Consider the following 143,065-nt stretch of genomic DNA (forward strand, 5'->3'; position numbering starts at 1 on the left):
TTGCGGCTCTTACGGCACAGATTAATTTGGCACTTGTCTTACATCCCTGGTGTATTTGGAAAAATTAATTGAAAAATTGTAGGGGTTGTCAACCATATCATAGATAGGTGGGGGTCACAGTTTTGTGACCTCAATGAGCCAATCTTTACAAGACACTTTTAATGGCAAAAAAATTGCATAGAAATTTACCAAATATTCACAAAGTTATGGTAGTGTGTGCCAATTGGCACTCTTATGATGACTTTGACATAGCATGGATAGGCGAGCTAGAAATTGACGTCTAAAGGGTTTCGTTAGGCAGAGAACTCAGCTCGCTGGTTCACCTACCACCATGTTAACGTTCTCAATGTTCTGACCTGCACTGCTAGCAGCGATATTATTTTTGGCATTTGAGGAATGAAAATGTTTGTTGGAACACAGGTAGCCCAAGCTCTAAATATTAGCGCGTAGTTACGCAACGGTTGAAAAATATAAGGATTTGTATGGGAGAAAAACGGTTTATTTTAGAGGCTAAAAATATGAACGAATTTTTAAATAAAAATCACCCACCTTACTTCTCTTGTGTATTTCTTGCCTCCTATGTGGTTTTTAGGGCGATTTAGCGCGATTTTAGTGAGTTTTAGTTCCATCGCTTTAGGAAAGGATATATATAGAGAGAGAGCGATGGAACTAAAACTCACTAAAATCGCGCTAAATCGCCCTAAAAACCACATAGGAGGCAAGAAATACACAAGAGAAGTAAGGTGGGTGATTTTTATTTAAAAATTCGTTCATATTTTTAGCCTCTAAAATAAACCGTTTTTCTCCCATACAAATCCTTATATTTTTCAACCGTTGCGTAACTAGCGCTCATATTTCGAGCTTGCGCTACCTGTGGTTGAAGGGGGACATCCGTTTTACTAGTATCTCAACTACTTTTCCAGCAGAGTACGAGTATTCCGATCCCTTATTTGCGAGATTCCCCCGCTTTAGTATCCCTCGGAAAAATAAGCTACTTTTCGTAGTCTACTTTTCCCGTGAGTTCAAGAATAGCTTTCTTCCGTGGTAGTCCATACAGGAACGATAAAGTGATTTTTGTTACATTTATTCAAACGAAAGTTTTTATACACACTTACAACAGACACTAAATCAGCCACAAGTCAACATATTTCCTACAGATAACATTTCTCGCGATTTTGTGGCTTTTACTGAGTAGTTATCAAGCAAAAGATGTTTTGTTTTTCAGTTCTCCATTGATGAAGTCGTTGTCCTTCTTCTTTCTCTACTCCTGGGGCTGGCATGGCTTGCTTTTAGCTTTCGTTCGTTATGCCTTGTTGTTCCTGTTGTCTAAATTGCTTTGCAATTGGTCTACTATTTCTCAGCTGTGAAGACAAAATTTCAGTAATTACTGAAAGTTTCAAAATTTATTAACTCTTATGATAGGGCACAGTTTTCAGTTGAGTGTCAAAAACAATTTCGCGTTAGCTTTGGTTTTCCTTTATTTCGTTCTCTGATTCGTTAAGATACTCGAGCCACTTTCTCGACCAATGAGAAGCGAAACCAAAACCAATCGTGACTTTTCCCGAGTTTGACGCTGTATCCCATATTATTGTATTCGCTACGAGCTGTGATTGGTCAGCTTTGATTGGATAGCTTTGGTTTGATTTTATGTCAGTCGAAAACCTATATTCAACAGAAAGATACTGTAATTTTTACCAATCAGATTAGCTTCCTACACACTATAAGTACCATGACTGGCTTATTTGACAAGCCAGCGTCAACTTTTTTTTCTCTTTGCTTTCTCTCATTTCCCTTCGGGCTATTGATATTTTATCATGTGCATGAGAATGTGCTTGAGTATGTCATAAAACTTGATTGCCTCAATTGCGTTATTTTACATGAACTCTTAGCCAATAAAATTTGCTAAAAGCAAAACTACTGGAAAATTTTAAAAAAGCCACCTACAGAGATTGAATATCACTGAAATGGTAACGGCAAAGCTAATATTTTCGCGTTCCTAAAAGCTGCAGTTTAATTCTATAACCTTTTCTAAGTAATATAAACTTCTTCTAAGTGATTTAGTTCTCGGGTGTCTTGAGTCAATTTATTTCATCGAAAGTTGACCTTGAAAGCGCGAACAACTTTTTTTTTATTAAACTACAAGACACCCGCTTAAAATCATGAAAAGCTCATATCCTTCTGTCCAATAACAATGTAGAAAAAAGTCAATACTTTACTTTGGCCGTTTTGTCATCGTTAGATGTTTCAGAGCATTTTTTTTTGTTTTGGAATTTATAGTCGGAATAGCAAGTACCGGTGAAAAAAAAAAAAACGCGCCGTTGGATAAACGTACCGACTGATTTCTCATCGGGCTTTAACTGACATGTGTGAGTTTACATGCATATTGTATTTTTGTATTCATTTTGATGATTTGAGCGTTAACTCTTTATAGGCTTACATTGTAACAATTACTCATCTGATCTCCCGGACAAAGGTGACCAAGAACGGCTCTTCACGCCAATACTTTCCGTTATCATTCATCAATACTCCAATTAACATCTTATAGGCCATTTCTGATTTTCTAGCCTTATTCCCAAACTGGACGATCTGAGGTCGCGGAAAGTTGGAATTTGACGTACCGATTTTCAAAATCGAAATGAGATCATGTTATAATCGCCTCTTTCCGCCAACAAAAACAAACATTATAAAGAATAATTAAGCCACGTCATTATCATCAGTCGATTTATGCCACTTGTCAGGACAGAACGTACTTAAACGAAATGGATAAATGAATTATATTTAGTTACACTGAAGAAGACATTGAAGTTTATATTGTCATAGACGTTTCATTGAACTGATTTGTGCCTCAGATCTTCACTGTGTTTGAACGATTTAGCAAGCGAAAGGAAAGATGTTACAACTTACACAATCACACAATCCGCGGCGTTGCCATTTATAAGTTTGTCTATTGCTTGTTCCCGTTTTAAATACTTCAATTAAGAGTACTTGATCAGATCAAATCTAATTCCACTCAAAGATCTGACCTTTTTTACCGTCGTTGATGATTTTATGACATAGAAACTTCATGATTGAGTCTCAATGTATTCTTTTTACATTATGTAGATCTTCGGCTACCCAGACTGTGTCAATCATAGTGCAGTTTATTGATTTGAAAATCACGCGTAAAAGCTAAAATAAAAGTTCTAAAACTTCTTTTAAACGCCGGTTTATAGCAGGTTTACGGCTTGTTTCTAATAAATCTGCTGGGATTACTGTCCTTCTTACCTCGTTATTTAACGAAAACATGTCGCGCTTGCCAGAGTACCAAGGCCTGTGTCGGAACAGTTTATACAATCCTTTGTTTCTAATCGCTTCAGATGGTAGCTTCTCGTTCTCTCCTCTTGTTGTAAGTACACACAGTAACATAGCTAAAGTTAGAATCACTACAAGTTGAGCAAGGCTCGACATATTCAATGTATCGAGCATGTGCTTATCTAAGTTAATTTGTGAATTAGGGCAACTTATCGCCGGTTTTGGTAGAGAGTTAAAGACAAAGCATCATTAATCTTTTGTTCTAGCCCTCGCCTGTTTTGCGAGATCCGGCTTAATTTGTCCATTTTAGTGATTAAACCGTCAATCATGCCGCATAACGGCTGAGTTATATACAGCAAAATTAATGATTTACCAAGCGAAACGAAAATAGGAATTTGTAGGATCGAATCAGCAGTGAAATTAATCGCAATTTTATAAAATTTATTACTTCTTAAAATAAAGTTCAGCAAGAATCTTTTTATCAATTTACTTGGAGCCGATTTTCTCAAAAATCAAAGCGAGGTGCCAAATAAACTGATTTACGTATTAAAATTAATAATTGGTTCGATGACACTTTTAATTAAGAAAACGTTTTCCTTGAATCATTTCAGAGACTTTGCATGAAAGGAGGGAAGCGCTCTGTGCAGTGGTCTGTTTTATTTGAGCTTTTTCTCTTCAGCTAAGCCTATTGTGTGTTTTGTTTTCTCCATTCCGTCTTTAATTAAAATAACCTTCTTATGAATTGAATCCAAAGGTTTTGCCCGACCCATCATAAATCTACTGTCTTGTAAGACAAATGGTCAGTTCTAAAATGAGAAAAGAGTTTACAAGCAAGCAATGACAAAGAGAATATTAATCAATTTTTACTAAGAATCTTGTTGTGCGTAGATTAAATTGAATGTACCCGGGTAGAAATCTGGATTCTGGATAATTTGTAGATCGTGGCTATTCCGATACCCAAAATATGAATTCTTTAAAATATATCTTTAATTGATCAAAAACTTGCCTTTTACAGATGTCGGTAAGTTATAGCAAGATGAAACTTGGGGCAAGAACTGAATACAGTTTACATACTAAAAGAAGTTGAGACGCCATAGATTTGACAAACGGAGGGAAGATTGTGGATTACTAACAAATATACTTTTTGCAAAATGATATGGAATTAACTCTGCCAGAAACAGAAGGGATTCTTATTACAACAAAAACCCCTTTTCAACAAATTAAAGATATATACAAGCATAATGGAAATATGATATTCAGGAATTGCCTTCGGTTTTCTCCGCTATTTTTTGTGGTTGACGATATTCGATTTCAGAGGGGATTTCGTTTGAAATAAGACGGAAGTAAAAGGAAATGGTATGTGAGTTGTTGGTAGTGGAAAATTAAAGATTGCTTACAATACGGGATATACATTTCCGCTTTTATTCAATGGGCGTTCCGCTAACAAAGGGTGTTCCGCTTAATAATTCAACTTTTATAATTTCCCCCAATAATTCCTTATGCAAAACTGAAAGACAATCTAGATTTCATTTTTTACATAGTAATTTACATAGTGCTTAAAAATCACTCCTAAAAAAAGTAGTTTTCCTTCAAATGACGTTAACCGATTGGGATCCAGAAAATCATTTGATCAACTTGCTAAGAACAAAAAGCGAATCTCTGTGAAAAGGGGGAGTAAAAATAAGGCGCTAGTGGATGGTTAAGAATGAAGTCATTACACATTGTTTCTAAAACCATTGACGAGATAAAGGCACACACAATTAAATTTCAGAAACTCGCGGAAAAATTAAAGATAATTCGATATTCAAGTTTAAGTCGCGTAAATTGTTCAGCATCAATTTCTTGAAGGGAAATTAGATTAACCATATTCTTCGATATAATCAGACAAATTAAATGTTGCATGGTGTCTGAAAAAAAATGGAAGCCGGGTATTTTTAGTAAGATTGAAATAAAGCATCGAATTTATAATTGCATGGACCAAGAGTATAGTTAACAAGCATTTTCTCTGTGAATAGTGTCGTCGCTTTTTATGAGAACTTTGCCTCCCCGAAAACTTTGAAAGGAAGAAAAAGAAAGGAACAAAAGTAAAACGAAAACCCACCAAATCATGTTACCATGATATCAACCGCGCAAAATATTTCTTTCTTTCTTTCTTTTTTTTTGTTTTTTTGCGAGGAAAATTTTATGTTTGAGTTAAAACCGTGGGACAATAACGGAAGTGGATAAGCTTACCACGTGTTAAAGAAAAGATGATTACTTCCGACAGGTGCACGTGCTTTTGTTGTCACGCGCGGGGTAAATTTCGCGTAACGAATATATCCGCGGAAACATTTCCACGTATATTCATTGACAATAATGTCACAACTGTCCTTTCATCTGTAATATCAGACCACTTACGCTTTCATCCTTGTATTTTTGCTCATCGTTTTTTCAAGTTTTTTTTCTCACAACACCCATGCAACGTATTGAAAATCTTTTTACGAAATTGATATGAAACTGACTTACTAGCATAATGACACCTTTTGCGGTCATGTCTTTCTTTTTCATTGCTAATTTTAATGTGAGATCCTTTGTTATTAGCTATCTGAGTCTCAAGTTCTTTATTTCTTAATTACATGTCGTATCAAGGCAAGTACAATTTCCGTTCGGCTTAGCTGTCGATTTGTACCTGTCTTAGGGAGCCAGTCGCAAGTTTGAGACATTAAAACAATTGAATCTTTTCAACTTTTCCTAGCTGTTTTGTTTTTTTTTGGTTCGGGAAACACCGGTGGTACATCCAGATAACTCCCTCTCTAACGTAGGTCGACGCTTGCCAACCATCACGTTCAGTCTAGTTGGCGATATTGACCTGTTTGCCAGTCAACAAAATTGACTCCTTTCATCATTCTTGGGACTTTCGACAGCAATTAAATAGAAACCCCAAATCCATCCCGGAAACTATTGAAAAAATTAATAACATAAAAGAGCACCATAGGAAAAGTTCTTGAAGAGCTTACAACGTAGAATTTCGTCCACATTCGCGAAAGTGAGAACCACCTTTTACAGCATCAATAAACAGCACCACAGCCACTAGAAAGCCGACCGGTACCACTCAATAGCTTTCCTTTGTCTCGAACTTGGACGCCATCGGAAGACCGGAGACTGACAAAAGGTCTTTTAAATGACGTTATTTGGCCTATATCTGTCTGATACGGTCTAATTGAACCGGTAACGACTCAAATAAATCAGTATAATTGCGTATGGCTGATACGAGAGCTGTTTGACCACGCGATCATTTGTAAATAAATCAGTCATAACCGTCGAAAATGATTTCTGTAAACGCACTGTTTAGTTTGCCATTATGAGCAATAATCACGCGTTTTGAGCCAGCGTCAAAACTTTTAAACAAAGACGCATGGATTTAATCGGCTCTCTCGGCTGGCTAATATTGGTTTTACTTCCCGTACCGACCGGACAGGAAACTAAACTGATGCATATTTTAATTTTATCTATAGAGGATTCTATACCAAAAAGAACAAAAAACCTTAGGAGCATATATGTAAGAAATACGACATCGGAAAATCCCCCCTTCTATTACAAGCACCCTGATAAGCTTGCGCTTCCTGCAGTTTTAATTGGAATATAAAGTACTCAGTCCTTATCCGTTTAGGTCGCGTTGAAAGGTGATAAAATATGTAAATAAGTGATAAAGACCGTGAAAAAAGGTTTTTAGTCTTTCACTGGCATTCGCTAGTTTTGCTTACAACGCGTCCGTGAAAAGTTTGCTTTCTATTGGCGTCTAATTCCGTAGAACGGAACGGGTATTTCATCAAAACGGTCTACTTTCTTAGCCTTTTGAATCAAGAACTGTTACACGTAATACCTTCTAGAATTTCTTTGAGTGATAAAACAACATTGCACTCGAATAAGATGAACTCCCTTTTTCAGAATAATAATAATAATAAAAAACAAGTAAATAAAAAGGGACTAATTCATAACTTTTTTGGACAAAAACAGAACTAATGGATTCGAAAATTCTTACTCAGAAGTGATTTTTCGCGTTTATGAATAGCAACATTAAATATATCAAAACCAAGAAAATCACTTCAATTTTCACACTAAAACAAGCTCGAAATGAGAATTAAAAATCATATCATGGGCGCGCAAAATATGAAAGCTTTTCATAAGAAGCTGTTCTCTATTGTTCAGTTTATCCTTCTTGTTGTCTTGCGGATATTTCACCCTTAACATCTTGGCTTCTGCCCTTTGGCTTCCAAAGCAATATTAAACACACGTTCAGCGGAAAAAGATTCTTTAAAAATACCTTTTTGGGCAGTTCAGCTTCCCTTCGTCCACCGTACCATGGTCTGTGAAAAGAAGAGAATTTTCCAAGAAAATTTCCTCCAATTGGTGGTTGAAGATCTCTAGAGAAGGGGCTTCTGGCGTCGACTGACCTTGTCAATAAAAGAATTACAGTGATGAAAGTGAAACTGAACAACTTTCTTAGGATTTTCTTCATGTTTTCCTCACTCGAAGATGACGGCCACTGAACTTGGTGATGAGGCGGTTTCGTTTGTTAAACGACTTGTGATCTGTGTTATAGAAGTGTGTTTGGTAACTACATCCGCACATGCTGGTTTAAGCCTATCATGGGCCCAGAAGATACGCTATCAGGCTTGTCTCAAGCTGGATTCCTCTCATTGTTAAGCAAAGTACCACGTGGCACTTTATACGATAGTAGTTCAGTAAAATAAACATTTATCATGTCATGCTAGCAACATTGGTGTGCACCGTTTTGACGCCCTTAAATCCCTAACTACTCGTTGACTTACAATATGAAGGCGTTGTAATAGCAGAATTGTATAGAGAATACGTATACGCCAGATGTGTGTGTGTGGGTTTGAAACCAGGAGAACGCCCACGATTCTCTCTTTCGGTTAATAATTCAAAAATTTACAGTTTTATCATTGATAAAATAAGAACGACCTATAATTAACTTGTAACTCGCAGCAGGATTCTTTGAACATGTCACGAAATTTATGTCTCTCTGCGGACAAATATTTCTTTGAAATAAATTTCAAAATGCTTCGACGCGGCTGTGACTGTGACTAATTTTTAAATGTTTGATATTTAACCAACAGCTCGGAGTGACAAGCAGAGGATTAACCTTCTTTAACGGGAGGTGGCATTTGATCGATGCTTAATATCCAATCAGAAAAGAAGCTCTTTTAATCACCAGTGCTCCTGGATCACAGCTTACAAAGAGATGGTGCAATTATAGAGGCTCTTTCCGGTTTCGCTAGGATTTTATCAGGTCCTTTGGCTTTCGCGACATCAACGGCTTCGAGCACGGATTGGACTTCGCTAACCGTGAGCGTTAATTCCGACATATCAGGAGAGGCTGGTGCATTGGCAGCGCTTCCAGATGAAGGGGATAGGGGGGGGGGGGGGGATGTCATAGGCGGAAACGGATGCGAAGTAGGAGTTAAACAGATTGGCTATTTCCAGAGGATTTTCAGCTGAAGATCTTAATGGCGCACGATTACCTGGGTAAGCGAATGCACTGGCTGATATTGGCGTCGAGACTCGATCAGGAATTGTCTGCGATTTGGAATTCAGCTTCAATATCGACAAAAAACGCTTTGGGTTTGCGTTGAGGTTGGACTGAGGGAACCAAGTAACTCATCACGGCTGTTCCACAGCATGTGCTTAACTGTTTTGCGCAAGTTTTTTTTTTAACTTCTCTCTTTAGGCTTTTGTCTTATAGATTCCTTTTTCTTGATCAAATTAAGTATAGCACCAGACATCCAAGGTATGGGATTCCGTCCCTTTAGCCTCTTGGTCTGTATATAGTAAGAGACCGCTGCAAGAAATGTCTTTCCATTGATGCCAGTCAGTATTTATATCGTCATTGGCTATGATCGAAGAGAGGTTAATTGCTGACAGCAGACCCTCAAAGTCGCCTTTTGCATAATCGTAGACCAATCTCAGGGTTTTTGGTAGGGCTTTTATAAAATTGTTAAACTGAAAAATTATGATGCTGTGGTCTGTAAAATCCCCCGTATCTTTTGGAAACAATAAGTGTCGGTTACATTCATTTGACACAGTTCGGCACGCTCATGATTACAAGGTCAAGTATGTTGTTACCACAAGTGCGTTTTTTATTGAGTTGTGTCAAGAGGTGGTCGTGAAGTGTTTCAATAAAGGCAAGTTTGTTACCACCGGATGCGCTGTCGATGGAGTCCCAGAGGATGTCTGGCAAATTAAAATCACCCGTAATTACCATATTGTCGAACTGGTCACAAACTTCATGCAGAAAATTATCGAATACATCCATCCAACTTGGGTCTTCATTGGGTGGCCTATAGCAAAACCAGAATAAAATTCTTTGACCAGTAAGCGTAGTAATTTTGGCAAAAGCTCGGCTTCCGATTCAGGTTTAAATTTTTTGACAGCTTTGAGGGAGGCTGTTTTGATTGCGATAAGAACTCCACCACCACCTCGATCAGGCCGATCTCTCCTAAACATTGTAAAGCCAGAATGCAGTATTTCAGAGTTGCTGATATTTTGGTTCACCATGTCTCATTGACGCATATAACGTCAGAAACTAATTTTCGGCGTACACCAGGTCCTGGAAGCGATGGAGATTACACACGGATTACCAGTTTATTGTGCTGTCTTTGTGATAAATTTTCTAAGCTTCTGGCATTCATCACGAGGCAATTGATCTTACCAACAGTCGAAGCAGAAACCGGTCCAGGGTTAGGATTGATGTCACCAGACATCAAGAGGCGAAAGGTAGCATCTGAGTTGTTGTAGTAACAAACGTGGCACATTTTCATTACAAGGCACAGTAACAAGTGTTGACTTAATAACCAAAAACAGAAAGATAGCAACGGCTTTCACAGGTTTTTTTTTTAACAATGTCAACAATCCATCGAAGGCGCAATCGATTTCGGAAAACGGCAATAAAAATTGTAAGAATGAAATAAGGTAAAAGGAGGCCAAGACTAGCGGTACCTCTAAGACTACAGGTCGTTTGACGTTTGACCACGAGTCATCCTTCTTATATCGTTTTAGCCCGTACGCATGCTTAAACCTCAAAACGTACCACATGGAAGACAAAATGACTACATTGTCATATATATACATGGCTGAATCTCAGTTTAAGTCAGTAAGGTGGAACTGAGGTGCCAACGAAAGGGATGTCTCATATGGTCTAGGGGCCGACTTTTCTTTCCCTCACTGTCTTGTCGGGGACAAGGTATCGGAAAGCATCGCGGAACCATCTCTAGCTGGCATAAGCGAACTGCGGGCCGAAATCTCGTGGTGCATCGTCATGGTACAACGCTCCGGCACAGTGTCCAGAGGTACCGCTGTCGGCTGTATTTTTCTCTCTTTTCAGCCATTTTGATATTAAGGCTGGAGAGTCGCCCGAAGACATCGTAGGGAAAGAAGCGTTTCATTCACGTCCCTTGTCATGTCCTTGTCAAATTGTCGACGGGTATTGTGTACTATTCATAGCCTTTCAGCCAATTCTGCACATTAAACACGTTCCCTTGATAATATAACATCGTTAAATACATTTACGAGCAGGGAGGATTGTGGAGAGGTCCATGCGTATTTTACGGCCTTTTCGAGTGGAAGAAAAGCGCTGGTCATGTTTGTGTAAAAGTTTCACATACAACAGTGGAGCCGCCGTTATTTCCTGGCGCGCTACTTGCCTTCAAATTTCATTGGTAAAGACGGTGTTAGAGCGAAAAGTCAAATACGATTTTTTTACGGGCCTGACAAGGAAAAACAAGCGAGATATTTTTCCCCAGCTAGGACCAGTGTTCAATAAAAAATCTCAGCAAACTAGCCGTTAACCGTCCAACCTGCAGAGCGGGTTTTTAGTCGAGCGGCACCATCAGGTACTCCTGTTAAACAGGATTAAAGAACAGGCAATCACATACAGACAAAAAGACAAGTGTACAAATGAAATTATCGGTTGACACAATGCTGTATAAAATCCAGACACGTTTATTAATTTAATTCACTTTCCCTTCTCCCCGTGAGAAATACAAGGTTTTTTCCAGTCGATATAAATCGTGTAGGAACGAGTAACGTAGAACAGGTGTAACACCCATATTATGAAGGAAAGGTGTGCATGAAGTATAGTAAGAATAACAGCAAATCTTTGTTCATGAATTGAGAACTATCAGCTAAAGCTTTTACAGGGGAAGTGCCACAAGAATGTTGACCCTTTTTGGTGCAACAATGCTTTCAATTAGTTAAAAATTGTTGTAAAACACCGAGAGAAACAAAATAACCTTAATTCCTGAAAGGAACAACTATGATCTGTTCCAGTGCATGTTTGGAAACAAAAATGCGAAAAAAATGGAAAGGTTGACTTTAGTCCATCTGTGGCCAGAGACAATAAAATAATGGACAGTTTTAGAACGCTAAGGTGGCAATTTATAACAAAACTGAGTCGTTATTTTTAGGCCTCTGTTGACACAAAAAAGTTTCCGTTTTTTATAAACGACACTAAAATGCCGTGCGTGACACTTCCCTTAAGGTACCAGGCCATGATTCGAAGAGTTAGGTTAAAGACTTTGGCCGCTCCCATAACCAAAAAAAAGACTTTAAAAACTGTCAAGCAGAAACAAGCCTACTAGAGACATGCATTGAAATGTGAACGATGAAAACTGGAGAAAATTTAAATTTGATTCAAGTCCTTTACACTGGAGACAACAATCGAGAATTTAAGAACGTGACTGATCGGCATCCTGTTTGCTTGCAGTTCAAGAAAAATTTTCACCGATTTAATTGAAATGGAACGTCTTTAACACGCACACCAAAGGAACAGCTTAGCTTGTACAAGGATCTGCATCATTTTTACAATTCAACCGATAAATTGACCATAACTTCAAAGAGCATTGAATTAGCTAACGTGCAACGTTTGAACGCAAAAGGAACCAGCTTTAAACGATGCATTTAATAGATGGCCGGACTTGACAGCAATGGCTGTCACACAGTCATACAAAACGAGTGTACATTTGGCATTTTTCAAAAAGGGGAAAAATATCTTCAATTATGAACATTCATCCTCTCAAATTTACTAAACGTGAAAGTCTCTTTCAATTCAAGAGAAAGAGGCGTTTCGCGTTCTACCTTGTTTTGAGACAAGAGTCTACACAGTGTTACACCTACAACGTATAATGCTACCAAATAACGTACAAGCTTATTAAAGCACAGATAATTGAGAAACAAAAAACACGCGATAACCAAGAGGGAATGAGGCGTCTTATTAACTACTGCATACATTCTCTCTTGTAATTATATCATCATTTGCAATAAGGGCATTTAAAAATAAAATTTTTCCTTGTCGATTTATTTACAGTATTTGAGTTAATTTACGCTCGCGTAGGCATTCAATGAAAGGGGTTTTCCATAGAAAAATTGCATATAAATTATTTGTTTTCTGCCTCAATGGTTTGTTTTTATTGGACGATGCAAAGTCTCCTCACATCGTTCTCGTATTCTTCGTCGTCGCTGGCAGAGTCCGGTGGTTGGCCATTAAAGTTGGGAAGAAATGTTCGTTCATCCAGACCACCTTGCTGATAGAACAACATGTACGGGGAATCTTGCTGGAGCTTGGTACTGTCACACTCCTGCAAAAACCAACATAGTACAACTTTACATTTCTGCATCTTGAGGGTGTACGTCATATCTTGAAACAGTTAGACGTTTTTCAGTACTGGGGAAACCCTACCGTCAGTAAACGCAGGGTGGCGCAGTGGTGAGAGCACTCGCCTCCCACCAATGTAACCCGAGTTCGATTCCCGGACTCGGCGTCATAAGTAGGTTGAGTTTGTTGTTGGTTCTCGTCCTTGCTCCGAGAGGTTTTTCTCCGGGTACTCCGGTTTTCCCCCCTTCTCAAAAACCAACCTTTCCAAATTCCAATTCAATCTGGAGAGTGTCCCCATACTGTAAAGTGCATTTGATGGCGTGGAATTATGCGCTTTACAAATTTACAAATGTATTTTTTATTTATGTCGTGGACACTCAAATGAATGCTATTCAATAGCTCAGCTCTTAGTTGAGCTATTGCTTATTATGTTGTTTGAATAAGGTGGTTGTTACTTTTCAGTCTGAGACGATTTGTGACATCATCAGTTTTTGAACAAAAACTTCAATATCTCTGAAACGAGAGAAGATATTCAAAAAAAGAAAACACCATTCTTGTTCTCTTTGAAAGGCCTTTCAAATAAGCATAAGGTTTTTTTCACTTCATATACACTTTAACAAGCAATACTGAATGCAAAGAAAAGAAACAGGTTTCTTTTTAAGTAGTTCAGTTTGTGCAACTAACCTTACAGCTGCTGTCATTATAACAGTACCACTTGTTGTTCGGGTTGTGAGCGTATGAAATATAGTGTCCTCCGCCCAGCACTCCCGTGTGACACTGAAACGAAGATACATAGTATTGTCCGCATTTAAAGAAAGCAAAAGTCTTAAAGCTATGAAATTAAAACTTAGAGCGGTTTCCAATGGAGTGTCGTAAAACCAAAACCAAAGTAATAACTCTGACCAATCGCAACAGATGTAAACAACACAACGAGCCAATCAGAATTCGAAGCAAATACATGTAACCGGCGCCAAGCGCGGGAAAACGCGTGCGGCCAAAACACGATTGGTTTTGGTTTGGTTTCCCATTGGTTGAGAAAGTGGCGCGAGTTTTGTTAACCAATCACAGAGATAGTAATGTAAAACCAAAGCAAACGCGGAATTACTTTCGACACTCAATTGAAAACCACTGACTAACATTCTCAATGAATTCAGAGATGTTTGCAATGAACTTTGTAAACGAAACAACACATAACTTAATGTTGTTTACCTCGTACCTAACGGCTGAAAGCTTTGGTTTTACAGTGGAGGATTAATCCTTCTCCGTTTTTCTAAATTGGGTTAACTGCGCATGCGTTTACTACGTTTGACCACTGTGAAATACAGGTTGAATTGTGCTCAACTTACCGACATGGCGTATATTCTGTAGGTTGTTATCTCACTTTGTGAACCTTCGCTCCTCGAAGCGGCTAATACTTTATGAACATTTTCCCGTTGACCACCACGAACATCTGCAGAATCCGAGCTCACGAAATCAGAAGAATCAGGATTTTCTACTGGAGTAAATGATCGATTTTCAGGCGTCACTTCGGGGTGAACTTTGGCTGAGTTGAGGCTTAAACATGAGGACTGACGCGAGGGAGGCTTGCTGTTTTGATTGAGTTCAACTTGACTTGAACTAAGTTCTCCAGCTGAACTTTGGGAAGACGACTCCTGTTGCAAAAAAAAAAAAAGTTTAAATGCGCGGATCCGCGGTGAATAGGGAGCTTAAGCAACGACGACGGCAACGGCAACGAAAACGTCACCTGAAAATATAACTTTAATTCATTTGTGCTACTTCGCGATAATTTCAACTCGCTCAACTTCTACAGAAACGGCGAACTATCCAGGAACCAAATTGGTAGGAGTGGCGTTCAAGTTAAGAAAGAAAATGAAAATTTCACCGTCGTGTGCTCACGTTCTCCAAAAATCCTAGAATTTGGTCATTTCACGTTGTTGTTTTGCAGAGGACGGCAAAGAAATGTACCAAAATGTAAAACGCAGGCGCAGAGCGATTGTTTTTGCTCATTTAACCTATTGTTTTGTGGCGTTGTCGTTGTCGTTGTCGTTGCTTAAGCTCCCTAATATTGCAGTAAAGGAAACTGAATTGATAAAGTGACTGCAGAAGTTTGTTGTGTTGTGTCCGTGAAGAACAAAATGAAAAACACGGTACCTCACTCCCATGGCGAGAAGTTCGCTCTCTTTTCTCCTCAACCTCGTCCTCGGTTTCAAGTTCTTCGCTGCTTTTAACATTAACTGTGGTGACTCCAGACTCTGAGGAACTCGCGCTAGATTTCGTGTTTGTTGACTGCTTGGCCAGGAAAGCTGATGGGTCAAAGCCCGCCATAGGAAACTGTACAATCTTATTTGACTTCACCCAGTGGCCGTTGACAAACTGAAACCGCTTCAAGTGTATGATCTACAAACGGCAGAGAACTTAGTTAACAACCAGAGTCAATTCAGTGTATATTTTATGACTGCATTAAAATAATGACCGTTTGGAAAAGTCTCAATTGAGAATTGTTAAATTAGGATTGAATGGTCCCAAAACAAGTTAGCTTGTGTACAAATGGATCATGCAAAGCTTTATAACAAGTAATTTACTTGCATAAAGTTTTAGTTCTAAGACTGGAAGCATTTTAACGATAAATTTTTTTAATGCAACAACCGTGAATCATCAGCAGTGCTTACCAAGATTGGCGGCAGGCTCCATATATCCAGCTTCTTCACCGCTAATCTGTGTTTCTTGCATTTGTTACAATACCTAAAAGGAAGATTTTGTGTATAAAAAAGAATTCTTCGGAAAACCCTTAGCATGACTTCCTTCCCCACCACCATTCCCTAGACTGACATCCTATTTTGTGGGGGGAGGGGTCCCACGTAGAAGTGAAGGTAAGACACTAACCCCAATAGCGTTAACTCTACGAGGTATGGTGAGTAACCTGTAACTTTTATGTGGGAATTTCCCTTACCCCAGGGATATCCGTCTACCTCAGGAAATATGCTATTTTTCCCAGGGTTCCCAACAATGCCTCAGCCGCAAGAGATACTGTACACGAGACACTGTTTGTCCCATGAACCTAGTTTAATGGCCTTAGCTCCCACGAGTCTCCGGTAGCTCAGTGGTAGAGCATCCCAACTAGTAATTGGAAGGTCTCAAGTTCGACTCCTGATAGAAGCACTCGGAATAACACATCTTTCTCACTGTACATGTATTTTCATATTGACAATCCTTGTTGTACAATTTTCCTAAATACAACTTTAGTGTTGCCAGACTCTTCATGACTTGATCCATCTGAAACAAATTCCTTAACAACCAATGTTAGCTGCTTAACACCCCTTCCCCTACTACAGCATTAAAAATATTTCACAACACAGCCATACCATAATTCATCTTCTCCAAGCTCTTCCTCTTTAGTAAAAGCTCTGAAACACTCATACAAGTCAATGGGTTCAGTTTGCTGCTTTCTGCTTCTCTCCACACTCTCGTGCTCCGTGAACACTTTCTCTTGTGACGTCTGGTATCTCAGGTGCAGTGTTGTAGGGTCCCACTCTATAGCTATGTATGAACTACTGCAGCCGAATTCCTGTTCACTGCATTTAATCACACATCCATGGCAAAACCTTATCAGAAATTAAGAATAAAGATAATCTCTTTTAGTAGAATTGCATACAGTAATGTATGGAATCTGTCAAAGGAAACCCCACTGTTGAAATAAGTTAACGTTAAATTGTTGAAACTACAATCTTATTTAACATTTTGTTGGAAAACATGGAAATAACATTTCTGGATCGGACAAAACAGGATTTGATTATCGCTTATTTTCGCTTTTAAATTTCCTGGGCGCCGCCATGTTGGATTTCATGACGTAATACGGTTGTTCAATTGTTTCACAAAAAAGATCTGCTCACTGATAATAGTGGCAACCGTATTACGTCATAAAATCTAAAATGGCGGCGTGCGGGAAATTTACAAGCGAAAACAGACGATAATCATATCTTTTTTTAAGCACACTTGAATGTTATTTCTACTTTTCAAACTAAAATTTACAATTTAGACGTTTCCAACAATTTATCGTCAAAGTTTGTTGGTAGAGTGGAGGTTCCCTTTAATAGTAATGTCAGCCGCAAATATACATATAGTTGCCTTAAATCGTCACTGCATGCTTACTAGGTGAAATTTCATGGAGTTGAATTCTTGGAGACCATACCCAAGTTTAGAAAAAAGAGAAAGAAAAATTCGTTGTCGTGTGTTAAAGTCCTCCATAAAACGTGCCATCAAGACATTTCGCTTCCTAGTCGTGCAGTGACGGCAAAGAAATGTCCCAGAAAGTGTAATTCACGTGCAGAGTTGTTGTTTTGCTTATTAAGCCTATTGATTTTTTGATGTTCTCGTTGCCGTCGCCGTCGTTGTTGCTTAAACTCCCTATTAATAACCACAAGTAGCAGTAAAAGAACGATGCAAGTCAAATTACCTGTACCACGGACACCAAGCACATGTGAGTCCATCCTTCTGAACTGCCCGCAGCTCAAATGGATAATCACCTGCATCCCTATGAATTTTAAAAGAAATACACTCATTTAACACCTAAGATTTCTTTTCCCTTCCCCCTCCCCATAACACTACCTCACCAAAGGAGTGTTTTACTGGAAAATACACCACTCCTAAAATTCATACGAAGCTACATCCGGGACCCGAGTGGCGTATTTTCCATATCCTCACTTGCAAGGATATTAATGACGTCATTTCCCGCTTTCCCTAGCCTGCGTAGCTGGCGGTTTTGTTCCTGCGGGGTCAAAAGTTGTGGCGGCGGAGAGACGCTACAACAGCGGCGAAGCCACGAGAGGAATGAGGCGGCTCTGCCGCCAAACCTTTGACCCCGTGTAAACAAAACCATCCGCAGTTACACAGTCTATGCTTTTCCACAGTTGTTTGTGCGAACAGTCGGTGAAAATGGTGGTGAAAATCTCGTGTTAAAAATAGTTTTTACCACTCGAAAATAAAATTTGTATCTTCGCGCCGCCGTGTAATATCCTCTATGTATTTGTTGGTTGTCCACCTACCCATCTTTACAGTTTGTTTCTCCTGGTGCTGGTGGGCTGAGCAGCCTGGCCACTTGGGTCCAGACCCCTTGATACAGATCACACTGTCTGGTTTGAGATGTGCATGGTACAATGACGGGAATCCCAAACAAACCAGGTCGGTTCTTTTGCGGTGAGAGGAAATACGCATCTGAACGAATCTTGACAAAGAAAGAAAGGTTAGGGATTAAATTTTGACTTGAAACGAAAAGTAGCAACTGTGGAAGCCCACCCCACAACAACCTTCTGAATATTACGAACAGTTTTACATGGCCAAGAAAAATGAAGAGTTATTTTAACTGAAAACCTTGTCAATCCAGCCACCTCCTTGCTGACACAAAAACTACCCTTCTGAGTCCTTAAGTGTCATTCTCTTTTATTATAAATTTACCCCATAGAGCCTATTCCAAAATGCCTTTTGTTCGTATTTAACTTAGCCCTTCTTACCTCGTTCTAAGGCTTAAAAAAAAAAGAAAAAATTACTTTGAACGAGCCAAGAAGGGCTAATTTGAATGCAGAGAAAGGAATATTAAAAAGGAAGCCATTTTGGCGTAAGGGTCTATTTTTCTAAGTTTGCGCCTTGCTTCCACTTCATAGGCCAGCGTAGTTCGGCACTAATAAGAGCAAAATTTCATGGATAAGTGCTTGTTGTCTTCATTAACAGTGTTCCACTGTTGCAACTGGGTGTTAATGAAGATACAAAATAAATGTACTTTGACTGTGTTGACCGCATTTTTAATCACTGGAACCTTGATCTATCAAACCCAGGCCAAATGGGTTAGTAATCAAACTCACAGTATGGCAAACACTTGCAAACAACGATGCAGAACGGTAATGGCGTACGAAATACCTTGACATCCACATGAGAGCTGTAAAACAAGGGCCCCTGCAAAACCCTCCAGGCCACCCCGAAACTATCGCCATTCGGGGCACCACTGGCCTATAATTGTCTCATGTTTAACTAAGCCTAAATTACATTTAGCTAGCCACATAAAAGTATAAATCGTAAGATAACTTACTGTTTTTCTGTGCATTGCAACAACAAATCCACTGAAACAGTAACCCAAATATGGTGAAGGTCCCCCTGAGGGTGTGGATGAAATGCTTGAATTCCTGGAGCCAGCATCCACGTTTCCAGGAACAGAAAGAGTTTTACGATTTGGAGAATTCTCCGTACTTAAACTGATTCCAGAATCAGAATTTGAAACATAACTCCCTTCAGTCAATTCCATTGAGGACGATGAAGATGAAGACTTCCTTAATGTTGCAGTTAAACTGAATCCCCCAGTAAACTTGGGGCTTAACTTTTTCCGGAGTTTTGGGCTCACCCGTTTAATTGGGCTAGAAGAAATCTTCTTTTTGTTCTTCTGCCCTTCCGCAAACCAGTCTTCTTGTACTCTCAGTCTGCTTTCACTGTCTTCTGAGCTGTTTTCAGAGCTTGTTCCTGAAGACTTGCCTTCCTTCCCTTCCATTTCTTCACTGTTTGATACATTAGATGCATTATTACAAGCGCCTCCTACTGTTTGACAGTTTGTACTTCGATTTCCAGAACATTGGTTTCCAGATTTCGCAGAACATGCATTACATGAAACCTTTTCTTCCTCTGTCCCTGGCGTTGTAGAAGCGTTGCATTCTCCCTCACAGGTTATTGTAGGAAGAGGGATTTCGTATGCATAAAGCACCCCAGCTAGGGCTGTACGAATCTTCTGCATGTCTGATGGTAAGCTCTGTCGAGCAGCAAAATTACAGTTATCATGAACGCTAGGTTCTTGCTTAGTGAAACAAGTTGGGTAAGAGCCTCTGCCTAGGCACTATTTGATTTCTGAGCTCCCTGATTTTCCGGGAAAAAACCCCACCAAACTCTTTTCCGTGTCACTCACTCACACAGCTACCAGCTACTTATTAAACTAAGCTCTGTCTAGCAGCAAAATTACAGTTATCATGTACTCTAGGTTCTTGGTTGGTGAAACAAGTTGGCTAAAAACGCAGCCACTACAGTGTACTTTGATTCCCAAGCTCCCTAATTTCCAGAGACGAGATTCTCGTATCTAGAGACGAGAGTCGCGTCTCTTGATACGAAAATCTCGCATCGAGAAGCATGACTCTCGTCTCACTAGAAACGAGATGAAACTGGTAACTCTCTTTTGAGCGGTACTGTACCTTGATTCCTGAGCTCCCTAATTTTCAGGAAAAAACACTCTTTTCCATGTCACACACACTCAGCTGCCCAGCTACTTATTAAACCGAGCTGTCAATTCACAAGTTTACTGAAAACATGGAGTACATAAAGATCAAGGTTTGTTGATTGGGGATTTTTGCGGGATGGTATTTGGCATACTCCCTGTTTTGCAGTGTCTTGTACCGCTAGAAATGTATAAGGGTGAACATATTGATTTAAAACATCATCATTGTTTGCACGTAACTAGTGCCAGTGCCCAACAGTGCATCATAGAGAAAAATCACTAAAATTCAGAGAAAAAGTAGAGTCCCAGTTTTATTTACGCGTCAGTGACACTCCAGTCTTACCTTAACAGACGCTCCAAAAATCTCGACCAAAAGAAGCTGTGAGCTGACAAGCCCACAGTACTTGGTCAGCTCTCTCTTAACATCCTTGTATCTGTCATCATTACTGAGAAGCAAACCATACTTTGTGGGCGTTGTACCTTCGAGATGGACAGCTGAGCAGGACAAACACAATAACAATTACTTAATGTTTACAACACGAGCAGCAGTGTTTTAACGGGATTTAAAACCACGAGGGGCAACCAAGTGGTTTTAGACCCCATAAAACATGTGCTGCGAGTTTTTTGAATGGCTTAAACTTTCCTGGAAAAGCGTGTGTCAAGAGCGTTCAAAACAATGATGCTTTTGTGAATGTCGGAAATCAGCATACGAGAAAAACATTAAACACCGCATACTAATAAGGAAGAGGTTTCATTGGGTTTTAAACCACTGCACGTGATGTTTTATTGACCATTTGATAGGTCAATGGGCTTATGAATTATTAATGATTTTGAAGTTTCTTTACGCCTTAACCTCCACTCTTATTCTCTATTATGACAATGATGATGTAGATTAGGTGATGAAGATTCATATACACTGCTGGAAAGGAGAATCACAAAATAATGCTCACCAATGACTTCCACATAGATTGAGCTGTCCATCGGCAAGGGTAAGGAGAGGAAAGTGAATGGATCAAACCGAACACTGACATAACCACACTCCAGACATTTGACTTGAGACTTCAGCTGCAAAATAATCAACAACACCCTTAATGGAAACTGAAATTGCAAAGTCTAACAACAAATTTAATATTCGTAATAAGAAATGGGGCAAATATAAAATTCATGAATTGTGCATTTTAAAAGCAACAGACTTGACACAGTAATGCGTAAAGCTGGTGACACACGGTTCTGTTGTCATGCAGTGTTGAATGTTGAAATAAGCCGTTCCACATGTTGAACGTTGTTGAACGCAGTTGAACGAAATAGGGATGAGTTCTATTCCATTCAACAAGTTGTCACTTGTTGAACGGCACTAACCAACCATTTTCCAGTCCTCCCCAGCTGGTGACACACGGTTCAACATCGTGCAACATTTTGTTGCTCAACAAACGTTGCACGATGGTAAACCGTGTGTCACCAGCTAATGAGTGCAAGTGAGTGTATGTGCGTGTGTATGCATGTTTTGTTTTTATTTCAGTATAATTTAATATGTACGTCAATTTTTCTACTAAATGGGTTAGCAATGTATTAACAGTGGAAAAAAAAAAAAATCAATAAAATACAAAAAACACCCTTAAAGACAAATGCTAAGTACACTCAACAACAGCAAATTAATGATTACAATACTCTATTATTTTTCTAGTGATGTTGCCAAGTTTGAATGACAAAAGCCAGGAATTTGGACAAAGTACCAGCAGCACTGCTCCTTCCCCACTTTTTTCTTTGCTATTAACCCTTTAAACCTTAACAGTGATCAGCATCAAATTTCTTCCTGTAACATCAATGATTATTGAACCCCTGAGGTCTTGAGAATTAAGTATATGATCATCCAAGGTAAATTTTCTTGATATTTCAATAACTTCTCCCAATATTTTTATAAGAAAAGTATGAGGAAAAGATACGAGAATTTGCTCTTTGATATTAGGGGTTAAAGATGGCTGGAGATGCAAGCTAAGAGACCTTAAGCTTAAAAACATGACCCACACAGCAATCAATTAAGAAGATGGTGAACAAAATAGTCACAGCAACAACAGCAAAAATCAGTTCAATCCATGAAAAGGGTCATTCTGAAAATAAAAGTACCTCTAAGCCAGTTACCGTAACAGAAAAGTTGAAACCTAACCTGGCCTTGAAACAGGTCCACAACAACTGATTGATTTCTCTTCAGGTGATTATCCCATGCCTTCAGGTAAAAAAAAAAAGGAACATGAGTCACTGTACATGAATAATAAAACAGAATTAAAAACACAAACTGTAATTTGTTGAGTGGAAAGAAAGATGTCAACTGAGAGCTGAAAGGGATGTCTCAAATAACTACATGGTTTCTACCAATAAAGTCAGTGGTGGATCCAAGTTTGAAATTCACCTGATAATTCAAAATGTTTTCAAGAAATGTGTACCTTGGATGCCCAAATTTCATTTTCTAGCTAAAAGTATGGGTGAATCCAGAACTTTGTGTAAGGTGGTGCCCCATGGGTGAAAACATTTCAGCTAGAATTGTAAAAACGTTCTGCCCTCCAGGGCTAATTAATTTTTCCTTGAGAACAAGTTGGGGGCATAGGTCTCCCATTCTCCTCTCCTAGATCTGACAGCAATGATATGTTGGCATGGTAGAACATTGACTGAGTTCTTACAGTATGTTTACATAATGAAAAAGATCAAGTCAAGGTTGACATGTAAACAAAGATAAACGCCCGCCATAGCAGCTAGTATTTCTGAACAACGCAGAACACAAGTGGCAGAATCAAATTCATCTGGAAGTTTTGTGTATATGAAAAATAACCAGCAATACCTCATGTGCTACTTCTTCATCTGGTCTGCCATCACTGTCCTTGAGTTCAACATATGGCTTTAGATGGACTCTACAATAACAAGACTCCATCAATCAAGAGAGCTTACTACCACCCTGTTACATGTATACGTACATAGGGATTCTACATGTAGTCACATGGCACAACTGAGGCTATAGCAACCAGTGTACAAGGTTATAACTAGTTATCTAAATCTTCACTGTAGATGTTACTAACTACTGGGAAGTCCTATTGGCCAAGATAACACTTTTTTGTCTAAGCTATGGACCAAGGGGAAGGAAAGGTCTATATGGGAAAAAAATTGTAGACCAGACACACAAAACTTCCTACTAACTTTTTTACTGTGCAAATTATATAGCAATGGACATGCATAAGACTAAAATGTACTTTTTGTATTTTGTACAACAAAATGTTAAGATACAAATATACTTTTGAGCACTTTTTAAACAGAAATTGGTCAAATCAAATTCTAACCCACCTGTTCAAGTCTTCATGTAAACCGTCCAGGAGAAATGACAGAAATTCCTTTAAAAACAAAAGAACCACACAAATGTCAGAACAGAGTTATGAAGAACATTTCAATTTGTTGTATGCACCCTATGCCAAACACCTAAGAGATGCAATTAATTCATGGTGGATATTCTAAAAATGAAAAACAGAGAGGCCATGGTACTTGTTTGAGGAAATATGTGCACAGCAAAGTATATATAGTATAACATCAAAGAAAGAAGAAGAGGAAGAAATTAAGTATGCTTAAGCCTGGTTTACACGTACAACGCAAGCATAAGCACAAGCAGAGGCACAAGAAACCTACGTATAAACTGATGCGACGCAAGCATAAGCGCCTTGTGCTTGCGCTTGTGCTTATGCTTTCGTCGTCCTGCTTTAAACGTACGACGTAACGACGCAAGCAAAAGCACAAGCACAAGCACAAGCACAAGAGAATGGAACGATTTCCATTCTCTTGTGCTTGCGTCGTTGTGTCGTACGTGTAAACCAGGACGATGCAAGCACAAGCACAAGCGCAAGGAAAGGAGAGTGAAAAACAGTGGCAAATTGTCAGCGTACATTCTAGTCCGCCATATTGGAATCAAATCTTGCGCCAAAAGGCAGTCTGGCCGTGCAATTGTGCCATATTTTTATGCTTCTGCGCTTGCGTATGTCACCTTATGCTTATGCTCATCACACGTGTAAACATCCTTGTGCCCATGCTTGTGCTTATCCTTATGCTTGCGTTGTACGTGTAAACCAGGCTTTAATTCTTTAATGTTTTCAACAAGAATCAAAGCAACACAGAGAAACAGTATTACACATTTTCAAATACGTCTCAACCCCCTATATGTTACTCTAGTTTTGATAATGTCACATATCTCCAATTTCAGGACCAAACCGTAATGAAAATGTTACACTGTATGTAAAATGTCAAGTAAACTCCACATAGAGATAAACACTTTAATGCCCACCACAAGAAATTATGCTTAAGAATTAATTGTAAGCCATGGGCATTTATTTTGCTGTTCTGTATTGGAGTAAAAGACCCTTAATATTACCTGAGAGTCGTGCTGCTGAAATCCATTAAACCTTGGTGCATACCTCCCTATTGTCCACTATAATTAAAATAGAAAAAAAAACATTAAATAAAATTAATACACTGTATAACAAGATTAAGAAACCCTGGAGGGTAATGGCTGATCAGAGTACAACATTGCAACTTTGAAAACTGTGGAATTAAAGGGTAGGCCAGTCCTAATGTTTACTGCCCTTGCATGCACATTTGAGAACATCAAAAATGTTCCTCCATACAATTTGTTTAATAATTCTGCAATTTTAGAAACGGTGGAGACATGGGGAACAGGGTATATCAGATAGGTGCTTCAAGAACACAAAATGAGGTCCCAACACGGGCCCAGCCTTACTGAACCACTGACATAGAATCTGGTCCACTCCCCACTAGACCTTTGTCCCTCCCACAACAGAAGACCAGTAAACAACTGAGATATCAGTGGACATAAAAATGTATTTTAGCACTACTCACCCTCAATTTCAGTGGTGCCAAGCTGCGGGAACTGCCACTCCACAAGTCTTCAGCAAGGTCTCCATAACGACGAGCTATGTGGCCTTTCATACCCAAAGGATTTGTTCTACAAAGACAAAATAGTGATATAAGCCTTCAAGAACGGGGCTAAGGATTATGACAAAAACTGGCATCTGAAATGGGGATAGGGGAGAGTTCCCATGGTATAAAAATAAATCGCAATGCAAGCATCTTAAAATCTATTGTTACCTACCTGTTTAATTCATGTAAGTGGCATTTGCTAGTAAAGTACTGTGTGAGGGGCTGGGTATTGCTGAGACACTGCAGTGCAGAGTTCATGAAGCATGTGTTTCCCAGGTTGCTGAGGCCAGTTGCTCCCTTTTCTGTGGGTTCTGCAAAGAGAAATGACAGTGAATAAAATTTTAGTGTCAAGCTAACACATGGTCTTGGTAGACCTGTACCTTTCAAAAGCTCTATTTTCACTGGACCCTTATAACCTGCAGCTGCATTGTTTTTTAGGGCTGGGAGCATTGTTTTTTTTTCGTCCTTTTGTCCTCTCGACCAACCATGTAAGACGTGCAAACAGCGCGGGTCACTTGATCAGTTGATACAGCCAAGCCCACCCATTTTAAGGAACATGACAGGGATGGGTTCTACTCAACAGTCTTCTTTACAAGAAGTACTTGAATGAACATTAAATAGGGGAGTGTTAAAAATATACTTTTGTGGGGTGGGAGTGAGGTATTAAATGCAGAGTTACACAAAAATCCCGCAGTTAAGATGTTTTTGGCTGATGTTACACAAATTTTTAAAAGGTACATTGTAGCACCACAAGAAGCTTCTTGAATCCAAACATATATTGGGAGCTGACAATAGACTACAAGGGAATAATTAGTACAGCTACATGTAGTACTATCACTTAAAAATAAATTAAATTTAAAAATTAAGCCCTAAAACTTAGCATTCACCCAACACCAAATCTCCAAAAGATCATTATACACCATGAATAGGAATGGGAAGCAGAAACGTAATGCTGATCACGGATAAAACAACCCACTAGGGTATTATGACATAAATATCATTTTTTTGAATACATAAGCTTACCTAAATTAAGTTTTTCTCTCAGACTTCTATTGTTTGCTAAGGATGACATCTCTTCTGGCCAGCTCATGTCTCTGTTGCGAACTGGAGGGAAAAATAACATACTTCAATGTAATCCTACATGTAGAATCAGAGGCCTTTTTGTAATGTTTAAAATACTAGCAGCAGTGTTTTATCGGGATTTAAAACCACGAGGCGCAGCCGAGTGGTTTTAGACCCGATAAAACACGTGCTGTGAGTTTTTTGAATGGCTTCAAAAACATTCCTGAAAGAGGGTGTGTCAAGAGAGTTCATAACAATGATGCTTTTGTGAACATTGGAAATTAGTATAAGAGAAAAACATTAAACACTGCATGCTAATAAAGAGCAGGTTTTATTGGGTTTTAAAACCACTCCACATGATGTTTTATCAACCATTTGATACATGTAGGTCAATGGGTTTATGAATAAAATTTATTATTAATGAATTTTTGAATGAAAGATAAATAAAGACTTTCAAGTTACCATATGTGTCCAGAGAGAATTTTTATATTGATACTGACTATTCGTTTGCACTAATTCACACTCAATAAAATAAAGCAGTGCACTTTGTTTAATTATAACTAATAGTAATCATGGTGTTCATTAGCACATCACTCTCCTTAGCTACATAACTCAATAATAAGAATATTTTCTTGGTACTAACCTTCAATAAGCACAGCATGATTGTCCTTGATTTCTAATTTTTCTAGAGAAGAATTGTCCTCCTCTAGTAGCCTTAATTTGCTCTGTGAAGTAAAATGTAACACAGTCACAATCATGTTCAAGGTGTCTCAATAACCCCAAAGAAATAACAGTCACAGTAAAATTATGTAGTATGATACTGTTGATACTGAACAGTCAAGTTACAGGAAAACTATAATTATTGTGTATTGTTTAACTTAACTACGTAAACAAACGAAACCAACCACCATCCCAACAACCCTCCCCCCGCCCCCCTCCAAAAAAAAAAGGCAAACAAGGGGCGAAATTGAATTCAACATGGCTTTGGCGAAAAGAAACTCAGAAACAGAGATGTGATGTGAAGTTGATTTTCAGGGTGACATCCCAAAATTGGATAGTTGATATCGCCAACGTAGACAATCTACTGAACATTAAAATGCTCTACTTGTCACCAAAAGATTGCATGATCAAATTCACATCTCATGACTGAATTACACAATCATACCTCATCTTCCATACTCCAGAGTCGCATATCTTCATTACGAATTCTGAGGCGTGCACACAGGTAATCATATACCTAGATTAAAGAACATGAATCATTCAAGGCTACTTACTATCATCACTACAAGCTAGGAGGTAATGAAAAACACCAATGTTCAAATATTTCACTTTAATGACGTTAAATGAATCTGGAAATTTAATCAAGTTAACCAACAATGAGCATGTAGTTGATTAGTGTAAGTAAGTAAGTAAGAACTTTATTATAGTGTCGAAGTCGCTAACATACAATGTAAACTAATTGGCGACACCTAACTACAATTACTTGTCTAATAGTTAGACAAGTTGGCAGTCAACAGTCATAAATAGCAGTTTGGCTAACATCAGTCAGTTTTTGGCCAATATTAAATGGCAGGTTGGGTAGTGTGTATATCATGGTGGTATTTCAGTTCTGCAGTGTTTTGTACTGTACTCCACTGAACATTTCGTCAGTGGGATGAGTGCCTGGGCATGTGAGTCTCATAGCTGGGTGGCGGGTATTTGCCAGTAATGGAGTAGCGCATATGGGGCCGGCTGACCACAGTGGAAGTCCCTGGATATCCTCAACACCCATCTCCTATTGTGCAGTTTCGAAAAAAGGCCATACCCACCCCACAGAATGTCATCAGAAATTCCTAGGGGGAGGGGGGTGTTAAAAGCCAAAATTTTAGAAGCAAAGAGTGAAGACTAACTGGAATTTTGTGGGGGGAGGGGGGTGCAAAACAAAACCCTTCTGTGGTGGGAGTATGGATATTTTCTGGAACTGCACATAATGTACTTGAGGCACTAAATTAACTACTCTTTAACACGCTCCTATGGGGTATTGTCAGGGAGAACATGATCACATGAAGATAATACATTATCGCAAGAACTTCTCTGACCATCCAATGAAAGATAATCAATTATCATTGATAATGGTGTATTATTCAGTGAGTGACACAGGCATACTCAGGAAAAGGAAATCCTAGTGCTAATATCAGGAGTCGAACCTAAGACCTTCCGATTACTAGTTTTCGGAGACTCTACCAATGAGCTTATTATCATTGTTTGTTGAACACCCTTTAGGCTTAAATAAAAGTTCAAGACATGTTGTCAAGCTTTCAATGAATATTTCAAACTCTAACCAAGGTGAAATTTAAGATCAGACTTGACTTATGAAGTAACACACCTGTTGTATGGTGTTCATTCGACTAAAGGAAGCCACATATGCCAGGTACCTCTTGGGTGGGGCATGGGGAGTGGTCAGAGAATTAGTACCAAATCCAAAGCTACTCAGCCCAAAACCAACACCTGTCCATGTCGTGATGCCACCGCGAGTTGGAGGAGGAGAGTGCCGAAATAGCCGCAAGCTGACTGGATACAACTCCAGCTCTGGGTTTGGATCACCATTTGAAGGAATAATGACCTACATAAGAAGTTATATGATTTCAGTTTAGCTTGCTGCATTATCCTACAGGCTAAGCTCTGCTAAAACCTAAGACCCCAAACTTGAGAGTTGTGGCAATGGGCAAAAGCTTGTTAAAAAAAGTTTGGAAAATTCGGAAGGTATGGGCAAGTACTTTATGGGTTTTCAGTGGTGGATGAATTAAGAAAGGTGCCTACTTTTGTTACTGCGCATACGTTCTGCGCATCTCAAGATACTCGGGTTTCCTATGGGTGGTGCCTACTAATACAGATATATTTTGCACAGGTTTAAAACTTTGCGGAGAAAGCAGAACTTAGTAAGTGCTCTTGGTATCCATAAAGAAAATTTGGGGAAACCATGCATTTTTCAGAAATAATAAAGCTTCAATTTGGAAAGAAATGCCATACATTGCTTTGTATTTTACTGTTTTGTAGAATAATATTGTTACTTAAGTATCTCTAAAAAATGCATGGTTACCACCATTCTTTTTGGATTTCAATAGCCCTTGGTAAAATGTGCTTTCCCCACATAGCCATGCACTTCACAAAAATATTTCTTCATTACTGGGCACCGCCATTAAATCAGAACATGTAGATAAAGAGAGAGAGCACTGTCATTTGCAATATTTGCTATGGTGGGAATTAAGTCCGATCACAATAGTTTTGACAACTTCACTTACTAAAATTTTGTACTCAGATAATATATGTATTTTACCGTTCTTGGAAGAGCAGGTCCTCCTCCATACCACTGCTGAAGTGCCCTCCATACAGACTCAGGGAGGATCTCAAAGTCTCTTCCTCTACACAAAGGAATATTGCGTTTTAACTTGCCTCCTTCACCAGTTAAAATCATCACCTGAGGTGACAAAAAGAACATAACATGTTTTTACAGTAACATGGGAAAAGTATGAGTGAAATTGGCTTTATTTTCCCTTGAGAAAGTATGCATGTTGCATCTGACATTTTAATATCTATACTCTTATACACTATAGCTAGGAGCAAATCACTGTGCGGGAATTTTGACAGTTACTGTAAAAAGAGATGTCTTACCTTCCTGGTTTCATTTTCAACAAGAGGAACATTGTCGACAGGTCCAGGCACCTGAGTACCACAGACTGTCCCCGGTGAACAGTGGCCATTCATTGCACCAGATGGACTTACGGCCGTCTGCCCCTGGTTAAACATTGGATGAGATTCACGTCGTCCCAATGATCTTGTCTTCAGACTTGGGTCATTGCTCCAAGCTTGTCCTGGGTTTCCAGGGGATACGTAATTCACTTGGTTTAGTCTTGATGGTAACGTGCCATTCTTCCGAAGGGCACCAGTTGAGCTTCTTCTAATGTAAGGCTAAAAAAACAGAATGCTATGCATGAGACACATTTCTCAGAAAAGTAATGTTTTCCTTCACACATGGTATGGGTTTGGCTAAAGAATAAAATTAAGATTCAAATCCGCCAACATGGCAGGCTTCCATGTGTTTAGCTTATTTGTATTTACTGGGAATTTGACGAAATCTTCCCAAATGCGTCACCGTTATGACTGTGGCAAGATTTCATCAGAATTGCCAAATTCGCCACTGCCTTCATTTCTTGACATAAGTGCTTATTTTTACAATATTTTGTGATATACAAATACAGACTGACAAAAACTTAAAGGAAACCTTCAGTCTCGAAACATGTTAACGTTACATTATTGAAAATAAAATTTTCTTTGAAATTTCATTGGAAAACATGGAAATAACATTTCAGTGTCAGAAAAAACATGATTTGATTATCGGCTATTTTCGCTCTTAAATTTCCCACGGGCTGCCATCTTGGATTTCATGATGTAATAATTATTGTTTTACACAAAAGAACTTCTGCTGAATAACAATAGCAGCAACCGTTACACGTCATAAAATTCAAAATAGCTGCGCCCAGGAAATTTAAACGCGAAAGTTGTCGATAATCATATCTAATTTTTAACACACTTGAATGTCATTTCTACATTTTAGACTAAAATTTAGACGTTAGACACTATTTCCAACACTTACCCGTCAAATTTGTTGTGAGAGTGGAGGTTCCCTTTAAAAGCCACAGTTTTCAAATTCAAATGTTTATGGCTTTGAGTCCCTCCACTCTCTAAAATAACTAATTAAAAATAGTGCCTTACAAAATATGGACCATTAATTTTGGGAAATGAACCATATGCAAACATTTCTGGTACACCGATTCTAATTCAATACCCTTACCCAAACAACAACAAAGTTTTTTCTTAAATTTTCCAAAATTCTGAGCCAGCTCCTAAATATAATCTCTTAGATAATAATTTTAAAACCCAGCCTCTAGTGAACTCCCAAGGCTTCAGATGTTGTAAGGGAATCAGAGATTTTGTTTGAAATATGTTGTGCTTGAGTTACATTTTGTTTTAGTTTCAAGTACTTACACCAACCTGATAACTGACATACTCTTTCCAGATACGCCACCAAGATATGGCAACTAAATACCAAATGGTGCCTGGTTTAAGTTCATGCTGGTACTCACGCTCAAGCCATCCTCTACATGGAACAAGTAACAGTTTTAGAATGAAAGACAAACAAAAATGGGCACAAAAACAAACAAAACCAATAACTGTGTACCTGACAACTTGAAGTTCAACCTCTCTTGTGACTGGCCTTAATCCAAGTACAATGTGACAGACCTAACAAAAGTATACAATAGTGTTATTACGTAAAAATTTTCATCTTAATAGGATAAAGATCTATGTAAGTTGCTTGGAATTACAATGATCCTCTCATCTGTTACACAAAGCTACTTCTTTGGGGCTCCACTTTTGATTAATCTACAGTAGTAACAGTGAAAAGAGTCCAGTAAAATCTCCAACCCTGCTCGCAATTACATGTAAATCTCCAAAATGTTAGACACTAAAACCTTCCTATAATGCCCTCCCAGATTCTCTCATGAAACCTGATGCAACGAGCTTCTTTTTTGGATATCCACTTTTTGATTAATCTATCTACAGCATATAGAGTCCAGTAAATCTCCAACCAACCCCCCCCCCCCCACCCCTGCTCAGCTTTCATGCAACTCCCCAAAATGTAACACACTAAAACCTTCCAGTAACAATACCCTCCAGAAATAAGCACCATGCACTGTTAAGTTTAGCAGTTGTAAGCTGTTAGTTACGCGTTCAATGCCTTTAGACTTTTACTGTGAAGCCCAACCAATTTTGAAATGCAAAACTTCCTTTCGTGGTAAGCCCCACCCATCTGAAAATACACCCACAAGAAAGTCCTTCGAATAAATACAGTCCTATGGCTTCCATTTTGAATACGGTTTTTCTCAAACATTGCTAGAAGTTAAGTTTAGAACACAACTACATCTGTTCAGTGACAACTGACCTGGACCAACAACCTGGGAAACATGTGAGAAAATCTGTGAGTTGCGGCCCACTCTTTGTATTCTTCTAAAGTGATCTGGCCATCCTGAAAATTAATAAGTCATGCACTTGTCAGCTTCGGATTACTACAAGGAACAATTCGATCAATACAGAGCTTGACATTCATATGCTGTACACTATAGGTCTTGATTGAGCATGTGAACTACCAAGATACAAGTGGCCGAAGTTGTGGAAATACCATGTATAAATAAAGTTATCCTATCCTATCCTATCTTATAATCATTGTGTTGTTCCAGAACGTATCCATACTCCCCCCCATCCCGCCTCCTACCAAGAGAGGATAACTTTTTAACCCCCCTCCTACCCCTCTAGAAATACTAGTTTAGCTTCATAGTACTTTCATTTCAAATTTTCGGTTTGGATACAATGTACCTCTGCCCCCTGTGCAATATCCAACAACCCTTTTTGAGATGGGTACGGAAATTTTCTGGAAGCACACAATCAATAATTGGCTACTCTAATGGTGTATATACATACTCATGCTCAGCAATACACATGTCATGCTCTCACACAAAGGCATTTTGCCATCTTCTTTAAGCTGGCAATTTTATACGCCAATCGCAGCGAATTTGATCGCCGGTGAAAATCGCAAGCGATTTTTACCACCGATTGATGTGGACACCAGGCGATTTTTGTCGTCGATTGTGGCGATGTGGCACTTCAACATTGTTCATGTGATGAAATTGCCCAACCTAATTTATTGACTTTATTGGCAATTCGCAGCGATGAGTGTAAAAAATCACAGGAACGGGCACACTTGGCGAATGCCAGCGAATTTAATTGCCGATATCTGACATGCCAGATATCGGCAATTTAATACGCCGATTGCGGCGATCGGCCAAAATCACAATTGCTGCACCGGGCATTCTGCAATATCCTGTTGCGCAAACTCATTACTAATACAGCAGGCTACTGCTATCTTGAAAACCTGTTACCATTGAGAGTTTGACATAGCAGAGACTACTGCAGTGAACATTTATATTCCAGAAAATAATATCAACACACCTCGCCTTTGCTACAGTCACTAAGAATTTCAGTTGCCATTAGAGGAATATCCTTTTCCCAAATATCACTTGTGTCCTGAAATCAAAAATTTAAAAAAAAAATATTTGTTGTGGTTCAAATTTTTTTTTGGTTATTTTCAAACCAGTTTGAAATGTATTTCCTTTTGTCTCAGATTATGGTAATGAATACTGCACAAAGGAAAATAAAAAGTAAACTAGTTTTAAAACTTTTAAACCAAAAACAAATTTAAACCACAACGTATATACCAACTGGTATGTTTGCTATCACAACTAAGGGTGCATTTTTTTTGGGAGAATCCAAAAATGGATTTGTGATCTCAGATCATTCAGATCATGGTGCATCAAAGGAACCGACGAATCCACTCTGGACAAGGAGATCACAAATCCGTTTTTGGATTCTCCCAAAAAAATGCACCCTACAGTAATTTTACCATTTTTCCTTACAATGCTAAACTACAAGGTAAAGTCTTTATCCATCTTTACTATATCTACAAGAAAAATAAAGGGTCATAACTTATAATCTAACCTTTTCTCCAACATTTTCTTTTCTGATTTCTATGAGAGCTTTACACATCAATTCAATTTCACTTCTTGAGAGAAACCCATCTCCATCAGAATCGAACACCCTAAAACAAACTGAAGCAAAACCAACTGTTATCACAAGCGTACTCTATAATTTTTGTAAATAAACCGATTCAGACGACTGGTACATTCATTTGGCAGATAATAAAAACCCAAAATTGAAACATTCTCTGAAAAATGAACAGTAGGGTAAAAAGCAAAGTTTTTCAATAGCACAACTGTGAAATTTTGTGACAATCTTTCACCCAAGGGCATCACATATGATACACTTGTAAGCCAGAAATGGGTTTATTTACTTTTATAATCCTCCTTTACTGTGGAAAAGACAAACAGCCAGTAACAGCCATGGTATGATAAGCAGCATATGTATCAAGCTCCCCAAGGTCAATGAATTTACTTTTAAGAACAACATTGTTTTCTGAATCAGTCATTTCACATAATTGTAACATTTATAATATCTGAATGTTCTGAATACGCACTCTTTCTATCAAAAGCCCACTGTGGTGATGACTTTTGTTATGGAAGAGGGAGGTATAAATTTAAAAAGAGCATTTTATATTTGAGAGAACTTACTGAAAAGCAAACTCTGTGCGATATAATGACTCTCCTTATCTAATAATTATTTTCATGTACATACACATGCATCAGCTTGTTTACTCACACTTCTGTCTTTCAGAATTTGGGCCTCTGCAGCATTTAGAGATACCACAAGCCAACTCACGGAAATCAATATGACCATCTTGATTTTCATCAAAAGCATTAAAGAGCCCTGACATTAAATAAAAGAACTGATTTAATAAATGCTGTAATAGTATTAATACAGAAATCATGTTTTTTAGGCAATAGTAGTATGTTGTACTCTACAAATCCTAAAAAAAATATCATGAAATATTTCACTGCCCAAAGGATACATACTCTTAAGTCATTATTTCCTCTTGCATGAGAAAGGACACGGAAAAAGCAACATGGACATAAGATATTCACTAGGCAGAAAGTGTTTACGTTTAAATGTACAATCAAGAGTTTTTCTATTTCAATAAAAACAGAGTCAAATAAAGTTGATTTGTGATGTAAGTTCAATGTGTGTTGCCTATATTTCTCTTTGCTCACTCTGTAGTAAGCCATGGTTTAATTAACTAGTCACAGGATGACTATTCATATAAGCATATACAGTGTAGCTACATCAGGCTTCCTTATCACATTTACTGATATGTAATTACCAATGATCTCTGTTCAGCTGATTTTATATTCTGTTTGTTTGGGTGACTAAATAAATAAATAATAATTTTATCTACCCTTCACTTTGGGGATCACTGGATGAGTCAGACAAAAAGCATCAGTGAAAAAAGAGTGGGTTAGACCATCCTGTTGAAATATTGCCCTTGGATGAAATGAAAGGTGATAGCAGGTGATCGTTGCTTGTGACAGCGCACATATCACGCTGCCACGGCAAAGTGCAAACCCTTACATGTTTTCAAAAGACCGTTATTGAAGTGTTGATGTATTTAACACAACAGTGCTAATTGGGGACATGTTAAACAAAAGAAAAGTACCATTACAATGGAAAATGAATGTTATTAAAAATCCAAACTGGTAGGTACGAGGAAATCCACTTGGCTGTACAAGAGTGACATGGACTTTGAACATCGGACTTTGTAAATAATGTCAGTTTTTTTTTAATTTTACACAAAAGACCTTTGAACACACTGTTTACAATAAGTTTTATTGTTATAATTATACATGTATGCTATGGTTTAATTTTTTTTGGTTTAAAATTTTTCAAACCAGTTTAATTCCTATTTTCCTTTCTGTATTATTCATGACCATAATCTGAGACAAGCAAAATAAAATTCAAACCCGTTTGAAAATTTTCAAACCAAAATATTTTTGAACCGCACCATATATAGAATTTGTCAGTATTATTCGCCATTATTAAATTTTGGCTTTTCGTGTCCCTGTATTAAGGGCGCATTCGATTGACCCTATTCCGGAGTAGGAATACATACAATTTTATTATTACTAGAAATCTCTCATTTAGATTTTTGGAGTTACTGGAATACAAAATGTCTCTTAAATTATTGTGTTTCACCGAGAGTTTGAAAAAAACGTTTTCCCAAATTTACCTAAAAAGAGAAATCTAACAGCTATTCTACTTATTTTTATTCCGGAATATGGTCAATCGAATGCAGCCTGATTATCTTTTTTATCACATGGCATGGCTTGGACATAGAGTAGGTGCCATAGAAATGTTTATCATCATCATCATCATCATCGTTATTGAGTGGTCCAAGTGGACAGAGAGGAGCACTTGGACCATGGAACCTCAGGATTACAGGTTGAGTGCCCCAGCCTCTAGACCATGCCACCTCTCTCATATTCATCACTATGTTGCTCACTATATACACTCGATTGCAAAAACATTGACACCTAAAAAGCATAAACCGTGAAGGATGAGACCCAACGGATTTGTGGGTAGTGTTTAAACAATAACTTCATTTCCATAATCAATAATTTACCATTCTCATTCTTTGCAATAAAAAATACAGTGCTGACTTAATTCTTCCGAATAATTTTCTACCAAATATTGCTTAATAAGTTCATTGCCTGTTTTGAACTTAGGGAAATCGTGAATTGTGTATCAATCAAATTGGCCCTTGTTGGCCAACTTGGACACTTTAAGGAAAGCTTGAACAGTTTCCATCATTCACCATATGCAACTAACTTTGGTCATCAACTGTTGCACGAGAATAGAATATTATGCAAATAAATTTAGTACACTTATACCCATACAGCCACTGGGTCTCACTGTTCAAGGTTTATCCTTTTTAGCTGTCAATGTTTTTGCAATCAAGTGTAGTTCCAGTTGTAGCCTTGGAACTGTTGCCACACAAATGAAAAAAAAAATAGCCTTTATGAAGAATCATACCTGGACAAAGACACTGTGGAATGGGAGGTGACACCAGTGGAGAAAATGTTTCCAGATCAAATTTGCCAGTTCTTGTACCAGACTTTAATGTCCAGTACCTCTTCTCGAGCTCCATTACATCTGTTTCTTGTACTAATTAAAAGTAAGAAAACAATGTAATGTCAGACTATTTATTTTTGTGTCGAATGCCATTGTCTCCATACAATATTAATTAAATTACTAAGGAGAATAGACAATTGACAAAAAAAAAAAGAAAAAATAAAGCCATCATGATCAGTTGACTTTGTAAGTGTTCACAAAGTTTTGCAGCGTCTGTCACCAAAATTCAAAACTCAACCAAAGTCCATTACTATTTTGTCATTAATAGAGAGTTTAAGCACCACATTTACTGCAAGTGACAATGAGACTAGCGTTTGTTTTCTTGAAAAAGTTCATAGATAAGAATAGTGCAACATAATTCTGGCTTTTGATGCTAATGCAAAACTACAAAAGTTTACTGAGAAACTGAAAACAGCGAGAGGCAAAATGCAGGGTAAACGTCGTCATGTGGACACAACTGCTGCTTGTCATAAACGTGGAGCTTAATCTCGGTTATCACCATAGTGACCTCTTAGAAAGCAGAGGTTTACGTGGAGATAACTGAAGAGGTCACTCTAGTTCCCAAAATACTACAGCAAATGTGTTCTGCACAAGCTCTTTTTATTAGATTCCTCACATGTTTATAAATAACTTACGGTGAGTGACACTGGCCAGTGTCTGGTAAAATGTGGGTGTTTCGCTGCTGTCTGTCAACTGAATACTGCAGCCATTACTGACAATGAGTAGCCACCTTGTGAGTGTGGTGACATCAGGGTTCCTTACCAACCAACTTGAAAACTCCTCAAATGACAGCCGATCACACTACATGAAAGATAAGTGGAAGATTAATAATAATAATAATAATAATAATAATAATAATAATAATAATAATAATAATACAGTCGGACCTCTATTAAGCGGCCACCCTGGGGACTTTGAAAACTGGCCGCTTAATAGAGGTTGGCCATTGAATAGAGGTATCGAATATAGCACTTTACTGACAAAATAATAATTCGGGACTTTGGAAAGTGGCCGCTTAATGGAGGGTGGCCGCTTAATAGAGGTCCGACTGTAATAATAACAATTATTATCATTATTTTTATTATTATTATAGGGCCATTTTCCATTTCTGTCCAATAGCAGTTTACAACAATGTTAAAACAATTACTTAAATTACAATTATTTTCATAAACTTTGACAGTTATATTTCTTGATCGCTTTTAATAACACAATTATTCCACTCGCGCTTGTTGGATACAAGGTGATTATAGCCAACTCCACGCTACGCGCCTCATTGGCTATCTATCATCTCATATCCATTGTGCGCTCGTGGAATAATTGTTAAATAACACTTAGTGGTCAAAAACTGACAAAACCAAAATGCAATGATATTATTAACGTTAAAAATTACGCCATCCTATAATTTTTAAGGTCGGCACACACGAGTGTACAAACTGCCAGTACTACTCCCTGGGTCAAGTCCCTTGTATTGCTTATATGAGGGGACCTGTCCCAGAGACATGTCCCATCCACAGTTCACAAGAAGAGACAAACACACGTTTGAGGGGACAAGTCCTAGAACTTGCCCCTTCAAAACAAACTGGTTTGAACCTGTTGGATAAGGTGCAGGGACAAAACTTTAGTGCCAGCGACTAAATATTTTGATGAAAATGGGTAGTTCACATGATGGCACAAGTCGCCGTGAGTGATATTGCACCAATGGTACAGTCAGTCTTTTTTTTTCAAATAGTCAGTGATGCTACAGTTTCAATGAAAACTCATTTTAGAAATTATATTTGAACTGACTATATCAAATCATTTGAAATAATTAAGTTTGGCAAACAGTGGCAGAACTAGGTTCCAAGTTCCAAGTGCCAAACTCAGTTCACTAGTATACATGTATTACTGTATCATTTAAAAGTATTTTGAGTGATTATGAATGTGCAATGCTTGAACCAAAAGGTGGAAGATCATGAGGTTGGAACTGCAGTAGCATGCTGTGTGAGACAGGTCTTTGCCATTGCAAAGCAAGCTCTACAAAAATACCTTAATTATTAGGTAACATCAGCAACAAGGAATTTACAACCACCGTTGTGTGAAAATTAAGATGATATACATAGGATGGAATTTCCTTTAAGTGGCTATCTAGAGTAGTATGTGTACAAGAATGACTGATTACCAGTTTAGAGGACATGTTAAAGTATGTAAAAGTTGTGATTAAAAGTTGTGAATTATAGTTTGCAGTTAGCCAAAAAAAGTTGTCAACCATGTTTGGCCAATGAAACAACTATGCAAACTTTACCACTATTATTATTGAACCTGTACATATAATTATGTCAGAGTCAGCACAATTGAAACATAAAATGAAGCTACCGCATCAAAAATTGATTTGCTGTTGTTTAGTCTCTGTTATTGATGGGATCGAGACAAACACCTATAAAAACGTTCCTTAGGTGTATTATAATTATCATAATTTTCTTCCGTTTCAATATTTTGAGGAAATTATGACTTCCTCTTAAAATAGGATTTAGCGATCTCGTAATATCTGCCTGTCTCAAACATATGATCGTCAACTCAAACAGAGCTTATACGCTTACTTGAATGTAAACACGAGTACAATTATTGAGTTTGTACACGAAAGTCACAGTGTATTTCAGTAAATCTGATTGACAAGGATGATGAAGCACTGCAATGTTTTCACCACATACGAGAAAAAGCTATGACAATAAAAAAAGCTTGTGAGTTACAGCTAACATAAAAGTTGAGAATTAAAGGATTCAGTACCTCGCAGAAGCAGTCGATGACTGGCTGAGGGATATTACCACCATCACAAGCCAAAATAATACTCTCCATATTATCTTTGTAGACGAACGCTCCATCGGTTGAATAAATATTGAAAATGACTTCAGTGGGACAAGAAAGAAGACAAAAGAGAACAAGTTATTTCAGTACTGGACTATCAAACGGAACAAAACGATTCATGATTTATTATTTAAGCCCTCTAGCACCTCAGATACCAAACTTACACTTACATTTTATCTTTTCTTCACGTGTGCCTCTGGTTAGAAGAACAAGACCACAGAGCAAATCTCGAAATGTAATGCCCTTATTCGAGCCACCAAATGCTGTATAAATATGCTGCAAGAAAAAAGAGAGTTTTTATTGCGATCAAAGATACTGTAAAGTAAAGAGATGAACCGAAGGAATTAAGCTAATGACGAACTTTTCCCAAACCTCAGCGACTTTACTCGGTACACCATCACCAAGAACTTCCCGCAAAAACACCGACTGTGGCATGAATCCACTCACGCCAGAACAACGTTTGAACGCCAGTCTTAAGCGCTGCATTTCATCGTCGGTAACTAAAACAAGATCCGAACAAACAAAGAGAAAATCAGCTGAAATAAACAGCGAAACTTCAGTTGATCACGTAGACAGGTCTTTCAATCGTGACCAGCTGAAAACCTACCTCGCTTGGTCGCTTCCTCGTAAGCGAGGAAACAAAGTTTTGACTCTCTAAGGCCCATAATGGAGTAGCCTGATAGTTACTACATATTGTTGAGGTTGTCGTTGTCCAGATAAAAACTGTTAGCAATAAACATTGCACCTTGCGCTGTCTTGATCACAGCAAAACACACCTTCCTGATTCCTGCTCGTGACGTTCGCACTGAAGCCTCGTTTGGGTGATTCACTGCCGGCGTTGGTGCGGAATTATGGGTAATAAACGTACGCGGGAATTTTCAATTTCAGTATTTGTTTTCTTTCGGTTTTGCTTATCGGTTTCCATGGTAATTTTCCAATCACGCTGAGCGAATACCTGTTTAAAAAACCCCTAAGAAATTCAAAAAAATAAATAGTAAATCACGTGCATCTTGCTGTTGCTGAATAGTGAGATCCATATGCATCATCTGGCTTTACCGGTTTCCTCGAATTGCAGTGCACATCTTTTTTGGAATATGATATTTACAAGTGGACCAGCAGCCAGATAACAAACTTAAATTCAAACTAGTAATAGTTCTCACTAAAGCTGCCCCCGCTTTTTTTTATGGTGTGATGCTTTGTACAGGGTATGTTGTTTTTTGCGTAAAATGCAGACTGAACACTGCAGACCAGGGGTAAAATGCAGACTCAATAAAATTAAATTTTGTTCGGTTGGGCAGGTTGTATCCCGGAAAGTATTCATTTATTTTAAACCGTGAGAACTGTTTTCATTTTGTACGATTTTTTCGCAAGCGCTAAATTCCTTCCTCGTTATCTGCGCAACAGAAATCTTTTCATATTTGAATTCTACATTTACTCAGCTTCTATAGAGACAAAAATGAGCTCGATAGGACATATATTTACCGAGATACGAATTTTTGAGTTTTCTGTACTCGGTTTGTTTACAAAGTAATTAATTCACGGCGGACGGTACATCCATCCGCGCACTTTAAAATTCACCGATATATTTCGAAAGCACATCGTCAAATGCATTTTTTTTTTTCAAAACTAAAACATTTAACTATCTTGTTGAGCGGTTTTTCTCTTTATTTCGAAGCGAATTCTTGGAGAAATAATTTTTGAAAGTATTGGAACAAGTAGGGCACGGTCCCCAAAAGTCACGCAATGAAATCCTAAGTTCTTTTCGCAAGCCTCAAATTCCTTTTTCTCTTACAACGCTACATATATCTTTTTGGAATTCTACACTTACTTATTAGCTTTCTATACAGACCAAAATCACTTCGAGTGTTTTACAGTCAACCCAGGTCACGCGTGAACGATATTTTTGAAATTTGAACGGAGTTTTGAAATTTACATGTCAGTTTTCAAAATCGTCAACGAGATTTCAGAGTTCCCGTATAAATTTCCCTAGGCATTTTGAATCTTTTTTTTTTCGGAACGATTTCGATTCCAGAGAGATGTCCAACATTTCATTCACACGTCGGACATTACAAAGAGAAATTCGAATGTTCATTTCATTCTTGGAATTACTGTTCACGCGTGACCTGGATTGACTGTAACTTTAAAAAGATAGTCTTTATAATTTAGTCTGCATTTTATCCCGAGTCTGCATTTTACCCCCAGTCTGCAGTCTGCAGTCTGCATTTTACACTGACCGGTGTGACCGTGTCTTACGGTCAAAGATCGATGAACAATATATAAATTTGTGCGAGTCTATTCTTCAAAGACCTCTATGAGCGATGCTTGTTGACACAATTTTGACTCAGTAACCGAATGATCTATAAAGCTATAAGCACTGATGACTTACCTTCAGCACTGGCAAACCTCGTGGTGAAGACTCCGTTCCCAGCATTCTTCGCTTGTTTATTCAAATCCTCATTCACCCCCAGCGAAGATTCGGCAATCCTTTGCGAACTTTTTGGGCAATCCTTTGCGAACCGTTTTCTCCAAAATCGAGATTTTTTCTCGACACACCGAAATTCTATACCCTATACGCGGGGAGTCCTAATGTGCCTCCTCGGGTTTTGGCCGTCTGGGCCAAAACCCTGCGGGGGCAATAAAGGCTGTCCAGAGGCTGTCCATGCCGCTAAACCTGAAAAACTGCACACTCTTTAGTTCCATTCCGTAACGGAATTCGGGGAAAATGTGAAACTGATGATAGTCAGAGTAGAGAATAATTCCCTCAACAATTTCCTCAATCGTTTAATAAGTCGATGAGGCAAGATTTGTGAACCAACAAAAAACTTATAGGGTGGTGGGCATAGACAAGGGTTGGCATATTTTATGATATATCAATTAAAGCTGGATTACCAATTCCACAGTTTTGATTGGCTCAGCGGGCATGGGTTATCAGACGTTATACCATACCTGAGAAGTAGCGGTCATTAAGTCATCTTCTAGCCGTTCTTGTAAAATGAACTCAGCAGGATCTAGTAGTATTTATTGGTTTAATTTAATAAAATGATTATCCCACTCGCCTCTTTGGATCTTGATGAGATAACTATAGCCAACTCGGCGCGACATTTTAGGGCTACGTATTGTGAAAAGAATCTCTCAAACCCACAAGCACTTGCCGCCAAATATTTTGGGTGAGGAATGATTGACAATCAAGTGATTGGCTTCCCATGTTCTGATTGGACAAATGTGCTAGTAAGGAAGGCTTGAACCTCACTTGAGATCACACTGCGACTCTTTGAAGTTTCGGCGTTTCCTAGGCAACTATAACTGTGATCAGCCAAGTGAAGCGACACCCGTTCACACGCAAGTACACTTCATCTGCGCTTGAGATGCCTAGTGTGAACCCATTTATTGAGCGCGAGTGCCAAGAAGTGGTCGTGTGCCACGCTCGTTGTCGCGAGTTCGCGTGCTTCCTTTACTTTATGTACCCGCTTCATTGTTAAAAAAGATAAGATAAATAAAAATCATGAAATATTAACAATAATGATAATAACATATCATAACAATAAAAACAATGAAGGGTGTGGATAGACTAGGGCGGAAAGGGAGTCGAGTTATACCGCTTACATTAGTAGCAGAGCATCATTCTACTATCTATGCACGTCGACTGAAGAGTTTTCAACTTACAGAACACTGTGCATTAGAGAAGGTAGGAGAAAAAGTTATACGTACTGGAATGTCTATCAGCGACTGTATTTAAGTGTAGCTATCTGCCGCAGTGGCAGGTGACAGAAAAATTCTCGTGGTAAGGAAATGTTTATCAGCGTCTGTAAGTAATCAAAGCGTAAAATGGTGGTAGGATAGAGGAGCAAAATGTACATCTTAAGAAATATTGATCGCGGCGACTGCGAGTTATTATCATCTATAACGATGTTCGCTGTATCGACAGATCTTTTTTTTACTAGTTGCGTGATTTTGGTCCACATTGGAGTGGCCACAACAGATTTTTTGGGGTTTGGATTTGAAGAGACATCATCCCCCCCCATCATAAAGCACGTCAAGCAATAACAACAATTATAACAATAGAATGTTGCTATGATAAGCCGAGACTAGCACCGTCCGAAAGATAGATATTGGATTTTATCCCTGACTTATAAAGACAATTTTCAAATACGTAAATATTTGATGCAATTGGTTTTATTAAGTTAAAAACCATTTTAAACTACAACAATAGAGGGAGTTTAAGGAACCTCCCATACACGACACGAGAGCGCAAGTTAGAAAGACAATTTTTATTTGCATTTCTACGACCAGTGTCATTCCCTCTCGATAAAACCCAGTCGTACTTCCTTCCTTTGTGTCAGGTAAAGTCTAATTTACACGTACAGATTTTCCATTAATATTATAACAGAAAAGAGATGAAAAGGGAAAAAGACAATTTTCAAATACGCAAATATTTGATATTTGGTTTTATTAATTTAAAAACCATTTTATACTACAACAATAGAGGGAGTTTAAGGAACTGCCCATACACGACACGAGAGCGCAAGGGAGAAAGAATATTTTTATTCACATTTCTACGACCAGTGTCATTCTCTCTCGATAAAACCCAGTCGTACTTCCTTCCTTGGTGTCAGTTAAAGTCTTATCTACACGTACCAATTTTCCTGCCCGATTAGAAGCTTCTATCACATAGGCCAGTTGACATGTTGCACTGGCTGTTGGGGTAGCGCACGGAAAATTGCATTACCTGATTATAAATTGTGCTGATTTTCGCCCCCTCACGCATTTTCTTTGTTGAATTGGGCTAAATCTGCCGGATTAATCGATACGTGAAATTAGCCTTTAGAGGTTAGTTTGTGAAGAACGTTCAAGGTACAAACCTCTACGTCTTGGGTTCCACTCTTGGTAAAACTCACAGAATAGACATTCCTGGTTGTCGTTTCCGTGGTAACTTTACCTGATAACGAGAGCATAATAATAATAATAGCAATCTTTATACAGGGAGCCCACATCACGAAAGTGATATTCAGTGGGGCCCTGTAGATTGAGAAATGATTTAAAAATTACAATTATTTAAAAGTAGAAAATACAAAGCCAGCGATAAGAAATAAAAATTAGAAATAAGAATTAAAAACTAGCTAAAAACACGCATAACGCAGCATAACGCGGCGTTATAAACTAATTGTAAGGGAATTCAGAGCAGGGATACAGAGGACAAATTCCGGAAGCATAAAATAAAACATTTTTAGAAATAAAAATGCTCTGCTATGAACACTAAGTGAGAAATTCTTTTTCTGAAAAATGCTATAATTTATAGTTCTAAAATTCCAATAATTTGCATAAAAACCCTTCTATCGATTCAGTCACGTTACGTTTTCAATGGGAGTTTGTGCATTTAAAAAGTTGCCATAACTCGGGATCGGAAATTCTCATTACACATTTTAGGGGTGACAAGCGTTGTCGTTACCATAGCTACCCCATCTCCCCCAATGAAATTGCCCATTCTATTTCTTAAAGGAAACCTCCACTCTTGAAATAAATTAACGTTAAATTGTTGAAAATACAATCTCATTTCAAATTTCGTTGGAAAAGATGGAAATAAGATTTTTGTGTCGGACAAAACAGGATTTGATTATCGCCTATTTTCCTTTTAAATTTTCGGTGATCGGCCATCTTGGATTTCACGACGTAATACGTTTGCCCTATTGTTTCTTCTCCTTACTAACAATAGCGGCAACTGCATGACGTCATAAATCCAAAATGGCGGCGATCGGGAAATTTAAAAGCGAAAATAGGCGACAATCATATCTAATTTTTAACACACTTATCTACTTTTTAAACCAAAATTTAGAATTTAGACACTATTTCCAACAATTTACCGTCCATTTGTTGTCAGAGTGGAGGTTCCCTTTTATAGATAGGAACCTTCGTGGGATGTCTGCTGTTAGAGAACTGAAGTTTAATTACTTCTTCATGGTTTAAGGAATTCAGAAGATATCTGGTGTAATTTGAAGCATCCAGCTCTACACACTAACATGAGGAATTTCTTGGTAATGGTATTTCTTGTTGCCGTGTTTAAAATACATGCAAAATCCTATGTGAAGCGAGATGACCAGGGTAAGTTCTTGAATTAATGTTCCCATATTTACACTCTGTCGCATATTCCTTGTTTGCTTTTATACCTGTTGCTTTAAAATTTCAAACAGTGCTTCGGTTTCATTCATTCATTTTACTTGCAGGGGGCACCATATTGGACCATCTTGGTGGCCTGAAAGAATCTATTTTAAACGACAAAAGCATCCCCGCCGCTGGAGAGATCGAGTATATCAATGAAGGTTTGTGGGCTGTACTTCGTACAATTAGCCAAATTAGAATTAACTTTCGGTTAAAAAAGATCGCCAAAAATGATAGAGCGGTTTCCAATTGAGTGTCGTAAAACCAAAACCAAAGTAATTACTCTGGCAAATCGCAACAGATGTAAACAACACAACGAGCCAATCAGAATTCGAAGCAAATACATGAAACTTGGCGCCAAGCGCGGGAAAATGCGGGTGGCGAAAACACGATTGGTTTTGGTTTGGAATCCCATTGGTTGAGAAAGTGGCGCGAGTTTCGTTAACCAATCACAGAGCGCAATAATGCAAAACCAAAGCAAACGCGAAATTATTTTCCACACTCAATTGAAAACCGCTCTAAAAGATCGCCAAAAATGAAATGTCGTATGCATGAGTTTGAGCACTGCAAAAGTAGTCGTGGAAACTGGATGAGGTGTTTGCGCCCGCTGTTGCAGTTGTTGTGTACTTTTACTTCGAGATATTTGTTTTAAAGTCAAATATCAGTTCAGTTTTAGCCGCTTAATGTCCGTCGTTGGACGTAGACCTTCCTCATTGACCTCCAATGGACCACTTTTGCGCGACAAGGTACCAGTGCTTTAGGAAACTATCTAAGTCGTCCCTCCATCTCGTCCTTGGTCTTCCTCGGTTCCTTGTATGTCCCCAGGGCGTCGAGAACGTAATGCGGGTTGTCCAACGGTTATCTGTTCTTCTCGCTACATGACCAGTCTAGTTCCATTTGAGTTTCCTTTTCGTTTCCATTAAATATACGTACTGGAAATGCTCAGGGACAGAATAGATTTTTGCGGCAAATTTTGGGGGAAAACTTTTTTCGTGGGAACTTATGTTTGCGATGTGTGAAGAACTGACAAATCGCCCAATTTAGAATTGACAAAAATTTTGAGTCATATGGTTGCACAAATTATGTTAAAGGTATTATGAGAACAAGGATGCAGGGGTGCTTACCATTTACGCAAACCACCCGGATGGAAATTTTCGGCATAAATACGAAATGATTTAGCTTGTCTTAATAGAGGATGGATAACATCCAAAATGTATGAACATCAGCTGTAAATCCCAAAAGGAGTAATAAAAATGCATCTCCTTGACCAGAAGCCCATAATTTCAGAAGTACTCCAAATGGAATGATGCGTACCATTTGATTTTCCAACTGGAATTTCCAGGTTTTCCATGTAAATGGTAACCACCCTAGGTCTCCAGGTTGGAGTCAATCTCGTACCCAGAGTCCTCAGGCTCTTTGGCCAGCGGTTGGTCCCCAGAAGAGACTCTGGGGTACTGGAATTTTATTACCGCAGGATTTCTGCGGTAAAACAATGGAAGCCGTCACGGAGCTTACACAAAGCAACCAATAAAAAAATTGAAATTTTTTTGAATTCTCCAGAGTCTCTCCTGGCGCCTACCCTCTGACCGAAACGCCTGAGGACTCTGGGTACGAGATTGGGTTGGAATTTAAGAGCTCTTCTAGGTCCTATTTCTGAATGGTACCATAAAGAAGAATCTTTGCTGACGTCATTGTTTAAATTTTGACATCATTGGCATCATCAACTGAAAGCGCATGTCACACTTGGCTATGAGGGTGACGTCATCCTCTTTCCCAGAGCCTACGATCTTTCGGTTAGCGGTTGGATCGCGCAACAATTTTAAAATCCGTGGGGGGTCTGAAGACGAGAATGGACTATTAGTGTGATATGTTGAATTCTATCGATGAAATAAGCTTTAAAGGGACACAGTCACCTTTGTGACCGCGCTGACCTGGACGCTAGTTTTTGTCAATTTTGAAAAGCGTCCACCTCAACCCGAAATCAAAAGTACGCGTCGGCATCTAGAAATCCGCTTCAATCTTCCCAGTGTTTTGTTGGATTTTCAATCTTTTACTGGAAACCTGTTTCTGAGTATGCTTTTGCTCATCCTATGATATTATTTTATCATATTTGGTTAAAAACAGTATGGATCGCATCTCCAACGGAACATGAAAAGAAGAGGTGGGAAACGTGAAGGCGCCGGGCCGAAGAAATCGCCTGCGTTGACTAAAATAACGAGAGAAATCAATCAAAAACATTGGAGAACAAATCAACATTATATATATTTGGAAAATTACATTTTCTCAACCTGGCGAAAGGTTCGTGCGGTGGGAATCTTCGTAAACGATTCGAACTACGCGTCATGGCTGCTTGGTTTGGAGCTCAGACGAAGACAAGCTTCGGTACACGGTCGATTATCTCCTCGACAAGGAAAACCTCCAGTAGGACCTTGTTTTCTACGGGTCGAGCAAGCGTTCTTGCAACGACATGGGTTTGGTTCCTAAATTTAGATAACGGAGAAGTTGTAGAAACGAAATTATAAAAGCAAAATATATGATTGAAAGCAGAAATAAAGCTTACCGGTAGTTTCGCTACAAAGTCGTTTCGCTACACTGCAGCTCAGTCGATTCGCTACGTTTTAAAATTGACATATTCTCTAATATTTGAACTCAATTTGCTTCTCATGCAAACACTGTGAAACGCAGAAACAGCTAAGATAATTTTTCACACGACCGGATACCGAAATAAACGATTTAATGATTCTTCGACTTCAGAGGTTTTCGTTGACGTTTGACTTTCCCTGGACAAGTCCAATAGAAAATTCTCCATGGTATCAAGAAAATGAGTGTTCTAAAATGACATTAGGTCTATAATCACTATATATATAATAATTTTTGACTGGCAAATACTTCGACTCGACAAGGTTTGTTTACATTTTTCAAAGGATGCGCTTCTCAGCGCGAGACTTGTGATAAAGTGTGATATGCAAATCAGCTAAGAAATAGTATCTAATGCGCATGTGCACCAGGTGACTGTGAAAATTACAAAGAATATATGACTGCCACGGCCAGCTATTCATTCTTTGTAAAATCTTGATACTTTTTAAGTTATTTTCTCAAAAGCTATTTAAGATATCATGCTAAAACCTTCGGTGGGACGGGGGGAGGGGGTACTTAGTTTAATATATGGAGTGTATTTATATGTAGCTAGGTTTTTTTATGCTAATAAACGTAGGCTAATAAGTGAATATGTAAACAGAGATCTTCCTATCCTCTTATTTGAACAACACTTTACAGAGAAAGAGTGAGAGGTGATACGTATAGGAGATATGTTCAGAGCGGTTTTACAAGCGAGTGTCGTAAAACCAAAACCAAAGTAATTACTCTGTCCAATCACAACAGACACCAACAGCGCAATGAACCAAGCAGAATTCAAAGCAAATACATGTAACCGGCCCCAAGCGCGGGAAAACACGTGCGAGCGAGGCATCAGTGGTTTTGGTTTTACATCTTATTAGTAGAGAAAGTGGCGCGAGTTTTATCAACGAATCACAGAACGTAGTGATGCAAAACCAAAGCAAAAACGCATTTACTTTCGACACTCAATTGAACACCGCTCTATCAAATGTAACTCACGTTTTGGTAACTGTGTTTACGTTTTAGTCGTAGACATTGATGCTGAGTTGTTTGAGGGTGATATTGTTCTTGGAGTGAGTCCAGATGAGAGCAGTGAAGTGTACAAAAGAAACGCATTACGCAGCCGAAGAAAGCTTTGGAGAACGAAGATCGTTCCGTACGAAGTAACTGCCGAGCTCAGTGAGTTTTAAATGTTTCAGTGCTGTTACCGCGCAGAGCTGGCTTTACTGTAGTATTCCGATATTGTTTTAAATGTGAAATTTAAAGTTCTTCAAATCAAAATCAAAACGCTTGCTTACGGTTGTAAAACAAATCACACAAGAATGTATTAATGTTCTGTAATTTATGACTTAAGGGCGGTGCTTCCTAATACAGGAGTATTATTTTGCACAGTTTATGACTACGCGGGAAAAGCAGATCTTAATACTGGAATCCAAAAAGAAAATTGGGGGTAACCACGCCTTCTTCAGAGATGAAAGCGCTAAAATACAAAACAATGTATGGCATTCAGTTCCCAAATTGAATTTTAATAAGCTCTGCAAAATGCGTGGTTATCAGCAATTTTTTGGGATTCCAATAACCCTTGCCAAGATCTGCTTTTCCCGCGTAGTTATAAACCGCGCAAAGATATCTTTGTATTAGAAGCCACCGCCGTTAAGAAACCCGACTGTCTCGGACACATCCCGAGGTGCCGCCGCAGAACGTATGCGCAACGACAGGCGCACGGCACGACTTGATTTCAGATATTGTGCGGCCAAGTCGATCTAGTCATGCCTGTAACAATTTTTCTTGTGTTTGTTTGCCAAATGAGGGCAGTAGACAACTGTCGAAAACTTGTGTTTATTTGTTGCTGCTTGCAGTTGAAGACGGATACATGGATACTATAAACGCCGCAATTGCCGAGTTTCATAACCACTCCTGCATCAGATGGAAGCCTCACGAGAACGAACCATACTGGGTTCTTTTTCACAAAGCAACAGGGTAACAATACATCAGAAAATTTTTCTCATTTTTCTTGCTCACCGATCTTTCAAAAACACAATCATCAACGCTTTCGTTTTTTCACCTACACGCCCCTGCAAAGGAGAGACTATTTTTTACTGTTCAACATACCGGTCCAGACAAGATTGTCATTCCATGGATAAAATGATTCACACTTACTCACTAGGGTAATTTCCAGCGTTATTAACACTCGGGGGTGTGTGTGTGGGGGAGGGGGGGGGAGCTCCTTATCATTCAATATTTTCCCTTCCCTGGTTGTTTTGACGACTCAGAGGTTATCACTACTGTAAATGGTTTGAACCCAGGAGTCATGTCATAAGTACGTAAATTATAATCACCAGGGTGAGTGTAGTCGTGACAAGGACTGTTCAGTTGAGCTCACATTGACTGACGTTTCGACAACCTGAGCGGAAGTCATCAGTCATCATTGCATTAGAGTCAAGTAAATTGTGTCAGTAGATCGTATAAATGTCCCTGGCATAAATGTCTAATGAGATTCCACAATTAACTTGATTCTGATGATGATTTCCGCTCAAGTTTTCGATGCGTCAGTTAATGTCACCTCAAACAGTCCGTCTCAAGACTACACTCACCCAGATGATCATAATTTACGTACTTCTGTAAACATTACTCCTACACAACAAGGCCGGGTCGTTCGAAAACCGATTAACGGTAATCTACGATTATAAGTTAATCGAGGCTTTCATCTCGTTCGTTAAGAAAGGTTGTAAAGGCTAATTTCGAGCTAAAGGTTAAAGAAAAGTCTATATAATGAAAACTGAGGGGCAGAAATCTTTTGGAAGAATCTTTATTGATTAGTTATTAAACTCGAATCAAAGTTTACGTTAATCCAGGATTAACTTAATCAAGCTTTGAACAACTGGACCCAAATGTTTAGATATTTTAAAGAGAACTGATGGGCTAGACATACCAGTAAAGAACGATAAACATATGAAGAAGCTACATACAGACAAACTATTTCATGTGACGTTACTTACATTTGATTATTCAAATAAACGTTGAACTCCCTCCTGGAACTAAGACCGGTTTTATTACAGCAGAATCATACAAGTGATTTCCTCTTGATAATAGTTATTGAAAATTAATTCAGTTCTTATATCAAGACTTAACCCTCCCTAGACCGGGCTTTTGTTGGCCGTCTGCTGGGGTCACTGAGGGGGAGAAGCGCAATCCACCCCCTCCATAATAAAATTTGTGAGTATCACATGACGTAAGATCTACGTCATGATTTCCAAACGGCAGCCATATTGCCGATTGCTCAATCCGGGATTTCTTGATTTTCCCGAAACTTCAGAAATTCCACCCAAAAAAATCCAAATGTGATCAACCCAATAAAAGGACAATAACATTATGTAAGAATATAAAAGTTTCAGAAAGAAAGTTAATTTTTCCATTAAGAACAGCTAGGAAATTGACATTGCTGAAAATCCTGCCTGAAAATCACTGTAAATACGGTTTCTTTCAGTTGCTGGTCTATGCTCGGATTTACAGGCGGAAAACCTCAGAAAATCTCTTTGGGAAACGGATGCAATGGTAAAGGCATCGCTATGCATGAGATGCTGCATACACTAGGATTTCGACATGAACAATCTCGACCAGACAGGGATAAATACGTGGAGATTTTCTGGGAGAATATAAAGCCTGGTAAGAAGCCTTTTGAAGAGACCTCTGCTGAGTTCTTGTTCGTATTTGATTTTAAATGAACAAAAATTGGAGGCAAGCGATCAACACGTTTTTCGACTTTTCCGACAATTGAGACATACGAACGAAATGGAACTTTCTGATTCCCACCGAATGCAAAGATATACAAGTGTTTATCTATGAGGGTGTTGTGGTATCTCAGGTACCATATTAGCTACCGCCATTACTAACGCAAGCTCATTTTTTTTTTAAGGGAAGGAAGGTAACTTTAAAAAGGGGGCTTTGAGTAGCACGAATCCTTTGGAAGCGCCCTATGACTTTAGCAGCATAATGCATTATGGGAAAAGATCCTTTAGCGCAACTGGTAAAGATACTATCGAGGTCATCGGTAATCCGGACCAACAAATTGGACAAAGAGGTGCTTTCAGCAAATCGGACATAGAGGAATTAAACGCTCTTTACGACTGCTCTAATCCTGGTAAGGGAGGTTCGAATTATAAGTTTACTGTCTTCATGTATCACTACTCACATTATCCACTCAGCATACAAAGGGAGACAAATTCATTGCTACGGTAAGCTATAAAATTGGATTAGATGATAAATCGGTAAGCCGTAGCATGAATTTTGAATGAAGGGATTTGCTACTAATTTGAAGTATTTGGGTGTGATAACTCACATAACAAAAATGTCAGATTTTCCGCTTTATCTGGTCCCAGAATTTTATTTTATTTCATGAATAATGAGCGTACGTAGTTTGTTTTGATCTGCTTTAGTATCTCATGTGAATAGGTAAAAAAATCTTGTGTCTTTATTAACTAACTTGTAGTAAGACGAAATCTTTTTTTAAAAACTTTATTGGGAATGACTATAAATGATATTTCAAACAACAAAATACAAATTACAGCTGACATCGTACAGATAATAGATGAAATGGAAAATGTTATGGACCCGAGAGGGTAAGTGCAAACGGAACATGAAGGCCCATGCGAGGCACTGCCCTGTTAAATCAATCGTCGTATGACATTTTCAAACAGTTGATAGCAGGCTAATCCAGCCCTAAATTAAACTTTGGGGTTTAATTATACAATTCCAAAGTTTAGGGGTCTGTAGTCCGCAAATGTCACTCACCCAACCAATTGCTTATTTTGTTACTGATGTTTTCTGCAGTTGGCATCTGTTATATTACATGCATTTTATCGAGTCCTGATTGGCTTATCATGTTGGTATGCCTGTTTTGTTTGGCCTCAGGGATGCCTTTAGGTTTCGATAGCTTTGGTTAAGTATTTAATATCATTTTTCAAATGCCTCTATCAAGAAGACTTATTCAGGAATGGTAATTGCATCTGTTAAAACCTCATCCTGGGTTTTTTTGCCAAACGTTTAGAGCATGGATGGAGCTCTTGGTCAAACTTTGGTCCATGCGATGATGAATGCCTTCAAAGCCGTGAAAGATTCTGTTCCCATGAAGACGTAAGTAACTGTCCAGGAGCGGACAAAAAAGGCGTGCAGATGGAAAAGGTCGAATGTCCTCACGAAAAGTGTTACGGTGAGTGTAGCAAGAGTTCTGCGGTCATATACATCCCACCTGAGGCTTGGATATTAAGTCTGTTTCGGGTAATTAGTACTCCCACTAGATGGTACGCTAACTTATCCAGGCCAAACAGTTTGAAAGCTCTTCCTAACTGTTCGTTGATAGCCATTTACGCACTTGGGGGCAGAGGAAGACAATCATGAAAACGTGAAAATAAGACATAGATCTTCTTGGAATCACTGCAGACCTTCTGATCATGCAACCAAAATTTTTATGGCAAGTCCAAAGCGCCCATCGCCACATCAATGGTCGGTGAAGTTAATACGCCCGTCTCACTCTAATCCAACCCTGGATCTGATTTATTTTGGCCAATCTGAGTGTTTTACGATGCGACTAGTCAAATCGAGGCACTTGGAACAAAGGTAACCAATCGGAACGTTCCTTTGAGAGAAAAGATGTAGAATTTAAAGTTTTTGGGAAGCAGACCAGTAACATTGTAGTAGTTGGACAATCACGTCTCCTCCTCCCTGACAAGGGAAAAGATTAGAAAACTGACACTCCTTGAACTTAAGAACCTCCGGCTAGAAACCCTTTTTCATTGTTTTGTTTGTATCTTTAATTTTGAAAATTTTGGATTGTGTTCTACCTCTTTATTTTTCATAATACGAACGGTGTTCGAAGTTCTACGCGGTTTGTTTTTAACGTTTTACATACTACTTCAATTATTTATCATAACGCCCTCCTGAAATTAATCGCTGATACAGAAGAGAGGCCATAGAAAATAACTCCGAAAAACATTTCCATGGAGTATAGAACTTTATAGCGAGCGACTGAAAAAGGATGTTAATGGGCTACGGTGGAAGTACCACAATATTCTAATTTGGATAAACAGCTTCTTGAGTATTTTGTAGAGCAAAGAAGTCAGTGTGTATAATTCAGTACTTCTAACATTTTTTATTCATCAAAATCTCAGTTTATCGAAATTGTGACGCGAAATTTAATGGTAAATCCTACTTGCATAATATTAAGTTTCACCGACAAGCACTTTCTTTCCTGATGTGCAGCTAAGGTTTCTCTGTATTGCTGTCCCAGTTTAATTGGTGCTCGACTTCGGTCGTCATTTACAAAACCAATTATAGCTCAACTCTCTTCTGTTTCATTTTCAGCTCCACTTGATGGCCACTGGGGCCGCTGGTCATCATGGGGTGACTGCAGTGTGTCATGTGACTCTGGAACACACACCCGAACGAGGCTATGTAACGACCCTGCCCCCAAAAATGGCGGAAAGAACTGTGTTGGAAACAGCGAAGATGTTAAGAAGTGCTTGCTGACAGTTTGTCATCTAGGTACGGTTTGAAATTAGAACTAACAACGAAAAAGACTTTTTTATGGCTGTAAATTGAAACGCCATACACGGCGCCACCCTTGGGCCTAATTTTAAATGAAAGCTACATCTCAGAATCATCCCCGTACCAATGAACTGGCGCTCTTCTCGCAAACTAAATCTGAGCCACACCCTTTCCTCAAGTTACCAAGTCGAGATTCATTTGTATGAAGCAATAAAAACGTTTGCTCTAAATTGTTCAATCCAGCTTTATCTAAGGCTTAATTCACAATCGTGATTTATCACAGAAACTAAAACAAGCAAGCTTTCCGTAGTAAGAATGGCATCTAAAACAATACGAAGAAGACAAAGTGTGGTCTGTATACTGAGAAATGTTCAGAGATTACACACCTAGCAGAAGCATCTGCTACTAATAATAATGGGGTGGAATAAAGTATTGTTGTTGTTGCATCTGATGGCTCTGTGCTGGTGATAATTATATATGTATACTATTTTTAATTGCGTTGATGATTTCGAAATAGACCGTAAATTATGCGTATAATTTTGGCAGATTGAGTGACGTTTACAACATTTTTTTTTACCAGGGCCATACGACACGGCATTTGAGTCAGAAGGAATGCATGGTTGGGAACTTTGTGACTCACCTACGGACAAAACACTACTAGAATGGAAAATAGCCTTGACACCAACTGGTACGAGTGGAACAGGTCCAGATAGGGATCACACGTCTGGTTCAGGTACGTTCGACTTTTAGACGCAGCCAGGAGAAAACAAGGGGACAGAGAGGGAGACCCCCAGTATAACCCTTGGGATATGTGTATTTCACTTAAGCTATTGTTAGACGTCGTGAAAACGGAAGTATGTTTCCCGAGACGTCTGCAAACTTATCTAGACTCCTAGGCTGAGTTGCTCGAAGCATGGTTAGAGCTAACCATCGGTTAAGAGTTATTAAAACCTATAGGTTGTCATGGCATTTAATCCGGGTCAGCGCTAACCATGCTTCGAGCAACTGGGCCCTGTAAATGCCATTTACGAAAGCCATACTGAATATTCAACAGCCGCCATTACACAACGCGACGATTACTCCGATGACTTCTTGTGACGTCACGCTGAACGTTTGTGGACGTCTCGGGAAACCAACTTCCGTTAGACGATGTCTAAAACTAAATTAAATGAAATTCACATATCCCAGCCAAAGCCCCTAGTTTCCCTAACTATTCCCTTATTTTCTCTCGACATAGCATATCATTGCAGTAAAGAGTAGTCTGTGTGTGAGAGTCTATTGGACTCGCTTGAAGTTTGGTCGTGATAGACTATAAAGACTAGATAAATCATGTACGTCGCTGGGAGGGTCACATGGATTGCGTGGCCACGAATGGATAACTGAGAACGACGCATAGTTATACTTGTACTTGCTTAAGTAGTTTCAGTAGACGACCGCTTAGTCCATCCGAGTATACTTATTGACGACTGGAATCAGATGGTGTATATTAGATAGAAGATAGAAAGATAGAAAACCTCCTTTTATGACCTTGTTCGAGACAATTTCGGATTTATAAATTTATAATAGACGCCTATCGTTTTAAAGTGATTAATTGTCTATGTTGCTTGGTTGCATCTTGCCTAATAAGGTAGATAGGTTCCTGTCAGACATTCAAATATTATTAAAAAAGCCATGCCCTGTTTAGGACAATGCATATTGAACTCCGCCAGTTGGCCGTATCCTGCTGAAGATAAAAGGCCCTGAAACCCATATCCTCTCCTGTAGCATGTCTTCACTGAGGTCAAATGAGGAAATGTCCCCCCCCCCCCCCCGCCTCTCCCAATTCCCTAAGAACTCGCGTCGCCATGAATTAACCACGTATACTTGCTTCGACTTGGAGTGTGTATTTACGTTGGCATTTTGATTTTATGGAAACGGTTTACTACTCATACGTAATGTAAAACATGGGTATCTTATTTCACGCGTAAGGAAGTGGAAATCCTGTTTCGTTCACTACGTCTCTATCAGCCCTGGTGAAAATGCTGATCCTAGCAAGACGTGAGATGTAGACGTGAGTGATTACATTTATGAAAAAAGCCGTTACATCGTGTAGGTAGGGCGAAATATAATACTAATAATATACTTGGATTTTGTACCAAGTTATGAAAAAAGAACCGATCTATAAGCTGACATTTTTTTTCCAGGTCGTTACATATATTTGGAGACAACTTATGGCGAACACGGTGACACCAAATGTTTCTACAGTCCTGAAATAGCTCCGACAACTTGCAAAAGATTCACGTTTTGGTACCATATGTACGGAACTAGCATGGGCACACTGAGAGTTTTGGTGAAAGGCTCTGATGGATCTAAAAGGACAGTGTGGGAGAGATCCTGCCAGCAGGGATTGGACTGGTTGCCAGCGACTGTGGACATTTTCAGCGAAACACCATTTCAGGTACCAAAGACTGGAATCTCCGGACTGATCACACACAGTTCTTCTGCGTAGTGAATTGCGTATACCCATCCGACCATTTAACAACTGGTTTCGTTAAACTTGACTGAACTTAATTTCTTCAAGATGTAAACCTTTTCCAGATTAGCTTTTTGAGAGTCAGAAAGACAATCACAAACTTAAGATCAAAACACACTAAGTTGCATCTAATCAATCCCCTTTTAGCTTTTGTGGTATGTGCCCAGAATCGGTACTGAACGACTAGGTAAAAAGGGGGATATTAGGTTTCAGTAGCTAAGTAAAGTTAAGATTGTAAGATGAGATTGACCTTCGATGCAGGCAGAGGTAATTCTCCAAGTTCAAGCTTATTTCAACATCTTAATTTCGACCGAAATCTTATATACCACACTTGAGAACCCATCATGCTAAACTAAGACTGCATGATGTCCGGCACTAGTTAGCACTGAGTGAAAGAGACTTGTCTTATTATGTATCACCTAACAGTGGTATTTTTTTAGATTTATTTTGAGGGTATCCGTGGTACCTGGCATAAAAGCGACATTGGTATTGATGACATAAAGTTTACGGACTGTTCTGCTTCCCCAAGTGCACCACCTGCTCGTGCCAAAGGTAACGATGTCTGCACCCATTTCTTTATGACAACACTCTGAACCATAAATTGTTTAAGGCCAGTTGTTTTTCTGTTTGAAGAAGTGTTCATAAACTGAGCCAACGCTTTACAGCATAAATATTCTGCTTATAAAGTTACAAAATGCTAATGGATTGCCCAGTTTAAGTTTGAACCTCACTTCGCGTTGTCAATTTGAAAACTAGGATCCCCCGACGTCTGCTTTTCCAACCCCCTTGGAGTGTCTGATCCAGCTATTATCCCAGATAGTCACATGACCGCCAGTTCTGAGTACAAAACTTGCTTCAAACCTGCTTTCGGTCGATTGGATGGACACAGAGGGGACGGGTGGTGTGCTCAATGGGCCAAAAGCAATAAAGAATGGCTACAAGTGGATCTCGGGGACATTTTTCAAATTTGTGGAGTAGCTTCACAGGGAGACTTCAGTGGAGATGACGAATACGTGTCAGCATTCAAGCTTTCTTATTCATTTCATGGTTCCCATTGGACCGAGTTGAAAAACGAAGATGGGTCTGATAAGGTAAAATGAAAAATAACGCAATTTGGTTACTTTAAATTCGATTGTACGAATACATAACTGAATGATATGCACGTTTGTCTCAGAATAACGATAGTCAAATAACGATAGTTCGTGTTTTTTTAAATTGCATTTAAAACCTTTTACTGTTGGTTAGTGATTCACCCTGCTCAGCATGGTTCGGGGGGGGGGGGGGGGGGGAACCAAACTTTCCGACTTCTCCATTTGGTATAGTAATCGATTTATCTTTTAAGTTGATTTCCAGTTTTACATTTTTACACCATTTTGATCGTTATTTATTGCTTTTGATAAATTGCGAACCCATTTGGACGGTTTTCTTTTATTTTGGAGAAATCGAGAAGTCCTAGATGGCGGCTGTATGTTTGGGACATATTATACCTTGCAATTTCGTTGCCGTAGCTTCAATTGCTTTAAGCTACGAAGCGGGAAGTACTTTGTGCCCCCTAGGCTCAGGAACGAAAAAAGGTCCAGGCTGTATAGTGTTAAGAGAGAGTATGCTTTGTGTTGCATATTTGACTTGTTAGTTAGTTGGGATTCTGCCGAGGAACACTTTCTACATCATCCCAACTTGCTACCAAAGTTCTGACTAAGAACATGAAATTTCCTTTGGCGAAAGAAAAACTCTCTTCCTAAGATGCCGTCATCTAAAAATGAACTCTTCAGGATTAAAAGACAATTCTTTGTTTGTTGAAGATTTTCCAGAGAAATGGTGGCAGTGACACCACAGACCAGCATGAGCTATCAAGTCCAGTCCTCGCTCGGTACGTTCGATTTCACCCTACGGCGCGTAATCAGTGGAACTGTATGCGCGTGGAAGTGTACGGCACTGGTGAGTGGTCCATCTGGTTTTCTTCATTCTTAATGTGCGACGTAGCTTTTCCCAAACTCATTAACAATTAATCAAAAGAAAACAAAGAAAATCACTACCGTGACCGTAGTTTGGATATGTGATCCTAATTACCATAAAATTTTGCCAACTTTAGCCTTGAATTTCTCTAAGAATTATCGATCATTTGAGAAGCCATATCAAACACTCGAAAGTGTGTTTCATCAGACACCCAAACACCTTAAAGTCGTTTAAAAAATTCGGCTGCGCCTCGTTTTTTCAACCTACTTCTCAGTGTTTGGATATCTGATGAAACACGCTTTTCTCGTGTTTGATATATTACATCTAGCAAATGGTGCGCTTTTATATCAAAGATGTATTCGCCTTTCATGGCAGTGCACCTGGTTTATTTCTTTTCTCCAATTGTCAAATAGTTTCTAGAGCTTTGATCAGAAATGGTTTTCGAGGATGACAATTCATACGAATCAAGTTTGTTTTGGATGAAAAAGTTATTAAAAGAAAATGAAAAAGCACATATTTTCAATGGAGTATGGAAAGTCATTTGCGTCTGCTTTTGATGTCAGCTGCAGCATTAAAAAAGCTTTACCTTCCCAGTCAAATGAAAAAAATGAAAGACGATATGATTTTGAACTGTTCGGCCGCGTTCAGTTGCCTGTGGTTGGTGCCTGTTGCATGTACTTGCATCAAGTTCCGTGAGCTACAGTGATTACCTAAATTTGGGTTTTGCCACTTCCAGTTTAAAAACACTCTATAAAAGTCAACATTTAAAACGCACGTGCAGAGCGATTTTTTTTGCTCATTAAACCTATTGTTTTGCGGCGTTGTCGTTGCCGTCACCGTCGTCGTTTCTTAAGCTCCCTAATGATGCCACTGTTAAGTCCCATCAGTATTTGTTTTTATTTTTTGACAAAATGGTACGACTTTTATTAACCAATAACAGAGCATAGTTAAGGTAACTGAATTGGACAAAGCAAAGGCAAAATTACTTTCCGCAGTCGATTGAGATCCGCTCAACCCACTCTTTTTCATTAGTACCACTTGACGGTAACTGGGGCAGTTGGTCCTCATGGGGAGCTTGCAGTGCAACATGCGACAATGGAAAACGTACACGAATCAGGAAATGTGACAGTCCTGCTCCAAAACCAGGAGGAAAAGACTGTGTAGGAGATGGTGAGGAGGTCAAGGAATGCGAAGAGATGATCGACTGTGGTGTGGGTAAGTACAAAAACTCCTTGATTCAAATTTGAGAGATTTATGACGGAGGGTCCTAATGTGGATCGTGGCTCAACATTCGTGTTGGTGTGTTTTCTAGGGTATGATTAATTTTCCACTGAGCGAAAAAAACAACGGCGGTAAATAATTTTCACTAAGATATTGCCGGTATTGGAGTTATGTGAAGCCATTTGTAACTTATCATAACCATAATTTCCACCAGGGCCATATGATACTACTTTTGAAATTGAGGGGATGCATGGATGGGAATTGTGCGCCTCTGACACAAAACCACAGTGGTCTATGAAGAGCGGTAATACTCCCACCACAAATACGGGACCCAATGGAGATCACACCAAAGGAGGTTCAGGTAAGTCTAGAATTGCCCTTTACTAATCTTCATTGGTTTTCAATATTTTATAATGTCATCACACTATCCATAAAAATGCATGAATCCATGGAAATTAGAGAGCCATATTTTTGAAGAATTGATTTTCTCGATCACGTAGTATCAAAAGTTAACTCAAAAAGCTTTCAGTTTTTTTTTTCAAAAAGATTTGATCGTCTTTGCATGTGACACTCAACATTAAAGCTCTCAAACGTACGTAATGAAAAGCAGTCAAACACGATAAGACAACTGACTAACACAGAAGAGATGATAAAAGGTTGAAATATTTTAATATTTTAACGCTGATCGAATATCTTGGAAGAGTTGCAAATTAAGAGCATTTCCCGTACTCGAACAGAGTCATAGTAAGCTCTTGTGGAAACACGATCGAACTGAGCTTTCATTACTCAGTCCTAGTTTTAAAGAAAACAGCAAATTCAGCCGAATGTTAATCACTTAGAACTCCGTAGCTCAATCAAACTCTCCCTGTCTCAAGCTTAAGGGAGAAGTAAATTTTATGGAAATGACTTACTACTCATACATCATGTAAAACATGGGTATCTTATTTCGCGCGTAAGGAAGTGTAAATCCTGTTTCGTTCGCTACGTCTCTATCAGCCCTGGTGAAAATGCTGATTCTAGCAGGACGTGAAATGTAGGCGTGAGTGATTACATTTATAAAAAAGCGGTTACATCGTGTAGGTAGCGCGAATTATAATACTAATGTACTATTTTCGCAGATTTTGTACCAAGTTATAAAAAATAAAAGAACTGATCTATAAGTTGACCCTTTTGTTTTAGGTCGTTACATTTATTTGGAGACAACTAATGGCAAATACGGCGACACCAAATGTTTTTACAGTCCTGAAATAGCTCCGACAACTTGCAAAAGATTCACGTTTTGGTACCATATGTACGGATCTAGCATGGGCACACTGAGAGTTTTGGTGAAAAGCTCTGATGGATCTAAAAGGACAGTGTGGGAGAGATCCTGCCAGCAGGGATTGGACTGGTTGCCAGCGACTGTGGACATTTCCAGTGAAACACCATTTCAGGTACCAAAGCTTGTAGTCCCTGGGCAATAAACACAGGCAGTTCTTCTACCTAGTGAATTACGTATACCCATCCGACCATTTAACAACTGGCTTCATTAAACTTGACTGAACTTTATTTCTTCAAGATGTAAACCTTTTTCAGATAAGGTTTAAGAGAGTCAGAAAGACAATCACAAACTTGAGCATCAAAACACACTAACTTGCATCTAATCGATCCCCTTTTAGCTTTTGTGGTATGTGCCCAGAATTGGTACTGAACGACTAGGTAAAAAGAGAGATATTTGGTTTCAGTAGCTAAGTAAAGATGAGATCGTAATGAAAACCTTCGATGCGGGAAAAGGAGACGATGGTGAAACGAAGTAATTGTCCAACCTCAAGCTTATTTCAACATCTTAATTTCGAACGAGATCTTATGGACCACACTTGAGAATCACCCATCATGCTAAACTAAGACTGCATGATTTCCGGCACTAGTTAGCACTGAGTGAAAGAGACTTGTCTTATTGTGTATCACCTAACAGTGGTATATTTTTAGATTTATTTTGAGGGTGTCCGTGGAACCTGGCATAGAAGCGACATTGGTATTGATGACATAAAGTTTACGGACTGTCCTGCTTCCCCAAGCGCTCCACCTGCTCGTGCCCAAGGTAACGATGTCTGCACCCATTTCTTTATGACAACACTCTCACCTGAACAATAAATTGTTTAAGGTCAGTTGTTTTTCAGTTTGAAGAAGTGTTCATAAACTAAGCAAACGCTTTAAACCATAGTTGTTCTGCTTATAAAGTTACAAAATGCTACTCGTTTGCTATCAGTGTCATCAATCATTAAAGTAGCCCAGTTTATGTTTGAACCTCACCTGGCGTTGTCTATTTGAAAACTAGGATCCCCTGACGTCTGCTTCTCCAACCCCCTTGGAGTGTCTGATCCAGCTATTATCCCAGATAGTCACATGACCGCCAGTTCTGAGTACAAAACTTGCTTCAAACCTTCTTTCGGTCGATTGGATAGACACAGAGGGGATGGTTGGTGTTCTAAATTGCCCAGAAGCAATAGGGAATGGCTTCAAGTGGATCTCGGGGACACTTTTCAAATTTGTGGAGTAGCTTCACAGGGAGACTTCAGTGGAAATCAGGAATATGTGTCAGCATTCAAACTTTCCTTTTCATTGAATGGAAATGATTGGAATTACTACGAGAAGGAAGATGGAACTCAGATGGTGAGTATAGAAGAATAAACGCATGAAATTAACAATAACTCATGGAAATTTGTAGCGGTCACACGTGCCACGCATGCGTAGTTCCCGCTATAACTTTGTAAAGACAACGGAAGAAATACTCCACTTTAAACACAAAACTTTAAGCCGTCTCGGAATCTGAAGCATTTTTCGTTGAGTTTACGTTCAATGCAGCCCAAAGGCTGAATTGCGTATTTACAACTCATATTATTTACATAATACAAAGACTAAAAAACTAAAAAAATTATCATAACAATCTATACTGTAAACTCGTCATAGATGGAGCTAAATGGATAAAAGAGGAAATACATACAACATCTTTAACCTAATCACAATATTATTCAGTAATTGATAAAACGTTGTTCTTCAAGCAAGAGGACATAATAAATGTATTTCTAAAACGATTGGTACGCCACTTGGGAATTGCAAAACGCCTATGTTCCCTTGAGGAATACGGGTTATTATAATAATTTCATCGGGCATTGCGGCATATTTTGCGGGCTAAAATGAAGAATTCAGCGGGCTAAAATATATTTTAGCCCGCTGCTCTGAGCCAATAAGAAAGAAGAAAAAAACGTAGCCAGCCAATCAGAATTGGAAGCCATTCAACTGTTCGCGCCGTTTTCTTGTTTGTTTGACTGGAAGCGCTGCCATCTGCAAAGAGATTGTTTTGAGCTACAAAATCGATGGAAAACCTAGCGAAAAAGCAAATTCTCAGTCGTCTGAGCTAGATGAAGAGGACTTTAATACAGAAACTGGTGGGCGATGGGTGGAAATAATGCCTGTAGTAGCTCCACGGCCGGAGGCGAGGTGAATGTAACTTGTCTTCTTTGAGCGAAACCAGCTCAGTTAACTTGCACAATTCATTTTAACAGTCGTAAGAGACTATTTCTTCGCAGTTAACAAAATTCTGTTATTTTCCTTTTGAAAGCTTAGAAGCAAAGATTCTTATGACAAAATTTGCGGTGTTCTACCAAAGTTTTAACTTTTTGTGACAACGAAAGCTTTTGTACAATAAAATAAACGCCGACTCGATTCCGGCAGCGTTCACAGAAGATATCGCGATCGCTTACTGTACTGTCTTTGATTCCTTTTGTGAATGCCCTCTGAAATTATTATAATAGTAATAGAGTTGATGTTCGCGGGCGTAAATATGTTTTTGGCCCTTCTCAGAACTCATTTTAGCCCTCGCCTGCGGCTCGGGCTAAAATGAGCCTGAGTCGGGCCAAAAACATATTTACGCCCGCGAACATCAACTCTATTGTTATATTGTTGGCGGCAGGCAACAACCTGTTTAAAAGTCTATTCTCTTTGTCAGAAATAATCGAGGTAAAAGTACTGTTGCAGATACCTTCATTGTAAGAAATAACAGTTGGTATACCTGTTACAATTAGAGCCTCTTTATAATCTAAACCGGCGCAAATAATTGATAACGCTCTTTTTTGGACACGCTCTTAAGTTCATGTTCTAAGTACAAGGGCAGTGCGTAATGGAAAATGGGCACTGCATAAGTTTAGATAGATCTTATACATGAAGTGTAAAAGAAGAACTAGATCTTTGCAAGGAAGCTTTGCCCTTTTCAACTGCACAAGAAAATACTCAGAATCTCTGAGTAATTTCAAAACACTTTTAAACACTACAAACACTACAGGAAAAAAATAAGGCACGGCATTCATGGAAAACAGGTTTTTATTCGGATAGGTAAATTTTAACATTGTAATTAGCATACTATTTATATGATGTATTTTAGACTTAGATATTAACATTTTATACTTCTGTACTTTTTTAGCCCTGATGAATTTTTACCGTGTATAAATAAAAGATTACTAACAAGATAAGTTTTTGGACATTTTACCGAATTTCCGAAGTTTCCGAAGACTGGAAGCAAAGTATGCCGAGGGAGACTCAAAAGAGTGTACACAAACGACTTCCAGTTCATTTATCCTTTGCACTCGGAAGAAACATTAACAAGATAGAGTTTTAGTAATGGTGAAATAATTGGGGATTTCTCACCTTAAATAATCGTAGCAAATGTGATTTTTCTCAGAGGTGAAAATTTCCATAATACGGTGGTTCACAAAAAAACATAACACCGGTAGAAGGCATCGAGAAGCAGTAACTCCATATTTCAAGACTGAATAAAGTATTAATGAATATATGAATAGATGCATTCAGGAGGGCCCTCCTGAAAATCATCTTGGATGAGCGTGCCTCCCTTCTTAAATATGAAATATCATTTAAGTAATGTTTAAAACACGAGCAGGAGTGTTTTATTGGGTTTAAAACCATGAGGCGCAGACGAGTGGTTTTAATTCCGATAAAACACGTGCTGTGAGTTTTTTAAACGGCTTCAAAAACATTCCTGGCAAAAAGTGTGTCAATAGAGTTTATAACAATTATGCTTTTGTGATCGTTGGAAATTAGCATACGAGAAAAACGCCGCATACTAATGAGGAGAGTTTTATCAGCTGATAACTTTTATCGATATAAAGTCACTGCACGTCACTGCACGTGATGTATTATCGACCATTTGATAGGTCAATGGGCGGGTGAATGATTAATAAATTTTTGAATTTTATTTAATTACACCAAGACTTACTTACTTGTTACTTTTCTGTTCGTTAAAGATATTTCAGAGAACCGGCGGGAGTAAAAACACAGATCAGCATGAACTGTCATCCCCAGTCCATGCGCATTATGTTCGATTTCATCCAACCGCACGTAACAAGTGGAACTGCATGCGAGTGGAAGTGTACGGTACAGGTGAGTGAGTTATTACTTCTAAAAGTAAATGGTCCACCGACGAGAACTATTCCATATTAGTGATATAATAAGAATAAGGCCCGGTTCAGACGCCGAACTTTTCATGAGCCGAACCTAATACCTCGAATTAAGTACATGAAAAGTTCGGCGTCTGAATCAGTTGAGGAACGGCTGTTTCAATTTGGAACGGCTCAGCCGTTCTTCCCGCCTAGCTCAGCCAGGAATTTCGGCTTTGATTCAGACGCCGAACTCTTCATGAGCCGAACCTAATGCATAAATTATTATAACGTATTTCAAATAAAAAAAAAATAAAAATAATAAAAAAAAAACGCTGACATTTTGATTGGTTTTGCTTAGTAAATTCAGTTCGGCTAATTAAGTTCGGCGTCTGAATCAAAAGGCGGTATTTTCGTGATTTGGGCCGACCTTAATTTGAATTAAGTTCGGCTCATGAAAAGTTCGGCGTCTGAACTGGGCCTAAACTGTGCTATCACATTTACCATATTTTTCTCTGATTTGTGTTCTAGCTGAATGACGTATGACGCATTTCCTCGCCAGGACCGACGAGGCAGATTCTTATGTGCGAGGCTGTAGAAGTTCAACAAGGATCGATTGCTTTTGGGTTGCTATGTTTAAAGGGGTTAGAATGATCAAGGGATGCTGAAAAAATGAGAAAGGTCCGGCAAACATAGAAACTGTATGTTCTTTGAGGTCAATAAAGATAGAAGAAAAATGGTTGCTTTCAATTTTTCTCGTCCACCTAACCAACCTCATTCCCAGGGTCCCTCTCGCTCCTTGGGACGGGAAGAGAAGAGACCCTGGGAACGAGGTTGTCACTTAACACGTTTTGGTATTGTGGTCACTTGGACTTGACTTTATTCTTGTTTTATCTTTTCTGGCTGTGTGAGTGTCTTTTGTTGCCTTTCTACATTCGGCTGAATGCAAGAAGAAGAAAGCATGATGAACTTTCACTTTAGGCCGATTTAGACGGTACAACTTTTGCTTACAACTGTCGCATGCGATTTCTAGAGCACGCGCTGCTCGCGTCATGCAAAAAATCGCACACAACTCTCGTCACTCAACATTGCCTATCTCTACGATTGTCGTAGGATTTTAAAACATGTTTTAAAATCCTACGACATTTTTTGTGACGTACACGACAGTCGTAAGCGAGTTGTAGGTTTGATTTACTCGAAACAATTCGTGTCATAGGCCTGTCGTAAGCTTGTCACATGCAACAAAGTCGTGCCGTGTAAATCGCCCTTGCAAACCTTTTGTCGTGAAGCAGGAGTATTAAGAATTATGGCTTTAAAACAATGTGGATGTCGATTAAACTTTTCAGCCCAAAATATCTTTTTATGGCTTCTTTAAAAGTTACGTTCGTCGAAATAAAAACATTTTAAGCGGCTTAAAAGGCTTGGAAACCAGGCTTGTTAGCTTTTGGAGAGGCACCGGACTGCACTCTTTCGTATCACTGGTAATCAAGTTTGATATTCACTGATTCGATGCAACTTTCTATGGACACTAGTACTCTGAGACAAGGCAAGTGTCTCAGAGTGATCCAAGCATTGTCAAACATCCGGCAAACATACCGGCTGAACATAGATCGTAAAGAACAGATAAAATGGCGAATTGAATGCTAGAAATAGTTAAATAAGACAATTGATGCAGATTCTAACATTTCGTTAGTTTTCCAATTCGTTTCTCGACCTTGTTAAACAAAGAAAATTCGAACAAAATCGACAGGATATTGCCCTCTCGCTAGCGTAGCCACGAAGGAAAAGGTTTGTTTTTATCCCGACTCGAGTCCAGGGGGGCGCGTATTTGTGAAACTCCGAACACACTTATATGTGTTTTATCTTGGATGCGAGAAGTAATTACAGTGGAAGCGGCAGTTCTTTGAATAACGCGCAGAAAATTAAAAACCAAGTTTTAAGGCCAACATCTCACAATCGACTACGGTTGTTAATCAAGAAGAACTTGCACCATTCAACTCTCTAAAATTAAAAGTTGTTGAGGTGCTAGAGTCGCTTACAAGTCGAGCTTAGAGAGCGCGAAGCGCGATCGTCAGAGCTCGAGCGAGCGAGCGCCAGGTCCATTCAATGAGAAGCGAACGAGCGACTTTGTGAAAGTCTATTGAGGTGCGTAAAAGTAGCAGAAGTTATCGTTATTACAGTTCACAAAGAAACTCACTTTGTATTCATAACTAAAAAGTTTGGGTATTCATACATAGAACTGTGCGGGATCCGTAAAGGCTTAAAGAATTGATTTATTCTATTGAATACTCTAGAAGACGCAATAACAGAGGGGAACTCATTACAAGCGTTTTAACCTTTAAGGAAAACTATTTACTTCAAGCAATACTTCTAGAACTCTACGTTGAATGACCTTATTCAGGTCTAGGAAGATAATTAAAATATTTCCTTGCATAGCTACTGTCGGCTTTTTGGATGTCTTTTTCTAATTATTTCCCCTTTAGGAACGAGCATGATAATTAAAGGCAAACTAGTTATAACACCTGATGTGACAACACAACAACAAAATAATGTTTTCAAGATCTTTTGAACAATTTGGCTAACTACTGAAAACCTAAAACGAAACTAAGGTTACCATTGCTCTTACTAATCATACTTTGATAAAACCAACAATAAAACTTAACCTTAAATCCCCAAAATATGTTTGGATAAAGATGAACTATTCCCTATATAAATTCGAATATGACCACGATAAATATTGTCCGAAATTTTCCTTACAAAAATATGTGTACACGGACTGATAAAGCGTCTCTTCCAGTATTAAGCTTCATTACTCGTAAGCAAGCGCCACTTTTATGAAAAATGAAAATTTATTTGGAAAAATTTGGTTTGGTAGGTCGGTAGCAACATAATATTTTGACAGGAAGGTTTTTCTAGAAATTGGAACATTTCTGTTTCTAATAGTCAAGGATTGATTTCAATAGGTGAATTGCACTGCAGCCATGTCGGTAGACAAAACAAAAGAAAATTTGTTCACATAGTTTGCATAAAAATGGAAGTTAACTCTCAGAGGAGAAAAATCTTATTGTTCCTATACACCAACATGGCCGCCATGACGTCACAAGCAATCCTCCAATTATGTATATTAGCAAGTTATAAACAATGACCCTTCACGCTTATAATATGATGAATTGCAATCATAAGCTTTAATCACGGTAATAAATCTGAGTGCACAAAGTTTATCTACTTTGTGCACTAACCATAGTCTGCGTGAAGACGTCTTAGTCCTATTTCCTTTGTTGCACAACAAAGGAAAAACCAGACGTCTGCAAGCTGGCTGCACTTATCGCAACATGCGATTTAACCCAAGTCCAGTGGAATAACTCATTGTAAAAGTGGCTCGTACTCACAGGCTCTTCTACATATCAGTGGTTCCCTCATCGTCTGTAAAAATCTGTTAAAACATTTGGCGGCAAACCAATAAGTTTGTGCTTTACAAGTGACAATGAAAGTTGTTACATTCGACTATTTTAAATCGCGGCGATATTTCCATCGAACATGTCATACAACGAATGTTAGCGACAAAAACAAGAAATGAGATAACTATCGCTTTGAAATTTCATCAAGAAGGAAGATTGAATTTTCTTACCAATTTGAGCGAAGTAAAACTACTGGAAGAGTTTCATTTAAGCTGTCATGTAGCGAGATAAAGTACATCACATCGAAACGAATTCCCTGTCCTCCATGTTTTTTTTCCTTAGCCGCTGACCAGTTCGTTTGAAACGAAAATTAGGTGTAACCACGCATTTTTCGGAAATAATTGCGCGGGATGCCCTGGGGCAGACCGCATCGAGGTTTCAGTCGGGTATCTTTTTCTTCATTGCAGTCACAAATGGCAATGAATAAACTAATTAAACCTGGATTCAAACTTGTTCTCTCCCAGAAGGGATATCTTTGTCATCTATCGTCAGGACCCAGTTGTTCAAAGCCTGATTAAGCTAATCCTGGATTAACGTTAACTTTGATTCGAGTTTAATTACTAATCAATAAAGATTCTCCACAAATATTTCTGTCCCTTAGCCTTTTAAAGCATTTTAAACAAGCGAGATGAAAACCTCGATTAACTTTTATTCGTGGATTAGGTTTAATCTGCTTTCGAACAATTGGGCCCTGATTGTCTCCAACATAAACAGCACAATAAGAATCCATTATCGGCGCGTATATCACGAGGAAGGGGACCGACTCATAATAATAATAATTATGTTTATTTCTTATATTGCGCAGTCTAACATGCAATCATCTCTTCTTGTGTGACGTCACATTACTATTTGGGAAGGGCTTTCTCTCAAAATGGCAGCTACGGGAGTGAATTTATGACTCCAATATGCTGTTTTCAGAAAGAAAACAAACCTTTTAATTTTAAAGCGGTAAGTCGAGAGAATAACTTCTAAGAAGTACTCGACGGTTTAAACGTTGAAATTGGAGAGTTCACGGCGAAGAAATTACCCAGACAGATTGAATAACTCAATGTGACTGAAGAGGAAACTAGAGGTCATAGCTTAAGATCATCACTTTGTCGAACTGATGCCTAAACGCTACTGGAAATCTATCTCACGAAAAAATTAAAGGTTTGATTTTCAATTGTTAGCAAAAGGTTTCATTTAGAGAAGCTTTTTGTCTGTTTGTCTTTCTGTTTTCTTGGTGAAACGACTAAGGACACTTTATAATCTTACTCTTACTGACATTACATAACCAGAATATAAATAGCGCTAACGAAAAGGTTTGTAATCGATGCTCGTACGCTTTTCAATGTTCTGCTGTTTGTATTTATAACTAAAATACAGGAGAAAACATTTGTTAAGAAGAATACCTCGTGCTTCACACCGACGCTTTATTAATCCTCACGTTATCACCTTTAATTTGAAGACAGGAACCGTTTGTAATACTATGCTGATTGTTACTCGGGCCGTAAGGCGGCACGAGTTAAGGTTTCGGTAGCATTATCAAATTCTTTTTTATTTTGGGGGTCGCGATGGGCCGAGAGATAAGACTTCGGGCCACGAGTTATTGTTCTCGGTCTCGTTTTTCGTACTCGGCTGGCATGAGTTAAGTTTTCGTCGCGTTATAAAATTCTTAAAATTCTCAGTCGCGTTCTTTGCACTCGGGCCGTGAGGAGTGTATACAATATGCGAACCAGCGAGGCATGCGAGGCAGACGTGCGAGGCATGAACAAAACATGCGAGGCATGCGAGGCATGAACAACCCCAACATAAACTGCTAACCGTTAAGCTAACCGGGGAGCTATTTAAGCTAACCTGAGTGCTATTTAGGCTAACCGGAGTGCTCTTTAGGCTAACCGGAGTGTTTTTTAGGTTAGTTTTGTTTAACCGAAAATTTGGCAACTAAATCAGTCTATGACCCCGCAAGCCAAGATAGATAAAGATGTCTCACGTTTATTATAGAAAAACAATCATGTAGAAACGGTTCCTGTCTTCAAATGAAAGGTAAAAAACAAATGCTTTCCCCTGAATTTCATTTAAAAACATTGAAAAACGTACAAGGATAACGTACGCGTGATGCGTAACGTTACTCTAGATCAAACCGGAATTACGATCCGTCATTGACCCGGCGTCACATACATATCAGGACCGTACAAGTGGTTTTTGTCTCTAAACGAAAGGTGAAAACGTAAGGATTAAATCCCAGGGATTATAAAAAGCATTCGTATGACAAATGTCGTTTTCCCCTGTATTTCATTCTGACTGCAAGAAATGCAATTCTATCTGGTGGTTACTTATTGCCTAACTATATCTCTGTATCTATTTTTTGGGGGGGATTAGCGATGCAGGAGGTTATCACTGCAAAAAGATTGTAGGCTTACGCACCACGCAGTCAAATATGGCCCGAGTTTAAGCTGAAAACAGCTCCTCGTTTACATTTGCATTTGGATTTATTTGTATGTTTAAACAGGTTCTGACTGTGGATGCACATCCCGCGTAAAGGCCTAAGCTTTAATTTCGGGAAAAGATGCAATACATTGCCTTGTAGTTTACAGCTTTTTCGAATTGTTCATTGAAAACTGCGTGCTGGTTAACCCCCAACTGATTTACTCTTTGGATTTCAACAGCCCTTGTTAAAAGCTGTAGAAAAATACGTGTGTATCAGGAAAAGCCATCATAAACAATGATTTTAACTTTTAAAGTTGTTATTTATTCATTTTGTCTTATTAGTGGGACGCAACAAGTTTACATGCAAAGTTTAATTGGAAATCCCATTTCAAGCATTTTCTCTGTCTCAACATTCTCCCTGGACAATCTTAATATCATCTAAGGCAATGAAGCCCTCCGCATCCTGTCTCCCAAAAAATGTAAGCTGTAAATGAAGAAAAAGAAACGTTTCTGCTAATATCTAATTCCTGAAAGAATTACTTTTGTGTCTGCGAGTGGGGAGGGATTTTTTGGGGTTGTAAATTTATGACTCCTGATTTGCACCTCCCCGTCACTTTTAACCCGGAGTACCCCCCAACCCCCCCCCCCCTCCCACCCCTCCTCGGGGTTGTGCCTGGTGGATATTGTTTGCGCAAATACGTGCTGCGAAAGAATTCAGGAGGGGAGGGGAGGGGGCTTTTTTACCCTTGTACATTGTTGGTCTACGACTAGAACGGTACGGTGCTTTAGCAACTACGACGACGGCGGCAGCGAAAACGTCACTATTCAAACTAATAAATTCGCGTATTTTCAAACGTCGCGATTATTCCAACTAAATGTCAAATGAAGGTGAAATTTCCTGGAGCTGAATTCTTGGAGACGGCACCCAAGTTCAGAAAGAGAAAGAAAAATTCTTCGTCGTGTATTTCCGTCCTCCATAAAACGTCCCATCAGGAAACAGTGACGACGGAGAAATGTACCAAGAAGTGTAATGCACGTGCAGAGTTGTTGCTTTTTTCAAGTTCTCGTTGCCGTCACTATTGAATTGTTGTTGCTAAAGCTCCCTAGTGTCTTCTAGTGAGTAACAGCGTTCTCTCAAAAAATTTCTAACTCCTCTGCAATAATTGACCACTGGAGTTAGTACGTGACTCGGCTCATACATGTTTTTATATACAAGAACGTCTAATTTTGGGCTGAGGCTGAAAGTTCTTGATTTTTTTATTTGCAATTTGAGCCTGAAAAAGTTGTTAAAGTGTTCTTTAGTTCCGTTTCACGGCTCACATGTACTCTAATGCTGGGTCAGGAAGCCGTGTCGTGGCGGTCAACTCTCGGTAACTTCAGACTCGTAAAATTGGACCGTATAGACGGACGTTCTACATGTATTAATTCCTCGCGAAGCGAGGGCCGAAGGCCCGAGCGTAGCGAGGTTAATAAATTTGTCGGGCCGAGCCGGCCCGAGCGGAGCTAAGCCGCGCGAATTCGAGCGAAAAATATATTTATATATATATATATATGTGTGTATATATGTTTATATCTTTGAAGGTGTCCGGACAATGACGTCAGACTGTCTGGCGTCGTCTGCAGGAAAATTTGCATACATCGAAAAAAATATGCGTGCATGATCAATTTCAACTGCAATGTTCATCAATATTCACTGGATACAGAACTATCTATCCAGAATTTTTTCCCTTTCTTTTAGAAATCTTTTTTGTGAAAGAGTGCATTAAAGAAATTACACGTTTTGTGGCCTCGGTAAATAATTTTCCGTGGGAAATAAATTCATCGAACACGACAGCGCTGCACGCCCGTTGTACATTACGTCGCGTCAGAAATAGATTTTCAACCGCAAACTAGCCCGTGGAACTATGAAACACCATGCTCACCAAAAAAAATCTTATGCGCCTTTTAATCTCCTCGTTTGATGCTAAAAATACGAGTAAAGAGGGCTTTCCACCCAGCCCCAGCTTCGCGAGGTTTTGCGAGTCACGTATTTCTAGTTTACTGTATTAATATACTGTTCATTTTAAAAACATTTGGGCAAAATAGAAATGTTCTTAACTGACTTCAACCTGAGTAATATTCTCAGTACATTTTCTTAAATTTTAGTTAATCTCAGCCTCAACTTTCTCGCAAAAAAAAGGTTCTTATAAATAATAATAAAGGTAATCGGGTGGAATTCAGGTTTGGGCAGGGAGCATGCAATCAATACCCTGATGGATTTTTGTATTATCTCTTCAGATAGTTTGACCGCTTTCTTCGTTCTCCTTTTATCAGTGACTGCTGCTTTTTATTAAGTTCACGGAATTAGAAATAACTCATACCAAGCAAAATATAAAATCTTTATGTAAACCAAAGGTTTTTCATTCAAATATTCCTACCTTAAATGGTATATTCCCATCGCGTTTCTTCAATGTCATCTGTTGGTGAAGCCACTGGTTTCCACTACTTACAGAATGAAAGAACAGTGCCCTTCTTGTGCCCTCCCTGTTCACATACAGGCGAAGAAATATCGTTGCAGGCGTAACACGACGGACGTAATACCAGAAATGAAGACACTTGTCTGAGTCACTAGAAAAAAATTGACTGAATACGTCTCCTCTCCTCATGGTTTCCTTTAAATAGATGTAACCTCCTGTTACGGGACAAAGAATTTATCATACATGAGCAAGAAATGTTAGTGCAGATGGTTTTAAGTTATCCTGTTACAGTCGAAACTCGCCTTGCGACCACTCTCTTAAGCGACAAGCTCTAGTGTCGAGCACCATTGTGAAACCCTGTTTTAATTGTCACTTAAACTCTGTAATCAAAAGCTCTAGTAATAAGCGACCGCAACCACTTAATTTTGGGAATCACCAACTGGTCTTTTTCTTTGTTTTTAAGCTCTTGTTAGCGACAACTCACTTCTGATACGTATTACGGCAACTCATTAATCAAGTATACACTTCGTGATCACATTTACAGTAATATAGCACTGCCTCATAATGTTCGCAGATAATGATCTCGAATCTAAAATTCTAGATGATTTACGGCTCGATACCCTTAGCCTGTGTACAGCCGCCCCCTCCCCTCAGGAAAAATCGATTTTTCCTGAGGGGAGGGGGGGGGGGGGGCTGTACACAGGCTAGATACCCTGAGACCGAGGTAGAAAACTTTATGTTAAAAGCTGTGGTAAGTGACTAGCTTCTATTGTTTCAATAGTTGTATCCAATAATAATAATAATAATAATAATAATAATAATAATAATAATAATAATAATAATAATAATAATAATAATAATAATAATTATAATAATAATAATAATAATAATCTTTATTGAGGAATTTAATTTCACTAATAAGTGATTTACAAAAGAGTCCTCGAAAATTAAGAAAGAACAAAAAAAAAAAAAGAAAAAGAAAAAGAAAGACTTATATATGAATATATAAAAATTAGACTAAAGACTATTTACATTTCTTAACACTCTTTTAAAACTAGCTAATGATGGGCTTTGTCTTATTGATTAGTTATTGGATTGTGTATTGAGTAGTTGTATCCAATAGTTATTGGATTGTACAGGAAGAAGTTGTATCCATTAATTATTGGATCGAATATTGAGTAGTTGTTTCCAATAAAAATATTAAGTTAAGGCCCCATCTCTAGTTATTTTTGTTGTTTCGTTCCTTTGGTTACTTACTTCTTTTTAGTTCTTTCAGGATTGAAGGTTTGATTTCAAGAGCTCAAAGCTGATACGTTTTTTGCAAGTGTGTGTGTTTACTAATAGACACTTCTCCAAAATGGTGGCAACAGATTTGAATGAGTTAAAAATGGACCGAGTGAAAAAAGTGATACCAGCACTGGAAAGAGCACCTTTACTTTAGTAAACTTGCAAAGTTTCAGCATACTATTTAGGTATTATATCAGCTTAGGAAATGTAAGATAAAATTTGAGAAATTTACGGAAGTTTGTACGACTGGGGGTATACGTCATACCCCCAGTCATACAAACGTCTGTAAATTTTTTATTTTTCAACTTACATTTTCTCAGCTGATATTACACCTGATATGATGAAACATTGCAGTGCTGGTATACGTTTTTAATTTTAATTTATTTGAATTTTAGACCGTCGTTTTGGAGAAGAGTCTATTCATTTTAGTGAAATACCCAATAAATTTCAATAAAAGCTCAGAATCCATATTGCCCGCCTTCTCAAGTCTTTGCTGTACGGTCGAGGCATTACGGACACTGAGCTTTGTTGAAATCTATTGGGTATTTCCTAGACTACCGTTTCGGCATTGTCGCATTGTACGCTTTTACGCTTTTTACAACCTTTGTAGAAACAGCTGTATACTAAAAAAAAGTTTCAAGAACCATATGGTGTATTGGTTTTCCGGATTTCATGTATTCAAATACCGCAGACGCAGATGCACAGTGCCGACCCGAGTCTCTACATATTTCACTTTACAAAAGCTTGAAATGATTTTAGTATATCGTCATATTATTTAAAAAAAACTCGCGGATTTGAGCACGCAACGGTAAAAGCTTTACCTTTAACGGCCTTTCCCGTTATATTTCACTTTCACCGCAGCTAATGCCGCTGTTACATGTTGAAACTTTGAGCTAAAACTTGTGTGCAACGGCCCGAAACAAGTTTCTGCAGGCGTTGCATCGTGTAACATTTTTGGTTTCATGAAACTTTTTCAAACCTCCTTTGCGAGAAAAGCTTCACGAAAAGTAGAACCGCTTTTCTATTTCTACAACGGCTGGCAACGGTCGCAGTGGTGAAAAAACAAGAGTTTCACCGTGTAACACCACATCGTGAAACTTGTTTCGCAGCGCTGTTGCACACAAGTTTCAGCTCAAAGTTTCAACGTGTAACGGCGGCTTAAGACGGCATACATTTGTCACATACATACATTCACCCGTAGAATGGGGTCCAGGCCCCTACTCTGTACCTTTCTCGCTGCCTGAGTGGTCACTAGAGGGTCCTATGGCATTCGATGTGGTGGAGTTAGTGTAAACCACCCAGTGGGGTCCATTCTTGCGGTGTCTGGGAGTTTGCCAGTTGCACATACTTTCATGATCAAAATCACAGGAATCTAAAACTGAAAAAAGGACACTGAATGAATGAAAGCGATTCTGTACTCCAGTGGAGATGTACAGTTATCAATAGTTCCGATCATCTCAGTGAATGGTACGTGAAAGGTGATTCGCCAGTTCAGGTGCATGTTACAGGCCCACGCTTAATACTCAGTTTTCAAAAACTCATTAATAATTCATAAGACCATTGACCTATCAAATGGTCGATAAAACATCACGTGCAGTGGTTTTAAAACCCGATAAAACCTCCTCCTTATCAGTATGCGGTGTTAATGTTGTTCTCGTATGCTAATTTTCAACGTTCACAAAAACATCATTGTTATGAACTCTCTTGACACACGCTTTTCCAGGAATGTTTTTGAAGCCGTTTAAAAGCCTCACAGCGCGTGTTTTATGAGTGTTGTCCAATACACACAAACGGATTCCAATGGAATGGATTGGTATTCCATTGGTACTCCATTGGTGAATTGTATCTCATTAAGGAGACTTAGGCTATTCTCGGTACCGTTCTGTTGAGTACAGCTGGATTCCGTTCTTCCATTGGTACCAATGGTACGATTGGTTCCAATAGAATGACTTGGCATTCCATTGGTACACCGATGGTGAATTTCATCTCATAATGGGGACTTAGACTATTTTCGTTACGGTTCAGTTTAATTAGAGCTGGATTCCGATTGTCCATTGGTACCAATGGTACGATTGGTACCAATAGAGTGACTTGGCATTCCAATGGTACCCCATTGGTGAATTACATATCATTAAGGGGACTTAAACTATTTTCGGTACGGTTGGGTTTGAGTACAGCTGGATTCTGTTCGTCCATTGGTACCAATGGTACGATTGGTACCAATAGAGTGACTTGGCATTCCATTGGTACACCATTGGTGAATTGCATCTCATTAAGGGGACTTAGGCTATTTTTGCTACGGTTCGGTTTGTGACAGCTGGATTCCGTTTGTCCATTGGTACCAATGGTACGATTGGTACCAATAGAATGACTTGGCATTCCATTGGTACACCATTGGTGAATTGCATCTCATTAAGGGGACTTAGGCTATTTTCGCTACGGTTTGGTTTGAGAACAGCTGGATTCTGCTCGTCCATTGGTACCAATGGTACGATTGGTACCAATAGAATGACTTGGCATTCCATTGGTACACCATTGGTGAATTGCATATCATTAAGGGGACTTCGGCTATTTTAGGTATGGTTCTGTTTGAGTACAGCTGGATTCCGCTTGTCCATTGGTACCAATGGTACGATTGGTACCAATAGAATGACTTGGCATTCCATTGGTACACCATTGGTGAATTGCATCTCATTAAGGGGACTTAGGCTATTTTCGCTACGGTTTGGTTTGAGAACAGCTGGATTCTGCTCGTCCATTGGTACTAATGGTACGATTGGTACCAATAGAATGACTTGGCATTCCATTGGTACACCATTGGTGAATTGCATATCATTAAGGGGACTTCGGCTATTTTAGGTATGGTTCTGTTTGAGTACAGCTGGATTCCGCTTGTCCATTGGTACCAATGGTACGATTGGTACCAATAGAATGACTTGGCATTCCATTGGTACAACATTGGTGAATTGCATCTCATTAAGGGGACTTAGGCTATTTTCGCTACGGTTTGGTTTGAGTACAGCGGGATTCTGTTGGTCCATTGGTACCAATGGTACGATTGGTACAAATAGAATGACTTGGCATTCCACTGGTACACCATTGGTGAATCGCATCTCATTAAGGGGACTTAGGCTATTTTCGCTACGGTTTGGTTTGAGTACAGCTGGATTCCGTTCGTCCATTGGTACCAATGGTACGATTGGTACCAATAGAATGACTTGACATTCCATTGGTACACCATTGGTGAATTGCATATCATTAAGAGGACTTAGGCTATTTTCGGTATGGTTCTGTTTGAGTACAGCTGGATTCCGCTCGTCCATTGGTACCAATGGTACGATTGGTACCAATAGAGTGACTTGGCATTCCACTGGTGCACTATTGGTGAATTGCATCTCATTAAGGTATGGTTCTGTTTGAGTACAGTTGGATTCCGCTCGTCCATTGGTACCAATGGTACGATTGGTACCAATAGAGTGACTTGGCATTCCATTGGTACACCATTGGTGAATTGCATCTCATTAAGGTATAGTTCTGTTTGAGTACAGCTGGATTCCGTTCGTCCATTGGTACCAATGGTACGATTGGTACCAATAGAATGACTTGGCATTCCATTGGTGAATTGCATCTCATTAAGGTATGGTTCTGTTTGAGTACAGCTGGATTCCGCTCGCCATTGGTACCAATGGTACGATTGGTACCAATAGAGTGACTTGGCATTCCATTGGTACACCATTGGTGAATTGCATCTCATTAAGGCATGGTTCTGTTTGAGTACAGTTGGATTCCGTTCGTCCATTGGTACCAATGGTACGATTGGTACCAATAGAATGACTTGGCATTCCATTGGTACACCATTGGTGAATTGCATCTCATTAAGGTATGGTTCTGTTTGAGTACAGCTGGATTCCGTTCGTCCATTGGTACCAATGGTACGATTGGTACCAATAGAATGACTTGGCATTCCATTGGTACACCATTGGTGAATTGCATATCATTAAGGGGACTTAGGCTATTTTCGGTATGGTTCTTAAGGTGAGTTCGCGTCAAACATTATCTTAGCTGTTATTTCGTTTCTCATAACGAAACGACCGGTAGCTTTAGAACAACGTTTTGATGATTAAGGGCAGTTAATTTTAAAAAGAGGGGCATTTGGCAAAACGGCATCGTTTCCAAAAAAAATATACCATGCAAATACTTACTTCACGCAGTTTCTCTGGCAGAAGCGTCCAGTCAAGGTCATTTTCATAACACTTTTCCAAGTCTAAATCAAGTCGTTGCAAGCGACTGGCCATTTCTCCATACAGTTGTAACAAAACTCCAATGGCAATCCCGACAACGCGTGCAAACTGAACAGTCCGTTTAGAAAGCGCCGACTATTATCAAAAATGTCTATACATGGACCAATTAGAAAGTGAGATGTGAACACATATTGTCTTTTCGAATGCAGCCTTTGTGATCATTCTTGACCCAAAATGATTGCAACTATAACAAATAACAATCATGATTGATCACTACAAATCTATTAAAACTAACATTGCCTTAAGTGGCGGAATGCAGTGTTCATTAAGTGTATTGCGTGAAATATACCTAACGGTATTATTTATTTTAATACAGTATAATAAGACAGATTGCCAAATTTCAACACAAGATGATAAACATTCAACGTTGCTCACACGCCGATTCAATCCTCTCTGGACCACAAAAGGCATACAAGGCAGTATCCAATAAAAAGGTGTGACAAAATTAAACTCACACGCCAGTTCAATGCTTTTTCAGTATCCATAGAGAGGTATAAGGCAACATCCAATAAAAAGGTGAGAACATTAAGTCATTTATAATTTCAATGTCAAACTTTAGAATAAAGATACCGAAAAAGTGCAAATCTGCATAAGACATTTACCTTATAACGCCGTGGTGCCTTTCTTGAAGTAGCCACGCATCAGTTTAACGAATTGAACGAAGACCGTCACTCCAGAGCGATGGCTACACTACGTGAATACCGCGAGCCTTTCGAAAAGTGAAATTTCCGAGGAAAGAGCGGACCTCTTCAAGACCATCAACGGAGATGCTTTCTTTCCCATTAAATGCTGGCCAAAAGACCTACGAATGGCTTTTTGGCGGAAGCCTATCGGAGATCGCGATACCTTCAAGATGATGCTATTCTGTTTAGGCAACGGCTGTTCCCCAATCTTGATTTCAAGGTGGATCCTGCTGTCACAAACTTGGGAGCCAGAGAAAGCGGAAAAGAGGGCTAGACAGATAGACTTCATCTTAAACAATGCAGATGGAAAAAGAAACACGTGGTTTTACTACGACCTTGATTACAAGAAACTGTTGTTTCTCAACGGGCTGCCAAAACAGTAAAGCCAGCACCTGCACTCAAGATGATGCATAAAGAAAACAAGAAAACATAAAAAAAAAATTAAAAAAAAAAAACCCTGCGCTGCAGAAAAAAAAAAAACGGCTCCTTTAGGAGCCACCAAATGTATAAAAGATATAACCAATACGTGTTATTTTGTGTGCAATCGCGTTTTTTCGTACGGTTCACTTTTAGATCGAGGAGATTCAAGTTATGACGTTTGTCAGTTTTACTCAGTCGCTTGATATAGAACATCTATAGCGCGCTTGTTTCGGCTCATAGATTAAAGAACGCGATAAATTCATGTGTAGTGCGCTTGTTTCGGCTAATAGATTAAAGAACAAGATATATTCATGTGTAGCGGGCTCTTTTCGGTTCTTGGATTAAAGAACGAGTTACCTCTATGTGTAGCCGCGCGCTTGCTTCGGTTCATGGATTAAAGAACGAGTTATATTCATTCATGTGTAGCGCGCTTGTTTCGGTTTATTCATGCGTAGCCCGCTTGTTTCGGTTCCTGGATTAAAGAACGAGGTATATTCATTCATGTGTAGCGCGCTTGTTTCGGTTTATTCATGCGTAGGGTAGCGCGCTTGTTTCCGTTCATGGATTAAAGAACGAGGTATATTCATGTCTAGCGTGCTTGTTTCGGTTTATTCATGCGTAGGGTAGCGCGCTTGTTTCGGTTCATGGATTAAAGAACGAGTTATATTCATTCATGTGTAGCGCGCTTGCTTCGGTTTATTCATGCGTAGCCCGCTTGTTTCGGTTCCTGGATTAAAGAACGAGGTATATTCATTCATGTGTAGCGCGCTTGTTTCGGTTTATTCATGCGAAACGCGCTTGTTTCGGTTTATGGATTAAAGAACGAGTTATATTCATGTATAGCGCGCTTGCTTCGGTTCATGCATTAAAGAACTAGATATATTCATGTGTAGTGCGCTTGTTTTGAGATGCAGATTCCAATGGTTAACCAATCGACTGACTAGTTTTCCATTTGTACCAATGGTACCAATGGTACCAATCGACCATTCGTTTTCGCATGGCTTACAAGTCAGTTAATGAGATGCAGTTTACAAATGGTATACCGATCGACTGACTAGTTTTCCATTTGTACCAATGGTACCAATGGTACCAATCGACCATTCGTTTTCGCATGGCTTACAAGTCAGTTAATGAGATGCAGTTTACAAATGGTATATCGATCGACTGAGGAGCTTACCATTCGTTCCAATGGTACGAATCGACTGACTAGTTTTCCATTTGTACCAATGGTACCAATGGTACCAATCGACCATTCGTTTTCGCATGGCTTACAAGTGCTAATGAGATGCATTTCACCAATGGAATTCCGATCGACTGAGGAGCTTATCATTCGTTCCAATGGTACGAATCGTAAGGTGTCTTTGACAAATCGTAATCTTTTACCAATGGTTCGATTGGTGAGGGTGCTTTGGTACCGAGAATAGCCTAAGTCTCCTTGATGAGATACAATTCACCAATGGAGTACCAATGGAATACCAATCCATTCCATTGGAATCCGTTTGTGTATATTGGACATGATTGTGTTTTATCAGGTCTAAAACCACTCGGCTGCGCCTCGTGGTTTTAAGTCCCGATAAAACACTGCTGCTCGTGTTTTAAGCATTACATAAACTGAAATGGTATTCGTTCTCTTCGTAACACTCGTACCAACCTCTGGAATTCATTACCGATAATGTTATGCAAATCACTCCCCTTTCTAGATTTCGTAAAAATATGAAGAATTCTGTGATTGACGATTATGGTAGTGTTATTAATTCTTAGGTAGTTCATGTAAATATATTTAACTCTCAGTTAGTTCTGACATTGAAGTAATACTTGTTATCTAAATTGCCATTTATCACCATATTTCTTTTGTTCATATAATTTACTTTGGGGCACCTTTTCGATTATTTCTATTAGTTATTTGGGCGTCCTTAACTTGACACAATTAACAAAGTATTCAAAAAAAAATTTATTCCTTCATTTATTTTTTCTTTAAATCTATTTTAAGTAACAATGAAACGTAAATTTTTTTTTGTTTTCTCTCTTTACTGTATGTACTGAATCCTTTATACTAATGTGTGTGACGCAGGTATAAAAACATAATCATCTCTGTAAATATTCGTGGGAGTTAAATAAAATTGACTTGACTTGACTTGACTTGCTTTGTGATGCACGAATGGAACAGCATTTTCACCAGAGGCCGTTTCATTTTGCCTCTTAATAAGGACTAAATTTTAATAGGCATAACTTCTATCCTATTCAAATTCGGCTTCAAACCAATTATCATTAATTTACCGTGTTGCGGACCTAAAGTCACCGACAAAAAGTATGACAACGAAAGTTATAAATAAACAAACAGACCGATCGACCTCAGTACAGATTGACATTCAGGAAGATAGATAGTTGAATTCATGAAAGATAAGAGAAGAAGGTAGATGATAGGAAAATACACATAGCAAACGGTATTGATGTAGATTATGAGTAAAAAATATCAAATGTATCGAGTTATGGTCGGATGTTATTACCTGTGCCGGGTGATACTGTCGGAGGTGCAGATGTCGTGGGAGCCTCGGTTGTCATCGGAGGTGCAGATGTCGTGGGAACCTCGGTTGTCGTCGGAGGTGCAGTTGTCGTGGGAGCCTCGGTTGTCATCGGAGGTGCAGTTGTTGTGGCGGCCTCTGTTGTGGTCGGAGGTGCAGTTGTCGTGGGGGCCTCGGTTGTCGTTGGAGGTGCAGTTGTTGTGGCGGCCTCGGTTGTCGTCGGAGGTGCAGTCGTCGTGGGGGCCTCGGTTGTTGTCGGATGTGATGATGTTGTTGAAGTCTCGGTTGTAGTGGGAGGTGCAGTTGTCGTGGGGGCCTCGGTCGTCGTCGGAGGAGCAGTCGTCGTGGGGGCCTCGGTTGTCGTCGAAAGTGCAGTTGTCGTGGGGGCCTCGGTTGTCGTCGGAGGTGCAGTCGTCGTGGGGGCCTTGGTTGTTGTTAGGGGTAACGTTGTTGCAGGTGCCAAGCATTTCTCAAATGATATATCATCGATAGCAATATCGCCTTCAAAGTTGTCTCCACGGACACCCTCAAAATATACCTGAAAATACAGTAAAAAATACTGTCAGTAAAAGAAAGAAGAGGCTGGAGAAAATGTGTTAAGTTTAATAAAATATATCTTGCCATGAAACATGCATTTTGGAGTTTATGACATAAATATGTGACTTCCGGACAAAACCTATCCTCCTCCTCATCATCATCTTTATTTTTGCCATCAGTGGTATTACACGTATTCTCCTACCTTTTTTCTTACCGAAAAGTCTTTTCCCAACGTCGTACTCATTCTCCTGGTCATCATCATCACTGTCATCGTAGTGGGCATCATCACCTTCCTTATCATCATCAACGTTATCACCCTCAGTTATACCCTCATTATATAATCAATGCCAATATCATCATTATTATTATTATTACAAACGTCCGTTGTCATCATGACATTTATCATCGCAAGCATCTCCAAAAGTACTGTTGTCATCAAAGTCATCACTACAATGGCCATTGACATTCAAACTATGTACAAAATTCGTAATACCTTGTACTGTACAGGTGCTTGGATTTTTACACTTGCTTGGAGCCATTCATTGCCCTGTTCGCCATTCTTTTGCCAAACAGTGCTATCACCGTCACTGGTCTTTAAAAGCACTTTAAGTGCCCCTATTCCTGACCCAAACATGTGGTACCAGAATGTGAGGCGTTGACACAATCCACCAGGAAAGTCTTTGCTAAAGAAGCAGGACGTTTGCAGTCGTTTCGCAGGTGGTGAGGCCTCGAAATATATATAATGCCCTTGCGAAGAACATTTGGAGAAGAATGAGTCAGTAGTTGTCACGGTATTAAGGGTGAAAAAAAATCTATCTTTTCTCTTAAACAACTAATCTTCTCTTACCCTGGAATTCCCTTCTCACAGCCCCATGTTGGGTCGCTAACTGGATTGTTGAAAGATGCGACATTGAGTAAGGAGTAGACGGATATCAACATTCGAAATGTGAAACAAAAGCGTTAAGTTGTAATTACTATTCTTTTTCTCGACTACCTAGAGTACTTCTGCCATTCATTGTAACCTAGTCCTACTGGCGAAAACAATTGTAAGAAAAATTAAAAGTAACGCCGGCTGTTTGACGTTTCGATGTTTCAAACATCATTATCAAGAATGAAGAAAACGTTTGATGTCGGGGTTGCTAAAAGAGTTGAGTTTGAATAAATGAAACCTCATTCGATGGCATTCCTGCGTGCTTGATTTTTATGCAAATACGTTAGCAGAATACCCTCGTACGAATCGAATCTGATTGCACGTTTAACGATGGTTTGAGCTCTTGTATAAAGAACATTTCATAAATAAGGCAGTCAAATTTATTCCGGCACTTTTTAAGGACCGAAAAATTGTCCGCGATGGTTGATTTCTCGACCCCATGTTGTTTCAGGAATTTGACTGCCTTATATTTGAAATGCTGTTTATGCAAGAGCTCAAACCATCGTTAAACGTGCAATCAGATTCAATTCGTGCGAAGGTATTCTGCTAACTTATTTGTATAAAAATCAAGCACGCGCGAATGCCATCGAATGAGGTTTCATTTATTCAAACTCAACTCTTTTAGCAACCCCAACATCAAACGTTTTCTTCACTCTTGATAATGATGTTTAAATCATCGAAACGTCGAAAAGCGTTACTTTTAATTTTTCTTATAAAATGTTTTAACCAGCAACTGACCATCCGATCTCAAAAACAATTGTATCAAGATAATTAGCACAAATCCAAATTAAACATACTTTGCAGCATTCCCAGTTTAAACACCAACAAGACCAAAGTATATATTATGACGACTTATAAGGTCTTTGAACTGTCTGTTATATAATGTTTAAATTGCCTTTATTTCTCCACCGACATGGCGGAGTAATTAATGTATGGATTCTATTTTGCGCTTACCTGAGCCAGAAGTGTGGTCTCTCAATGGACCTGTTCCTTCACTTGAAGTGGATCCTTCGATACGGTACCACCGAGGACGGAACCCTCCAGGACACACAGTCCAGTGGCACATCCCATCCGTGAAGTCACAGTCATAAGGTCCTGAAAACCAGAACTTATATTGAGGGATCATGAGATCGTGAAATGGGCCCTTTGCAGTTAACGGTCAAATGGTACAAAATCCGCCATCAGGCTGGAGAGCAAGCTACGCACTTATCTCGTATCCGGGACTGGAACATCCAAAATTAAGAAAATTCAATTTTGAGTGGATGAAGTCGCTTTGTTTCGGGTGTTCCAGTGTGTAGCTTGTTCTCCAGCATGGCGGATTCTGTGCCATGTGACCGTTAGCTGCAAAGGGCCCATTGCTGAAATTTAGGTAATAAAAAAGGAACAACTTATATATTCAACTTTAACCTCAGTTAACGTCTTTGTAGGATCAAGTTTCCTTCTTTGAACGCGCGTTACCGGAACTAAGCTGTGAGACCTGTGAGTTTTGTTCCTGCGAAAAATGTTAGCTAGCAGCACAAATTAAAGAGAGAGGAAAACAAAATTGGGGTGTATAACTGGCTGTAAATATGAGAATGCAAGTATCATTGCCTTTTTGTTCTTTAAATGACAGTTCGTATTTACATTGAATGGTGCAATACCAACGCGGGACTTAGAGATGCCGCGTAGCAAGTTCACCAAAGTGATAATTGCCTTTCTTCGTTTTGTAGTAGCAGAACTAAGGAGGACCCAGAGGATAGTGTTGTATTAGTACAGAAGAGGAAAATATTGTATTAGTACAACGTGGGAATGTAATTAACACTCCTTACTTTGTTGTTTTCTTCCTGCATTTGAAGTGACAGTTTACACTATAATATTATATAGTCCAATACCAACGTTGTTGTAGAAATATCGTGGCAAAGTGAAAATTGTCATCTTTATTTTTGTAGCCGCAGAACGAAGGAGGGCAATATTGTATTAGTGCAGAAAAGGAAATCCTGTATTCGTACAGAAAACGAAGATGATATAAGACCGTTAATGACGGAAATGGCTGTACCCTTAAAGTAGCAGTGCCGTCTATTTTAAGTGTCTCTTTGAATGATCAGAAAAACATTTGTATATAGATGTAAACATTTAAAATAATGGTTCAGTTTTGTTAACAATAACCCTACTAGTGCACAGAAGCTAGAATCATTCATCTTTGCCTGTAGATGGCTTGGATGGAAATGGATTGCAACTTGAAAACTTTGACCAATTTTTTTTCAAGTTCCTCCGGTGTATTTTCGAGAAATCGCTAAAAACAGATTATAGTTTATTCTTCCACGGAGAAATCATTTCACATTTTTGTCTCGGTACTCGAAGAGCAATTTCGTGCTAGGGAAGGGGTTCTTTATCAAATGTTTTAGTAGTTTTCACCAACAAACAGCAAAATCTCCGTGATAGTATCCCTTTAACATGGGTGCCAATTTTGAAGTTTCAAAGTTTCTCTCTGTGCATGTACATCAGACCTGATAAAAGAATTAAATTGGCCGATGCTTGATCGAAAGTGGTTTGTTCGTTTGCTGATTGGATAACAAGGGGCAAGGGTTACCCACCCACATTCAGTAGGATGTACTAGAAGTATTTAAGACTCGGGGGGATTTGAACTACTGCAGGGCCGTTTCGTTTGGCGCGAACGAGTTTGGTTTGTTTGACAGAAGAGGAAACATTTTTCGAACCAAGGTGTTACTGTATTCTTATCCACCTGACAGATTCCAGTGGTAAGCTATAGGCCAAATTAGACTTAATATCATGGGTGACAAATTACTCCTTAATTTTGGCGCGAAACTTCAGCGTTAATTTATCATTTCACATGTGAGATTACAAAATTGCTATGGCAACGTTTCCTATATCTCAGTGCCAAGATGGCGTCCAGGTTTAAAGATGTTACGGATGAAAGAAGTTACGGCATTAAAAGACGCTACAGAAAACCTAAATACGCGAAAGAGCACAATTAACTGGTGAGGATTTTTGAGATCGAACTGGTGTGATGAAAATGGCCTTGAGAAAAACCCTGGGACGGTTCGTCCTGAGCAGTTGGATAAAATATTCGAGCGGTTTTTTGCCTGCGTGTGTAAACAAGGCGGAACCGACCACGATTGTGAGCGTAATTTGCCACCCGTGATATTAAAAGGTAATCAAATGGTATACTCGTGAAATTAGGAAATAATTTGCGTTGCGTTTTGTCAAAATTCGGGAACTCGGGAAATTATTAGAATTTTGACAAAACGCGCGTAGAATTATTTCGTAATTTCACTCGTCACCATTTGATAGCATACACTTACACAACGATTTCGGAACATTTTCAGAACGCGGATCATTTTTTCTCTGTTGTTCGTTACTTTTCCCTCGTACACTTAGTACTTCATGACACTTCTCTCCCTCATACATTGGACACTTGATGATAATATATATCGAGTAACAGGGTCTGTTACCGAATAAGATTATCTATTGAAGAAGGTTCACATTTTTGAATCGGCCTCATTTTTCTCTTACAACAAAAAGATTAAAAGTCTGATCTAAGCTCTTGTTGTCCAGAATTGACTCTTGCTGGATATGCGAATCTACGACATGTACAAACTTAAGGTACCTCTCGACCTTAAACGGCGCAAGATTTATTCAGTTTTTTTGCTGTTAATACCTGAAAAAATTACGATAAAAAATTACTTTAAATCATTTTCAGAAAGGCTTATAAACATTTTTGACTAGATAATGACGAAACGTCGTCGTTTTTAGCAATTTTTTATCGCAACTTTTTAGTCAAATGTATTTCGAAGTCAGTTCTTCTTCGTAAAACCAGAAAAACCCACCAATAGTTTAGTTATTTACTTTACCTCGAGCCGACTTATCGGAGACGGAAATTCCTTGGGCTAGATGAGCTAAAAACAACAACAGAACGGCAAAAAGCATCAACATCTTCAAGGAGTTAGGAGTGATTGCGCTTTTCTCCGCTCCACACTACGTATATGTCGCAAACGCAACAGGGGAGTTAATTTATACACTCTTTGCAAGCTACGACACCTGATATGTCACATGTTCGTTGACTCAATATAAAATATAATGAAGGTCATTTTGAGATACGAATCTTTAGTGTTGAAGATTACTAGAATGACACTGAATTTTTGATCACCTTAATGATCGTATCGGAAAAAATTTTCACAATGTTAAGCTGAGAGAGCATATATGGCAGAGACAAGTGTAAAGGATTCACGAAATCTCACATCAAATTCCGGCTTGAAATAACGAGCAAGTGCTGATTTTAAACTTTCATATGCAAGATCTGAGTACAAACGAAGACATAAAGCAAGAACAGAAGATTATTCCTTTTAAGCTACCGTTCAAAGCCCTTTACAAAGCAAGCAGGCACTTCTCTGGAGATCAAATGATTGAAACAAAAATATCGAGCGGGATATTAAAGATAATCTGTTTGTCAAATATTTTTAGTTGGAATTGCCATTTTAATCGGATTAAACTCACACACACAAACCCACCCCGGGTAGTACTCCTCCGCATATAAGCTATGTGGTTACTTAAATGTTTCACCGTAAAGGGAATTCAAGAACAAGGCTTAACTTATAAGAAAATCAATGTAAAATTCAGAGAAAGGAACTTTATATCTTCCTTGGAAAGGGACGGAGCAAGAAAGATGTCAATCGGAACTTGAAATGTTGTTCTTTTTTTATTCATTAGGCTGCGCTTTTGTTTCTCTTGGTTTTGAGTTATCGTAGGCTTTTATCATAACATGAGGACATTAATGAAAAACAATTAATAGGAAATTAACGCTCTATGAAATTAACACGAATTTCAATATGGGGTTAATTAAAGTCGCGTTAATTCTTTTTTGAGCGTTCATTTCCGTGTCGTTAAATAAAGTGGAGCATTAATTTCCGAGATGCTAATTTCAATCACTTTTTCCTCACGACGATGAATCCTCTCTTAATGCTCTGAGTTACAACGAAAAAAATTAAGCGACAGTTCCTTTGTCTTCCATCGCGTTTGAAGTTCAGAGGTGACTGTTTCAACATTCAGCTCAATCTTTTTTTCTTTAAAATTGCCATTGGACCAAGGTTAACTCTACATTATTGTCCTATATTTTAAAATAGAAGTCATCGATTGATAATTTTGGCGTCTATAGAGCGTGAAAAAGGTGGCTCTGTTGGGTTGTAATAGTTGTGAACAGATTTTAGCTGTCAAAGAGCTGAGAGCCGATTTTTTATGGACTGACAAAGATTGCTCAAAAGATAGAAAACTGTTTTGACTTCCCACTGCTCCTGACTATCAATGAATCACCTTCATCTCTGGAAGTCAAAATACTGCCCCTATTGAAAGCACATAAAGCCCCAGCATTGAATCGTTTCCAACCTGAGATGTGCTGAACATAGCTAGGACTTTCTCTTCGAGAAACTAAACTCCACTGTTGAAGCATACTCTAGATCAATGACCTACGTGATGCTGTCATTATCTGCTTTTTTACAAGGACAAGGGGGAGATCCAGAGTGTGAAAGTAAGGGGGGATCACACTTCTCTCCATTGACTCGTATTCTTCTCGATAGACTAATCCTAACCATTGCAGCACACGTTCGTTCATCGCGTCTAGAAATTTAGCCGTGTCAGTAAAGACACAGGTAAAATAACTGATCATGATTTGAATTCTTTTCTCTACATGGCAAGATTTATTGTCTTTCAAATTCTTCTCTTCGGGCAGTATGGATGAACGCCAACGGTCCAATCTGATATGCTACCCAAGCGGAACTGTCCAGGTTTCTTCCTTCTTGGCCGCTCACTTATCATCCGGACTTCGTGCTCAATTCAATGTTTTCAAATGGCGTGTTTCCGGGAAGAAACTTATAAATTCACGTTGACGACGAAGCATGGCCGTGTTTTTTTTTTTTTTGTAGGATCGAACAGTGAAAACGGTGCACAGTTTGAGTTGACCAGTCAGCGAACGGATTCAGCTGCGGTCGAAAATTTAAGATCTCTTTGCTGTATTCAAAAAAGATATCACAGGGATACCACATGGTACATGGCGTGCGATCGGTTTCTAATGTTAAAACCGTGAGCTCCCAAAATTCACGACACGCCTAATTGAGCAGGATTTAAGTCACAGCCTGCGAGTATTTTTTGTGTACACCCTAAAGGGAACGTGACTTTTACTGTAAACGTTAGGTATAAAATTCGTGTCCTAATTTATCTTGTTTAATTCCCTTTAGAACTGTAACAAGCAGACGTAACTGGTCAAGAAACTTGACAACATCAGTTACTGTCAGTGCTACTCACTAGTTCTTATTTAAAAAATTGTCCACCCACGACATTAATCTCATGATTCTAAAGCTCAAGTTTATTTTTCTCCTTATAAGTGTCACAACAACCAAGTTTACACGCAAATTTTAATTTGGAATGCCTTGTCAAGTATTTTCTAGGTCTCCTAGCATGCTCCCTCAACAATCTTTATATCATCTAAAGCAATGTCGCCTCTCCAACTGCTTCCCCGTTTGCCTTCAAAAATCAGCTGCAAATAAAGAAAAAGAGAGTTTCTGTCAAGATGGGGAGAACATGATTGTCGCGCGGGTTAGGGTTACGGTTAGAAATCTAATTGGCGCGCGGGTCACGGGTCGCGAGTTTATAGGGTTCGCGACCCGCGACAATTAAATTCACCCAAGATATTATCCCTGGTAGGATTGTCCATTTCCCTGGTTGGGGTCACGGAAATAAGTCAAGTAAGCCAAGGATGGCCTTTGTAGCTGGTGGTAATGGGAAATTTCCGAGTTGTTTTGAACCGCATTATGAAAGTAGGTGTCATTCATTTGCAAACAAAAACTAATTTTCACGTGAAAAGCTTTGCGTTTAGCCTCGCTTTCGTAATGAGGTTCAAAGCAACTTGGAAATGGCCTTTTGTTTGCGTGCATACTTCCTGTGAAGGAATTGACGTGGGTTTTTTTTTTGGTACCTGAGTTGGATCTGAGTATGCTGGTCACAGTTTTATTAATAAAAAATGTGGGTCACCGTGTTCGTTTTCAAGTTATAAAGCTAAAATGAGGGTTGCTTTAACAAGTTTTCCTGCTATCGAAACCTGTTATGTCGAGCAAATGATCATGACTTGTATGCCAATAATTAGATATTTGTGTAATAGCATTCAATTATTGTTGCATCAACTGATAAACGTTAGTAGTATTGAAGTCAAAGTTTAAGTTATGGAAACTGTTGTGAGCCACCTTAAGGTCATCGAATTGAGAACAATTCGCAAGAAAGAAAATTTTAAATCTTAACGTAAAGATTTTTCATTCAAATAGGGCCGGACTCATACCCTGAACGGCTTGTTCTTTTTGTGCTTCTTCAAAGTAACCTTTCTGTAAAGCCACTGGTTTCCTCTGTTTCCAATTTTCTTCCATTGCTCCCACCTTTTGTTGCCTCTTTTAAGAAACACACGAAGAGTTCCCATTCCACCGTCACCATACATATAATACCAGAAATGGAGACATTTGGCTGAGGCACCAGAAAACTCTTTACTAATCAGCTCTCCTTTGTCCCCTTCTTTTGAATCTGAGGCTTCCAAGTAGATGTAACCTCCTACGTTCATGACAAAACATTTGATCGTCTTATATTAATAAGAATGGCTTTAACTTATTCTGATGCAGCAGATAAAATGTAAATGATGTTGGGTTGTACCGTTTGTTGGCAAAAATGCTTAAGGACGGTGCCTACTAATACTGACGTTTTTTTGTGCAGTTTATGACCATGCGGGAGAAGCAGATCTTAGCAAGGGCTGATTGAAATCCAGAAAGAAAATTGGGGGTAAACACGCATTTTTAGAGATAAATAAGCAACAATTATTCTAAAAAAACAGTAAAATATAAAGCAATGTATGGAGTTGTTTTCCAAATTGAAGCTTTATTATCTCTGAAAAATGCATGGTTACCCCCAATTTTCCTTTTGGATACCGAAAGCACTTGCTTATTTCTGCTTTCTCCGCATAGTTTTAAACCGGGCAAAAATATCCCTGTATTAGTAGGCACCACCCATAGGAAACCTGAGTATCTCGAGATGCGCAGAACGTATTCGCAGTAACAAAAGTAGGCACCGTCCTTAATTTGTATTTAAATATTCCTTACCTGTTCCGCTAGCGGAGTGGTCGCCAGAGGGTCCTGTGCCACTCGATGCAGTGGGACCAGTGTGGACAGCCCAGTTATACTTGGGTGGATTGCTTGCACCTTCACTCCAGCTGCACATACTTCCACCATCAAAATCACAGGAATCTAAAGCTGAAATATAGATGTATTAATTATCAATTATAATTAATTAATTAATTAATTATCAATATAATTCATGATTGAGTTCGGATTTCCGAGATGTATATTTATTAACAGTTAACGTAGGAAATAGAGTGGTACATGAAGTTGGAGCCAACTGTGATCATTATGTGCTAAATGTATTTCTGAAGTTCAAGTGCATGGTACAGCCATGCATGACTAGCCAGAGTGGGATGATACATGACATTTTTGACACGGAGGGTACAAAGCTCTAACTTAACGAGGTATTAATCATTTCTCGGAGAACATTTCCTTCTACCGTTTGACCAGGGGTTGACCTTCAATGGCATGACCTTCCTGGTCCTATTATAATTCGATTGTAAAGCAATTGTAAAGCCTCTATTGAAGAAAGTGACCTAAAGATCACTAATTTGAGAAAAATAGAGACGCATCATTATGTGATGGTAGATAGACAGACAGGCAGACAGGTAAGTAACCAATAGATAGGCAATCATTTACGATAAGCCATTCAAATACCGTAACGACCTAATATATGTATTTCGCGTTGTTATAGGACGTAAATTACCTGTTGGTGATGATGTTGTCGACGGAACCTCAGTCGTCGAAGGTTTAGTCGTTGTAGCGGGCAATGTTGTTTCGGGGGCCTTGGTTGTCGTGGGAGGTGATGTTGTTGTGGGGGATTTGGTTGTCGTGGGAGGTGATGTTGTTGTGGGGGATTTGGTTGTCGTGGGAGGTGATGTTGTTGCAGGTGTTGAACATTGGCCAAATGCTATATCATCAATAGCAATATCTCCTCTAAAGTCAACACCACGGACACCCTCAAAATATACCTGAAAAATATAGTAAAAATACTTCCAGTAATGAACGAAAAAGCCAGTAAAACTGTGTTGAAGTGCACTGAAATTTATGATATGAAAAAAACATTCACGATTAACTGAAAGATAAACAGCCAATTACCAGAAAAACCAATCGTCCTTCTCCTTCTCATCTATCATCATGAACCTTATTCTAACCCTCATCCCATCTTTATTCTCTCGTCATCGTTTTTTGTCACGACCATCATTATTTTTCACTTCTTCTCTTTCCAAAAACCATATCGTGAGGGTGATCCTAATCCCCTTCCTCATCATCATCGTTACGACACATTCCCACCACTCCCCCACCACTTGGGATTAGGATTTAGGTGAAATAAGTCACCATACTGATCAGAAGGCTCTTCTTTGTCCTCGTCATCGTCACCATTCCATTGTCCCCATCGTCATTGTTATCCTCATCCTCTTCATTGTCATCCTCATCTTTATCATTATTCCCGTCCTTATCACCATCACTTCCATCACCACCACCAACACATCATCATCATCGTCATTCTGATAGTCTTTGTTATCCTGCTCGTCATTATTATTATCATCTTTCTCCTCTTCGTTGTCTATCCCCTTCTTGTCATCTACATCATCACCACGACCATCAACATCATCATCATCATCATCATCATCATCATCATCATCATCATCATCATCACCATCACCATCACCATCACCATCAACATCACCATCACCATCACCATCACCATCACCATCATCATCATCATCATCATCATCATCATCATCATCACCATCACCATCACCATCACCATCACCATCACCATCACCATCATCATCATCATCATCATCATCATCATCATCATCATCAATATCACCATCACCATCACCATCACCATCATCATCATCATCATCATCATCATCATCATCATCATCATCATCATCATCAATATCACCATCACCATTACCGTCACCATCATCATCATCATCATCATCGTCGTCGTCGGTATCATCATAATCATTATCATCAACTTCCTTATGATCATCATAGCATACGTCATTATCATCATGATGCAATCATCGTAATCATGGTCATCATTATTAACATATATATCACCACGACCTTTTTCACCGTAATCGTTATCAAAGCACTATTACGACTTTTTACGTACAATTTAAGTAAGAAAAGATTCATAATACCTTGTACTGATCATTGTTTTTGATCTCTACACTTGCTTGGATCCATTTATCGCCCTGTTCGCCTTTCATTTCCCAAACAGTGCTTGTACTGGCACTGGTCTTTAGAAGCACTTTAAGTGCCCCTATTCCTGACCCAAGCATGTGGTACCAGAATGTCAGGCGTTGACACGATCCACCAGCGAACTCTTGGCTAAAGAAACAGGACGTTTGCTGTGGTTGGGCAGGTGATGAAGACTCAAAATATATATAATTCCCTTTACAAGAACATTGGAGAAGAATGAATCAGTAGCCGTATTAAAAGTGAGAAAAAATATATTTTTACCTTTAAGAACTGAAGTTCTATATAAATAATTTTCTTAGGTATGAGAAATGGAAAAGAATGAGTGTAGCTCCAACGTTTGTAAAAAAAAAATGACGAGTCAGTGCAATTTTAAAGCTGAGATAATCTTCTCTTAATTAAACAACTACACTTCTATTCTTTCAAAATCGTTCCTACTCAACTGGCCTTATGAGACCCTCGTTTGATTGTTGTGGGGTGGAAACATTGAGCGGGGGCTAGACGGATGTATTAAATGTTCTTTGTTTCCGACTAGCTCAAGAACTTCGGTCACTTATTGTAGGTTACTGGCTGAAGCAAGATTTTGTATGAAGAAGCCAATCCAAAGACACTTATGAACCAATTGGAGAGGGCTTTCAAAAATTCTCAGTTTTAACATCGGAATTATCACAGCATGGCCTTATAAGATCTTTCAATTGTCTACCGTGTTACCAGACGTATGTAATTAATGCATATTTCTGATTCTTTCCTCGGCATGGTAATGTATTAAGTTAATGCCAGGTTAGTGGATTTGATCAGTTTTGGTACCTGAGCCTGACGTGTGGTCCCCTTGTGGACCTGTCCCTGAACTTCCAGTGGCTCCTGAATGAAGGTACCACCTGGGATAGGAGCTTGTATCACAGAAAGACCAGTGGCACATCCCTCCTGCCTCAAACTCACAGTCATAAGGTCCTGAAAACCAAAACGTTTGTTGAGGGATGAAATCGCAAATGTTAAATTTGTCTAGAGTCTTCAACAAAGATTTTCCATATCGACTAATACATACTTCTACTTAAACCTGATTGCGTCAAACGTTATTTAACCAGACTGGTGGAAACTTAATTTGTTTTAACTTTCTTTTTGATGATATAAAATAACATTTCTCGACTCATCGCGTCAGCTGAAAAAATCAAAAAAACAGGAAAATCGTTGACTTGACAAAACTGAAACCAAGTAGCAAAAAGGTATAGACAAGGACCAATTGTTACCCAGTCCACAACGGCTCATCTCACAATCTCCCACTTGTTTGCTATCTCCTTGGCAGGCTTTCCCACCATTCATCGGGGCGGGATCAATGCACTCTCTGGTTCTACTGTGTGTCCCTTTGTTGCATGTCACGCTACAGGACGACCACGCAGACCATCTTCCCCAGTGTCCATCAACGGGTGCTAAAAGATATTTAAAAATGTGAGGGTGACATCTAACAAGAAACAAGAAATCCTTATTGGGTTTGAAACCGGACGTAGTACCTCTCATTAGAATAAATTCGGTTAACTCTGTTCCACATGCATTTACATTGAAACGTTTGTCCTGGTTGAAACATTTTCAACACTGGTCAATACAAGCTCAAGAATGTTTGGCCGAGTAGAAAATGCAGTGGAATATGGGAGGTCTGGGGCAGGTAAAGGACATGAAAACGTGTGAAAAAACAAGGCCATTACTTTAAGCGGCGTGTTGCCATTTCTTTAATTATTCATTTTCAAAGGATAAATTTTGATAACTTCCAATTCCTGGGGGGAGAGGCTTCATTCCTCATGTCCAAACGTAAACATTGTTTTTCAAGTAAGCCTTCCATTGATCCCGTTGGATGCTTGGCAAATTCAGTTGAGCTAGTTTTCACTAATGTATATGAAAGAAAAAACACAGTACCTCGAGCTTCAAACAGTGTAAAAAAATTAGGTTTAAGAGGAAACTTAAACAACTATATGCCACTACCAAAAGACGGTCTTCAAAATTTGCACACCGTAAAGGTGAGAATTGAAAAGCAGCTGTCCTCCACCACGGACATTTGTACTGTTGCATGCATCTTTAAATAACGTTCTCAAATCGTATAAAATTCAATGAGTGCATGGCCAACTGTTTAGTTACCGTAACATTTTTCGTCAGGGCAATTTACTCTCTCAGTTTCAACGCCAAAGGAATCCGCTCCAGGGCAGTTAGCGAGGTCTCGTGACGCGCAAAACCGCTGACGTTTGTGTTTGCACTGTTGATCACATGGACCAAAATCTGACCACGAGCTCCAACCACCGCTGGGACCTAGAAAGGAGAATACAAAACGAATTATGAAAATGTTCTTTTCCTTCCCTTTTTTCCAGTAAATGCACACTCTCTAAGTAACGGTACGTATCGAAAAACGCTTTCCATTAAACGCTTCTCTGAAATCTGAACACTGCGTCCAAGACTGCCTAGGATAAGGTCATCTAGTTAATGCTAGCTACTCTACAGAAAGTATCGACAAGGCCAATTAAATGGAAGGAGGCAAAAATATTGAATTATTTGCACATTGTATATTTTAACCGAAAACTATGCCGTCAAGAACCTTTGTTCACTAGGTATAAAAGCTTTCATTTTCAACCTGAATGTTACCTGAACAGTCGTAAAGGGCATTCAACTGTGCGATGTCTGTTTTGCTGAACTGGTTCCGCTGTCCAAGTGCTTTGTCTGGATCACCGATAGCTCGTATGGTAGGCTCACCGTTAATTGAAAAGCTGGTTTTGCCATAATGCATTATGCTGTCCATATCATAAACTTCATTTAAATAGTCGATCTCATGCGTATTATATTTGTTGAAATTGTGCTCCTTACCTAAAAAAAGAAAGGAGAAAAGAGAAACGTTTGTGAAATTTTTTACACACCTTCCAACTCCTTTGTCCTCTCGCCTTTTTATCCTGTTCGTAAAGAGTTTTAGGAAAGTAGGGTCTGGCGCTGTGTTAAAGCTATTTTTAATCACGCATTTATGCGAAGTAAAATTTGTATTCAATCTTGCAGCGTGGCAGCCGTGATTTGTGGCATTAATCAACCTTACAGTCAATTACCTGTGTGATCTGATTACAGTAATGTATATCAAGAAATGATACGACGATGACCAGGTAGAAATGGTTACGATTATGATTATGATAATGATGATGATTATTATTATTATTAAGATTATAATTATAATTATTATGATTATTATTATTACTATTATTAATACTATTATTAATATCATTATTATGTTTATTAATTGCGGATCTATTGTTGATCATTTTCAAAATTTGAGTCTCCATCTCTCCGACTGGATACAGAGATGGATAGACTGGGCTTCACAATATTAATCCGTGTGCTTTCAAGGAGTGGGATCCCAAAATCGCGAGGTGCAAAATAACCCTGCCAGTAAATTCTTGCTAGATCTGATTTTTCCCGTGAAATAGACTACCTACGTCTGTTCCAAGGTCTCCAATTACGAGGGATATATCATTACAATCCCAGTCTAGGACTAAATCACGAACGGCCGGGGACTCCTGTGAACCAAAAAGCTAAAAGAGTCTTAGGGCGCTCTCCATTTGACAGAACTGGTGGGCTGGATGGGTTAGTTCATAGACGGAATTTGCCAATTTGAAGGATAAGTTTTACCCTAGTTCTTCCAATTCCTTCAAAACAGCGCGTACATTCAATCAGAGTGATTATTTTTCAAGATTTTGCAGCATCATCCCTTCAAAATGACGCGTTTGATTTACAGACTAGCCGAGTACACTGGCCAGTTCTGGCGAATGGAAAGCACTCTTAGAATGCCACGCCAAGGTATTCAGGCAGGATACGGAGTAAATAAAGGAAGTTATTTACCAGGTTCAATATTTTCCCACAGAATCTCTACGTATTGGTCACGGTCGTATCGTGACTGCTCGTGCCAGAAGCCCGCGGCATGCATCATCTCATGCATGATAACACCCTTATGATTACAACCGTTTCCTAAAGAAATATCTTGAGACCCAGTCGTCCAGTAACTTACTCCAACTGATGAATAGCATCTGCAGCAAAAAATGAAAAGTGCTTAACCCTTTAAGCCCTAACAGTAATCAGCATCCAATTTCTCCTTGTAATATCAATGCTTATTCAACACCTGAGGTCGTGAGAATTAAGGATATGATCCCAAAGTAATAGTAATAATAATAATAATAATAATAATAATAATAATAATAATAATAATAATAATTTGATTCCTATATTGCGCACTTTCCATAAATTTATCAAACGAGCATTACATAATTTCTATCTATAATAATTAAATACCGAGTATCTTTCTAATAATTATTAAAAATATACCATAATAAAAATCGAATATACAATGTATGATAAGGTACTACTAATCATCGTAATAATAATTAGAAATTCAATCAATAAAAGCTTCCTTAAAGAGGTGCGTTTTCAGATGGCACTTAAAAGTCCATAGATCTATAATAGAATGAATCTCACGCGGTAAAAGATTCCAAAGTGTCGGAGCTGCGAAATGGAGTGATCTGTCTATCATAGCTATCGTATTGAAGCAAGCGTGAAATGTCATCAAAGCGGATAATTACCTGTATTATTAGTTAAAATGTGTTGTTAAATAGGTGTCAATACTTAATTATTATGCTGTAATTTCATTTATGCAAGGAGTCTCGTCATTGGAACTTATCGTTCTGTGAGTTCCCTCCTGTCAGAGGTTTATTTTTTTCTTTTTTTTTTCTTTTAAGCAGGAGGACCTCTGGCGAAGTTATTGGAACTTATCGTTCTGTAAGTTCTCTCCTGTCATAGGTGTTTTTTTAAGCAGAAGGACCTCTGGCGAAGTTTATAAATAAATAAATAAATAAATAAACAAATAAATAAATAAACAGAGCGCACTCACAATGCAGGTACATCTCCGTGTAAAGTACACAAAAATCTCACCCCGAATTCTTCACAAATTTGACCCATCTTTCCTCATCTTCAACCGGTTTCCATCTTATGCAGGTATGTTGATCAAACTGCTGAATTGCCGCTTGGATAGTTGGTTCATACCCATCTCTCACTAGAGTTAAATAAGAAACGTTAATGCTCTACCACTGTAGAATATGATTAAGAAGCGGTTGAAGCGTGGTTGCTGAGTGCGTTGGACACGTTTCAAGGTGGTAGAATCGACCTTTGTCGTGCACGTTGCCTTCACTAAAATCCAGTTCAAAGAAGGTATGTCCAGACAGTATTGAGCAGATAAAATGAGTTTAAAAGATCAATCATATCATCGGCTACACTATGATTCGGCATATTTTGATTTCGCTCCGGAAAACCGTCTCCGCGGAACAGAAGACGACCTAAAAGCGATTCTAAAATTGAGGATGATGACAGGTCGATCACAAAGACTTACACATAACACACCATAACATAATATTAATGGCTGTTTGAACAAGTGAGTCCCAGGTGTAAACTGGGATATCTGTGTATGTTATGAATCAATGAGGTAACCAATTAAGAACATGACAGGTTTAGACAAAAACTGAAAACTCACCAAGGTCACTAGAGATTTGGTAGGGAATGACCTTGCTCTTCCAAACATAATGCCTCGACCTCCTTGCATTCCTTTTGTCTCGTAAATTATCTTCACTCGGCTTTCCTTGGTCAGGAGCCGGCACTATATCACCCTCGAACAGCTCTGGTTCAACATCCACCTCTTTTAATTAAAATGTCAAACACACAATTGTTATTACTATTATGAAACAAACAATCAGGGTAATATTACAGCGAGGCACTTATTGGAGTTATGCAATGTAGAAGCTACCTGTGCATTCAACGTTAACTTCATATTTTCGATTCACATTTTCTTCCTATGCACAGGAAAAAGAACTGAGGAATAGAGAAATCGTGAGACTAGCGTTCCTGTAATGACGTCACAGCCTTACTATTCCCAGTCTCCCGTCATGCGCGGTAATTTACTCAACCGGGAGTGAAATTTTATACAAGAACAACGTGAACTGATTTGATCAGCAAATAAAAAAATTCTGTCATATATACTTGAAATGCATTATACTGCCCTTTTCAGAGGGACGTCCTCTTTAACTAACATATACTTTATCATGGCGGACTTCTGTTTATTGCGATTTGTTCATCGCTACCCCCAAAAGACCAAGATTTACATTTGTTTCTGACATACACGCCGAGCTTCATAACACTGAAACGGAAACAGTTTTCCTTGAAGCTCTTTCTGGTGCACATTCAAAATTTCATCTCATTTCAGAGATCGGTCTTATTATTCTGAAAAATCTTGGAATAAAGTGCTGATTCACACAAGCATCTGGATTCATCTGGATATCAAGACGGAATTCGTTATGAGTGAAGCATTGCTCTAATACCAGTCATGATCTCTTTTTTATATTGATATGTGGTTTATCGGTACAATATTGCATAGTCGGCGGTACCTTCGTTGATTTTGTAGATTATTTCCGTTGCTGACGCATCAGGATCGTCTAGAACTGTGAAAAGGAATTAAAGACGTAATAATTAACGGAGGAACACATCAAGAATTTTCAGCTCAGTGTATCAAAACACGGTTATGAGTTTTGTGCGTGATAAACGATATAAGAAGGACAAACTGAATTTAGTTTTGCACTGTCTTAGTTCGTTCCTGAGCTTTTTACAGGGGTATGTTTTAGGTATGTTTTGGTTATTTTTGATAGTACACGCGATTCACAATATTTCGTCACTAAGTAGATCACAAGCGCACGAGCTCGGGCGGACGACGCGAGGTGACGCGACGCGCGTGGGTAGTGTCTCCTCGCAGGAAATGGTTTCACCCACGCTCGCGTCGTTCCCTCGTTCGCTTCATTACCCTTTTGAGAAAAATAAGGGAAGGCTCGTTGTCAACTCACTACTAAGGAGAATCACATCCAGGAGCATTTTATTTTTTTACATTTCTTATCAAATGACAGTTGTTAAGTACATTCCTCAAAGATTTATCTAACTTGAGAAAAATTAACTAAATCATTTTCAAGCAATACGGCTGCTTTCTATGATGTCAATCAATATTACAAGGTTATGTTACTAGGCAAATTAATATCAAACATAATTTTAATTTGTAAGTCAGCTCTACTATCCCAATGGATATGATTAGTACAGAATATTTAATTTGCACATCAGCTTCAATATTCTCATCAAATATTGTATTAGTTCAGGATAAAAATATAATCTGTTCATGTTGATGATGCCGTTGATCGGCGAAAGCTTGGATATTAGTTTTTACTTTTAACAGCAGTGTAAGGCCTCAATTGAACAGTTTTATATATTTTAACCACGATAAAAATATAATTAAGACTCTCTCAATTGCTTTGCCTCTTTTGGATATTTGAATGACAATTTAATTTGCACTTACATCGTTTGGTGCATCTTAGAGATATCATAGATGCATTTTGATAATTACCCGCTTTAGTTTTGTATCAGCAAAATCTCTAATTGCATACTGGTTACACAGTAATGTGAACATTCTTAGTTTTATTTCCATAGAGGAAAAAACAAATTCTTCTATTATGCATCTTCAGTCACTCTTTTGGCTGTAAACAGGACTGCAGCAAACCCAGCGAAACTTTAAAAAATGAACCGAGTGAATTGAAAACTCGAACGTTTCTAACATGGACACTTGCTTTTGTAGTACCATATTTATTTGGAAAAACAAAATAAAGGTTTCAACTATCTTTTCTTTGTATCGGCAGAGTTTAATAAACGTATCGAGTGTCTATATAATTATATTACATGTAATTTACGTTGAACCGTACACAAACAAAACTTTCAAATGCTCTATAACCCCTAAGTACTACTCCTTATAGAAAATTGAACATGAACTGATCAGGGTCAGAACCAAGGTTAACACTTCTTTCCAGATTTAAAACCGACCTTGGGCATCTTATGAGGTTTACACAATGTAGTATTCTTATTGTCACAGTAGTGGCGTACGTGAAAACAGAACGCCATTTATAATTTGCTGGGCAGAGAACTGAGTGAATAGAACTCCAGTAAGGCAAGGAAGAGTATTTTGGTTTTTAACACCGATCTTCAGTATTTAGGATTTTGGCAGTATTGTGTTATCAAAATCAATTTTTTTCCCTAGAATGTGAAGTACTTGAATGGGAAAGCCGGTGCTATTGGCTAAAAACCTTTTTTTGTGGGCGGGAACAAACCCAAAAAATTGTCAATTCTTGTGTTTTCAACTTCAAGAGTCATTTCTTAGCTTGAAGACTAATTATGATTGCGTGCTGGGCTGAATATCTGTCGCTTTTAATGGTATTTCGATATTTCAAAAGCGCACGCATTTTTTGGGCCGCAAAAAGGATTCGACGCACAGCTGTCGCAATCTGTACACCCACTGCAATGGTAATCGTTCAAAATAATGTTAAATTGTTGCGAATATTGACCAATCACGGTGAAACGGAAGCGGCACGGTAATCACGCCCGTTTGTTCTAAAGGCGGACCTGTTAAATCGGAAAAACCGACGCAGATTGAAAGTATTGTTCGTTTAAAAACAGTTTTGTAATGAGTTCGTCATGTGGTGCTGTAAACGTGATACGTGAGGATAAAACCGTCATCATATTTGCATTACATTTTGCAGGTTGCCAACACTAACAAAGAGTTCCTTTTAAAGCCGATAGTGCTACGGGGCGATAACGGGCATTCATTGTATGTGAAAAACCGACCGTCAAGAATTGATTCTCTGTTTGAGGCCTAAACGAAACAACTCTAAATTAAACATGACTTAATATACAGCTTTTTTCACCAGAAAGACCGAAATAAACAGCTGCATAACACGGGCCCCAATTTCGACATTTTCAGTTTGTGCCCACACACTTCGAACCTATTTTACAAATGAAAAATGTAAAACTGAATTTTAAAGAATTAAGCGGGAATGATACATCAGTTCCCGTTATCTCGTGATCGAAAGTGAAATGTTCATTGGCTGTTTAGATCTATTAGGACAAGAGGTACTCACAAACGCAAACTTGATACCTTCAACACGGTGTGCTTGGAGTATTTTGATCAGCTAAATTCATCAGCCACATGTGTATGTGCTGTTTTGTCAAGCCAGGTGCTATCTCATATACTAGCTGATTACAATTAGAGGTGATCAGTCAAATTAATAGCGCTGTATAAGGAATTTCGGCACAATTTGGGAAGGATTATTTAGACTATTTCCAATAGTTTTATTGTCTGTTGCTTTTCCTTCATATATTAAACGTTTCATGATAATCAAAATAGCAACAGCGGTTGTTACTGAACAAGTTTAATCATTATAGGAAAAGTCTTATTTTGTAATTCACCTTTTCTTTCTGTTACAAAAAGAAGCTAAATCTTATTTTCATTTCATAGACTCCAACTCATGTAGTTCTTGTACATGTTGTTCAAAGTTGACACGCTTTGGATGCGAAGTCGACTAAAAAGGATACTTGTCGACCTCAACTTTCTCTTTACACGACACAAGACTTATATATATTTTTTCTAATTAAATCAGAAAAGTCCACAAACAGTTTTCTAAAGAGTTACTTTACCTGGTAACGTATTCGAAATTGGAATTCCATGTGCTAGAGGAAGCAGGAACAGCGACAGAACGGCAAACAGCTTCAACATCTCCCCGATCTTGCTTCGGTGTTTCATCCAGTGCGCTCGTCTTCGTTGTATACACTAAATGACGCAAATCAGTATAACTGTCGGGTTAATTTATATACGCTCTGTAAGCCTCCAACATCTGACACTTCACATGTTTACTGCCAATATAACACAGTGTAACAAAGGCCTTTTTTTATTCAGATACGGATCTTCCTTGTTTGAGAAGTTTGTAAAACAAATAAGCGAAAAGAAAGCAAATTACTTATGAATATTTTCAAATTAAACAGACTCGGAATGGCATTGATTAGTTGATTACTTTAGTGATAACATTAAAACTTGTCGACAATTTAATCAGAAGAATTTTTTCTCGATATTAAACTGAAAGTGAGCTTGATATCGCTTACGTAAAAAGAGGCAGGAAAAACCTCATATGTGGTAAAGATCGACAAAAAGGGTTCTAATTAGAAACCAAAAATAACCTTCATGAACGTTTTTCGACCTAAAACGTCAAATTTGATGTCAAGTTTACATAACGTACAAGTCCAGAGTTTATTAAACTGTTTCACAACAGCAAGGCGTGAGTGTCAAAGAAGACAAATAAAAATATTGAAGATCGTTCATACGAACTTACAAAACAAATGGTTGATTCTCACGAGATACAATCACGAGTTTAAGATGTTAAACACAAACTGCTTCTGGAACTGGTTTCATTTAAAATTTCAATTTTAATTAATGGGATTTGTAGAAACTTTGTTCAATTGAAGTGCAACGAGGAGCTTGACTGATTGAAAACGCTATCTGTGACTAAGACAAGCCCTTGAAATGTTATGCCAACAGGCAGATGCAATCCCCTCGTGTGCAGGGCAGAAATAATGAGAAAATTAATGTCATCTTAATTAGAAAGAAGGGCGTCTTTGTTCAGTCAAACGGGAGGGTGCCAGCAAGAAGATATCATTCAGAACCTCGGGTATCTTTTATTTGATCTTATCGTACACTTTATTGCCATAATAGAGTGGTTTCAATAGGCCATTTCCGAGTTGCAAGCTTTGGACTTCATTATTTAAGCGAGGCTAAATGCATAGTTTTTGTTATGAAAATTAGTTTTCATTCATATACAAGCAAACTAGTTTTGACATTAAAAGCTTTGCACTTAGCCTTGCTTTCGGAATGAAGTTCAAAGAATTTGGGAAAATGGCCTACTGTGTAGCTTTCTTTTCGCAACTGCTTAAGTTGCGTACTAACTGCGAGGATCTTTCTTCTATTTGATCTTTCATGCGCAGTTCAAAATATATGTTTCATATATTTACATTCATTTTCGTGGCCTGTGTAAAACCAAAACTAAAGTAATTACTGTAACCAATGACAACGGGCGCAAACAGTGGATGAACCAATCAGAACTCGAACTAAACAGATGTTAGCGGCGTCTAGCGCGGGAAACACATGCAAGCAAGTTTTGATTGGGTTTGGTTTCGTTTCTCATTGGTTGAGAAAGTCGCGCAAATTTTAGCAACCAATCACAGAGCGAAGTAAAGCAAAACCAAGCTACTGATGTTTGATTATCAGCGTATCACTTAAAGTTCAAAGTTATCTGCCGTTCCGGTTTTCAATACATGACATAAAAAATAGGGTTTCTCATAACTTATGTACAAACCTTTTGCAAGTCTTCAATTTTTATCATGGAAGCATTGGAGAAAAAATACCCCGGACTCAAGCGGTGAAATGTTAGTGCCATTTTACTCGCGTGGTCGTACGTGGGTTACTTATTTTAGTCTTAATTTTGACGACAATTTAAAATAGTTGTGAACTCACGCGAGTAAATAATTAAAAAAAATTTAGAAAGCAAATTTGATTTTTTTTTTTTATTTTTTCCAGACCACGATGAGTTTACATAACTCGCCCAAAAAAGTTCAGTTTATGAGTGCTCCTTTACATTTCCTGCAAAATTAATATTAAACGATCGGCGTCGATTGATCAATGGCAGCGACGCGTGTAAGACAAAAGATTTATCTGTGTTTTATCGTGTTGGTCTGAACTCGATTACATTTTTTCGATATGTTAGTTTCAAGAAGTTAAGGTCATTTCTTACCAATACTGCTGTTAACATGAACGATTTTGTAACCTTGCTCAAATGAGAAAAGAACTGGTCATTTGAGAGCGATGGTATAAGTGTCAGTCTAACAATATCTGAATACTTTTGTCAACTTAGAGCAAAAATACACCAGCCTTGTTTCCGTGTATAAGTGGGTTAGATTCTAAAGAAACTGCGGCGAGGTTGTGTTGGTGGGGAGTAGAAACGAATGTCTGGTTTATAACTAAAGGTAAATTGGCCACCGTAAAGAGATTCGAGTGCTAATCTTTCTACAGTGGCCAATTCACTTTTAGTTATCAACTCCGTTGATAAACCAAACATTAGTTTCCTCGCAGGCCTGACAAAAAGATTTCTTAAATAGACGTAGTGTATAGATAGTTCCCTTAACTTCAGGCTAATAGAATATAGACCGCAACGTATCTCATGAGTATAAAGGATTTACCTGAGTCTGTTTTTGTGATGGCAAACTGGAACTGCTTTTAAACTAGTTTTTGTTCAGTGTCCTTCCTAACAGTAAAACAACCTTTACAATACTAAACATTCTGAAACTTAAATAACTAACAAAGACCAGTAAAAGATACAACTGCTGTGTTTATTTAGTTTTCATTCACATAAAAGAGCAGATTTTTTTGTAGTTTAGTGATTGTGTATTTAGCTGTTGTGTTTATTGAAAAGAACCACGATACTCCTTTCTTCGTGTATTCTTCTCAGAGAATAGCTAGCTAGCTTTAATCATATGATTGACTCTAAAAATTGTCACAAGTAAGCGGGATTGTCTGAACGTTGACCGTTGGAGTCTGTGTTCAGTTTTCTCAGATTCCGCAGGGAAATCATTGCAATATTTTATTTCAGGAATTCAGAGTAGCCTGTTCGCAGTTAGACCTTCTGTTTTCTGAAACTCATTTGCAATCACATCATTTAATCACAGCCTGTGAGTAGGTAATGGAAAGTCCAAACTTTTTACTTAGGTCGACCAGGGTCTTTTTTTCTTTATTTCCCAGAATCCCACGCGTGAGTGATTGAACCAGATGACTAGCCTGAACGTTGACCAAGAACGGCTACTTTCTCATAAGATTTTCAGCTGCATAGGCGAAAAAGAACCCCGTAGTCTTAGGCACGAACAGCTCCTTATAGGCACATGAAGTGTACCAGTAGCACTTCTAATTTATTCAGGTCGCGGAAGCTGTCTTGGTCAGCGGAGCTGCAGAATAACCCATGATGCATTTCAGGTGAAGAGCGGTAGATTTTACAAAAATTGTGAAAGAAGTTCTTTGGGATCGAAGTTCTCCGTTGGTATCCGTTTCTCTCTTATTCAAAAATGCCATCTGGTAAACAAAGGGCTTCAGCTAATGCTCCCGATACATCTACTGTGTCTGTAAACGAAAAAATCCTCAAGGAATGCCACGATTTGTACACGGAGAAGGAAAAAGGTACAAATTCTCGTGTTTATATTTAATTGGCAGACTTGTGAGGTGACGTGGAATTAAACATTTAATTTTAAGAAGCCTGGATTTAATGATTTCAGGTCTTGTTGCCATTGCTAGTGGCTTGGGATTAAATCTTCTGGCTCCCAGAAAGAAGATCACTATTTTGTTGTTGGGAAATCATTCTGCAGGAAAGAGTTCTTTTATAAACTGGTGAGAATTAAATTTAATTTTGTATTTTTTTATTTGTTATAGAGCGCTGTTAAACTCAATAAAAGAAGTTCATTGATAATAACGATAAGGCATTAAACAATTTAGGGAAATTTTATTTTCTGACTTGATGTAGTCCTTCCTGAAAACAGGCTATATATTTAGTGGGTACAACTAACACCTTTAAGGGGAAGTTGGGGGTGGGGGGGGGGGGGGGTGGGGAGGATGATGGAAGACCAATAGTTATTATTGTAAGTTATTTTGCAAACTAAACCAACCTGTTGCCTCATTCTTTAACATTTTGAAGCATTTGAGTTAGCAAAAAACAAAAAAAGGTCACGCGGATCAAATTTGCGATCTTGCGATTTCATTGTCCCATAGTTCAGGTATTCTTGAGTAGTACATTGATGCACTTTCCCTTGGAATAAGAAAATAATTTAGATGCAGCTAGGAGTGACTGTGTATCTACTGTACGGTTACTTCAATATAGAGATCATTTTCTGTGGTTCTTTATACTTACTCTGATGCTACATGTAATGTATTTTCTTGAAACAGGTATGTGGAAGAACATGTTCAGAAGACTGGTGTTGCTATAGAGACCCAGGGATTCACTTTTGTCACCAGTGGAAAGAAAAGAGAATCTTTAACGGTTTGATATCTCAATGTTAAATACATTTCCTTGATTGGAAAGTGACATGATTTGTCATGCAGAAACAGCACATCTCGAAAATAAGTAAATGACTGACGATTTTTAACTCTACACGTATAAACACGCCCTTGACATTTCTGAGCCAGTTTGAGTCCTTGAGAAGAAAATTAATATAATTTTATATAACAAATTATAGACGATCGTAAAAGATAGGATTCAGAGTTTTTAAACAATCTTGGAAGGTGTCAATGTACCTCATCTGTATATGTTAATTTTCAATCAAGGACTTGAACTTGAAATTGCCTTTCATCAGTCAAAATATCATGGATATGTTATCTGTGTGAATTTTTATTTATTGTTCTTTTCTTTTTTTTTATCAACTTAAAACTCTGTTGTGGAAACATTTTGTGGTACCATGCTAGCATTTTTGTTATCTTTCAAAATATTTTTCTGTGATATTTCATTTTTTCTTAGAGGGTAATCATAAGGTTCAAACTTAATCGTTCTTTTTAATTATTAAACAGGGAAATGCCACACTGCATCTGTACCCACATTTCAAATCATTACAAGACCTTGAAGGTAATGTTTACCTGATAATTGCAAAAACATTAATAATTGAATAAAAGTACATGCATGTTTAGGCTCTAACCTGGAACTTTTTTTTTTCTGCAACTGTATTTTTTTATTTTCAAAACCAACAGTGTTACAAAAATATCAGCAAGTACTAGCTACATCATGCAAAACTAACATTAACTACAATAAGTCGACACTTACAGCAAAAGACTTACAGACGAGAGAGGCGCTTACAGAAAAAAAAAATGCCATTATCATAAGCTAAGCAGTTTTCTACAGTTGTTTTCTAACCTGAAACTTGATATTTACACCAAACAAGGTCCAGGTTTAGCCTAGATTTCACTCTAGGGGGTATCTTAAGCCTCATTAGTCTCCGTGAGATGAAAGGCTAAGTGCAGCTGCCTAGATGATGGAAGATACAATCTATGCCTTAAAAAAAAGATAAATTTACCAGGATCACATTTACACCACCATCTCCACCTCCTTTAAGCTTGCAATGCCACGGTTACGATCTCCACAACATGCTGCCAAAATGCCGGACAGATAGATGTACATGTAAGAACAGTTTTTTCCAACCATGGTTTTCAATCTTTGTAGCTGTTTTCCCATTCGTACTAGGGGTTTCTAGAAATTTACGCTTGTAATACATTTAGGCTAGCTCTTAATTTGTAACCCAGTCCCATCAGCTGTAACATTTTTGAGTTTTTGTAAAAAAAAGAAACACTTTTATCATTTTTGTTATTCTTGTAAATATGTTGAAATTTGTCTGATTAAAAGATGTGATAGGATTTATTAATAAATCAGCATTATTATTATTATTATTATTAGGCTCGTCACTGTCTTATCATCCTGAATCTGCAGTCTGCTGATGTCACACACCAGTACAATAATTTTCTCATACCACTTTTCTAGGTGTTGTTGATTACTTAACAACTGAAATTTCAACATCAAAGCAAAAGAAGTTCAGTTTGGTAACTTTTGTTGACACTCCTGGACTTGTTGATGGAGATATGAAATACGCGTTCGATGTGGATGATTCTATCCTATGGTTGGGTGAGTTAGTCATGTTATTATTCAGTCTAGTTAATTTGTACATGTTTTTCTTGCAATCTTTAAATTTCTCTTAACGAAGCTTGAATCATTCTTTTTTTAATTATACCAAAGTGAAGTGGCCATCAAATTAACGATGCTTGTTATTGTAATGTAACAAAAAAATATCAACTGGAAGTTGGCAATCATAAGAGGTGATGTTTTCTTGACTGCTTTTGTTGATGCATGTGAAGATTAATATGTGGTACAAAAATACTACAACTTCTATTAAAACATATTTAATTCTGGAATGTATAACGCTCAACACTGTGCAATTCTTTTAATTTGTTGTTTAACTCCTTTCATCAGTTCTATCCCCTAAAGAAGTTCAGAAAAATAAAAATGAAATAAAAACTACTTTTAGCACCAAGGTTTGACCTTAACCAAGTTCGAAAACCTCATTATAACGTTGCTACTTAAATGCAGCTACACCGGTGAAGAAACCTAAGGCCACATGAATACGAATATAGTGAGACAGTAAATTTGCTTCATGTACATTAACAAATAATGTTTACCATTTTTGCAGGCAATCTGGCTGATCTTATTTTTGTGTTCTTTGATCCCATTGGACAAGCACTCTGCAAAAGAACGCTAAATATCGTTGGTAAGTTTGCTGCAATACCCTGAAACCTATTTATACATATACACCATTGAAAGGTGATTTAAAATGGAAGTTCCTGTTACACTCTGGTTATTTTCAACTTCATTGAGGTGTTTGAAGGTTTATGGCAACCATTCAAAAATTTGTTCTATACAGAGAAACTGAATGAGAAGCATGCTGAGAGAATCAGGTTTTATCTAAGCAAAGCAGACACAGCAGGACATGAGAGTGATAGACAGGTATTTTGTCAATATTACTTGGTTTCTGTATGTGGAGACACAGGCAGGTAGCTAACAGCAAGGCATTAAAAGCTGGGTGTCCTGTGTCACTATAAAATTTAAAAAAATAATTTTTCACCATTGAAATCTCTATTACAAGTCCAAGCAAAATACTGGATGTAACATTTATTTGAGATGGGTATGCCCTCATAGCAAGAAGCATTGTATGAGAGACTGCCAAATTATGAAAAAGTACTCTGTCAAAAGTTTGCATTTAAGCTTTTCTACAGATAGCATAGTAGAAAGTACCAGCATTTCTTGCAAGAAGAAGATTTTTTAAACTAGTGATATTTATGTTACGTTTACATTAATTTTAAGTTTAATTTTATGTGTTCAGGGGTTTTATTACAAGCAGTGACCAGGGTACTGGCACCTATTAACTCTGAACATGATACCTGCCTTTGGAAAGATTTACAAACAAGAAAAAAGAATGAGTGGTGCCCTTCTCTGCAGCATTAAGAACCCTCATACCCCCAAAATTTATGAAATTAAATTCTGTTGCTGACATAGGTATCTTCAGAATTTATTACTTTAAGTTATGCAACTTCCATATTCATAACTATAACACAAGAACCAGTCCAAATCTTTATCTGGATAAAGTAAATCTTAAGTGCATACAGCAATCCTTCTTTTATAAAGGGGCACAGATTTTTAATAATCTTAACATGTCTTAAGTTAGGATGTTTATAAGAATTTTTAGCATTTTCCTTTTTTCTTTTGAATTGTTAATTGCAAGATTGTTGGTCTTTCTATCTTTTTAGTTTTTAACAACAGGACCTGCATTGATAGCAGTTTTCTTTAAAACTTATGCAGTTATCCTGGATAAACATGTTCTTCTTATTTTTATATTTTTTCCCTTTTTTTCGTTTGGAGTAGAAGGTGTTGATGCAGATTACCCAGGAGCTTTGTAAAAGACCAGGACTCAACAGAGCGGGATTTGAAATGCAAACAATTTACATTCCAACATTATTGGATAAGGTAAAACAAAAACATTTGCTAACAGCCATCCCATCCGTTATTGGCCCTTTGCAGCTAACGGTCACATGGTACAGAATCTGCCATGCTGGAGAACAAGCTACGCACTGGGACATACAAAACAAAGAAAATTCAAGTTTGACAGGATGAAGTTGCTTTGTTTTGGATGTCCCAGGGTGCAACTTGCTCTCCAGCAAGGTGGTTGTACCATGTGTCTGTTAGCTGCATTAGGGCCCATTCTTGTTGGAAGGATGGTTTTCCTTTAGTGGTAAAGAAAAAAGTACATTTGAACCTCTCCTAAGTACAGACACCCCATAACATCTATTACAGACAGCTTTCTTGGTCCTGGGGAGGCTATCTAGAGAGGATTATAGAGTGGTGGGAATAAATGTAGGCCGATAAAATTATTCTGTTATGTGGGCACTTTGTCACCATGATCTAATCCAAATAGTTTTGTGAAAAGTAACTCACTTAATTAGCTCTGTTAACGGTCACTTTTCTGGCCCCAATAATGTCCAAAGAAAATGGGGTTTCACTGCAGAGGACATGAAGTATGCATTGTATAAGCCCGGGGGTTTCTTGAGGTCTCCTCGCCACTTCTTACTTCTTCTTTTACTATTATTATTCACTGTAAACTTATGTAAGATCTTATTCTATTATTCACTGTAACTTTCTATGAAAAATAATTATGTACATGTATGTCGTGGTGAATAAAATAAAAAAATAAATATATAAAAAATATATAAAAAAAAATTGTGTAGGAACATCAATGCCAGTTTGTTCCATTAATAAATCCATAAATAAAATAAATAAAAAGAGATTTTGTTTACAGCCCGCAAGGTGTGCCAATCAAATTGAAGACATCTGTAAGGAAGTGGAGAAGACAATCAACCAGACCATACAAAATACACTAAACACACTTGAAAAGGATTGTGAGAAAATTGCTGACTTGGTGGATAAAAAATTGACTGCAGATACGTGAGTATATCGCAGCGCTGTTTTTCAAATCTGCAAGTTTCTTTGTACATAAAAATTGTGGTATTATGGTACATGCTGAAAATGGTGGTGATAGAATTGGAGGAGGTTAATACACTATTTACAGTACTGTAGGTCACATTTTACAAATCAAAGAATTGTAATAATAAATTATAATTATCATTTTTTTAGGACAGGCTGCAGGTTTATTGGTTTATCCACAGTACAAGTGCAACTCTTGATATGTGGACTAACTGTAAATATGTTTTTTTTTTTTTGGATGTTGTATTCTAATGTATGGTAAATCATTAATTCTTTGCAGGGAGGCTTGTTCTCACAATCTCCGTGCCAGAATCAAGGGCTTGTTTTTCAGTTTTCTGGGTATTCTTCTTCCATTTGTATTGTTGATCAACTTCCTTGCAAGCAGCAGTGCAAGAGGAACATTGGATGGGCTTATTGGAAAAGAAGTTTCAGAAAAACTCCATGATTATACTGTAAGTATTGGGAAGAAACTGCAGAGTGGCTTCGGGCACTAGTTGTATTTAAAAAATCATTAATTTTGATCTTATGACACTTTGGTTACTGTAATACTGTTTTGTGGAGGCATTTAATGCATCATGAAATAAGGCCTTTGGATGTACGCTGAAAATTGATGATATGTATATGGTGCCGTTTGTTTGTTTTATAACTTGAATGAAACTTTGGAACCTTGCAAATTAAGGCCAGTTGGCAGATAAATCTCTTTTCTCCGGTTGGGCTTTCAGTTTTTTTTTTTTTATCAAATTGAACATTTTTTTTATTTCAGTATACACATAATTTAAAAACAATTTCTAGATAAAAAAGCATTACTTTGAAATAGTTGATGATGGCACCAGTGGGTCTCTTCTATAATATTTATTTAAGGGGGCCCTTGAATTGTGAAAATTATGCAAAGTTGTGCTCTAGAATAAACGTTGCATTGTGTATGTTTATGTTCAGTTTACTCTGCATTGTTGTCTCTAGGCTCCTGTTGAGAAAATGTGGTCGTCGATCCCAACACAGTACCATAACCACGCCCTTATAGGGATGCTAGTGTTCTCCTTCTTGCTGTTAGTTGTAGCAAAATTCCTCTCAAGGTAAGCATCCTGGTTTGTTACATTTGTATTTTACAAAAATTGCCAGCGTTAAATTTGTGTTTTTGCTTAGCATGTGATTTGTCTGGAAGAGAAGGCAAGTATGTGTAGTTACAAAGAACCCTGTCTTGTAGTGAACTTATTAATAAGAATTGTTTTTCTCATTGGGGGTTGCTTTGGTATGATTCCCACAGCTTAAAGTACAAAAAAAGAAAAAAAAAGGAGATTGAAGAAATAGACAAACAAGTAAATGTATGTAATTATCCAGCAGGTGCAAGCCAACATAAAATTGGAGGCACTTTAGGCAAATCAATTTGTATGATCTCAGCAATATTTATGCCTAACACTCAGCTTGTAATATGTTTTATTTTTCCCCAGACTAAGGGCTACCCTGTCACGGAAGCAGAAAAGACTGCTGTTAGACCAAAGAGCGTATGTTCAAGGATATGTGAAAGGACACAAGGTGCGTGTATAAACACATAGTATACATAGACTTCTCAGTTTGTAAATTTTGCATCAATCGCGTAACGTTGTTTTGTTTTGTTTTCAAATCACAGGAACGGCTTTACCGGGAATACCTTCAGCAGAGTGTGGGATCCCATGATTTTGACACCGTCAAGTTCTAAAATCCTGATAGCCGTTAGCGCAGTCTGCGAGCAAGCTTTTTAACTGCGAGCTCCTCTCGTAGCTCGCTTCGCTCGCCGATCGAGCCCCAAATAAGTCTCGCATGAGAGCGAATAGAGGGCCTGCTCGCAGGCTACCGTTAGCGTAGCGATAATCAATACACGCCGAGGCCATGCTAATTTAAAGACTATCTTATTTGTGATGAAAAATAAACAAATAAATTTTATATTCACGAAGATTTGGTGCTTGTTCAGTGAGTATACCGTCTATCCTCTTTCATCCTCTTAGAGGCTCGTTCAACAATATCAAAGGCTCTTACGAGCCAGCGGATGAATGAAAAGGATATTGGGTACGGTGCCCTCTTTTGTTCCTGCACATACGTTCTGCGCATGTCGGTGTGGTCCGAGAAACTTGCGTTTCTTAGGGCGGTGCCTCGTGCGCGGTTAATGATTAGGCGAGAAAGTAGATCTTAGCAAGGACTTGTGGAATCCAGAATGAAAATTGGAGATACCCACGTAATTGTTCGGCGATAATTAATCTTCAACTTGGAAACAATGCCTGACATTGTTACGCAGTTTTAAAGTTTTTTTTTTTTTTTTGAGAGAGAGAGAGAGATTTAGCATCGCGTTTACGTGAAACGGCAAACGTCATCTTTCCGTTTCACGTAAAATAGCGTGAATCTTTTGATTTCCTTTTTCGAAATTTGATGAAGATGTTTTGCGACTCACTGTGGTGAGTTCATGAAGAAAAGTGCGATAAGAAGTGAGTTATGAAGGATTTTTAAACATGAAACTTAATTGGCCCTAGTATGCCGGAAAAATTATTGGGGTGCGGGTTTTCAACAATTAACTACTTATATGTATAAGAAAAAAAGGAAGAAATACTTACGTAGTTCTCACTTAGACGGCAAACGCGAAATAGCCTATTTTCACGCAGAAACGGCAACCGGCAAACGCGAAAAATGGCGGGAAAATCGTGGTCACGTGGTCATTTTTGACGTTCGCGTTTCACGGATACGCGATGCTAAATCTCTATTGATTGCCAAACGGCGGCCATCTTGGATTTTTTTATCTCTTTTTGAAAAGAACACTGAAATTAGCTAAAAAAAACATGAAAGTTACTGTAGGAAAGGTGAAACATGTTCATTAAGATCAGGAGTATTATAGCATCAAATTCACGCCAAATTGTTTCAGATAAATTTCTGGAAAAGTCACGAAGCTTGAAAGTGTTTGCTGGAATAGTAAAAAGAGTCTCGTTGTGTGAAGATGGCGCCATAAATTCGTCGACCTACACGCGCGCGCACATCATGATCTCGGTACGCGCACGTATTTTTATTTGAATACGACTGCAAATGGCGAACACAGCTGTGCTAGTTTTTTGTACCCTAAAGGAGACAATGTCGAAACATCGGTTTTTTTCCCGTTCCACGGCAGCACTCTATTTATCAACTCCTTCTTATCTTGTTGAAGGCGCTCCCGGCGCAGTTTGTACACTGTTATCAACTTACCATAAATTCGTTACCTTGGGCGCGCGTTTTGCGCAGCTGTTTTACCCACGGATTCCAGCTCCGACAAAAATGAACGACAGTCAGAATTCTCCCGTCAGCACTGACTGCAAAGGGGCATTGACATCACTGGACAAACAAGATAAGTCAATTAATTCCTCAAATCATGTATTTGTAGTCTCGTTCATTATCGAACGGTAACGTTATAGCCAACATTATTGCATCTTAGTTCTCTTTGTTTGAGCTGAATTCATTTAACCTATTCCTGATTTAACCATTTCATCAGTAATATGAAGCCTTAATATTTTCTGGTCTTATTTAAGCTAAGTAAGGAATTTGGATCAAGAAATTACCAAGCGAACAATTTAAACTTCGAGGCGGTGGCTTGAACAGAGATAATTTGGGGAACAAGCCTGCTTGCCTTCGAATGGGTAGAAATTCAAATAAGTGCCTCAGAATGTATTTTTGATCCACGTAAGTCTTTAATTGAAGTCTAAAGTCAGTTTGTAACAAAAAAGACAACTCCTTTGATTATTTTATGAAATTAATAATTATTCCGTTGACTTCAGCGCGAGCTAATGATGCTGGCATAGACGTCATTTTCAAGACAAAAAAACATCACTATAGCAACTGGAAGTGTTTATCTTTCAGTCGCAAGAAAGACAAAGATTGAGAAAGCGTGAGAAACATTCGCACCGTTAAGGAAGCTTAATTTGTGTTTTATTCAGCGATATTTTGACCGTAAAGGTAAGTAAACACTTAGTAACCCAAGCTAAGAAGTTTTTCACTAGATTATTTTTCATTGTTAAATGCAAAGAAAAATTAGACGAAAATTTTCTTTACACTTGTTAGCGCGTGGCAAGCTGATGTGTTCTTGCGCCGCGCGTCGTAAAGTTCTTCGCTTTATTTTTCCTAGCTATCCCAAGTTAAAATGAGGACGACACTTTGAATTTTTGCACGTTTCAGCAGCAAGATCTTTCCCAGTGTTAGGTTTTATTAATGTCGCTTTCAACAAATACAATATTTTGCTTTTTTAACCCAAGTCCTTCACGCAACTGGTCATCGCTTGTTTTATTATTTTTTTTTTTTAGCGAAAAAAATGGCGGGGAGGATTTCTCAAGAGAATATTAAATAATCTCTCGTGAAACAAGGTTCCACCAAGTTATACCTTGAGATCGGGAAATGTTTCCCATCAATTTGAACAAATGAGCAAGTGCATCTTATTTATTTCAAGAGGAAATAGTACTTTTTTTAGAACCTTTTTCAGCTAAGCACAGAACACCGACCAAAGATACAACCTTTTTTTCTATCATGGAATCCTAATTGTCACAACTGATACAAGCATGCAACGTTCTAAGTAAATTTACAACGGTTACTGATGCAAACACTAGAGTAGAAAGAAACAAACTGTAATTTGAAGAACATCATCTTTTTGCCAAAATGTCTTTTCAATTGCGCACTTTGCTGGCCGACATTAAAAGACACGAACATACAGAGGAAAGATCGCGCAGTTACCTCACTTCATTCACTGAACTTAATTTTTCCCTTCAGAATCAAACAATATGCAATCCCAGGAAAGTAATTCCTGGAAGATTGACCTACCCGGAGGTGGGTTCATTCAGAAACCAGGGGCACAACTGAGACCAGTGTCCGGAGAGGTAAGCATGGCGCACACAGGCTTGGGGTTGTTTGATGGGAGAACAAACAGAGTATTTCTTGCTCATAATAAATGTTCCTTGTGGTTTTCTTGCCAGATTGACCTACCCGGAGGTGGGTTCATTCAGAAACCGGGGGCACAACTGAGACCAGTGTCGGGAGAGGTAAGCATGGCGCACACAGGCTATTGGTTGTTTAATGGGAGAACAAACAGAGCATTTCTTGCTCATAATAAATGTCTCTTGTGGTTTTCTTGCCAGATTGACCTACCCGGAGGTGGATTCATTCAGAAACCGGGGGCACAACTGAGACCAGTGTCGGGAGAGGTAAGCATGACGCACGCAGGCTATTGGTTGTTTGATGGGAGAACAAAGAGAGTTATTTTTGCTCATAATAAATGTTTCCTTGTGGTTTTCTTGCAAGATTGACTTACCCGGAGGTGGGTTCATTCAGAAACCGGGGGCACAACTGAGACCAGTGTCGGGAGAGGTAAGCATGACGCACACAGGCTATTGGTTGTTTGATGGGAGAACAAAGAGAGTATTTTTTGCTCATAATAAACGTTTCCTTGTGGTTTTCTTGCAAGATTGACTTACCCGGAGGTGGATTCATTCAGAAACCGGGGTCGGAACTGAAACCCCCATCCGCGAACGCCGAGGTAAGCATGATGCACTCCAGGCTATTAGTTGTTTGATGGGAGAACAAACAAAGTATTCCTTGCTCATAATAAATGTTTTATTGTGGTTTTCTTGCCAGATTGACTTACCCGGAGGTGGAGTCATTCAGAAACCTGGGTCGGAATTGAGACCCCCGTTTGATGCGTCCGCGAACGCTGAGGTAAGCATGACGCACTCCAGTCTACTGGTTGCTTGATGGGAGAACAAACAGAGAGCATTTCTTGCTCATAATAAGTGTTTCCTTTTGATTTTCTTGCCAGATTGACTTACCCGGAGGTGGTTTCATTCAGAAACCGGGGTCGGAATTGAAACCCCCGTCCAAAACATTCGCAAACGACGAGGTAAGCATGACGCACTCCAGGCTACTGGTTGCTTGATAGGAGAACAAACAGAGAGCATTTCTTGCTCATAATAAGTGTTACCTTGTGGTTTTCTTGCCAGATTGACTTACCCGGAGGTGGATTCATTCAGAAACCTAGGTCGGAATTGAGGCCGGTGTCCGATGAGTTTGACAGCGCCGAGGTAAGCATGACACACGGAGGCCATTGGTTGCTCGATGAGAGAACAAACAGAGTATTTCTTGGTCGTAATAATGTTTCCTTGTGGTTTTCTTGCAAGAGTTACTTACTTGGAGGCAGATTCATTCAGAAACCAGCGCCAGAGTTGAGATCTGTGTCCGATGAGCTGGCGACACCAGAAAAGGTTATTCCTTCCGGAGTCGAAAACTCGTCGGACACACGGCTGTCTTTATGTGCCTCAATGTTGCAGCATTTAAACGTTGATAAGTTCTGTACTTGAGAATGATGTATTTAATCAGTAAATAACACAGGCATGCTCTGAAAAAAAACCGAGTGCTCTTATCAGGATTACTAGTTCGGATACTCATGACACAATAATCATGCTGTTAACATGATTGTGTTTTATAGGAAAGGCAAATGCTCATGGAAAAGCTTGATGAACTCCTGGCAAAACGAGCCGCCAAAGAAAATGCCCTTCAGGATCTTCTTACTGAAGAAAATTCTCTGACGCGAAGTCTAAAGGACGTGAACGATGCCCTGGATTGGCATGGCAACGAGCTGTCGTGGATGACGGAGACTTTGCGTGCAGACAGAAACAAAATGCTTGCTAGATTGCAAGAGAAGAAAGCGCGTCTGGTGGACTTGCGAGAATTTCTGTCCTCTGTTGAGAGGGAGGAACGCAAGGTCGCCAGCTACAAGATAATCGCTAATGAAAGCCGAGCCTTGAGAAAGAGAATCTCCGAAGCTGTGGAGGAGAAAAAGGTTTTACTAAAAAAGATGGACGACCTTAAATGGATGGAAAAATTGTCAAAGAAAAGAGTCAAACTCGTTCTTCAGGAGGAGAAAGCGCTTTGGATGAAAATTAGCGAGAGAGTGCAGTGGATGGCCGAGAACGGTCAGCTCCCTCTAAAGCTGGAAAACGAGGTTAGTACAATAACATAACATAAAGTGGATTTCAATTGAGTGTCGTAAAACCAAAACGGTAATTTCTCTGGCCAATCACAGCAGAAGTAAACAGCGCAATGAACCAATCAGATTTTCGAAGCAACACATACATGTCATCAGCGCCAAGCGCGGGAAAACGCGTGCGTGCAAGGTACGATTGGTTTTGCATCTCATTGGCTGAGAAAGTAACGCGAGTTTTGCTAACCAATCACAGAACGCAGTGAAAAAAAAAAAACAAACAAACAAAGCACACATGAAATTCTTTCGACACTCAACGCTACTGAAACCCCTAATATAACTTAACTAGTTTATTCAGGAAGAGACAAGTTAAAAACTCCTGAAAAGGGAAAACTGTCTTCTTTCTATGTAAAAGTAATTTTCAGACAAATTATTATTGCAATTAATATCCAGCAGACACAACATATTTCGGCAACTTGTACCAAGCAGACATATATTTTGGAAGTGGGCCATTGCGCTACTTAACTGTTTCGCTCATCATTTGCAGAACTTACAGTAGCGCCTGGAAATATTAGTATAATGAGTTGCCCATCTGTTACTCTTAAAAAATTCACTTGAAGCGGTCGGCCTTTTTATACCGTTACACAATTCATGCCCGGGTCATGGACGAGAAAGTTGCTACCCCTTCCCCCAGGGGATACTTAATAAATTTTCGTACGGGATGGGCCTGGCTTTTCTCCTAATAGTCCTCTTTACATTCGGGGCCTTGCTGTTGTTTAAGGCAGGTCGCTCTTACAAACGGTAACCTTAACCCACTTCTCGCATCATTGCCACTGCAGTTGATAATTGAATACCAATTTCTATATTACCATTGTCCGTCTTTAGCGTCAACAAGCTGCAAAGGATGAAGAGCTGGTTGAACAGGACCAAGCAGGTTCGGACAGCGAAGATGTCCAGGTGGAGAAAAATCCTGACGAATCAGACAAGAAATCAGTTCATCTGTTGGCTGACAAAGACGAGGAATTGGCTAAAAGGGACCAGAATTGTGATGAAAAACAGGAAGACAGGAAGGAAGAAGATCAGACGAGCTCCCAGAAGGTAAAACCCTGGAGTCTTACAGTGTTTTAAGTATTTGTGTAAAGCGCTTGTTTTAGTAGAATTTATAATATAAAGAAAGGTTATTATTAGTATATTAGTGTTCTTTAACTGAATTAATTAGTAAATCTGAACTCTGAATCATTGTAATTGTATATACAGCATTGAATCTAATGTAATTAATTTAACTACAATCCAGGTAATTGTTTATGGCAAAGCGCCATTGGACAGCAATGGATATGACGCTATAGAAATAACGCATTACTATTATTATTGATCAATTAATAAAAACATATTAATTAATTGGTGGCCGGTTTAACCACTCTTCTTGTATCATTTGTTGTTCCAGTAAACAGTTTCTTTTATGTTGTTCTCTTGTAGACGGAAAGTAAAGATGTCCAGGCAGAGGAAAATCCTGCCGAATCGGACAAAAAATCAGTTCACCTCGATGAAAATCAGAGCGGAAAAGAAGAGGAGTTGGCTAAACAGGACCAGGATTCTGATGAAAAACACGAAGACAGGAAGGAAGAAGATCAAACAAGCTCCCAGGAGGTAAAAACCCTGAAAGACATGCCTAGAAAATTGTTTTAATAATAAGATACCAAAACGTTTGCCATATGATTTAGGCTTTTTTTCGTAGTTTACACCGATTACTCGATAATGCAATGATTTCGTTTTAATCTAGATACTAAGACACTATATCATTCCACTATTATTTATTATATGTAACATCATCGAATAAGATATATGTATTAATGTTTGTAAATCGTTGATAGTATTGGTTGTGGAATGATAGTTTAATGATTAAATGCTGTAAATGTTTGTACTAGAATTAACAATTAAACTTATAAAAAACCAGTTCGACTTCACCTTAGGTCAACTGCCCAGAAATCAAAGACGAGCCATTAAAGGTCAGTCCGGCTTCAACCCAGGCCAAAAGAAAATCAAAGAAAAAAGAAAGTAAAAAAGAGAAAAAGGAAAAGAAAAAGAAGAATAAGAAGACTAAAGATGACGAACAAAAGAGTGAGTAGAAATCTTTAATTTATTATTCAGTTTAAAGGGGAAGTATCACACGAATTTGATGGCATTTCAAAACCCAAAAATGTTTGTCTGTCGACAGAAACAAAAAAAATAAGTGTCCAGTTTTGTTATAAGTTATCATCCCATTGCACTAATTTTAAACCAGTCTATTAGTGCCTCTGGCCAGAGACAGAGTAGGTCGGAATAGATTGAAACTTGAAAAATGTTAGGCTAATGTTTTTCAAGTTCTCGCATTTTGTTTCCAGGCCCCAGTTGTTCAATTAAGGCCGGATAACTTTATCCAGTGGATAAGTCACTATCCGACGGTTTCAATATGTGCAAAGATTTCAGTATTTCCTCTTGTACAACCGAATATGTGCACTCTAACCACTGCTTAGTTGGGAAGTGTACGAAAACCTTGGACAACGTTTAACGTGAAGTATATTTTAGACGCTGAAGAGTGCCTTATCCAACGGATAAAGTTATCCGGCCTTTGAACAACTGGGGCCAGAATGCGCTTGAACAGATCACGAGTTATTCCTTTAAAGAATTTAGCTGATGTCTTGCTCTCGATGTTCTAAAATTATTTTGTAGCTAAGTGAAGGTCTTATTTCACCATTTTCTACAAAAGAGGTCAAAAGCCCCATGACACTTTCCTCTTTAAGTTATTGTTCATTTGGACACTGGAAATAAAAGAAACTTAACTTATAAGAGTAGAGAGCAAGACTTTTTTCTGTCATCCTACTACGTTTCATTGGAGACGGAGCTGTCATGTTACGTTGTGCTGTGCACAAGCCAAGAATCCGGAATACAAGTGATAACTGTTGGTTCCTTTTTCTTTTCCTCATTTTGTACAGAAGTGTTATATGAAGGGATGCAATTCAAGGATTCCTTGGAAATGGACCAACCGGGAGGGACCTGGGCAGAGACATGCTCTACTACTAGTACCCAGTCCGTCGAGTCAGCAGCAGTCCCGGTAAGCGGCAATTCTATGAATCCGTTTAACCTATCAAAAAAAGCCTTTATTTTTTACGGAATTGCCTGTTTGATTGTCTCCAAGACATGGGTAAAGGTTCTGTAAGCGATCAATCTGAACCGGAAGGAAATAAACGAAACCATGAATTCTACCCGAGCCTTTCTCGTATCCGTCTATAAAATGATATTACACCAAGGAACCGACCAGATTGAAAAAAAAATATATAAACACTATTTCACTTAGGAAGTTCATTTTTTTACCCCCTAGCCACGTTTTGGAGCGAAAATCGTAAATCTGAATAGAGACTTTTCATGATGACGTTACGGCAGCCATGTTGGTGTACAAAACCAATCCTTTGGGAGTTGGACTCTTTTCTTATGTAAAACCTTCTTTTGTCCCAATAAAATTGCATGGCTGCTAGCCACGTGAGTGAAAACGCTCTATCCCTTATCTGGCCTCTAACATTTTTTTGAGATTTACACTTGCGCCGGCTCAGCCTTCAGTCCGAATTTTATACCTAGTCCTTAATCCGTAAGTGTGCTTTTGTAAGTAACCCTATTTAACCAGGGTAGCCCATTCAGCTACGAGGCTGGTATCCATAGCCCCCCCCCCCCCTCCTTTCCGCCACCCTGGTCGTCATCATCATGCATCATCATCAGTTACCTTTTCTTACTTGCGAAATTCTCGTTGTTATTTATTAGTTTTAAACAGTTCTTCGTTTTCTTTATTGTAGCCGACTGTTGTTACAGTGCAAGCAGAAATACATCACCCGACAACTAACCACAAACGGGAGAGCATGCGCAGAAACTTGAGACTCAGTGACAAGCAGATTGCTGCACAACTCGCCAGCAACCGAGAGCAGCTGAAGTTAGCTGAAAAGATTGAGGTTATTGAACAACTGGAGTTGCAGGAAAAAGGCGAACTGGTGCAAGAAGGAAATGACGAGGACGAAGGAGATGACAAAGAAAAAGAAGAAGAAAACGCGGAAGAAGAACAGATAGAAGACGTGGTGATATTTGAATTCGAAGAAGACCTGGAGGTCGTGGAGGAAAGCTCTAAGAAGGTAAATATAATATCACGATGTATCTGTTAAGATTTTGAACTAAATGCGAAGACAGCTGAGAAAACGCCGCTAGCGTACTCAGGCTAACTCTCTCTAGGAAGGTCCATGTGAGAGCTGAAACTACCGGGGGAGGGGGATTCAACGTCATGTGACACAGTTAAGCATGCTGGAGTCGCGGTGGCCAAGTGGAATGGTATCGATTATTTTCCTATTACAAAAGGAAGTATCGCAATATCAGTACTTTGGTATCGATGTGGGCTCATCATTAGTTTCTACCTTTAAACAAATAAACAGTCAGCAGAAATACTTGCTCGTTGTGAAAGAAAGCACTTTCTTTAAGTCAAAAATCTTTCAATTTCGTTTCTTTCAGAGAGGCTGCTTTTCCTTTCTGAGGAACCTTTTTAAAAGATTCAAATTTGGTTCCAAGAAGACACTGCCGCCTCAGAAGAAATCCAGAACTGCTCGTCGAAAAGAAATGGCGGCTTGGGGCGACACACTTCACACACCCACTGACCTCATCACAGGCGAGGTATTGATGGCTCGCCAAACAGTTTGACTCGAAAAGAAAAGAAAAATTATATTTTCGTATAAATTTTTATATTCAAATATTGTAAAAAGTAATGTAAATATTATTTGGGGATTCGTTTGATTGACCGATTACTGACACCAAAAGCTTACTAATTCAGTTAAATACTTTAACGTTTATATATCATGTGAAAAAAAAACATAAACGCTGATTTTGTCATGGCCTTCAACCTTGTTGTATATATGTTACTAGCATGCCGATTAACGAAATTATCTGAATTTTCTTGATATCTTGTAATGTTTCATGAGCACATCGCAAAATCAGCGTCAATTGTACAAACTGAGTTCTTGCATTTAAGAGGGTTTGAGAGGCTCTGGGATGATCATTTTTTTTTAGTTTTGACGGGAAAAAGCAAAAAAAAAAAAAAAAAAAAAATTCAAGCCACAGCTAAACAAAACAAGGGTCAAGACTTTCAAAGGATAGGTAAACACTTGTTAGGGACCGATTACATGAGCCGGGGTTTGCCAAGATGAGTTTCAGCCTGGAATTACATGAGACGGGCCTGCTGGGCGCTGGATAAATGTACACGTTGCCGGTTAAAAAAATTGCCATATTTCGATACGACCGGTTATCAAACTGCTTGAATGCGAAAAATAAATCCATGAAAATGATGCGGACTTACCGGTTTTATCGAAGTATGGCAGTTTCGATTAGCCATTTTGCTGTAAGGCGGAATTTTGTCGTGTGAAATTGTTGGTGGAGGAATCGCGTCCAGGTCCCAAGTAGCTATAGGTTAATTAGCTGGGATCGCTGTACCAGCACCCTGACTAATCATGCTGGTCTTCATGTTGCGTTCAGAGATCTCGGCAAACAGAGCCAGCCCGGTTCATGTAATCGTCCCTTTAGAAGTGCGCAGAGAGTGCACCTTGAGTAAAACTGAAATCATGGGCCCAGTTGTTCAAAGCCCGATTAAGTTAATCCCGCTGGGTTAACGTGAATCTTGATTTGAGTTTAATTACTTATTACACCTCTTGCTAATTATGAAGGTTTTTCCAAAAGATTTTGACCTCGGTTAACTAATCAAACTTGGATTAGCATAGTTAATGGGATCTCCCGCCATTAACTATGATTAGCGGTAATCGGCTTTCGAACAACCGGGCCTTTTAGGTTTATAATCCATAATAACAGTATCGCTAGCTTATATTTATAAAAACTACTCGCCAGGATTCAGCCTTAAAGGTACCAACTACAAAAAAAAAAAAAAAAAAAACAACATTGTGGTCTTTTCTATAGTCTAATTGTTCCTCATTCTTGATTTTGGTCAATCGAACGATCCCCCATGTTTGAGTGTTGTGTAATTTTTTTTCACTTTATTATTTTTGTAAATATAAATATTTCATTGAAAACAATATTATTAAAGAAAATAATATCACTGTCACGAAGTCCTCTTATATTTTGCGTTTACTTGTCAAACTCTTATTTTTTCTCGATCTTAGCGGTTGATAAAAAATGCGAAGTACTTGATTAACATAACAGTGCACCGCATTTGTTTCGAAATTGAAGCTTTTAGGTTTCAATTACTTAAAAGAATTACTGAGAAATGTTTAGTTACCCTTAATTTTCATATTTGGATTCCAATAGCCCTTGCTAAGACCTTCTTTTCCCGCATGGCCATAAAACGCGCAAAAACACCTTTGTATTAGTAATTACCGCTCGGGAAGCCCGAGTTTCTTAGAAAGAACTACCATATAACAGTATATAACCCATCCTCGTTCCCAGAGCCTACGCTCTTTTGATCAACGACTTGGATCAATTTTAAAATCCGTGTTGGCTCTGGGGACGAGAATACATTCAACCATTCTCCCGAAATGGACAGAAGGCATGCGCAGTGGCAAACTTAATGCAACCGAGGCAATCGCCGGCACTGTGACCTCGATCTGATAGTTGAAGGTCTTGTCTCAGATTCGACTTTGGCGCAGTGGTGAGAGCACTCGCCTCCCACCAATGTAACCCGGATTCGATACTCGGACTCGGCGTCATATCTGGGTTGAGTTTGTTGTTGGTTCTAGTCCTTGCTCCGAGAGGTTTTTCTCCGGGTACTCCGGTTTTCCCCTCTCCTCAAAAACCAACAAAAAACAACAATTCGATCTGGATTACCGCCAAGCACTTTACCATGAGCCTCTGGCTCGGGAGATTGTGCAAGGACTCCCCGTGTTATTGACATTAAATAAATTACGTTACTTTACTTTTTCTCCCTGACACGATGCTAAACGTCTTTAACAAAGACTACTGTAAGATGATTTCCCGCTGGCGAGTTTAATACATGGCAGGAACTGGGAATTCGGAGTATTTTCTCTGATTGGCTGGAGTGGCGCAATTTCTTTTTGAAATAATTAAACAGACGTAAGAGGCAAACACAAGTCGAGCAAACAGACCCAGTGGCTGTTTTTGAAAAACGCAGAGCAACGGAAAAGAGACACAAAAGACTTTGCGGAGCCTTTATGCAACAAGGCTTTTTATAGTAAAGTACTAATTTCATGAATTAAGTTTTTTACTCTTTCCTTTCGCATATTTCTTCGCACAAACAGCACCAAATGCAAGCACAGCTGATAGAACTTTGAGTTTTACCTTCAGACTCAAAATGAGAAGAGGGTTTACCGTGACGAGTTTAAAAACACAATCTTTTTACAAATGACTGAGAGTTCAAATGATAACCGGAAATTACTGAAACCAATCCAGACACTCTCTCACCATCTGTAAAGCGGTCGAATGAAACACAGGATCTTTCAGTGCAATAACATGACGTGTGGTCTCGTTAGTCATACGCTGACAAACGCCAAAACAACGTAGGGGAATAATAAGCCCTCAATGCATGTCAAGTTTGTATAATTGTGCCCTTTTTCACCCCTGAGACTGTTGCGTTAAATTGTGTGCACCTAGACAGTTAGAGTATTTGCGCTTAACAACAAGAATTGAAAAAGCCAGGGATGTTTTTTCAATTAGAGCTACAGAGGATAAACAGTGTGTTCTGAGAAACACTGACATCATTTTTTTTTGGGGGGGGGGGGTGTGGGGAACGGAGGGGGTCTGGCTAGGTTCCAGTGGTACATCGGTTCAACTCAGAGAAGTATAATAAAACAACTTCAGCAAAACATTTATGAATTCATAAAATAGATATATACATGGAAGGCACGTTTACAAGAGTTACATTGACATTGAAATAATATAAAGTAAGTTACATTGTCAAACTGTTAATACAGCTTGAGATGGCCTGTCACTTGGTCCACAAGATCAACTGGGCCTACAATTGAACATCATAATAAAATACCTTAAGGTGCCTCACTACAGTTTATGGGGGTCACCAGATGCTTTCAATAATATGATCACTGGTCCTCATTGTGAGGGAACAAACAAATGCAAGTCAAAACCATCATACAAGACAACGGGTGTTTGTTATTTTTCCATACTCTTGCTAGAAGTGGCGCAAAACAAGTGGCTGAGTGGCCATCAGAGGACTGGGCTCTTATTCTTTGAAAATGTTTTACTCAAAAGCCACCTGTACGACCCTACCGCAAAATTTTACCATTTAAACTTTGGATCAAAATAAACGTTCATTCCAAGTTAAAACAAACATCTGTAAGAGAGGTTTTTGCATATCAAAGAAAATGGCAAAATGGGATAGGTCGTATGGCTAGATTTCGAGAAATTAAGATCGCAAAACGTTTTGTAAAACCTCCATTTTGAGCATGTCACTTCTGAATACACAAGAAAATCCATTCACTTGTGTGCGCGCACATTACAAACTGCTTGTTTGTTTTCCTTGATCACTCATGTAATATTTGCTCACATGTAATTGCTTACGTGAAATCGCATGTAAAGAAATTTATTAATACTCAAAACTGTAGTAAGCCACCTTAAGATACATATCAAGCACAGAAGAATTCGCCATAATTCTGAACAAATACACGAGAATGGTGTACTATTCAGTGAGGCACACAGGTACACTCGGAAAACAGAAAATACAAGATGGCCAGATTGCTCGTAAATACAAGTGATTCCTGAAAATCAGACTTATACCCACCCCCAAGGAAGGTGATCAGAAATCCTGACGGGAGGAGGGAGGGGTCTCCACAGTCAAAAGTTTTCAGAGAAAATTTAACTCGAGAGATGCGAATTAAGAAAAATCTTTCCTTAAAGGGGAGAGTATATGGATGTTTTCTGGAACAACACAAAATAAACTTCTTACCAGGTCCTACACCAAGAACAGTTTTAGATCCAGGAGCTATTTGTGTCCTTCCTGCATCTTTTATAAGACAAACTTCTAAGCCAATTGATCTTCCTTTTCGTGCAAGATCAACCCTACAAACCCAAAAGCCAAGGAAAATGTCAACAGAACATCATAACATAATGGAATATGTATCATGCGTTTTCGATACACAGGAACTATGGACAACAGATCATGACGTTGGAGGAAGGCAGCGTGACGGAGTAGTCAGAGGAACAGACTTGTAAATTGGCGGTCCAGGCTTCAAATCTCCTCTCTTAACACTAAATCAATACATGTTTGTTTTTATGGTAGTCCCCTGATTAAATCCTCAGCAACACCTTGTGAATAGCCAACTGATAATATGCCTCCCTACCAACTGGGATTTTTAATGTTGATTTTTTATGTTGAGTTTGTACATGTAGTGGTTCTTTGAGACTTTAATCTTACAGTGCCCTGAATATTATTGGTGCCACAGTGTTTAACACATTGCCACTTAAATAAAATATGATTATTACTGTGTATACTTACAAGGTTGTCTCATCTGGGGCTTTAACAACAACTTTCGCACAAGCTGTTGATTCCCATTGATGAAGGAGCTTGAAATAGAAAAAGGTGACTGGATTCAGCGTTGAAATGACAGATTTTTTAGCAAATCTTCTAACATGCTACAATGGGGTACCATCATGATGACATTTTCTATAACAATGATAAACTAGATGTTACATATGTAGTGATTTACTTTGGTAGAAACAAACAAGGACCCACAATGTAAAATATTATTTAAAATAAAAGTGTGTCTAATAAAAAAAGATCATTTCAGTAACTGAAGTCTTATAAAAAAAACAGTTCCTTTCTAAACAGTAGAGAGGCCAAGCTATTAAGGGATTGGGAAGAACAAATACAGTAGCTCAAGCAAGAACCATAATTTTGCAAATTTAGTTTCAGCCTGTATCCAAGAACAGTGTAAATGCTGACTGACTTGAAATAACTGGAAATGATTGAAATGAAAAGCATGTGAATAGGTTAGCTAACATTAAACAACTATTTTTGATCACATTGTACATCTCTGCTTACAAACAACAGACAAAAAACAGAAAGACAGATGTACATAGACAGACGGACAAGCGGGTGTAATCAAGTTAGAACAATTGCCAAGGAACATAGTGGAAAATTACAACTTCCAGTTAAAATATTTATATCCAGGCTGAAATTTCACTTGAAAGTTAATGGAATTTTTTAAGTTTCAATTCAGCAGATAGACAGACTGGTTGATTGACAGGTAGCTGGAAAGACAGTTAGAGAGACAGAAAGAGTCAGACAGACAAACCAAGACTAGTTATTATGACCAATGGTTTCATTAGAAGGTGACGACCAGATGTGTACAGGTGTCTATTTGAACTCACACCCCCATCGACTTAATTTTCACGGAAATGCTTCTGAGAAACAAGTCTCAAGCTGCCACTTAGTTTGGCTTAAGCTCCGGCACCTTATTCAAAACTTATTGAAACCCAGTACTATGACAAAAGCAGGTATGCAGGGAATTTAACAATAAAGGCATTAAAGAGTATTTTTTTATTACCTTAGGATTACTTCTTTCAAGTTGCTTGCAAAGACCAACAGCTGCATGGCAACACTGAAACAAAGATAAGGGAAATCATACTCGCAAAAGCATTTTGTGATAGTTATAAAGAAAGATGCAAGTTTCTGCATCCTGCATCCAAGAGATAAATATTATTAACTTTAAAAATAGATCAGCAATTTGTTGTTGCTGCCATTTACCTACTTGAGCAGCAATTTTCCCTTTGCCCATTCCAAGGTCTTGCCTAACCACTAAAACCATTTTGTATTCTCCACATCCATCTGATGCTGAGGTCACATGCTGAAAGAAAAAACACAATTTATTCTGAATTATGCTTGCATTTGGTTCTTCATTACCAACAGAATTTGTGAATTTGGAAGTGTTGATTTTTGTGGAGGGTGGGAAATCGGAGAACCCCAAGAAAACAATAAACTTAACCCACACATGACGCGAGTACAGGAATCAAACCAGTGCCACCTTGGTGGGAGGCTAGTGCCCTCACCACAATAGGCCTTATCATGGTTTTCAACGCCATTTTGATGAGTAGGCAAACAGGCTAGAAATGACAGTGTTTGTAAGGAAATCTGATGTTATACATTTCCCTGTATTTTTTCCTGCAAGCTATTTTTAGTGGCAGTTCACGGCTGGTTCGCTATACAGACAAAATGTATGGAAAGTTCAAAACGCGACTGGACGATTTCTGGCACAGCTACATCCCTCCAATTTCCTAGTGCCAAAAGTTTCCAATTCATGAATTTTTCAGAAGTGTTGTTTTATGAAAATTATTTAACACCAGATTTCCACACAAACACTGTTATTTCAAGCCTCTTTGCCTACTCGTCAAAATAGCGTCGAAAACTGTGACAAGACCTTTGCCATCCCTTCTCCCCTAATGAAATTCAAATCCTTGGGAAAAGATTGAAGGGATCTCTGCCCACAGGGTATAAGTGGAGATGAGGTTAGAAAAATATTGGAGAGCAGAATTAGGCCACAAACAGCTTCCTTAACTCACTGCTTTATGCCCACTAAGGAAACTACTGAGGTTACATGTATACTGTGTAAGAGTGGGGAGGGGGCGGGGGGATGGTTTGAAGGAGCCCATATTCAAGACTTATTACTGAATTTAATAAAAATGCCAAACTGACATACAATACACCCTTCTTTTCTCCTTTTTAGGTTGTATATCTTTCTGAAAGGTCAGCTAAACCCTCTTACCTGTTCATCATTTCTTTGTGACCTGAATCCTTTCATAATCCAACCAAGCGAAATACCTATCAGAAAAGCTAATATTAAAATAGCAGACCCACTTAATTCTTCCACATTCATCCTAAAATACTCCATTTTGTCTTTCATTCTACAGAATCTTCAAACAAAAAACGTAAAATTCAATCGATTATGGGATTTTAAAAACTTGTATATGGCGCTCAAAAAACGCGCTCATTCACTGCCTCTCAATGACGAGACTGCTTTTATTGTGAACAGCGGTAGAAGAACCTGGCAAGGCGTGCGCATAAATTGCCCGCAGCATCTGCTGACTGATTCTCTCCCGCGTAGTTCAAATTCGGTGTTTTTCTAGACCTGTTCTTCTTTAAATATTTTGGAGTGAAAAGTTTCATCTTGAAATATCGAAAAGCCGTGATTTATTTAGTAATCAACGAGAAATTAATTAACACAGGTCACTCTTATTCCTGAGGTGGAATCAGCCATGTCGTCGCCTCTAGACCAGGTGAAAGCTTTACATGAAGCTGGACTGTTTTCAAGTGCCAAGCTCCTGGTGAGATATTATAGTTTGTTTTCAAATCTTCGTGTTATTCTGAATTGATTTTAAGTTTTTCTTGAGTTTTATAGTTAATCTCAATCATGTGAGGTACATCCACTTTATTCTCCAACTTTATCTCTCCAAGATTGTTAAAAAATTCAAATACAATCTTGAATATTTTTTACTTAACTTGCTTGTTGTCAATTTTGTAAGCTTAATTAACATAACCTTATTTTAATTTAACTATTGACTTTGTGTTTTCAGATATATTAGGATAATAATGTTGCCCTGAAATCTGAATGAAAAATAATATAGTTTTGCACGTATATATGCATGTATGTATTCATGCAGAAATGTTGAGGAGAATAATTAGCTTCTGTGACTTCTGTATGGTATACTTACCCACTAATTATAAAGAGCTGTGTAATTTGATGGCATGAATAATACAATAAGCTTGTGGAATGCTGTTCCTTTTTTAAGGTTATTGTATACCTGGGGGGGAGGGGGGTACTCCCAAAAAAATTGGATAGGGGTGTGCGGCCGGCTTCCCAAAACCCTTACCCTATTTATGACCAAAATCTACAATTTTCCCTTCCCTATTTATGACCTGATAGTGTGTGGTAAACTTCAGTTCAAATCCCCTGGAGCCCAGCGCGTGACCGGAGCGCACGACAAGCCGTTGCGGCATGTACACAGTTGCTGTCAACATCATGATGAAGAAGCAACTTCTTCTAAAAAAAAAAAAAGAATTCAAGACTAGAGTGCAAAAATCGATACCCCATTTATTACCAAAATGGCGGCAAAATGGCTAAAATCGATACTCTCTTTTTGACCAAAGCAGCTGAAAAACCATACCCTTTGGCGCCGCACATACCTATATAGCCTATGTAAGGGAGTACCCCCCCGTGTTGTATACATCCAAGGGTCTCGTCCAGAAAATCTTTTCTAAGCATGCTGTTTTAAAATAAATCCTGGAAAACAGTATTTTCAATAAAGTTTTTGAAGTTTTGAATCATTTTCTTCACTACTGAGGCATGTAGTACATGTAACATGTGATGCTATTTATTTTTTCTCTCTTTTTCAGGCAAGTTTTTTGTTGTCTGCAAATGATCATGGAAACCAGGACAAATATGAGCTCAATTACATGGTTAACAAGTATCAACTGCTGGTCTACTTTGCTGACTCGGCATTTGATGATGCACAGTACAAAAGAGCAGAGGTATGTTTATCTCATACTGATTAATGCTGATGATAATGATGATGATGATGATGATGATGATGATGATGATAAAAAAGTATTAATAATAACACTAACAGTTTACTACTAATAATAATACTATTAATAACAATGATGATGATGATGATGATGATGATGATGATGACCATAATATGTGAGTATTAAAACATCCCAACTGAAACAAAATCTTTGGTAAGAACATGATCCCGAGACCATTGAGGAGAACAATGATTTTACAATCTCTGTGGGACATACTCCAAAACACGGACTAGACTCTATCATCAAGGACTACAGGAAGGATGTATCCAATAGGAACGCCTTAGTAAAGGAAGTGGAAAAATTATGAAGAATGTACAAAGACTTTGAAATTTAGATTGGTAAAATTTGGAACATGAAGACATCAACAATCCTAGTTGTTATCGGGGCATTGAGTTTATACTTTAATCAGTAAAGGTGTGGCAAAGAATGCCACATTTATACGGGAGACATCAAGATCCATCAAATGCAGAAAATTGTCTTGCTTGGAACTGTTTGTATCTTGCGAAAATGCTATCTATCACTTAAAACTTAAAGTCAGTCTTGCCCTCAGATCTACTAAATTAAAATACTAATAATATCCAGTCAAAGTTAATTATAATACCTTCCAAATCTGTGCAGCAATTTTACATGAGAGCCATCCAGTTGAAGAAAACTATCATTAAACACAAACCAAAGGCAAGCCCACCACTGGTAAGTGCACTCAATTTGAAAATTTTGTAAACTTGTCAAAATTATTAAAAAATTTTAATATCACCGACAGTGTATCACGACTTACCGCTATGTTAAATATATCCAATAAATACGTTAGCACTGAAAAAAATGACCTTGTTTCTGGGTTTCTGCTGTGTTTGTTTTTTAATTAACTATTTGCCTCTAATTTAATACACTTACACTGTACTACATTGTATTATATTGTACATTGTAGCTGCATTATTTTGTAAATAACTCAGAGATACAGAGATGATGCAGAAAAATAGGGAACTGAAATAATTATTAATTTGCAGAGTTGCCTACAAACATGTTCATTTTTCTTTATTTTAGGGTTTGCTGTCAGAAGTTGAAGTGAAATACAAGCTGTCACAGTGCTATATGCACATGAAGGAGTTCAAAGAAGCAACAGCAATAGTATGTAGAATTAACGTTGAAATGGTCATTTTTCTTTTGGAAAATAATACCACGTATTTGTATGACTACCAGACAGTTTTTTCAGTGCTGATTTAAAGATTTTTCGATCATCAGCTTGAAGGGGTTTCCCAGAAGCAGAGGTCTCTCAAAATTAACATGTGCTTGGCAAAACTATACCAACGGCAAGGCATGGAAAGGTACAATGTACTTAATGTTTGCTTTTTTCAATAAATGGAATTTTAGAGCCACGACAGCCACTTTCCCATGATATTTGTAAGCACTGTTCATCTGTACTTCTCTTCTAAACTTCTTTCTGATGGTGCTAAATTATTGATTTCTCCTGTTTTCTTTCTTTTGTGTTCCTGTAGGTCTGCTATTTCTTGTTACAAGGAAGTTTTGAGGTGAGCTCAAGAACAAACGTTAAGGCCGGGCCAAACGAGAGCCGATAGAAACCGATAGTTGCCGATAGTTGAACTATCGGCAACCATCAAGCGGGGTGCCAAACGAGACAAAACTATCGGCGACTATCAACAAAAATTTGAGCATGTTCAAACTCAATGAGAGTGGCCGATACAGTTACAGTTCCAGTTCCAGTTTGAAAGCAAAAATATATATAGACAATTCCAATATTGCTGCGCTACTAACCTGAATTCAAAACTGATGCTTGTTACACCTTGTTCAATTTATCCCTGATTTGAACATGCTTTCATCCTGCAGACTGGGGATGAGTACTGGGCCTGCTTTTGTCCATGGATAATTTTCTGAGGTTTTGTTGATACTGCCGTGTTATGTTTAACCAGGTTCCATCTACTAAGAAAAAAACTTTTTGTTTGCTTTTTCATACAGAGTCAGTCCTCTAGCTTTAGAAGCAGTGATTGGGTTGTTGTCGCTTGGGGTTCCAGGCTCTGAAGTTACATCGCTAACCTCATCATCAACTACAGGAATGGAATGGTAAAACACTTTGAATTCATTTTTTGTTAAAATGATTGTCTGTCAGTATATTTCCATCATTTAAATTTTTATAATTTTGCACTCATTATTAAACTTGAATATCTAAGAACAAAACCAGTCCATCCATCCATCATCTGTCCTCTCTCCCTCCATTTCTCCCTAATTTTCCGTTCCTGTCTCCCTCCCTCCCTTCCTCCCTCCCTTCTTCCATTCCTCCCTCCCTTCATTCCCCTCAGATTCCTCTCTAAACTAACTGTTTAATGGTTATCAGGTTAGGATCCTGGATAAAGGGACAAGTGTTAGCAGCATCTGGAAAACATGCAAGTAAGAGCACATTACACACGACTGTGTTGTTAAACCATGTTGATACAGCCACCAAAAGGACATGAAATTTTTGTCCGATTAAAAAGGTAGAAGATAAGAGAATGGCTACTGAGTTACTGTTTAAGCCACCATGGTAAAGGAGTCCTATCAACATGCTTCTCACTTGGGCTCATCACCTTGTTGCAGTTAGTTAGGCTTGTGAGGCTAGTTGACGCCCAAGAGCTATGCCATCTGAGACCGTTATCCATGGTAGGTCTAACCTTGCTAGATTGGTCAAGGGACAGAGTCCAGACAGAGGATGACCCCATCCCTACTGGTAGTGGGTCGGGCATTGGGCTAATCACCCCCATCCTGTAAAACACATAAACAATTATTATTATGGAAACCTTAAATTCTCAACTGATACAAAGTTATCTTGGGAGTAGCACAAGGACTTGCCGAACCCCCGATGAACTAAGGCCTTATTCCCTACAGCTTTAGTTGGGAATAAGAAGACGACCATGGTGACGATAATGATGACAGTGATGATGATGATGATGATGATGATGATGATGATGATAAAAAGGTGGTTGTACAGGTGTATTAATGAGGCTGTTGGAAGATGGGGTTTCACTGTTCCACATTCTGTATGAAATAAGTAAGGAAGTTCATCCTGTAAACCTGAGACAGAGAACGTCGCTACATGTACATGTAATCTGTCAAAGCTAAAACTGAGATAACATTTTTTTCTCCTTAGAGGGAGCTCTGGCACTGAAGACACTAGAAACACAGGTACAAGAAATATTTATTATTTTAGCACTAACTTGGATACTTTGACCCTTTTTGGAAAAATTTTGTTGGCTTATCATTGTTTTTTGTACAATATTTTGCAGTGTTTACGGGATAATGTGGAACTACTCTGCAACACTGCTGAGATGTTTTATAATGCTGGGGATTACAACAATGCAAAGTCTTTCTTCCAGAGGGTAATTTTTTTATATGATCTTCCCATGTTGCCAACAATTTGATTATAATTATGTATTTTAGTATTTATTTACATGTACATGGTACTCCATGCAGAACAACACATTATATCCTAGAAAAAAGACAACAGACAAGTGAACACTACACAATTAAAGAGGCACACATTTGTGATTAAGACAAGTCACTATCACTGATATCTTTATAATTACAGTGCTGTATAGATATTTTAAAACGTATAAGTGACCAGCATCTTGTTTCTCCTTTCAATGCCGCACCTTGATCAAACAGGTGGGTTATGAGGATAAAGAAAATGATCCCCAAAGATAATTATTATAAAAAAGTGTCTCGATATTCAAACAGATTATCCCAACTCTTGCACTAAGAAATGCATGGAGAACAGTTAGCAGAACATACATTTTGACAGCAGGGTTTAAAGCATTAAGGCTGGTTTTCACTAGGACATAAGCATAAGCATACAGATAAGCAAGTGAGAACACTAGTTATAATAAGCATAAGGGCAGATGCATGTGCAGAAAACCATTTCTTGATGGAATTCTCAATGCTAGCTCCCTTTGATGTTAAGCAAGAGAGCAGACGGAACACTTAACTGCCTTGTCCTTGTGCTTATATCGCTCCCACTCTCCTTAGTGAAAACTGTGACATAAGAATGAACATGTTTGTTCTTCTTGTGCTGATGCTTAAGCTTATGTCGCAGCTGTTCTCACTAATGCTAAAGCTGCATTTGTGCTTCTGCTTATGATGATGTCCTAGAGTAAAAACCAGGCTTTAAGGAACATAACATGATCACTCATGTGTGGCTTGTCATGTTGCTCTCATTTGTCATACTTGTTGTTTTTACAGGCACATGCTCTGGACCCTTGCTCTCTACAGGGTATGGATACATATGCGTTTCTGATGTCACAGGGTGGCCATGGCAACAATGAAGGACTAGAAAAGTAAGTTTCTATTGGGAAAGCTATGTGTGTACCAATTCCAGATAAGCTCCTAAAAAACCTGGCCATTCAACATTTCCTGAAACTGCATGCTAAAAATTTTGAGGTTCAACAATCTCACAAGAGGTTACTTAACTTACACTTGTCTGTTAAACTCATCAACAATAGATGAGCTTGGGAGGTGGTGTCTAGAAGGTTGGTGGAGCCAGGCAGCAATCAGGCACGGAGAAGGAGGTATCCATGGCAACCCTGCTAGGGGCCACCACCAACGGCACTGTCACACTGAACCCAATCAGTGCAATACTTACCAGACCCAATACTTACCAACGGGAGGGCAGAGAGGGGGGGGCTTGAAAATAAGGCATGCAAAATGACCTCTCTCACAGGCCAGCAAGCAAGCTAATGTGATGCAAGCCATGGGCGCCCCCAGCAGTGAGCTTAAAGGTTGCCCCTGAGCCATGACGAGAGGCGACCGCCGACCGGCATTGACCTGCCTTAACCTTGCCCAAATTACATTTAGCCATGAGCTTCACTGAAACCTCAGGTTTCTTATTCTGGTTATCTTTTTGATTCTCACTTTTTTTCATTCAGGCTTGCAAAGGACCTGATTCAAGTCACTCAGCTGAAACCTGAACCTTGGATTGCTATGGGTCATTTCTGTAATGTGACCAGCCGGAAACCAAGAGCTGTGTATTTTGCTCAAAAGGTACCTGTACTTTGTAGCTTTGTGTGCACAATTAAACTCCCAAATCAGTCAGCCAGCCAGCCAGTCAGCCAGCCAGCCAGCCAGCCAGCCAACCAGCTAGTCAGTCAGTCGATCAGGCAGCTAGTCAGTCAGCCAGTCAGTTAATCAGCCAGCTCATAAGTCTGCCAGCTAGTCAGTCAGTTGGTCAGGCAGCTAGTCAGTCATACAGCCAGCCAGCCAACCAGTTAGTCAGTCAGTCAGTCAGTCTGCCAGCTAGTCAGTCAGTTGGTCAGGCAGCTAGTCAGTCATACAGCCAGCCAGCCAACCAGCCAACCAGCTAGTCAGTCAGTCAGTCAGTCAGTCAGTCAGTCAGTCAGTCAGTCAGTTAGTCAGTCAGTCGGTCAGGGAGCTAGTCAGTCAGACAGTCAATCGGTCAGCCAGTCAGCCAGTCAGCCTGTCAGTCAGTTAGTCAGTCTGTCAGCTAGTCAGTCAGTCAGACAGCCAGCCAGCCAGCCAACCAGCTAGTCAGTCAGCCAGTCAGTTAGTCAGTCAGTCGGTCAGGGAGCTAGTCAGTCAGACAGTCAATCATTCAGCCAGTCAGCCTGTCAGTCAGTCAGTCAGTCAGCTAGTCAGTCAGACAGCCAGCCAGCCAGCCAGCCAACCAGCTAGTCAGTCAGCCAGTCAGTTAGTCAGTCAGTCGGTCAGGGAGCTAGTCAGTCAGACAGTCAATCAGTCAGCCAGTCAGTCTGTCAGTCAGCAAGTCAGCCTGTCAGTCAGTCAGTCAGGCAGGCAGGCAGGCAGTCAGCCAGTCAGTAAGTCAACTTGTTAGTCAGCCACCTTGCCAGCCAGTCTCTCAATCAGTCAGTCTGTCAGACATGATTAACTATGGCTACCAGTTGTAACATGTGCCTCTCACTTATGTGACCTGTGAAGTGTCTTCTTTAAATTGTATTTTTAGGCCCACACTATTGACAGTCGCAATGTTCAAGCACTAGTTTTGAAAGGTATTGTACAGTTCAATACACCCCTGTAATTGATACTCATGACAGAGTATAGGTCATTAAATGTTTTCTAAAATTAATGCCTTTCCTATAAATATACCCCAACTTCCACTAGGAGAACCACTAGGAGTGCTTTCACATTTGTCAGAACTCTAAATCAAATGCGTCATTTTGAAGGGATGGTGCTGCAAAATCTTGGAAAATAATCACTCAGAAAATGGTACGTGTATTTTGAAGAAATTCGAAGGACTAGGATAAAATCTTATCCTTCAAATTGGTAAATTCCGTTTACGAATTGAACGATCTGGTCGGACAGTTTTGACAAATGGAAAAGCGTCGTAAAACTCACTTGATGATGGAGGAAACAATGTTGCATTGTACGAGTCCAGGGAAAATACAGAACTGATCAACAAATCACAAAAGAAAGCTAAAATCATAATCAGTCATTACTGAACAATACATCATTCTCATTTGTTCACCAGGCTTTAAATATTACATCACATTTCCTTTCATTGCTCATATGCCACTCGTTGACATTCCAATCCTAGCGGTATGCAGGATGTTTGTCCCATGAACCGAGTTTAATGGCCTTAGCTCCCACGAGTCTCCTGTAGCTCAGTGGTAGAGCATCTGAACTAGTAATCGAAAGGTCTTAGGTTCGACTCCTGATAGAAGCACTCGGAATTTCTTTTGCCGAGTTTGCCTGCGTTATTACTGAATAATAATACATCATTCGCAGATTGATATTTGTTGTGGGGAACAAGGATCTCCTGGGTAACAGAGAATTTTGCTCGTGAGATCCAGATCTGAATTAGTTTTGCGGACCTAGATATCAGCTTTGTTATGTTACTTTGTGTTTTATTTCAGCGAGTTTACTGCAAGCTTTAGAGAAGCAACAGGAGGCTTTGTTACATTTCCGTGAAGCAGTTAAATTGGCTCCGTGGAACTTTGAAGCTCAAAGAGGTAAATTGTACAATAGCCTTATTATCAGACCTCCCCAAGAAGAGCAGTGGCGGGAGATGAGGGGGGGGGGGGGGGGATTCTCGTCTCGAGAGACGAGATACTCGTCTCGCGAGAAGGTGAAAATACTGTAAGTGCATTTACTAAGGCTTGACTTTTTCGCGAGAGTTTCGCGAAAATGTCAAGTTGAGTGTCAGTCAGTGTAAGCGAACGACGGCTTTATTATTAAACAGCTTCAACTACAGTCCTAGTCAAGGTATGTATACTAACCAATCCGTGCTCGCCTCCCTTCTTTCAACATTGAGAGGGCAGGCTGACGAGATCCGTCCCCCGTCCCAACAACTCCCGGGGCGGGGGGGTACTCCCGCGAATTTTGGATAAGGGTGTGCCGCGAAGTTTCTTGAAACCTAACCCTATTTAAGGACTGCGAAAGCGAAAACTGATACCCTTTTTAAGGCCCAAACCCGGAAAATGACACCCTATTAGGCGGGCGTTTTCACACTCCATTATTAGATAATACAATTTCGCTACCCTATCTAAGGACCACACCAGGAATACCGTAACAAAAGGGTAAAAAAAGATACCCTATGTAAGGACCGAGAACCTCAAAAACCATACCCTATTCCATGGCACTTACCTATATAGCCCATATTTAGGAATAACCCCACCCGGGCAACAACTGCAGCTAAGAATGGTATACCATTTTCACTGTCATTACAACCACTCACTGCCTTTGCTGAATTAAGTTATGGGAGGCGAGATTTTGCAAAGATAGAGGGTCGTGAAGGTAAAGGTAGCACGCGTCGCCGAAGGGGAGTTGGGTGGGTAAAAAACGTCTGAAATCCCAGGACGACGTAACTTGGCGAGAAGGACCAAAGAAGCAGGAATAGTTGGCTTAAATAGGCAGATGAAGTCCCGCGAGACACGGATAGCATTGACTTTAAAACACCGAGGCGTTACAAACATGCCAGCGTTGCGCGCAGGCTAGTTTCGTGGTTATTTAAACAGTGAGAATAGTGGTATTAACCTTAGTATATTAAGCGAGTCTTCTGGATGATTCCTTTACCATCTATTCTCTCCACTGTATTATTTTTTGTGTAACGTGTCAGGTCTTGTTGAGTGTTACATGGCCGCAAAAAGACACAAGGAGGCGCTGACAGTGGCAAAAAACGCCCACAAGACATTAGGAGCCAATCCAAGGACTTTAACGGTACGATTAACTATTTTGCTTGAATTGGCTGAGCGTAAGATCGCGCGCGCGAGAACCTCGCGAGTTTTCGCGCAACTTGCGATGCACCTCTCTCCGCGAGTTTAAGCCAGAAGTAATTTTTTGCGGCATCAAGCAAAGAACCATGCGATCCTAACTTTCACTTCCTTTAACGATGAAAATTTAGCTATATAACCGTATACTAACTTTAACCGGAAACTCATAACGCCTTCTGATTAAGCTTTTGTGTTTCTTCATTTAGCTTTGTGCTTCAGTAATGGCTCACGAACCTGCTTCGTACGACAAGGTAGGTACAGAAAAACGCGTCGGAGAAAA

The 143,065-nt window shown here is 38.8% G+C and overlaps 8 protein-coding genes and 1 long non-coding RNA gene across 29 annotated transcripts in view; 4 read left to right on the top strand and 5 right to left on the bottom strand.

The window, feature by feature from the left end:
* Positions 1-11,271: 11,271 nt before the first annotated feature.
* Positions 11,272-40,537, bottom strand: LOC146452588 (ubiquitin carboxyl-terminal hydrolase 32-like). The gene is made up of 35 exons (XM_085097673.1): positions 40,336-40,537; positions 40,101-40,228; positions 39,899-40,004; positions 39,651-39,769; positions 37,523-37,688; positions 36,789-36,920; positions 34,524-34,631; positions 33,807-33,916; positions 33,261-33,335; positions 32,197-32,280; positions 31,435-31,496; positions 31,248-31,353; positions 29,868-30,164; positions 29,533-29,673; positions 28,582-28,818; positions 27,382-27,453; positions 26,860-26,941; positions 26,178-26,258; positions 25,327-25,465; positions 25,074-25,179; positions 24,589-24,645; positions 23,517-23,563; positions 23,020-23,089; positions 22,351-22,410; positions 21,137-21,251; positions 20,530-20,681; positions 19,023-19,730; positions 17,986-18,164; positions 17,397-17,474; positions 16,306-16,545; positions 15,613-15,685; positions 15,095-15,340; positions 14,290-14,595; positions 13,628-13,720; positions 11,272-12,926 (listed from the first exon to the last, which is right to left on the bottom strand). The coding sequence occupies exons 1-35, from the start codon at positions 40,391-40,393 to the stop codon at positions 12,756-12,758; spliced, it is 5,004 nt and encodes a 1,667-aa protein (XP_084953799.1). The 5' UTR covers positions 40,394-40,537; the 3' UTR covers positions 11,272-12,755.
* Positions 40,538-43,304: 2,767 nt separating this feature from the next.
* Positions 43,305-66,914, top strand: LOC146452589 (uncharacterized). The gene is made up of 21 exons (XM_085097674.1): positions 43,305-43,413; positions 45,691-45,824; positions 45,947-46,042; positions 49,524-49,676; positions 50,357-50,477; positions 51,985-52,163; positions 52,414-52,638; positions 53,545-53,706; positions 54,858-55,037; positions 55,621-55,773; positions 57,224-57,477; positions 57,993-58,104; positions 58,309-58,643; positions 59,355-59,490; positions 60,541-60,723; positions 60,944-61,090; positions 61,909-62,162; positions 62,698-62,809; positions 63,047-63,381; positions 66,027-66,162; positions 66,690-66,914. The coding sequence occupies exons 2-21, from the start codon at positions 45,743-45,745 to the stop codon at positions 66,695-66,697; spliced, it is 3,363 nt and encodes a 1,120-aa protein (XP_084953800.1). The 5' UTR covers positions 43,305-43,413; positions 45,691-45,742; the 3' UTR covers positions 66,698-66,914.
* On the bottom strand, positions 58,496-69,891 carry LOC146452590 (uncharacterized). The gene is made up of 3 exons (XR_014859708.1): positions 69,787-69,891; positions 69,548-69,591; positions 58,496-58,635 (listed from the first exon to the last, which is right to left on the bottom strand). It is a non-coding gene; the product is annotated as an uncharacterized LOC146452590 (long non-coding RNA).
* A 2,447-nt stretch (positions 69,892-72,338) lies between these two features.
* Positions 72,339-86,246, bottom strand: LOC146452591 (uncharacterized). The gene is made up of 6 exons (XM_085097676.1): positions 86,117-86,246; positions 84,725-84,978; positions 83,680-84,232; positions 76,997-77,146; positions 74,443-74,696; positions 72,339-72,509 (listed from the first exon to the last, which is right to left on the bottom strand). The coding sequence occupies exons 1-6, from the start codon at positions 86,226-86,228 to the stop codon at positions 72,432-72,434; spliced, it is 1,401 nt and encodes a 466-aa protein (XP_084953802.1). The 5' UTR covers positions 86,229-86,246; the 3' UTR covers positions 72,339-72,431.
* A 5,249-nt stretch (positions 86,247-91,495) lies between these two features.
* On the bottom strand, positions 91,496-105,228 carry LOC146452592 (uncharacterized). The gene is made up of 14 exons (XM_085097675.1): positions 105,085-105,228; positions 101,970-102,023; positions 101,063-101,224; positions 100,468-100,588; positions 99,385-99,569; positions 98,149-98,367; positions 97,651-97,818; positions 96,771-96,950; positions 96,331-96,474; positions 95,466-95,719; positions 94,013-94,277; positions 93,289-93,438; positions 92,484-92,746; positions 91,496-91,688 (listed from the first exon to the last, which is right to left on the bottom strand). The coding sequence occupies exons 1-14, from the start codon at positions 105,188-105,190 to the stop codon at positions 91,605-91,607; spliced, it is 2,355 nt and encodes a 784-aa protein (XP_084953801.1). The 5' UTR covers positions 105,191-105,228; the 3' UTR covers positions 91,496-91,604.
* Positions 105,229-108,470: 3,242 nt separating this feature from the next.
* Positions 108,471-115,979, top strand: LOC146452593 (uncharacterized). Its single transcript, XM_085097592.1, has 13 exons — positions 108,471-108,661; positions 108,757-108,868; positions 109,421-109,514; positions 110,039-110,093; positions 111,000-111,140; positions 111,703-111,780; positions 111,934-112,016; positions 112,932-113,033; positions 113,863-114,008; positions 114,328-114,499; positions 115,008-115,120; positions 115,496-115,580; positions 115,675-115,979. The coding sequence occupies exons 1-13, from the start codon at positions 108,550-108,552 to the stop codon at positions 115,741-115,743; spliced, it is 1,362 nt and encodes a 453-aa protein (XP_084953718.1). The 5' UTR covers positions 108,471-108,549; the 3' UTR covers positions 115,744-115,979.
* A 986-nt stretch (positions 115,980-116,965) lies between these two features.
* Positions 116,966-126,119, top strand: LOC146452594 (uncharacterized). Of its 21 annotated transcripts, XM_085097487.1 has the most exons (17): positions 117,220-117,273; positions 117,307-117,992; positions 118,797-118,903; positions 119,000-119,065; positions 119,162-119,227; positions 119,325-119,390; positions 119,488-119,559; positions 119,658-119,738; positions 119,839-119,919; positions 120,020-120,100; positions 120,505-121,020; positions 121,885-122,097; positions 122,476-122,646; positions 122,970-123,117; positions 123,972-124,090; positions 124,824-125,153; positions 125,524-126,119. In XM_085097487.1, the coding sequence occupies exons 3-17, from the start codon at positions 118,808-118,810 to the stop codon at positions 125,707-125,709; spliced, it is 2,292 nt and encodes a 763-aa protein (XP_084953613.1). In that variant the 5' UTR covers positions 117,220-117,273; positions 117,307-117,992; positions 118,797-118,807; the 3' UTR covers positions 125,710-126,119. The 21 variants fall into 21 exon arrangements, with proteins under 21 accessions (XP_084953611.1, XP_084953617.1, XP_084953614.1 ...); XM_085097485.1 differs by having other exon boundaries at positions 116,966-118,903; XM_085097491.1 differs by lacking the exon at positions 119,488-119,559 and having other exon boundaries at positions 116,967-117,992.
* Positions 126,120-128,817: 2,698 nt separating this feature from the next.
* On the bottom strand, positions 128,818-132,974 carry LOC146452595 (peptidyl-tRNA hydrolase 2, mitochondrial-like). Its single transcript, XM_085097426.1, has 6 exons — positions 132,741-132,974; positions 131,730-131,825; positions 131,526-131,579; positions 130,475-130,542; positions 129,926-130,038; positions 128,818-128,980 (listed from the first exon to the last, which is right to left on the bottom strand). The coding sequence occupies exons 1-6, from the start codon at positions 132,876-132,878 to the stop codon at positions 128,931-128,933; spliced, it is 519 nt and encodes a 172-aa protein (XP_084953552.1). The 5' UTR covers positions 132,879-132,974; the 3' UTR covers positions 128,818-128,930.
* A 99-nt stretch (positions 132,975-133,073) lies between these two features.
* The window catches only part of LOC146452596 (anaphase-promoting complex subunit 7-like), a 46,842-nt gene continuing 36,850 nt past the window's right edge, over positions 133,074-143,065 (top strand). Inside the window, exons 1-16 of the mRNA XM_085097424.1 lie at positions 133,074-133,299; positions 134,369-134,503; positions 135,179-135,250; positions 135,602-135,685; positions 135,800-135,882; positions 136,054-136,086; positions 136,532-136,636; positions 136,908-136,960; positions 137,697-137,731; positions 137,833-137,925; positions 138,785-138,879; positions 139,468-139,582; positions 140,520-140,565; positions 141,430-141,525; positions 142,632-142,732; positions 142,992-143,036. Of these exons, the coding sequence (XP_084953550.1) occupies positions 133,231-133,299; positions 134,369-134,503; positions 135,179-135,250; positions 135,602-135,685; positions 135,800-135,882; positions 136,054-136,086; positions 136,532-136,636; positions 136,908-136,960; positions 137,697-137,731; positions 137,833-137,925; positions 138,785-138,879; positions 139,468-139,582; positions 140,520-140,565; positions 141,430-141,525; positions 142,632-142,732; positions 142,992-143,036 (1,260 nt within the window). The 5' untranslated portion in view covers positions 133,074-133,230. The remainder of the gene's footprint in view (positions 133,300-134,368; positions 134,504-135,178; positions 135,251-135,601; positions 135,686-135,799; positions 135,883-136,053; positions 136,087-136,531; positions 136,637-136,907; positions 136,961-137,696; positions 137,732-137,832; positions 137,926-138,784; positions 138,880-139,467; positions 139,583-140,519; positions 140,566-141,429; positions 141,526-142,631; positions 142,733-142,991; positions 143,037-143,065) is intronic.

Source organism: Pavona decussata, unplaced genomic scaffold (genome assembly GCF_977016875.1).
Source record: "Pavona decussata unplaced genomic scaffold, jaPavDecu1.1 SCAFFOLD_366, whole genome shotgun sequence".
Taxonomy (NCBI): domain Eukaryota; kingdom Metazoa; phylum Cnidaria; class Anthozoa; order Scleractinia; family Agariciidae; genus Pavona; species Pavona decussata.

What these genes read in the sequence shown, in the direction of transcription:
- LOC146452592 (XM_085097675.1), bottom strand. Translation starts at nt 105,190, where the DNA reads ATGAAACACCGAAGCAAGATCGGGGAGATGTTGAAGCTGTTTGCCGTT. An exon ending in GATGAGCCGTTGTGGACTGG is followed by an intron (nt 96,475 to 96,770) that starts GTAACAATTGGT and finishes TTTGGTTTTCAG; the next exon opens with GACCTTATGACTGTGAGTTT. An exon ending in GGACCACACGTCAGGCTCAG is followed by an intron (nt 95,720 to 96,330) that starts GTACCAAAACTG and finishes GTTCTTGTAAAG; the next exon opens with GGAATTATATATATTTTGAG.
- LOC146452593 (XM_085097592.1), top strand. Translation starts at nt 108,550, where the DNA reads ATGCCATCTGGTAAACAAAGGGCTTCAGCTAATGCTCCCGATACATCT. An exon ending in AAGAACGCTAAATATCGTTG is followed by an intron (nt 111,781 to 111,933) that starts GTAAGTTTGCTG and finishes TGTTCTATACAG; the next exon opens with AGAAACTGAATGAGAAGCAT. An exon ending in GTAGCAAAATTCCTCTCAAG is followed by an intron (nt 115,121 to 115,495) that starts GTAAGCATCCTG and finishes ATTTTTCCCCAG; the next exon opens with ACTAAGGGCTACCCTGTCAC.
- LOC146452594 (XM_085097485.1), top strand. Translation starts at nt 118,808, where the DNA reads ATGCAATCCCAGGAAAGTAATTCCTGGAAGATTGACCTACCCGGAGGT. An exon ending in TGAGACCAGTGTCCGGAGAG is followed by an intron (nt 118,904 to 118,999) that starts GTAAGCATGGCG and finishes TTTTCTTGCCAG; the next exon opens with ATTGACCTACCCGGAGGTGG. An exon ending in TGGAGGAAAGCTCTAAGAAG is followed by an intron (nt 125,154 to 125,523) that starts GTAAATATAATA and finishes CGTTTCTTTCAG; the next exon opens with AGAGGCTGCTTTTCCTTTCT.
- LOC146452588 (XM_085097673.1), bottom strand. Translation starts at nt 40,393, where the DNA reads ATGGGCCTTAGAGAGTCAAAACTTTGTTTCCTCGCTTACGAGGAAGCG. An exon ending in GTTGAACTTCAAGTTGTCAG is followed by an intron (nt 31,354 to 31,434) that starts GTACACAGTTAT and finishes TGTTCCATGTAG; the next exon opens with AGGATGGCTTGAGCGTGAGT. An exon ending in GACCTGCTCTTCCAAGAACG is followed by an intron (nt 28,819 to 29,532) that starts GTAAAATACATA and finishes CTTCTTATGTAG; the next exon opens with GTCATTATTCCTTCAAATGG.
- LOC146452591 (XM_085097676.1), bottom strand. Translation starts at nt 86,228, where the DNA reads ATGTGCCACTGGACTGTGTGTCCTGGAGGGTTCCGTCCTCGGTGGTAC. An exon ending in AGACCACACTTCTGGCTCAG is followed by an intron (nt 84,979 to 86,116) that starts GTAAGCGCAAAA and finishes GTTCTTCGCAAG; the next exon opens with GGCATTATATATATTTCGAG. An exon ending in CCACTCAGGCAGCGAGAAAG is followed by an intron (nt 74,697 to 76,996) that starts GTACAGAGTAGG and finishes GTCCCGTAACAG; the next exon opens with GAGGTTACATCTATTTAAAG.
- LOC146452589 (XM_085097674.1), top strand. Translation starts at nt 45,743, where the DNA reads ATGAGGAATTTCTTGGTAATGGTATTTCTTGTTGCCGTGTTTAAAATA. An exon ending in CTTTTTCACAAAGCAACAGG is followed by an intron (nt 50,478 to 51,984) that starts GTAACAATACAT and finishes GGTTTCTTTCAG; the next exon opens with TTGCTGGTCTATGCTCGGAT. An exon ending in GCTGACAGTTTGTCATCTAG is followed by an intron (nt 55,038 to 55,620) that starts GTACGGTTTGAA and finishes TTTTTTTACCAG; the next exon opens with GGCCATACGACACGGCATTT.
- LOC146452595 (XM_085097426.1), bottom strand. Translation starts at nt 132,878, where the DNA reads ATGAAAGACAAAATGGAGTATTTTAGGATGAATGTGGAAGAATTAAGT. An exon ending in CACAAAGAAATGATGAACAG is followed by an intron (nt 131,826 to 132,740) that starts GTAAGAGGGTTT and finishes TTTTTCTTTCAG; the next exon opens with CATGTGACCTCAGCATCAGA. An exon ending in AAGGGAAAATTGCTGCTCAA is followed by an intron (nt 131,580 to 131,729) that starts GTAGGTAAATGG and finishes TCTTTGTTTCAG; the next exon opens with TGTTGCCATGCAGCTGTTGG.